This window comes from Ochotona curzoniae, unplaced genomic scaffold, assembly GCF_017591425.1.
Source record: "Ochotona curzoniae isolate NIBS_2020 unplaced genomic scaffold, NIBS_Ocur_1.0 contig_3643, whole genome shotgun sequence".
Classification (NCBI taxonomy): Eukaryota; Metazoa; Chordata; class Mammalia; order Lagomorpha; family Ochotonidae; genus Ochotona; species Ochotona curzoniae.
Genome location: NW_024465933.1, coordinates 1900935 through 2018106, shown reverse-complemented (window position 1 = coordinate 2018106; position 117172 = coordinate 1900935). Strand labels below are relative to the sequence as shown.

At 41.1% G+C, this 117172-nt stretch overlaps 1 protein-coding gene across 3 annotated transcripts; it reads left to right on the top strand.

The window, feature by feature from the left end:
* The first annotated feature begins 914 nt into the window (after positions 1-914).
* On the top strand, positions 915-99112 carry CUL3 (cullin 3). Of its 3 annotated transcripts, XM_040982810.1 has the most exons (16): positions 915-1324; positions 25364-25561; positions 50963-51076; positions 71259-71419; positions 72673-72787; positions 74288-74516; positions 78484-78629; positions 79424-79600; positions 81622-81792; positions 82345-82452; positions 85871-85995; positions 86268-86364; positions 87113-87247; positions 89851-90037; positions 92856-93001; positions 96830-99112. In XM_040982810.1, the coding sequence occupies exons 1-16, from the start codon at positions 1259-1261 to the stop codon at positions 96959-96961; spliced, it is 2307 nt and encodes a 768-aa protein (XP_040838744.1). In that variant the 5' UTR covers positions 915-1258; the 3' UTR covers positions 96962-99112. The 3 variants fall into 3 exon arrangements, with proteins under 3 accessions (XP_040838744.1, XP_040838745.1, XP_040838746.1); XM_040982811.1 differs by lacking the exon at positions 25364-25561 and having other exon boundaries at positions 1144-1324; XM_040982812.1 differs by lacking the exons at positions 915-1324; positions 25364-25561 and adding an exon at positions 26455-26824.
* The last annotated feature ends 18060 nt before the right edge of the window (positions 99113-117172 follow it).

The window sequence follows — 117172 nt, the reverse complement described above, 5'->3', positions numbered from 1 at the left end:
GCCGCCTCCCACTCCCACCCCCACCCGTGGGTCCAGGGCACAGGGCCACCTCCCACTCCCACCCGTGGGTCTCGTGCGAGGGGCCGCCTCCCACTCCCACTCCCACCCGTGGGTCTCGTGCGCGGGGCCGCCTCCCACGTCCACCCGTGTTTCCCGGGCGCGTGGGTGCCCACTCCCACCCGTGGGTCTTGTGCGCGGGGCCGCCGCCCACCCCCACCCACCCGTGGGTCTTGTGCGCGGGGCCGCCTCCCACACCCACCCGTGGGTCCAGGGCACGGGGCCGCCTCCCACGTCCACCCGTGGTTCCCGAGCGCGCGTGGGCGCCCACTCCCACCCGTGGGTCGTGGGTGGCGCGCCGAGCCCACTCCCACCCGTGGGTTCAAGGGTGCGTGAGTGCGCGCACTCCACCCAAACGCCGTGTCCAGCCCTACGACTCCAGCTCCCGACTCCTCAGCTAACTCCGGCACAGACCTTCTCCAGTCGGAGCTCTGGTTCCCCAGCCCTAGAAAAAGCACGGCCACCTGTGGTGACACGGAGCCACAGCCCTCCCGGACCCCACGCTCCTCCCTCCTCCCACCCCACCGGGGCGCGTGTGGCGACCGCCCGCTCAACCGCCCCCGCCCCCTGGCGGCCCCGTGACCAGGGAGCACCAATCGGCAGCCCGCTCCTCCCGCCCCCGGCGCGGCCCCGCCCCGCCCCGGCTCGGCCCCGCGCGCCGCCCGCCCGTTCTCCTCTCGCGAGAGCCGCGCGTCCCCGCCGCGGCGGCCCGCCTCCCCTCCCGTCCTCCCGCCCCCTCCCCCACCTCGCCGCTCTCGGCTCTCCTCCCTCCCTCCTCCCCCCTCCGCCCTCGGGGCCGGATCTCGTCTCGCTGAGGCGGAGGAGGAGAAGGAGGAGGAGGAGGACGTTCGGCCTGCGCAGTGAGATGTTTGTCCGTCGCCGCCGCCGCCGCCATCGCGGAGGAGCGCGATAAAGGCCGCCGAGCCGGGCGTGAGGGGCGCCCCGCGGAGCCGCCGCGCCGGCGCAGCGCCTCGGCCGAGCCCGCCGAGCCGCGGGAGCCGCCGGAGCCCGAGCCCCGAGCCCGAGCCCCGGCCCGAGCCCCAGCCGCCGCGTCCGCGGCCGGCCAGCCGCCCAGCTCCGCCCGGGGGCCGCGCCGCCGCCGCCCCCAGCGTCGCCCCCCGCCTGCCCAGCCGCCCTTCGATGTGACACCGGCGCCTCGGAGTGCGAGCCGCAGCCGCCGCCGGGGACGGGGCCGAGCACCATGTCGAATCTGAGCAAAGGCACGGGCAGCCGGAAGGACACCAAGATGCGGATCCGGGCCTTTCCGGTGAGTCTCCCCTCGGCGCCCGGGACCCCGCGGCCCGGAGCCGCACGCGAGGCCCGGGTCGGACTCCCCGCCGACAGGCCGCAGGCCCGGGTCCCCTCCCCCACGGCCGGTCCCCGTCCCCGTCCCCGTCCCCGTCCCCTTCCCCGGCCCCTTCCCCGGCCCCGGCCCGGCGGCCCCGCGCGTCCCCGGGGTGCAGGCCCAGCCCCGCCGCGCACGGCCCCCGAGCCTGCAAGTGTGGCCGCCGTGCTAACTTTGCGCGTGTGCGTGATGGAGAGGGCCGGCCCTGCCGTGACAGGGCCCCACGCAGTGCTCCGTCCACGGGGGTCGCCGCCGGCATCCCGCTCGCCCGCAGGGCTCCGAAGGAAGCAGCCGGGGATGGGGGGAGGGCATGCGGGTCGCTCGCTTTTCCCTTTCCCGGTCGCGGGAGCCCCCCAAAGAGTGCCGTGGGCAGCACCCCCAGGTGCTGCACTCCCGTCGGTGTGGGTGGCAACCAGCACTTGGTCCAGAAACTTACTTTCTGGCGTTCCATGGAGCCCGACGCTCGCGGCGTTGAGCACAGAGGCAGGGCACGGCTGGAGGTGGCCTACGTGGTGGGAATACCTGTGACAAGCAATTACCTCGCACTGATGTAGCAGGAACTTGACAGACCTGCTCCAGTCGCTACAGTAACTGGCCCCGTGGAGGGAAGGTTGGGAAAAGCAGAGCTGGAGGAAGAATTTGCCCCTGAGAAGCCTGAGCATAGCGCGAGGGGCTGGGGAGCACTGGTGTGTTTACTTTCAGGCTAGACTTCAGTCCCTTACTGTCATTGCCCCCACGGAATTCGGCCTAGCGTATTGCAAGACTTCAATTCTTAAAATTGAAGAGAATACACCTGCTGGGGAGTTCAGGTCGAGAGACACCAGTGTCGCTGTGCCCCTTGTCTCTGGCCGTCGGGCGGTGGGAAATGCTGACAGTGAAATGCTGTGAGTAGGTGGGGGCGCTCAGCAAGTGGGGAAGACAAATTGGCTAACGTGCTTGCAGGAAGTTTACTAGCAGTGTTGCCCCTTACGAATTGGAGTAATGTTAATTTTTCTGTTAAATCAAGTCTAACCAATTTTAAAAGCAGAATTTAGAATAAATGTATTCCCAGAGAATAAAATGTTTATGGTTGTGTGTTTAGGTACACATTCAACAGGGGTTGTACTTTACATATACCATTTGGAGATAAGGTTACAGTAGGAACATTTTTTTGAAGCTAAAGTATCAAGTACCCATTTCAGATTATGTCTTATAAAACTGATCTGTAAAAAGTAGAAAGACAGGTGTTGGCCTTATTTTGTTTTTAATTACAAAAATAGAGCCGTAAGCAAATTTGCAGAATGTTTTATTTACTTTTTTGTGTTTTGAGTTCTTTGAGAGAGCGCTGCCTTTCCTGGATTGTTGCCTGAAAACCTGCAACTGCTGGGGCCCAAGCTGGGGACACACTGCAGGGCTCCCACAGGTGGCTGGCACCCAGGCCTTGCCCGCCAAGCCAGGAACTGGGGCGCTCAGTCTGGCCTCTCCTAAGTATTGTTTTTAAGATTTATTTTGTTTGTTTGGAAGGAGAGCTGGAGAGAAAGGGAGAGAGGAAGAGAAAGAGCTCTTGCACCCGCTGGTGGTCCACTGTCCAAGTGACCCGGACTGGACCAGGCCAGGCAGAAAATCTGCCCGGGTCGCCCATGTGGAAGCCTGAAACCACTTTTTCGCCGCCATCTGCCTTTTCCTGGGTGTGTGAAGCCGGGAGCTGCATGGGAAGTGGAGCTGCCCAGCAGCAGTCTTACCTGCTCCACAACGACTCAGCCGCCTCCATTGATGGCGTCTTAACTACTATGCTAAATGCTTGTTCCCTGAGTACGTTTAGAAGCTATCACTGTCCACAAGAGTGGAAATTACACTGTAGTGCAGTTGGTGTGCAATTTTTAAAGTAGACCTATTCTAAGAAAAACTTTTTTAATGTGGAAAGCAATAATAAGGAAATTTGTGTTAACAATGGAAGTTTATTCCAGTTTGTAACCTTGCCTGCATTATAAAGTGTCGTTTACATCTTTATTGACAATATTTAATAGCTTTTCTTTACAAAGCTCTAAATTTATTTCTTTTTTTTTTAAGATTTATTTTTCTATTGGAAAGTCAGATATATGGAGAGGAGGAGAGACAGAGAAGATCTTCCATCTGGTGATTCACTCCCCAGAGTGGCCGCAGTGGTCAAAGCTGAGCCGATCTGAAGCCGGGAACCAGGAGTTTCTTTAGGTCTCCCACACAGGTGCAGGGTCCCAAGTCTTTGGGCCGTCCTCGACTGCTTTCCTAGGCCACACGCAGGGAGCTGGATGGGAAGCGAAGCTGCCTGGATTAGAATAGGTGCTCATATGGGATCCTGGCGCAAACAAGGTGAAGACATATGGGATCCCGGCGCAAACAAGGTGAAGACTTAAGCCATTAGGTTACTGCGCTGGATCCAACAAAGCTCTACATTTTTCCAGTACAGGAGACTAATAGTTATACTTGCTGGAAATAGTTACTGGTTTGGACCCAGTATCTCTACCCTAAGAGGACCCACCCTGGCTCTTTGCAAATATTTTGTTCCAGTCTGTAGAGTTGGAGGCTGTGAGGTGACATACTATCCTTACCTTTGAAAAGGGTTTCTTACCATCTGTACTGTCTGGGGTTTTGTCTTAATGGGCTTTACAGACTAGGTGTGAGTTGGTGGAGGCCTGTTTGGCTTGACAAGCTGTACTTGTTGCCTTTCTTAGGTTAGCCTTCCGTGTTCAGGAGGCGTCACTGTGGGTAACTGCCTTCAGAGTGAGGGCGGGCCCTTAGAGCTGTATGGGCATCCTGGTAATAGCTTTAGTGTTGGTTTGCAAGGTATGCTAAGTCAGGATGGTGATGGTATCTGGGTGTGAGATCACTGCATGTGTGGTTCCAGGTGACCCGATGGCTTAGCATGGAGAGAGAATGGTGTGGAGGCGATTGTCAGGGGGAACCCCCAGAGTGCTTGGCAGCAGTGGAAGAGTGGTTTTAGGTTATCTGTTACACATTTTGGAGCAAGAGGAGACAAAGGACAAAGAGGGACAGCTCAGTGTGTTTTTCTTTTTGGTCCGCTTATTTTATTTTTCTTCTACCTGGGATCACTATCTTTGGGAAACGACTGTGCTCTCTAACGGGGTGTGTGAGTAGGAAGTTGGAGCATGGAGCTACCTGGACTGTAACCTCCAAGGGAGCTGAGAAACAGGCTGTGAGTCACAGAGCAGGGCCGTCACTCTTGGCTTATTTGTCGTTGTCCACCTCATCTTCTTGGACAGATTATGAAGTAAGTTCTAACAGGTCCCTGGGAATGTTGCTTACAGTGGGCCAGTTTTTTCTTGTGTAGCATTACTGGGACAGCCAGCTGCACCACAGTTGGTGTTACATCCCTGTTTTAGAAAGCAGAAGAAGAAAAGGAATATAGTTATTAACAAGCAGTGTTTGGTGCTAGTTGAGGGGAATCTTAACAGAATTACTGCATTTGAGGCTCTTTTTGTAGTATAGAATGTAATGTGAAAGTTTGGCTATTTGGATAATGTATGTTAATTGGAGTTTATTCAAACAAGAAAAAGTTTCATTTGTATGTCATTGTTAAATGCAGCTAAAGTAATAATAGCACTGTCCAGTTTAGGAAGATTATATGCTATTTTTTTTTTTTCCCCCTAAAGACAGAGTAGATGAAGATGGAGAGAGAGGAAGGGAGAGGGAGAGAGATCCTCCATCTGCTGGTTCATTCCCCAGATGGCCACAGCAGCCAGAGCTGAGCTGATCTGAAGCCAGGAGCTTCCTCTGGGGCTTTCAAGTGGGTACAGGGGCCCAGGCTCTTGGGCCATCCTAGCTGCTTTCCTGGGCCTTAAGCAGGGAGCTGGACCAGAAGTGAAACGTCTAGGACATGAGCCAGGGTCTGAATGGGATGCGGGGGCTGCAGGCACTGGCCTCCGGAAAGGTGATATTCTTCACACTAGAAAAAGCAGTATACTTTCCTTTTGTATTATGAATTAGGGAGGCCTTGGAGTTATTTTGTTGTTGTTCTTTTAGGAATATACGGATGGTCTTTAAGAATTTCGTTATGTATGTTACTGCATACCTTGTGGTTGTAAATGACTCAACTTGGAAAACAGTTCTTTTTTATCCTTTGTAATGTCAGTAAAAGTATGTTTTTAGTAATTGAGTCATTATGATAAAAGTAATAAGTATTTAATAATGTGTTGTGCAAATTATTCAGTCAAAACAATGAATTCATTTAAGACTTTTAAATTATGAAAGTTGTATAAGGGGCTGGTGCAGTGGAATTGTAGGTTAGGCTTCTGGCTACAGCTCCGGCATCCCATATGAGCACCTGTTTGGGTCCAGGCTGCTTGCTTCCAATCTAGCTCTCAGCTTGTGGGCTGGGAAAGCAGTGGAGGCTGGCCCAAGTGCTTGGGCGCTTGCCCCTAATTGGGAGACCCAGAAGAGGCCCTTGGCTGTGGGTGTGGACTAGCCCAATTCTAGCCATTGTAACCATTTGAGAATTGAGCCAGTGGATAGAAGATCTCTTTGTGTTTCCTCTTTCTGAAACTCTGCCTTTCTAATAAAAATAAACCTTTTTTAAAGTGAAAAATAAATTTAGAAATGTTTTCAATATCAAAATTTTTTTAAGATTTATTTTTATTATTATTTTTTTATTGGAAAGGCGGATATACAGAGAGGAGGAGAGACAGAGAGGAAGATCTTTGGTCCTATGATTCACTCCCCAAGTGAGCGCAACGGCTGATACTGTGCCGATCTGAAGCCAGGAGCTTCTTCCGGGTCTCCCATGTGGGTGCAGGGTCCCAAAGCTTTGGGCCGTCCTCGACTGCTCTCCCGGGCCACAAACAGGGAACTGGATGGGAACAGGGGCTGCTGGGACACAAACTGACGCCTATATGGAATCCTGGTGTGGGCAAGACAAGGACTTTAGCCACTAGATCACCATGCTGTGCCCGGGGATGTGTTTTAAAGATGTATTTATTTGTTTCTGAAACACAGGATGACAACGAGGGATCTTGCACTTGCTGGCTCCCTCCCCCAATGGCTGGAAGGGTGGATGGTGTGGGCTAGTCTGAAGCCAGAGCCAGGAAATTCTTCCCTGTGTCCCCTGTAAGTGCAGGGACCCAAGTGATTGAGCCATTCTCTGCTGCTTTCCAGGCCTGTAGCAGGGAGGAGGAGTGCAAGTGGAGCAGCCAGGAATTGAACCAGCACCCTGGGGGTTGCTGACATCACAGCATTGGCCCTGGTAGTTTAATGTTTTTAATCTTTCATGTGCATTTGTAAACATTGAGTGAAAATGAGATACTGCTTTTCAGAAAAGGCCTCATACAATAAATATTTCTCATATTAAATGTTAATTTAAATTAAATGTTGATTTTTAGTGACTCGGACGCTTTATAGCACCAAATATATGTAACCATTTCCCTCCTGTTGGAATTTGGAGTGGTTTCTGGGGGTGCATATTTTGTCTTGTGAGGAATGCAACTGTGACTATTGGGGCCTGTAAATATTTGAGTAAAACCCTATCTCATTATGTAATTAACTATGATGGATTTGTTTCTTTCCTTTTTTTTTTGGATACTTAATAAACCTCCAGAAATGATGGTAGTAATAGTTAACAGCTGACGGTTTTCCAGTGCCAGTGCTTACATATACCAGGTACTATTCACTGTACTTTTGCATGTCTAATCCCCTCAAGTGTGTGGAATGGTACAAGTTACCTGTTTTACTAATGAGGCCTTAACAAGGGTAACTAATTTTGTAAAAGTTACTTTGCTTGAAAGTGGCACAACCAGGGTTAGTCAAAGCAGTCTTGCCTTGAAATATCTCCCTCTCCATCACTCTCCCTTTGTGACTCTAAATGAAAACGGTAAAAATTTTATCAGTTTAACTTTTTTTTTTAAGATTTTTATTTATTTTATTCACAAAGTCAGATATACAGAGAGGAAGATCTTCCATCCGATGTTTACTCCCCAAGTGAGCTGCAACGGATGGTACTGCGCTGATCCGAAGCTGGGAACCAGGAGCCTCTTCCAGGTCTCCCACATGGGTGCAGGGTCCCAAAGTATTGGGCTGTCCTCGACTGCTTTCCCAGGCCACAAGCAGGGAGCTGAATGGGAAGTGGGGTTGCCGGGATTGGAACCGGTGCCCATATGGGATCCTGGGGCGTTCAAGGCGAGGACTTTAGCCGCTAGGCCACGCCGCTGGGCCCTCTGAAGCAATATCTTAACCAGCATATAAGTGAGAAAATAGTACTTTAAGGTTTAATTTGTGTCTTTGACTGTTTATTTAAAAATTTATTTATTTTTATTACAAAGTCAGATATACAGAGAGGAGGAGAGACAGAGAGGAAGATCTTCTGTCCAAAGATTCACTCCCCAAATGACCACAATGGCTGGAGCTGAGCCAATCTGAAGCCAGGAACCATGCGGCTGTAACATCCCAGGGCTTCAGACCATCCTCAACTGCCTTCCCAGGCCACAAGCAGGGAGCTGGATGGGAAGCAGAGCTGTTGGGACTAAAACCAACGCCCACATGGGATCCCAGTGCATGCAAGTTGAGGACTTTAACCTCTAGGCCCAAAACTGTCAGTTTCTTATGTTTCAAACAAATCTTCACAACCTCCAGCATCTCCTATTTTCTCCTTCCATTTACAGTAAAATCATGGGCAGAGGAATGTGAACATTTCCACATTCACTGGGTCAAGGTACCACCTTCGCATGGCATTTGGCTGGTAGTCCCCTGTGCTGGGCCCAATTTGTGTGTCTTTGACTATTTGTAAGAACAAAACTATGGATAATCTGTAGGGAATTTTCATTTCATTTGCATGAGCGTTATCCTGTGTATGATTTAGGAGACTTGCTGAGAAGACTGAGAACATAGTAGTATTGAATGTTGAATACAAACTGCTGCTTTTAACTGCTTTAGCAAGTTACTTAATTCCTTCTAGTTTGTTTTCTCCTCTATTAAATGAGAATGGTAATAGAATATACCCGGTAAAGGTAAAAATTTTATAGGAGTATGGAACCTTTTTTCTGCCAAGGGCTATTTAGATATTTATAATGTTATTTGTGGATCATGCAGAATTATCAGTTTAAAATTTGCCTGGTACAGATTTATTGAATTCTGGATCTTCCCTGTGGTTGTATTGGCTGAGTCAGAACAAATGATTTTACAGGCATGAAACAGCCAGTTCAGTGTATGGTTGCTACCCCAGCTTTCAAACTATTTGTAGCATACTGTTCATATCCACATTTAACTGTGATTATATCAAAAGTTGAAAATTAAAATGGAGTATTTCTGACTGTTCTATACAGTTCCTTTGTAGTTGTTCCTGAACTAATGATTCTAAAGCCTGTAATTTTTCTTGGTTAAGGGGCCATTGAGGCGTCTCCACAGGCAAATCAGATTTCCATTGAATAGGTATTGGTGATGGCTTAATTAACTCAATGCCCCCCAACCCCCTAAGAAAAGGTATGCTTCTGCATGTAATTACTTTGGAAGGCTATACACTTATTGCTGATGTTTTGAGAGTAAAGTTTCTAGAACTTTACCTTAAAAACTTTTGTTTTTTAAGAGAGTGGGACAGGTCTTCCATTGATTGGTGCCTTCTCTGAGTGGCTGCTGTGGCCGGGGTTGGGCCAGGCCACACACAGGCTGGGAGCTTGTTCAGCTGTATTATTGCGTACAAGGGACCAAGCTCTTGGACCCTCTTCTGCTTCTTTGCTGGGAACTGTTCGGAAGTGGAGCAGCCAAGTGACAAACTGGCATCTGTATGGGATGCAGTCTTTGCAGGCTGAGGCTTAACCTGCGGACGTCACAGTGTTGATCCCAAAACTGAGGCTTAGAAAGGCCTACAGAGCTGACCTGTGAACAACAGGATGACTTCACTTTTCATAGGATACAGGTTTGGTACCACTGGTGTGCTTTAAAACGGTGTTACTGGCTCTTGTTGGGATAACTTCAGAAGAGAAATTGTAATATTCTCATCATTAGGTTAGATAAGAATGTTGAAGGTCATTTGACCTGTATTTTATATGTACATTAAATGTTCATCTAAACTCCCTTCTTGTTTTTCTTATTTGCTTTTTTCTTTTCCTCTTTTTAAATTTCTTCTTCCTTCCTGCCCTCCGCCCTCCTCTCCATGACTTGCAGTTTAGTTCACTTGTGAGGTTGTGGCTCTTGACCAGACTCTAATACCAGACACCCTTTTGAACCACAGGGCACTTAGCACATTGATTGCTTAGTGAAGGATTGATTCGGTGAGAAACTAGTCATCTACGCCAAACCATAATAATTGATTAGGTAAGTGGGTGCAAATAATATTCTGTAACATTGAACTCTTTGGAGTCTTTAGATGTAGGATGTTAACTGTCTTGTGACCTTTGCTTAGAAGGGCAGTCAGCGTGGTCTGCTGAAGTAGCACTGACCTGCACCTGCAGGTGGCCATCATGCATGCCACTGTGTCAGAAGACTTGATCTCTGATCGTACTTGTTCTCTGGTTTAATTTCTACACCAGGATTTCTCCGTACATGTCATTGTTGAGACGGGTACCACTGTATGCCTTGGTTCTTTGGTATCTGATTTTGGGTGTACATTAATTCACCTAGGTACCCAGAATGCACTTGGAATATTCCTTCTCCGAGACCTGCTGTTGCCCTGAGGATACACTCAGGGTCTCGAGTTGAGAAATCTATATGCCCTGCATCCCTTCAGTTACTGAATATAAGACTAAGTATTAAACCATACTGTTGTCCCCCTACAATCTTCTAATCTCTTCTTCAGGTCCCCTTAGGTATCGAAGATTCTAAAACAGGCATTATCTGTAGTACACATCTTCATTTAATCCATTGCTCTTGGGAATAGTTATTTATACAATTCAAGATATTTTATGTTCATCCTGTCATGTATCAGATCTGGAAAGTCAAGTAGACCTGGCCTTTTCCATATTACAGTACTCTGTGCCTTGTCTTGGAGCTTGTCATCACATTAAGAAATCTGAGAATGCCAATATTTCATTATATCCTAGTTCCTCCGTTTATTAGATGTTGGACTTAGAACAAAATTTTTAACTTCTTGTTCCCTTTTTTGTGAAAAGGAGGAAATGATGATGCTTATCTGTTCAGATTGCTGTAAAGGTAGAATGAACAGGAAAATACTTTGCAGTGTTCCTGAGATCTAAATTTTCTTGAAAATGTATGCAATTTTTTTTCATAATATGGATTTTCCATGAACTTCTGAGGATCTGACATATGATGGATTTTTTTCCTTTTTGTTTTTAAATATTTATTTATTCATTTTTTATTGGAAAGGCAGATATACAGAGAGAAGGAGAGTCAGAGAGAAAGATCTTCCGTCTGATGATTCACTCTCCAAGTGAACACAACGATCGATGCTGTGCCCATCCAAAGGCGGGAGCCAGGAGTTTGTTTGGGTCTCCCACACAGGTGCTGGGTCCCATGGCTTTGGGCCATCCTTGACTGCTTTCCTAGGCCACAGGCAAGGAGCTGGATGAGAAGTGGGGTTGCTGGGATTGGAACTGGTGCCCTTTTGGGATCTCGGCACTTTCAAAGTGAGGACTTCAGCTGCTTACACTATCATGCTGGCCCTTTTTCATTTATTTATTTATATTGGAAAAGACAGAGTAAGACCATCTGCTGGCTCACTTCCCCCAAATGGCCACAGTGGTTAGAGCTGAGCCATTCTGAAATCAGGAGCCAGGAGCTGTTCGGGGTCTCCCACGCCGGTACAAGGTCCCAAGGCTTTGGGTTATCCTTGACTGCTTTGCTAGGCCAGAAGCAGAGAGCTGGAAGGGAAGTGGAGCAGCCTGGATATGAACCTGCACCCATATGGGAACCCTGAACTTGGATGGCAAGTATTTAGCCACTGAGCAGTCGTGCCAGGCCCATATGATAGATTTCAAAAATATTTTGTACTGGAATAAACTCTTTTTTTCAATTCTATTTTTCAGAAACTTTATAAGTTTCTCAAAAATACAGACCTCTTCAAAGAGTGACTACCATATACTAAGCATTGTAAATGAATGCAAGCTGTTAATTATTTTATCCCTTTGTTCCTTTTCACATGAATGTGCTTTCCATTTCAGAAAGGAGCCTTTCTCTCTAGTCGTGTTATCGCTTCAGTTTAGTTATCGGTTACCTCTTCCTTCTTACTGCCTCACCAGAACAAGGCCAGAAGTGCCAGCTGAAGCACGTTGAGCATTCCACCTTCCGCTGTCTCTGCTGTTTGCTAGACTCTTAACACATTCCCGTAGAACATTCGCCACTGAGCGTCTGAGTGTGTGGGGTTTTTTTTTTTTTTTTTAAGTTGTTTGTGGTTACTTCTCCCTTTTCCTCCAGCGAGTCTGCATTTTAGATACTGCCCTTAAACTCTTTACTAAGAAGTTTCTGTAAGAAACCTGATTAGGCCAGGCATTTAGCTTGGTTAAGGAGTCAGTTCACACCTGCTTTCTGTAGTGGAGTAGCTGAGTTGGATAGCCAGTTTTTTGGTTTGTTTCCTGCCAGTTGTAGCCCAGGATGCTGGTGGTGGTTGAGAACACAGCTTTGGCTGGCATGACTGGTTTTTTTTTTTTTTTTTTTAAGGATTATTTATTTTTATTGGAAAGGCAGATTTACTGAGAGGAGAGATAAAGATCTCCCATCTGTTGGTTCACCCACAAGTGGCCCTGTGGTGAGACCTGAGCCCACCTGAAGCTAGGAGCCGGGAACCTCTTCCTGATCTGCCACAGGGGTGCAGGGTTCAGAGGCTTTCGGTTGTCCTCCATTGCTTTCCCAGGCTCCAAGCAGGGAGCTGGATGGGGAGTAGCCTGAACAGGAACTGTTGCCCACATGGGATCCTGGGTGCTTGAAAGGCAAGCATTTGGCCACTGAGTCATGGTGCCAGGCCCAGGAAGATGTTCTTGTTCCTGTCTTTCCCGTCGCCATGGCTATATTATCTGCCTTCACAGCCACAGTTTCAAAGAGAACAGTCTGCATGTTTTTCCAGTATACAGTTTTCTTTGAAGGAGGCATCAAGTCTTTTTGCATTAATCTTCGTTAAGTGCAGTGTAATAGAACCCAACAGTCATTTACAAGTTAATTTATGTAAGAAATAATTCTAAAAAGTACTTAATAGCTAATGTTGGTTATACTGAGACATTAACAAGAATTGCCCAATCATAAAGTCGGTTTTCCATTGAATTTAGTGAGTTTATTTATGTCAGTTACTTTCCCTCTTACAGGGAGCTTGGCGGGCCCCAGGACAGACAGGACAGGAGTGGAGATGTGGGCGGCATCTCCCAGCCTGGCATCGTGCAGCAGTTCTTGTGTTGTCTTTGTATGTGCAGCTTTGAGATAATTTCACTTTAAAAAGCTTCACTATTGCTTCAGAATCAGTAGTCATTACTCCAGTCTTTTTTCAAAATTAGGAGAGTCCTACTTGACCAAATTGGTAGTGAGAAATTGAAGGCTGATCTTGAACACCTAGAGCTTTTGCTTCTACGTAGCATTTGTTAATCTTGATTAAAAGTCAGTGTTAAAGTTGAAATTTGATTAAGTAAAACTTCATTTGACTTAATAATTGTTTAGCAGTCATTGAGAAAAGAAAAAGATTACATTTGCTCCTTAAATGTGAAAAAGTACTGCTGAGCAAATGAATAAAGAACTGTAAAGAAGGGAGTTTTTATTTTTAGAAAACACGGAGTTCTTTAGAGATGCTTTTCTATAAAGGCAGGCGGTCACTGCCAAGAGGAATTCTGTAATAATGCTGCTTGCAAGACATTCCCACCTAAAGCAACTCTTAATGGAGCAACACTAACCTCTTCTATTCTGTCCTCCCCAGAGGAATGTGTAAAAATTCCCTTCTCACCTCTAGTTTCTAGCTCCAGTAAAGAGAAGTTGCATTATGAGATTATTGACTAGGAATTGTTGGGTGTTTGCTTTCTCTTAGGTTATTTGAGGTGGCTTGAACTAGTGATCCAAATCCTCAAAAGCACTTTTAAATTTAGAATAAATATGCACCTGCAGCAGGTCAGAGCTGGGATTTCAGTCTCAGCCGTGTCAGACTCAGACATCCACGTTCTTTCCATTACATCATGTGAGGGAATTACATTGTTAAGCATTTCCTAGATTCTGAAGTAATTTTCCTAACAATATAATGGAAAATTAATTCTAAGCTTGGTATTTAAATTATTAAACAGGAGACAAATCAGGGTTCATGAAGCTTAAACAATGCAGTATAGCACTGTTAGAAAAGCAATTTAAAATCAGGTTCAGTTCCAAACCTAAGCTTCACTAAGTACAATGTAAATGACTCTTGTATAAGAGAATAGAAATTATGGAAACTTTGAGTCAGTTGTAATAGATGTTGTTCAGGAACATTTAGATGTATGTGGGAGTTAAGACATTTAATGGAAATGTATATTTATATATATATTTTTCCAGTAAAATGAAACAAAGATTAGCCACTTTAGAGTACTGTTGCTGTCATGTAACCGATACAGGTTAACAACTGTAAAGAAGAGAGATTTACTTTGGCTCAGGGTTCTCAGAGTCTGTGATGTGGCAGCTTGCATGTGTTTGGCCTTTGGGGATGGCGTTCTTGCTGGGAAGAGGCCTGAGGTGGCGCAGAGAACATCATATGACAAGAGGCAGGGAGCACGGATGTCTGTGTGGTTTCTCCCCTCCTCCTTGTAGGAACCACCAGGATTCAGTCAGGAGGTTTTATGTAGTGGTCTGATGATTTTCTTACCTCTAAATACTGTAATTGGGTAAGATTTCTAACCGCACAGTACCGTTACGATAAGACCTGGAGACTAAATTCTTTCATGAGTTGTGGTGTGTGAGGGGAGGCGGAGAGACACTCAAAGCAGGAGGTGAGGCCAGGTGAATAGTTCCCTGCTGGATTTCTGCTGACCTCGCTTGACCTGCCACTTGAGGTCAAAAGATGAAGCACAAGACCTTTCTTATGGATTTGCCCAGATGGTGGGGCCAAATTGGAGAAGGGGGAGAAGGGTTGGCATGAATCTGACAGCATTAAAAGGCAAAAGACAAAAGTTACACTCTGTTACAAAACAGCATTGTGGAATTATGTCTTTTGTCTAGCATTTTAATAGGAAATTCCCACTAGGAAACAGATTTGTGACATTATAATAGTCTTAGGAATGCTGGTAAGTTTACTTGATTAAAAAAAAAAGCATAGGTAACTTAAGCTAAATGAAAGGTATAGGATTCAAACAGGTATTTAGATAACATTTTTTTTACCCCTGTGTAATGTTACTGCAACTATTAGATTATTGTGCAGAAAACATTGTTCATGCTTTTTCCTTCTTTGTATTGGCTGGATAACTGTTTAAGAAATAAATTTACAAATGCAGTCCTTAACAGTAGTGTCTTGGATTTAATTGTCTACTGAGATATGCAGCTGATTTTATTGAAGCCTTATGATTCTAGCTGTAATTGTTTTTCTTTAAAAAAAAAAAAAGAGCTCCGGTAAGTATGCTTGAAGAGTTTCAGTCAGTCAAGATGAATATTACATGTATATTTCGCTGGATAAAACATGTTTCAGCAAGCCCGTTAACATCTCCTTTTTAAAGACTCAGTAATTTATTTGAAAGGCAGAGTGACAGGGAGGGAGAGGGAGAGACAGGTACCTTCTGTCCACTGGCTCACTTCCTACATGACCGCAGCAGCCAGTGGTGCTTCGGCCCAGAACTAGGAGCCAGGAACGCTCTCTGTATCTCCCTTGGGCTGGCAGGTCTTGTGTATTTGAGCCATCGTTTGCTGACTTCCAAGATAGCATCAGGAAAATGGATTTTAAGCAGAACAACTTAGACTTGAAAAAACACTATGAATTACCATTGTTGCAAGCAGGGGTTTGTAATTGGTAGGAACAGCATCAGCAGTAGGATGCTGACAAGCCTTGCCTGTGTGAGAATATAGTCAGCTTACCCAGTGTGTGTGTAAAACACTCAGAACCTAATCTCTATTGAACATGTATGGAATATCAACTATTTATGTAACATTTACATTGTATTGGGTATTTTACGTAGTCTAGAGGTGATTTAAAGTATACAGGAGGAAGTGCATAAGGTATGTGCAACTGCTACACCATTTCATAAAAGAGACATTTAAATATCCTCTAATTTTTGATTGGGAGAGTGGTCCTGTGTCCCATTCCCCATCATTCCGAGGGATTGACTATGTTAGTGCATCTCAGACGTTTATTTTATTCGAAATAGTGACAGAGAAGTGGAGGGAGAGAGCTTAAACTGTTCACATCCAAGGTTTGGCCATGTGGAGCCAGAAACTTCCTGCGGGTCTGGTGTAGGGCACAGCATGTAAGCCATGGTTCACTGCTTGCCCAGGCATCTTAGCAGGGAGCTGGAGTAGAAAGGGAAACGTGGGCACTTGGACTTCTGCTCTAATTTCCACCTGGGTATTGGAGGTCAGTGTCCAAAGCTGAGGCCCCTGAATGCATATTATTATCATCATTACCAGATTATGAGATGTTAAATACACATTTTTCCCTCATGTGCCAAATGCTTCAGTCACTTGCATGTGACTTAACAGGGCTTACTAGCCTAATCTGAAGTTGACCTTGTCCTGAATATCCCAGATTTTCAGATTTTTGGGACAGCCCCCTCATGTGAAGAATGAAATCCAGATTGTTATTGATGTTTCTGTTGATGATTTAGTTTTCTCCTTATGACTGTAACTTAATGATTGAGACCCATTTTAATGTAGATCAGTTTTAGCTTAATGACTTTTGTGCTGTGCTTTTTTACTTGGTAATCTTTGTTCTTTCTTTAGGCAACATAACGTCTACTCCTTTTTGTAACCAAAGAAAAATCCGTTTACTGAGCATCAGTTGTCCCTGCATTTTTTTAAGTCTTTACGCAAGGCAGTGTCTTCTTGTAGTAAAGACAGAAGCATACATATTTATTGAGCAAGTGATAACGTGGTATACACTTTCATAAAATTGAATATAGCAGCTCCTATATCTGACTGCTAACAGAAAAGGGAAGGTGAGATTTGGGAAGTTTGCTAATTTTTCAAAATCCATTTGAATGTGTCCCGTTGGACTGTTTGCCTCATAGCTTGGATTTTTGGTTTTGTTGTTGACGTTTGACATTGCCTAAGTAATGATAGACAAATTGTTCATTTGTTGGTTTTCTAGTAGGATTCTTGTTCCTTATTAACTAAGTGAACTGTGTTCAAATTTTGTCAGTGTCTTTTGGGTGTTGGGCCATGTGCTGTATACAGAAAAGGCCTGATTTTGAGGGCTTATCTGGGAGGAAGGTTCTTTATATAATTAGTGGCTTAGTTATATCTAATTAAAATACTGTCGTTTGTCAGATTTTTTATCAAAGCAGCTTTTTTGAAGCTGAAGCTCAAAATCAAGAGTTTTTTTCTGTTGTTTTTTTTTTTTTTCCTTCTTATAGCTGTGTCATTCTGAATTGCCTGGAATTTCAGTTCTCACCCTTTTCTCCCACCCACCCTGTTCTAAATTTCTTCTTATGAAAAAGTACTCACAGGGGACTAAGGACTTCTTGTCCTTTGTGTGTGATGAATGTGAAGAATACAGTTCTCTTCAGTGTGTTTATTTATTTCGTCTTATAGTTCTGTCCAACTTAGTAAGTACAGAATCTTCAATATGTGTAAGTGTAGAATAGACTGACATCCTTTCACATTTGGCATTTTGAAGATGTTCTTGTATTATTTGAAAAAATTGAGATGAATAATCAGATGTTTTTGAAAGAATTAAAAAACTACTAGAGTAACTTGTTGCTAATAAAAAAGTTGTAATTCTGAATTAGGTGGTGGTTAGGGGGCCCAGGGTTCAGTTAAAAACGAAAATTTTGGTTTTTTTTAAAGTCTTACTGATTTATAAGCATTTAAGAATACTGAAATAATTTTTTTCCTCTAAAAATTAGCTTTTGTAGTTCTTTCACCCCTGATGCATAAATTTATTTTGCTTCTAACATTGTATAGCTTGAACTTTTAAGGAAATGAGCTGTGCGCATCTAGTAATTAGATAATAAGCATATGATGTTTGCATATATATATGCCTCTGTGCATTTTATTAATGTTTTCTAATGATTGGTTGCTTCTGCAGTTAATGCATCTTAAATTAGTTTAATCAGTAAAATTTAAATACTCCATAAGTGATTTTAGCTTTTGTTTTGAAAGGATAAAGCCTTTGCATTTTATCTTCCTGCGTGACAACAGCTTAACACATAAACCTTTTTTTAAAATTTCGCTTTATGACACAGTTTCATAGGCTCTGGGATTCCCCCAACCCCTCTCCATGCCCTCCCCCAAGTTAGATTCCTTCACATTGTTACAATAGTACAGTTCATATCCAGTCACGATTCCTTCATTGGGAGCATGTACCATGCATAGAGTCCAGCCTCTTATTGTCCAGATAAATTCGACAGTTTCTTGGGGAGACCATCCCTGGTCTGAAAGTAGAGCCATAATGTAACATCAGCAACAATTTACAACATCATGGAGTTAATTGACATGGTACAACACATAAACTTTTAAGAAAACTCAGTAGCCATTAAGGTTTCTGTATTAAGGAGGGATGAAATGTACATGAAAAGTGTTTGTTTTGCCACTGTTGATGTTTTTAGTGCTGAAACCTAATTGTGTATGTATACATGTAGGAATATATGTGCAGTCACGTTCATTTGGTGTGTAGATCCTTTCCTGAAGCATCTGTTTTTCCCAAGTTAACATTTATTAATCAGGTTAGTGATTAAATAGCTTCTTGAGATCATTAGTTGGTAGATGAAAGAATCTGAAAATGGTGTGTGAAATTTGAGAATTATTGCTTGTACATTATTGCATTTTACTTGAAAAAGGGATTTGGGGCTCGGCACGATAGTGTAGTGGTTAAAGTCCTTGCCTTACACACACCAGGATCCCATTTGGTCGCCGGTTCTAGTCCCGGTGGTCCTGCTTCCCATCCAGCTCCCTGCTTCTGGCCTGGGAAAGTGGTGAAGGACGGCCCAAAGCCTTGGGACCCTGCACCCGCGTGGGAGACCTGCATGTGAGACCCGCATAGGAAGAGCTCTTGGATCCTGGGGGAGTCCAGTGGGTAGGTGTGATCGGAGAGCCAAAGCAGATCCGGGAAGGAGTCCTTAACCTGGCTGGAGGAGGAAGGGAAGGACTCCTGCAGGAGAACTGTCTGAAATGCATTCAGAGTTTAAGGTTTAGATAGACAAGAGGCAGAAGAGAGAGACAGAAGACATTGGGGGCTGAGGCGCTGATGGAAATACAGTGAGAAACAGCTAGGTTGTGTACTTGAGATTTCCCAATGACTTAGTTGAGTAGGGAATGTGTGTAAGACAGGCAATAGTACAGAAGTCGACATAGATTAGATCTTAAATGAAGATACCATCTTTGTCTTTTAGAAAGGAAATTATTTTGTGCCAAGGGCTGCTGGGGGGGAGAGAGAGAATATGGGAGAAAGAGCAGAATGAGCGAGTGAATGTGCTGATTCACTGCCAGAATGACTGCAGCGGCTCTGGCTAGATCAGGCCAAGCCAGGAGCAGAAACTCAGTCTGTGTCTGACAAACTGGTTGCGAGGACCCAAGTGCTGGAGCTCTTGGGGTGTGCATTAGCAGGTCCTGAAATCAGGAACAGACCTAGCACGAGAATTCAGGCTGCAGACACAGAATGTGGTCTTACCTGCTGCCCCAAAGGCCCACCCCTGTTTATGTTGTTTAAGGTACTGTCTCCATCAGGGAAGGGTTTGAACCAGAGCATGATAGGCATGTATTTATTTTAATGGAGATTTTTGAGAAAGGATTTGAAGGTTGTGATAGTTGGTAGGCTGCTGCCGTAGTTAAATGAACATATTAAAGAATAGTATTTGGGATGAAGAGTGGGATATCCTTGACAAATACCTAGATAGGTTGGACTTAACATTAGCACTCTGATGACTGGATGAGAAGGGGAGCAGAGAGGAAAGAATTTGATATAGCTTATGCTTTTAAAAACAGGTGGTTTGTGTTGCCTTAGCTAAGGAATACAAGAAAGGGACGTGATCAAACTTCAGGAGTTTTGAATGTGGTTTGACTTTTAGTTTTATTTTTGCTATGAATATTAGTTGATTTACAGCAAGTAGTTGAATATTGAGATTTGGGGTGTTGTGTCGCGCCCACGTGTCTTATCGCCCCGCAATAAGAGGCAGATGCGAGTGAAGCCTTCTGCAGTAAAATTTATTGCGTGCACCAAGATGAGGAAGAGGAAGGGGCTCTGACCCCAGCAGGCTGTCTGCTCTTATGTGCTGACTGGCTCCGCCTCCGCCGATGATAGGTCGGCATCATGATCACGCAGGGTCCTGGGCGACCGGATTCGTCAGTCCCCAGTGTTCACGTGCTGGCCACGCCCAGCTCACTGCGCATGCGCTAGGCGCCTGCGCAGTACTGCGAAAACTACGTGACTCTCCACCAGGCGCCAAGATGTGGCTTTTCCGGCCGGCGCCATTTTGGGTGCGGCATGTGGCCAGTACATACAGATGCGGCTCGCAACAGTGTTGGAAGAAAAATCTGGACTGGTAGTATTAATTAGGGAGCCGAGCATTTAATTTGCTAAATTTGAGTAATTTGCCTTTAAAATGTTTGCCCAATTTCTTGAAGAATCAAGTAAAAGTCTAGGAGCCTACACTCCCTAGAGTAGTAGTACACACACACATTGTATTTGCAAAATTGTGTTAGCAATCTCCAGAATTGTTTGCAGCCAGTCTAACATTTCTTAAAATTTTATGACCCTTCAAAGAATAGTAGTGGTGACCATATTGAAAAGATCAAAGGACAGGGTTAACCGTATAAAAATGATTTGAATGACACAGGGAGAGCTGCGTTTAAGTGTGGGTAAATCCTCTTTCAGAAAGAAAACTAATACTGACTTGTATTTGTAGTTCTGCTTTGGCTTATTTATTTATAAAGTTAAAAAATCTATTTTCTGACTTTTTTTTTTGTTGTTGCCCATCACTGAGAATTCAAGAAATTCTGTCATTAGACACTTTGTTAGAGTATGTGTGCAGGGCTTATCGAGTGCTGTGGACTGATTTAATGTACTGGTTGTCCCTTCTAACCTTCATGACAGCCCTTTGAGATAGCTACTATTACTAAAACTTGTACAAGTGAGGAGATGAAAGGCGCAGTATAATAGTTTGCTGAAAATCACATGGCTTTTGAATAGCAAAGCTGTGTACACATCCGAGTCTGACAATAAACCTGTGTTCTTTACCTGCGTTCCATATTGTACTAGGATAACTAGTGATGCTGCTGAACCTTATTCACAGTGAAATATGAAGTGATCCAGCTATTTGGGTTTTGGGATATGTGCCTTTAATCCCAGTTTTGTGATTTTCAGTAAGTTACATAACATGTGTCGGTTTTTTTGCTTAAAAATGCCCTTAACAGTCTCTAAAAAGAACATTACTGTCATGTGGGTCTTTTCTCTGTCTGCAAGGTATTACTAAGAAAAATGCTACAGGATCCAGTGAGGTAGAATAGTGTCCAAAGTCCTTGCTGTGCATGCGCCAGGATCCCATGTGGTGCCACTTCTAGTTCCCACTGCTCCACTTCCCATCCAGTTCCCTGCTTGAGGCCTGGGAAAGTAGTGAAGGAAGGCCCAAAGCCTTGTGACCCTGCACCTGCATGGGAGACCCACAAGATGCTCCTGGCTTCCGATCGGCTCAGCTCCAACCTTTGCAATCATTGGGGAGTGAATCATCAGATGGAAAATCTTTCTCTAAGTCTCTCTTCCTCTCTGTATATCTCACTTTCCAGTAAAAATAAATAAATCTTAAAAAAAAAAAGAAAGGAAAAACACTATGTACACTGAGTTTTAATTGTTATTTGAAAGTTATTGAGAGTGCTTAGGAATATCTGAAATACTTGGCTTGCATTTAGAAAATTGTTTTGTTTCTAATAGGATTTTCTTTTATTATTATTATTTTTTTATTGGAATGGCGGATATACAGAGAGGAGAGACAGAGAGGAAGATCTTCCGTCTGATGATTCACTCCCCAAGTGAGCACAACGGCCGATACTATGCTGATCCGAAGCCAGGAGCCTCTTCCGGGTCTCCCACGCGGGTGCAGGGTCCCAAAGCTTTGGGCTGTCCTCGACTGCTTTCCCGGGCCACAGGCAGGGAGCTGGAAGGGAAGCGGGGCTGCTGGGATTAGAACCGGCACCCACATGGGATCCCGGGCGTGCAAGGCGAGGGCCTCAACCACTTGCGCCACCGTGCCGGGCCCATAGGATTTTCTTTCTTTTTTTTTTTTGAGTTGGTGTTTGTAGCCTTATTGGAACTTAAAAATTTTTTTTAAAGATTTATTTTTATTGGAAAATCAGATGTACATAGAGGAAGACCTTATCTGATGATTCACTCCCAAGTGGCCGCAACGGCTGGAGCTGTGGCGAGCCCGAGTGTCTTCTGGGTCTTCCCAGGGTGCAGGGACCCAAGACTTTGGGCCACCCTCGACTGCCTTCCCAGGCCACAAGCAAGGAGCTGGATGGGAAGCAGGGCCACCAGGATTAGAACCAGCATCTGTGTGGGGTCCTGGCACTTGAAAGGCACGGATTTTTGCTGGTAGGCTGTCGTGTTGGGCCCTACTTACTGGATCTTAAATAATAGTTCTGTTACAGAACCTGGATAGGTTGTTTGATATTTTGTTGAATTGTTAGCAGTTTATGTATCTTGAGCTCAAGATTCAACATAAACATTGCTGTCCTTTCTTGAAATTGTCCTGAATATTCTATTTTATGTGTTTGCCATTTAATGTCAAGGGCTAGTGTCCTAGTTGTACATACATTGAGTATTTATGTTCATCATTGTAACATGGGCTTGAATCTTATTTGTGAAGTGAGATAGCCACCTGTTTATGTTTGTATGGAGGACACTGTGTGTCAAGATGCCATGTAAAAATAAGTAGCAGTTTGAAAGTATACGGATAAATTCTTCCAAGATCATTTGGTAATGTCTGTGATAACAGGAAAGCTGTTGCTCTGTTAAAGCAACTCTTAAGTTCTCCGAAAAAAGATTAGAACAACAAGACTCCGTTTTTGTCACTTGCTTAAGGATCCTCTTAACTGCCGGTTGGGTTGATTCTGTATAGCTGGTGTGACTCAAAGTTCTGCAGCCTACTCTTTCCCATTCACACAAATCAGCCTTGACTTGGAGAGTACATTAAGTCAGCAGTTTTTGCAGTTGAAGCCAGGATATTTTGGTTTTTTTTTTTTTTTAAAGATTTATTTTTATTATTTTTTTCATTGGAAAGGTGGATATACAGAGAGGAGAGACAGAGAGGAAGATCTTCGGTCCGATGATTCACTCCCCAAGTGAGCACAACGGCTTCTTCTGGGTCTCCCACGCGGGTGCAGGGTCCCAAAGCTTTGGGCTGTCCTCGACTGCTTTTCCGGGCCACAGGCAGGGAGCTGGAAGGGAAGTGGGGCTGCTGGGATTAGAACCGGTGCCCACATGGGATCCCGGGCGTGCAAGGCGAGGACCTTAACCACTTGCGCCACCGAGCCGGGCCCGAAGCCAGGATATTTTGACTAGCCATTCCTGGTTTTTAAATGGAGAGCTTCTAGGTTTTAATGTGGCATAAAAAGGTTTACTTATTTAGATAATATAAGAAAATCTTTCATTGGGCAACTCCGAGCGCATGTTACATGCTATGTGTGGTTTTAGGGGCTGAGGAATTTTCATCAATGAAAAAAAAATCCCAATCTTAATGGAATTGACGCTAGACTGGAGAAAGGGAGGCCAGGTGAACAAATGTCAGCGAAATGGCTGAGGTGAAAGTTACAGGAGTGGATTCAAGATGCCATGCGAAGGTGGTACCTTGACCCAGTGAATGTGGAAATGTTCACATTCCTCTGCCCATGATTTTACTGTAAATGGAAGGAGAAAATAGGAGATGCTGGAGGTTGTGAAGATTTGTTTGAAACATAAGAAACTGACAGTTTTGGGCCTAGAGGTTAAAGTCCTCAACTTGCATGCACTGAGATCCCATGTGGGCGTTGGTTTTAGTCCCAACAGCTCTGCTTCCCATCCAGCTCCCTGCTTGTGGCCTGGGAAGGCAATTGAGGATGGCCGGAAGCCTTGGGACCCTGCACCTGCGTGGGAGACCCAGAAGAGACTCCTGGCTTCAGATCGATTCAGCTATGGCCGTTGTGATCACTTGGGAAGTGAAGCAGCAGACAGATCTTCCTATCTGTCATATCTCTCTCTCTCTCTCTCTCTCTCTCTCTCTATATATATATATATATATATATATTTATATATATATATGGTTTTGCAATAAAAATAAAATAAATCTTAAAAAAAAAAAAAGCCCTGACAGTTTTGAATTTGCTTGGCAGTTATTTAGAAAGCAGAAAAAATATTGATGGTGAAATGGGTAATTGTTGAAAGGGAATCTTTGAATAGTGATTTTTTTTTAAGATTTATTATTTTTTAAATTGGAAAGTCATATTTACAGAGAGAAGGAGATAAGAGAGAAGTTTTTCATCCACTGGTTCACTCACCTAGTGGCTACAATGGCCCGAGCTGAACCAGTCTGAAGCCAGGAGCTCTCAGGAATGCTGAGTCCCAAGGCATTGTGCCGTCTTTTCTTGCTTTCCCAGATCATAAGCAGGGAGCTGGATGGGAAGTGGGGCTGCCGGGATTTGAACTGGCACCCACGTGGGATCCTAACCCATGTATGGGGAAGTCTTTAGCTGCTAGGCTGTTGTGCCAGGGCCTGAATATAATCGTTTGAGATGGAGCTAGATAGCACTTGTCTAGTGTTGGGGGTTTTTGTTAAAATGTAGGCTCTGTGGGACTTGGGTAACACCTGAAATTCATCTTTTTTCTACTCATTCCTCTCCCCTCTCTTGTTTTTTCCTTTTTATTTTGTCTTTCTTTCCTTTTGTTCCTTAGAATTCATTTTTATTGAAATTATTTTCTCATTTTGCTTTTCAAGATTTATTTAGTTGAGAGAGAGAAACAGACATCTTGAATCTGCTGTCAGCTCTCCAGATGGCCACAGTTGCTGGGGTTGGGTCAGACCGGGGCCGGGGACTTCTGGCTTTCCCACCTGGTGGCAGAAGTCCATGCACTCAAGCTGTCTGCTGCTGCTTTTTCCAGCAGGAAGCTGGATTGGAAGTGGAACAGCTGGAACACAAAATGGTGCCCATATGGGCTGCAGGCCTTGTAGAGAGCTGCTACAACCGACTGCTGTTGTATGTGCCTCAAATTCATCATTTCTAAAATGTTCCTAGACAGTGTCTGTGATTCCTGGTTCCTGTGCTGTTTGAGAACAAAAACTTGTCCTTTTTTTTTTTTTTTAGCACAGCCGCCACCAGCAGATTATATTCAGATAAAATCAAATAGATTGGTTGATATGGTCAGTGTGTACAGTCTGTTCATGTTCTGGTTTTTTTTTTTTTTTTTTTTTGAGTAGAGCTGGATGCAGTCTTCATCTTTGAGTGAGGTTGTAGGAGTGCTGTAAAATCATAGGAGGGTAGTCAGTATGGAAAGTGGGATTGTGGAGTTGCAAGAAGGGAGTGGGCACTTATGCATAGTGATTATAAGTTTAAATTGAGATGGGACAACTGACATGGTCGCATGAGTGTGTCTGGAGTAGGTGGGCTGTTAGAATAAGCACTGCAAGAAGTTGGGAGGGCAAGAAAGGGGTGAGTGGATTTATGGCCGTATAAATCATGATTTTATTAAGTGGTGAGTGCTGCTATAGGTAAGAATGGAGGAAGATTTAAAAGGATTAGGAAAAGGCTTCTGTCAACACCAGAATCTTAAAATGTATACTTAAAAAAAAAATAAATTGTATACTTTTGTTAAAACAGTTTAATAAGTTGTGAACATTTATATAGCAATGTAATGAAGTGTTTACTGTTTGGGAACCAATGTTTTTGACCATTGGAAAGATTTCAATCACTGGCTTTTTTTTTCTCTCTTGGATATTACAGATGACCATGGATGAAAAATATGTAAACAGCATTTGGGACCTTCTGAAAAATGCAATTCAAGAAATCCAGCGTAAGAATAACAGTGGTCTTAGTTTTGAGGAGCTCTATAGAAATGCATATACAATGGTTTTGCATAAACATGGAGAAAAGCTCTACACTGGACTAAGAGAAGTTGTTACAGAACATCTCATAAATAAGGTATCCAACTTAACTGTTGCTTATACTGCTGAATATAGAGAATTGTTTATACTCTGCTGTGCTTTGGCAAATTCTATTTAAATACCCTAGGAGGCCTCTAAGAGCAAATTTGTAATTGCATTATAAAACCTTAGTCAAAATTTGGGTAAAACAGATTTTTTTTAATAATTGAGAAAAGGTGAAATTTATGATTTATCTTGGGAACAACAGTCTGTATAATCTTAACCACTGAAGAAGATATCAGTAATTGTTACGTGCTTACTTATTTATACATTACTTCTTTTCATAAAATGCTTTGATTAGCCCATTTTAGCTGTATTTTCTCAGTATTTGAAAATTAAAAACTACAGTGTGTAACATATTTTCTAAAGACATTAATTGAAACTGACCTTATCCATATGACTTGAGTTCTGTGGTAAATATGACACGTAATTTTTTCTTTGGACTGTTAAGATTATTTATCAGTTCTTTCCAGAAAGATATCTTTTTTTAGTACAGGTGTTTTTATTGTGCCATCTCTTTACTTGCAAGTAAAATGTAATTTTGCTAATAAAATAACTACAAATTCTTGGTTTAATATTGTTGAAGTATGTAATAATAGAGGCATACAGCCCAGTTTTTGTGATACTAGATATTCCTTTTCTAAATTTTGTTTCGGAGGGGAGGAAGCAGAATAAATGCAAGAGTAGTATAATTAATTCTGTATACCTTTTTTCTTAGATTTAATATTAACATTTTGCCATAATTTTGCTAGTCTTTTCTAAAGATACTTTTAAGTATTACCAGTTTTAGATTTTCATTATCCTAATATACTTAATAATGTTTTTCATGAGAATAAGGAAATTTTTCCTATGTAACCAGAGAGCAATGGTCAAAATTAGGCATTTTAATGTTGTGACCGAATACAGTCCATATTCAAATTGTCTTTTGTAGCAGTGATGTCCTTTTATAGCAGTTGGTTTTCTTATTCTCCAGTCAAGCCGTGGGCGTACACTCAGTTCCTCAGCCTTTCTTTGACTTTCATCACGTTGAGATTTTGAAGAGTATAGGTCAGTTGTTTTATAGACTGTCCCTTAGTTTTTGGTTTGTCTGATTGTTTCCTCATGACTAGTTTCAGGTTATGCATTTTTGGCAGGAATAATACAATAAGTGATGTTGTGTCCTCAGTGCATCACTTCAGGAGGCACATGATGTCAGTTTATCCCATTATTGGTGATGTTAACTTTGATCACTTGGTGTCCGCCAGATTTCTCCACTGTGAAGGTACCTTTTTTCCCTTTGTAATTCATAAGTATTCTGTTCAGTTATATTTTGAGACTGTATGAATATCCTGTTTCCCCAGAAACTTCCCATGTGATGATTTTAGCATCCATTGATGATTCTTGCATGAATCATTATTACTATGATGGTTGCAAAATAGTTACTTTCTATTGCTGTTCTTCCTTCTATAATTCCTTTCTCTTAAGTGGGATTATATGAGTCAGGTAGCTAGTGTCTCATGAAAGGAGGTGGCTGTATTTTCAATACAATCAGCAGTGTTTTGTTAAGTGTCTTTTGTACAGCTTTCAATGAAAATAAAGTGGATGCAAAGAGATACAATATTTTCTGAGGTGTTTTAACTGAATTGTGAGAGAAGACACATTTTGATAAAAGTATGAGGCATTTTATTTTAACTGAGCTATACAGGTGATAAATGGCTTATGAATGCAAGTGAAGGAGAGATTATCCTGGGCTGTAAAGATTTATGGGCAAGGGTGAACTCGAGGTAAACCTTGAAAATCTGGGAAGTACTTGAGCAGGGTTGGAGGTGTCCCAGAATGGCCAGTACCTTCTGATTGTATAAAGATGAATTGGTTACTTTAGGTGGTAAGTAGAGTTTGAGACTTCCTTATGTTTACCAAGATAAGTGAATTATGGTGTTTCAGAGATGGATGGGAATAGATTATAGAACACTTTGCTGATATAAAGAATTTGGACTAACCAGTAGAGAGTTATTGCATACTTTTAAATGGGTGATAATGCTGCAGGCTATTGAAGAGATTAATTTGAGATGTTTTTAACTAATTTGAGAATGTTTGTTAGAGTCAAGAGAAGAGTTGGGAAAATTTGGGTAAAATGATAGGCTAAAAAAGATTGAATACTAGACTTTCTAGTGTAAGACTTGAGAGATTTGGTTGCTGGGAACAGTACTGTCATCTGTGAAAGTGGTATGAAGTTGTGGTAGAAAACTTGGATGGGTACAGGAGATAAGCTTTAAAGTTTTGTTTGATTCTGTTGAACATTTTTGTAGGTGAAAGTTTCCCTATAAATCATTTTATTTTTTATTTTATTTATTTTTTAAGATTTATTTATTTTTTTATTATTGGAAAGTCAGATATACAGAGAGGAGAGACAGAGAGGAAGATCTTCGGTCCGATGATTCACTCCCCAAGTGAGCGCAACGGCCGATACTATGCTGATCCGAAGCCAGGAGCCTCTTCCAGGTCTCCCACGCGGGTGCAGGATCCCAAAGCTTTGGGCCGTCCTCGACTGCTTTCCCGGGCCACAGGCAGGGAGCTGGAAGGGAAGCGGGGCTGCTGGGATTAGAACCGGCACCCATATGGGATCCCGGGCGTGCAAGGCGAGGACCTTAACCACTTGCGCCACCGTGCCGGGCCCTATAAATCATTTTACATGTGAGGGAAATTGTGAGGTGAAGATGCTTCAGTGGAAATGTAAGATGTTTGTAAATGCATAGATACTTAAGAGTTTGTAGAGATGGAATCATAGAATGAGTTTATTTTGGTGCAGAGCTCATTTGAAGTCCATGTGTAGTTTGTCACAATATGCACTTTCTGTGAACTCTTAGAGATCTTTTATATAAGGTGAGAACTTGAGCAGGAGCTTGAAATGAGGTTTTGTGAGGAGCCGCGAACCACAGGATTAAACTTCAGGAGAAAACTGTTACATATTTGTAATAGTTTTAAGAATAATTTAAAAAGCTTGGTGTTGAAAGGGGTAAAAGTAGAATAGAGCTATTTTCCCTAAAGTGGATGGAATTAAGAACAGTGGAAAGGAAATAAATTTAGAAGAGTGGAATGTTTTCATTTGACAGATTGATTTGCAGGTGATAATAATGATCATAACTGTTATTTAGTGTTTCCTCTGTGATCCTATTACAAAAATTTTACTTGTATTACTTTAGCTGATAGCTAAAACTCATTATGTAATGGACTACTATTATCTGTTTTACAAACGAAAATACCTAGGTTCAGAGAATGGGCGGTTTGTGGTAAACAGCCTCGCTAGAGCTGAGCATAGGCGGTGTGGCTTCAGGCTGAGCCTTGACTTTGCTCTAGATCTGCTTTAGCGTGAATCCATCATGGGGGGTAAGGGGCTTGATATAAATCACCTCACTTGTGACAAAATTGCAGTTCTTTACATTTCTGAAGTCATTTAAGTGTTACCTTTATAAAATATGATTTATAAATGATGTCCTATGGACTTGACATGTGAGGAAAAGCTTGGTAGGAGTTGGTCTGAATGTGTGATTGTCATTTTGTTTTTTCTTAATGTTTTACAACTTGGACATAGATACAGAAAAATATCTGTAGTCGTATGTTCTGATTGAGCATTGACCCATCCAAAAAGTGAGAAAAAAGAAGACACAAGTGTGTGTGGGGGGGTGTTAATGTTTTAAGTGATTGGTTTTTGGACTCTGAAATATGGTTAGGTACGTATTGAATTCATGTGAACAGTAGCTCCAGGAAAACCATTAAGAGCTTCAGCATATTCTCTACGATAAATTTGCCTAAAATGGTTCAGTATCTGAAATTAACCATCTTCTAAGTTTGGGTTGCTGTAACATAACACAGCCAGGGTTACTTTTGCTTGGGGTTCTTGAAGCTGGAAATTTCCAAGTCATGATGGTAATTCCAGATCAAGTTCAGGTGAGTGCCCCCATGCTGGTTTTCAGATGGTCCCTTCCTTGCTCTATCTTCTTTATGGTAGAAGCAGAAATCGTCTCATGCTTCTTAGAGTAGCATTGCTTCTATTCAGGAGGACTCTGCCCCCATTTCTAATACCTCTGAGACTTTACCTCTAGATACTGTCACATTCACATGGGGTATTAAGGGCTTCATTATGGATTTAGAATAGTCCATAGCAGCTGTCATTTTGAAATAATAAATGTCCCCTTAGACCTGAAAACATATATTCAAGTTTCTTGTGCTAAATGCTGTATATTCATTGATGGTAGTTCTCCAGCATCTGAAAATGTTCTTTAACTTTTGTTTTCTTTTATACTTGTTTGAAGAGTTTCTCACTAGGACATGTGTCAGTTACAGCCTGACTTTTGATTGACTTCTTCATGTCAGATGAATAGGTTTCTAAAACCTCTGTCCTCACCCATTTTATGTTTTCCATGTGTCTTATTTCATTTTTACTACTACATGAAGGGGACACTACCAAAATAAATCTGTTCATAAATAGGGCAGCAACTCAAAGTGTTTGTCCTGGATGTAGGAAGCCTCAGTTTGTTTTCCCAAATGAAACGTAAGAGCTACTACTGTTACCCAAGAAGAATTAGTTAGTATTGCCTTTCTGTGCATCATGCCTTCTGTAGCGTCAGAATATTTGTCTTTAATTCCATGAGAATTTACACGTTTTTTGTGATTCTGAAAGCATTATTGTTTAACCTTTTATCTAGTTTTTGTTCACTGTTTTTTGCATTAGCTGAAATAATATTTGCACATATGTAAATTTTATTTGGTTAAAAAAAATTTTTTTAAGACTTATTTATTTTTGTTGGAAAGCAGATATACAGAGAAGAGGAGAGACAGAATGGAAGATCTTCTGTCCAATGATTCACTCCCCAAGTGAGCACAACAGCCGGTGCTCTGCCGATCCAGAGACAGGAGCTAGGAACTTCTTCCAGGTCTCCCACACGGGTGCAGGGTCCCAAAGCATTGGGTCGTCCTCGACTGCTTTCCCAGGCCACAAGCAGGGAGCTGGATGGGAAGTGGAACTGCCAGGATTAGAACTGGCGCACATATGGGAATCCCAGTGCGTTCAAGGTGAGGACTTAGCCGTTAGGCCATGCTGCCGGGCCCATAAATTTTATTTGTAAAAATCTGTTTTCATTTACCTGATTGGCAGAGCAGGGATGGAATGCTCCCTTCTGCTTGTTTACTTCCCGGATGTCTGCAACAGGTAGAATTGGGCCAGATGGAAGGCAGAATCGGGGAACTTGCTGCAGGTCTCATGGGCGGTAGAAAGCCAGGTATTTTGAGCGTTTCCATGCTTTCTTTTAGGGTATGTGTGCATTAGCAGGAAGTTGGACTTGGAAGCAGAGCTGGGTCTCCCGTGCAGGCACTTTACCATGTAGTTGAGCAAAGTGGTGTTATAACTGCTGTGCAAACATCCTCCCTTTTTCGCCTCAGATTTTAAGGCAAAGTACTTTAGGACTGTGGTACACATAGCCAAGAAGCATCTTTTTACCTTGAAGAATTAAAATCCACTTTTTGCATGTTACTAAGGTGAGTTTTATATAGTTTATACTTTTTTTTTAAGATTTATTTATTTGACAGAGGGAGAGAGAACTTCCATCTACTGATTCACTCCCCAGCTGTTTGCAGCAGCTAGGACTGGGCGAAGCCAGAGCTGGAAACCTGTTCAACTCTGCCACGTGCTGATAGGGACATGAGCCTGGTGCCCATGTGGATGCAGCATTGTAGGTGGTAGCTTTTACCCATTATACTGCAATGATGGTCTCCACATTTGATTTCAAGATGAGAAGAGGTAGAAAATAGAATTGGGTATTTGGTTTAACTCTGCTGCTAATTAAATTGAACAAATTACTACAGTGTTCTGGAGTTCAGATTACTAATCCAAAAAGTGAGATTGAGCAGTTTCTGTAGCCTACACAGCTTTAAAATAATTATGCGTTTTGTAAGTTTTAAGACTCAGAAAGATTAGGTTTTTTGCAGTGTTCCATTTGTAATACCCATAATATGTGCTTAGATAAAACTTTCAATTTTTAATTAAATCCAGGGAGAAACTTCAGTTTTAATGTGTTAAGAGTTTAATCACCTCAGTTTTAATACTCAGCAGGTTTTCAGATTTTACTTATGCTTAGTTTCTCTTCTTTAGTAGTTATCCTGTACAAAATTTTTTTGAGGGCTCACTTACTTATTTGAAAGAATTAGAGGGACAGAGAGAGAGAGAGATGCCTTTATACCTCAAATTCATTGGTTTACTTCAGTTAGAGCTAGATTGAAGCCACGAATCGGGAGCTTAATTCTGGTCTCCCATGTGGGTAAGGCACCCACACAGCGTGGACTGTTCCACTACCATCACCACTGCATTAGCAGGGAAGTGGATTGGACGTGCAATAGCCAGGCCTCAGACTGGTACGTATGTGGGGTGAAGTAGCTTCACTGGCTACACCACCATGCTGTCTCTAAAAGTTAATTTCTATACTTGAAAAATTTTGCTTTTCTTTTTTAAAGGTATGTTTTACTTTTATTGGAAACTCAGACTTACTTGGGCCCATGTTGATGTGTGTAAGGAATTTGTTTTGCAGCTAGGAAGATTGAACACTTTAAGAGGGCCTGGTTTCAGGTTCTAGTGATTTTTTGATTCTGTAAATAGGAAATCTCTTTTTCAATAGAGCAGGTAATGCTCTACCATTTAGGTATTTATGTAGAATTTCAGTTGCTGAAAATAATCTCTACAAAGTGCTTTTTCAGTATTTTGATTTTTCTCTATAGGGAGAGTTATGTCTTAAATATTATATTTATAGGTGATGAAGATATTTGTATGAGGGCACTAATTGTGAAAATGATGATGATAATTCTAAGGTTAAACTTGGCTGTTTTGTAGCTTAAACAGACAGATTTTATAGTAGGTTGTTGGAAAGCAGTTATGCTCACTACTATACCACCAGTGCTGTAGGAGGTTGTTGAATATATGTGCTTTGTAAAATTTGGGAGACCTTTTTCTCATTTGTTTTTATTATTTTATGATACAACTATACAAACTCTGTGATTTCCATTACACCCTCCTCAAATCCTCTTTTCCCTTCCCCGACTAATTTCCCCTATATTATTAGAATAGTATAGTTCTTCATAAATAATCATAAGCCCATCATTGCGGGCATGGGCAGTGGCAGAATCCAGCATCTTATGTCAAGACACATCCAAGAGTTTCATTGGAAGTCTATCTTTGATCTGGAAGTAGGAATGCATACTGTGTTGTATCCTCACATCTGGATATGATGGTCTCCATTACACAGTTATTGTACATCCCCTTAAATGAAAAGCCACAACACAAATTCAACAACAGGAAGAAAGTAGAAATTAACACACCATTAAGTTAAATAACATGCTAATGAATGACTGATGCGTTGTTGAATAAATGAAAAGCTGTAAGCTTCTTGAAGAAAATGAAGTGCCGATGGAACTGTTTCATAAAATGATAATAAAAAGTAAAAAAAAAAAAATACTTGATTTTTTTTCTTTTTGTTTTTTTTTTTTAAACTTAACTGGATATTTAAAGCAGTACATAAAAATAGAGAACATTTTTACTAAGAATGAGCTTCATTTTACAGTTGGAAGTTGTGCTGTTTGTGAAATGGTTACAATTATAACTATAAATTCGTAAAACTATTTGTAGATGGATCTTTTGATAGCAGTTGAGCACAAAAAAATAAAACCTTTAATTTTTCTTAAGGTAATTGATCAGATTTTTCGTACTGATATTGGTGTTTTTATTTAAGTTACTGAGCAACAAAATGAGAAAAATACTGTCAACTTAGAACATCTCAGAATATAAATCTTATGAGCTTCCTGATTGGGAGGCTGAAAATACCTGCAAGTCCTCAAGTTAATTTCTAACCCTTAGGACAGAATTCCCTTACCCCCTCCCCGTAACCCTCCTCCCCACTGAGTTCTCCTATATCATTACTATAGTATATTTCTTCATACACAGTCATGTGTCCATCACTGTGGGCGTGGACAGTGGCAGAGAGTCCAGCATCCTATTGTCAAGATATAGTAAACACTTTCATTGGAAGTTCATTAGGAGAGTAATTAAGGGTTAGAAATTAACTTTAGCACTTGCATGCTTTAAAATACAGAAGTCTTTTGTTGAATAAGCAAGTAGTTGGTGTTTAGCTTCATTAGTTCTTCAGAGATTGAAGAAGTTTCTTCCAGTTATGGAGAAATGTCTGTTTTTTTTGAAGGAAAGGAAAACATCTGTGCTCTGTGCTTCTGTTGTTACATGTGACTGTTCTGTTAAAATAGCAGAACGGTAACACTGTCTTCTGAAATGCTGGAATTCCTGGGGTGTGGGGAATAGTTGTGGAGCTTTTTTCAGAGTATTTGTGTTATATAGGAAGAACTCCCTCTGTGCGCCATGCACTGTTTCTGACAGAGGGCCGCTTCTGCAGTCATCCAATGATTTAATAGGTTTGTGTCACATCTCTCTGGTGAGATACAGTGGAAAACCTTGTGTGTGTGGTTTTGTTTGTTTTTTGGAACTTCAAGAATTCTTTAGTGACATTTCCTAGAAAAAGGAAATTTATGTAACTTACAACATTTTTTACAGTGACTTCCTAACCCCAGATCATTTTGTTAATACAGGACTCCAAAAATTTTTAAATGTTGTAAGTGGAAAAAAGGCTATTTTTTATAAATGTATATTTGTGGCAACAGAAGAAATAAGCCACTTGTTTTAGAATTTAGAGCCAGAAAGGTGCTTAGTGATGATCCAGTGGCTGTTTATTTTAAAACATTGAAAATCTGTTCTAAAAAGTTGTATAAAAATAATATAAATCATGGTTAATTAGGGACAGGAGCACTAAGCCATCAGAATGGAACGTGGTGTGGAAGTCGCTGATCTAATCAGTCTTGTCCTGTTACCGGTGAAGAGTAGCTACCCACCAAATAGAATACATGGCTTAGTCAAAGTCCTGCTTGTGTAATTGCTTTGGCAGTTGTCTGCAAATACAGATTTTGATTATTTTGGTTTTCTGCTGAATGTTAATATAGTGTTTCAGATACATAAAGGGGCATACTTCTGAACAGTTGCTTTTTAATGGTGTCTGTGTGTTAGCATTTATTCCCTGGTTATTCATGCCCAATTTTGTGTTTTAATGTATGATGTGTGATTTTTCAGTTCAATATAATGGCAAAGTATAAATTATGGTAGGGATACTTGTTGGCATTTAGATTGTGTGTTGCCTGTATTATGGATTATGAATTTTGAATCTTTAAGGAAAAAATCCTCAACATTTACTATTACAAATCTTTATTGATTCTATGGCTGTGTGCTAGTTTCAGTAATTTTTTTTGAATTGAAACTGTGATAATAATTTTAGCTGATGATTTTGTCTTTATTTCCAAATAGTAATGGTTGTCTGAGATTTATGCCCTAGGCATCGATATTTAGAAGGTGAAAAACTTTAATTCATTAAAGATGGCTGTGTGTAGAAAAAAAAAATGGACCATGGCAGCTAATTTTGTAACTTAAGCATTCAGATGAACCTACCTATGGACATGTATTAAACTGATTAACAAAAAAATAAAGATAGCTGTGTGTGCTGGTGAGTGGAGGATATGCTAGAAATAGTGATGTCCTCATTCTTTGCTTGCCTACAGTTAGCTTCCTTGTCAGTCTGTGGAGATGTCTGGATGTGAAAACTCAAGAAAAAAAGAATGGAAGTCCACATCTCTGGGTCATCCTCATGCTTGCAATGCAGCTCTGAAGTAGGCGCCCATGTGGGATTCTGCTGTCACTGGGGTCAGCTTGACATGCTGTGCCACAGTGCCAGTCCTGGCCACAGGAGGGTTTTATTTCCTTTCATTGGATCATGGGTGGTCCAAATATGTAAATTTTAAGCAGATTTTTTTTTTTAGAACAGATTTTGATTTATAGCAAAATTGAGCTGAGGGTCCAAAAGTTTCCCATATCCCCTCAACCTTCCCTGCAATTAATATCTTCTGCCAGAGTGGTACATTTGTTCCAGCAGCACTTCATTACCGCAAGTTCACATAAGAATTTGCCGTTGGTGTTAATATACATGTTTCTATCCACCATTACAGTATCATTGAGAATAACTTAACTGCCCTCAAAACCCTCTAAGCTCTACCTGTCTATCTCCCTCTGCCCGACTCCTGGTAGCCAAATCATTTTGTCTCCTGTAGTTTTGTCTTTTTTATAGTGTTATATTGTTGAAGTCACATAGTTTGTAGCCTTTTCAAATCAGTATCTTTTTCATTATTTAAGTTTTGCCATGACTTTTTTTCTTTCATGGCTTTATGGCTTGTTTCTTTTTACTGGTAAATAGTTTTCTGTTTGAATAATATAATAGCGTATTCCTTTTGTGAAGGTAAGTATAGCATACTTGGAAGCACAGCTGTTGGTTCTCAACCTGTAGTGTCATTCTTTTTGTCACATTCTTTTCTGAACCATTCCACTTGTCCTTGTGTCTCCTCATCTCAGGCTTGCATTTCTAACTCTTTTAGTTCCTTGTTGTAGTTTTCCTGTGGCCATAACACCACTAGTATCCGAAATGTCGGTCTCTTTGGTTCTGATACCACCTGTATGAGTAACTTTACTCCCATTTGCCTTGCTGCTACAAGATAATTGTTAGGATATGAGAGTGACAATATTTACTTCTTAGTTTTTAAGATTTAGTTACTTGACTGGCAATTAAGGTGGAGAAAGATGGAGAGAAATACTGAGAGACTATTCTATCAGCTGGTTTATTCTCCAGATGGTGTCAGCAGTCAGCACTGGGCCAAGCTGATGCTACAAGCCAGCCAGGGACTCGTTCAGGTGTGCCAAATGAGTGGCTGGTTGGGTTCCAGTTGGGCCAGCTTGCGCAGTAGCAGCGAGCTACTACTACTACATAGTCCATCATAGAGTCTCCGTTTGCCCCGTATTTCGCTGCCAACATATAGCTGAGATGGTTGATTGACCTGTTCCTGTCTTCTGTCTTTTCTTGGTTAGGGTTCTGAGTCCAGCATTTTTATTGGGGAGATCTCCAAAGAAACTTTGTCTGAAGTGTTGTCAGACCAGATTCTTGTATGTCCTAGCAAGTAAAGGGCCTGGCACAGTCCATCGCCCTGATCAGCTGGTGGTTGCAGTTGCTGGGTTGGTTCTGTTTTCAGCCCCGACTTCCACTGGAACCAATGGGTGTTGCAGTCCAGCCTGATTCTGCCCAGCGCATACTCGGTCCTCGCATAAACCAGTAGGAGCTGCAGCCTAGTTGGAGCGACCCACAATAACCCCCACCAGGCCCACCCCTACCCTGGTTTGCCAGTATGTGTAGCAGACTAGTCCAGTCTGTCCCACATCCCATTCGGCTCTCGTACATGTCAATGGGTACTAAAGCTTTGTTCCCTCTAACCAGCTCTACTATGCAACCCACACAGATGCTGTTGGGTGTCTGTCTAGCCACCCCAGCCCCTGTCCTAGTTTTCATGCCCTCCCGTGGAAGTGGTAACCCAAGAAGGAAGAGCCCACTCTTTCCCTTCCAGGCCTCTCCCACTCCCGGATTGTGCACTCTCCAGATAGTTCTGTGGTTTGATTTGACAGAATTAGCCCCCAGTACCAGCTTCTGCCAGCTGATGCTGTGGCTAAGCCCAAATAACCCTCACCCACTCTAGGTTTTGTTTGGACCAGTAGGAAGAGTCAGCCCAGCCTGACTTTTCCCTGATCTAGTCCACATGAGGCTCACAGGTGTTGTAGCCCTGCTTAGTCTGGTCTGCCCCCATCCCAGCTCACACTCTCCTGCATGAGTAGCTGTCCAGCAACCACCCCATATTTACCCTGCTGGCTCCGCTCCCTCCCTTCCTGGTTCTCATGCGTGCTGGTTGGGTGTTGCGGTCACATCCGGTACAGGCAACCTCACCTTGACATTCTGTATTGTGCACTAGTTTTTGTTGCTACCGAACCTGGCTCGACCCGCACTGTTCTGGTGCTTGGATTTGCCAGTAGATGACATGAACTGATTGAGCCTGGTCTGTCCCTGACCCCTGCCAAATGTATGCCAGTGGGTAACTTTCCATGGCCTGTTCTGGACTGTTTCCTATCATGCTTCTTGCGCTTATCTGCCAGGTCTGTGTCCTGCCAGAGGAGTTGCCCAGGCTCCTCCATCAGAACCTCTCCCAATGCCACATTTTGCGCATACCAGGGGGACCGTGAGCAGCCCTACTCAGTTCACCACCTGTCCTAGCAGGAACAGTGGCTTTTCCTGACTGGCCTTCAACCCAAACTGGTACTTGCTGTTGGATGTTTCAGCCCAGCCATGGCTTGCCCATACCCACATATGGCTCACACATGGCTCAGTAGGGGGTTGAGACCCAGCCTAATCCATCCCACATCTATCTACCCAGATTCTCCAGGACACCAGAGGGTGTTGGAGTCTGGCCCGGCTCGGTGCATCTAATCCCAGTCCACACTTGAGCCAAGTGAGACTACAACCATTTCTTGATCAGTTCGCAGCCCCCATTCCAGCCCACGTGCCCCTTGGTGGGAACCTCAACCCAGGTAGGGCCAGGTAATGTCCTAACTGCTGCACCAGATGCCTACCTCATTAGAATAAATTTGTATTTTTTCTTCACTTAATGTTTGCTTTATAACTCTTCAAAAGCCTGTTTTAATCTTCACAAAGTTGAGTATTCCTGCCATTCTGTTAGGTGTTTAAACAAATATTGATTCACTTTTCTTGTGTTGGGGTCAGTATTTTAGAAAATTACTAAAGGAAGAATCTTTTGCTCAAAGTGATGTAAATAAGAGGAAATCATGAATATGTTTAAGGCTCATTAAACAAAGTACAAAATAAAGTACTTCGATTTGTCATGTTTATATGCTTATTCAAAAAAAGATGATAAAATTAGCTCTTTTCAGGATGACTTTTGAGGTATAGAAATAGAACATTCATTTGTGAAACATTGTGCTAGTTGATCGCATTTTCATTTTGCAGAAAGGCAGGTATACCAGTTTATTTTTATTTAGTTTAACTAAATGCCTGTGACAGGGAGGGGCCGGCATCATGTTGCAGCAAATTAAGCTACATTTGTTGTGCCAACATCCCATATCTGTGCTTCTAATCCAGCTATGTGCAAATGTGCCTGGGAAAGTAGCAGAAGATGGTCCAAGCACTTGTGATAACTTCCACCCATGTGGGAGACCCCCGCTGGATTTTCTGGGTTCTGATTTCTGTATTTTCCTCTCTCTCTCTCTCTTTCTCTCTCGCTCTCTCTCTTTCTCTCTTTCTCTCTTTCTCTTCTCTGAATCTCTGCCTTTCAAATGAATAAATGAATCTTTAAAAAAAAAAAAGCAAAAACAAAAAACCTGAAAAGGAACTCTGCTAAAGAGAAGGTTAGAGGAATAAGCAGTCCTGGAATCTGTGTCCAGTGGAGGCTGGTTATGTCTCATTAGAGGCAGGGTTAAATAGAAGGACTGGGTGGGGAAGAGAACCCATGCTGAATTTAACTGAAATACTTAAATCTTTCCCAAGAGCCACAAGATCCAGGTACCTGAGAGATCCCAGTTCTCAGATTGCATCTTGAGATCAAGTCTCCATCCTGAATCATTAAGCCATCAACTTTAAAGATTTATTTATATTATTTTTTTATTGGAATGGCGGATATACAGAGAGGAGAGACAGAGAGGAAGATCTTCCATCCGATGATTCACTCCCCAAGTGAGTGCAACGGCCGATGCTATGCCGATCCGAAGCCAGGAGCCTCTTCCAGGTCTTCCACGCGGGTGCAGGTTCCCAAAGCTTTGGGCCGTCCTCGACTGCTTTCCCGGGCCACAGGCAGGGAGCTGGAAGGGAAGCGGGGCTGCCGGGATTAGAACCGGCGCCCATATGGGATCCCGGGAGTGCAAGGCAAGGACCTTTAACCACTTGCGCCACCGTGCCGGGCCCTAAGCCATCAACTTTAAATGCCCTTTTGGGAAGGCAGATCCTGCTCAGCAGCAGATAGAGTATAAAGTGTAAAAGTACATTAAGTGCATTTTAAAAAAGTGCTTCCAAGACTTCATAGAACACACTGTGTTATATTATGAAGTTTTTTATCTAATTGATCAGTTCAACAATTCTTTTAATGAACATGCCAAACACAAATACTTGTTGTTAGCTTTTGTAACACAGGTATGTGTAAGTTAAATCCTGATTATGAATTGGCTGCATATCTGATTTACTGATTGGCCAGTGTTTGTTTATATAAATTCATGTGAACTTTATATATTCTTTTTGAAAATTTTCTATTTTTGATGATGTTTACGTAGTTCAGAAGGATGCATGGCCATGTGGACCACTGATGATGGTGGGAAGGGTCAAGGAATAGGGAAAAGTGAATGAGACCATTGTTCCCAGTTTTCTTTTTCTTCTTCCTGTATCTGGGGAAAGAGAGAAAGGGAGAGGGTTGCAGCCAGTATCCTAACCATATCAGTAACCAAGGATGAGGATGGCCATTTGATGTCATCCCAGGGTCCCTGATGTGGAACGTGTTGTGAGGGTAGTGCTTAGTGGTTTTGCTGCTTCTGAAATGCTGCTGCTTCTGTTGCTCCAAGGCTGAGGAAACCCTCCCAAGGTCCATTGGCCAGCATATTCCAACTTAGAGTCTCCATTCACCCAGATACTTGCTGTTAAAGCTTGGTGGGGAGAGTTGCCCAATTCTTTCTGCCCTGCATCCTCTGCAGACTTCAGTGGGCTGTGCATCTGGGCCTGTTGTTCGCTGGTCAGGCTTCAGCAACTGACAAGGCCCAGTTCTGACGTGCACTCCATGGTCAGACCACAGATCCTGTGATTTACCTTATGGTTGGAGTTTTGATTCCAGTGGTTCAGTTGTGGGGTTCTCCAAAGAATCCTTGCCAGAGGTGACCCCATACCTGACTCCTGTGTGTGCCAGTCAGTCTAGGGTCTGGATCAATCAGTCACTCACATCAGCCTATACACACATCAGTGGTTGCAGTTACCTGGGTCAGTTCTGTCCTGTCTCATCTGCAAACCAGTGGGACCCAGCCTAACCCTGTTCACCACACACTCAACCCTTGCACACACCAACGGGAAATTGAGCCTAGTCAAAATGCCCCCCACCAGGCCTGCCCCCAGCCCCAATTTCTGCATATATAGTTGGTCCTACATCAGATTTGGTTCTCGTACACATCAATAGCTGCTGTAGGCTAGCTCAGCCCAGCCAACCCATTATCCAGCTCACACTCATGCAGGTGCCACCACCTGTCCAGCTAAGCCTGTTTACAGCCATGGTTCTCATGCTCGCTGGTGTGGAGCTGCAGCCCAGCAGAAGGGTGCCCACGGTTTTCCGTACCAGGCCCACTCCCAGGCCTGGCTTGTGTACTTTCTAGGTGATACTAGAGAGCTAACCAGACAAGCTTTGTTCCCACTCATGGCACTTGCCAACTTATGCTGCAGCAAAACCCAACCCACCTATACTTTGAGCCCTGTGTGCACTAGCGGATATCATTGCTTAGCCCAGCTTGCCCCCCTCCCTACCTAGCTCACATGCAGGCCAACAGGCCTTTGTAGCCCTGTCCAGCCTGTCTGCCCCCAGTCACAGCTATCATACTCACCAGCACAAACTGGGCCCAGCAGGGGAGACCCATTTCCCCCCAACCCCCAACCAGGGTCACCTCCCCCTTCCTGAGGTCTTGTACTGGTGGGTGCTGCCACCCAGTTGGGCGTGGCCTGCCTCACCTTGGCATTAGCCAGAGGGTGTTGGCTGCCTGGCTTGGCCTGTCCTTCCAGTTCCAGCTTGTGGTGGCACATGCTGCAGCCCAACCCAGCGTGGACTCCCCCATCCTGGCCCTAACGTGAACTGACTGGTTTTGTGGCCCAATCCAGCCTGTTCTGCACCACATCCTGGTTCCCATGTCTGCCAGTGAGTGTTATGAACTGGCATTGGCTGGCCCATTCCCGGGCTGGGGCCACATGTATATCAGCAGGTACTGTAACATGGACTGGTTTAGGCTGCTCCCAGCCTTGGTTCTTAGATTGACCTGCAGGGTCTGCGTTCTAATAGAGGAGTTCCCCGTGCTCTTAAGTCACCTCCCAGTCGCAAATCTTTCCCGCAATGGTGAGTTCTTGGCCAGCCTGGATTGTCCTACCTTCTGTCCTCGCAGGTACAGTGGCCTTGCCCGATCAGCCTATACTCATCGCAGCTCTTAATGTGCTACAGCCCAGCCACACATGGCTCACTCCCAGACCCAGCTCTTGTGTGATTCAGCAGGTGCTAAGACCTAACCCAGTCTGGCACATCCCAGATTCAGTCCACACTCATGCTGAGGGGTGTTGAAGCCATGGCCATTGCAGTTTGCCACCTCCATTTCAGTTCTCACACTCACCAGTGGGAACTACAGGCCAGCCAGGTGTCTCGTTAACTCCCTGGCAGGCCTGTTCCCAGGCACAGATTCTGCATGTGCTGGTGGTTGCTCCTGCCCAGCCTGGCATAGCCCATCCCCCATATTGGCCTATGTCATCAGATTCTGCATCCTAGCCTTGCCTGCCCTGACCCAGCACCCCTCTCCCCAACTCCCAACTCTTGGTAATGGGTGCTGCAGCTTAGCGCTGCCCAGTCTGCCCCTGTCCTTGGCTTACATGCAAACCGGCAGGTATGATAGCCTATTCAGGTGTGGCTCGCACCCCATCCTGGCCCCTGTACATGCCAGTGTGCTACAATTTGGCCTGGCCATGCCTGGTCCACCCCCCGGAAGCAGTTGACAAACGTGTTGATAGATGGAGCAGCCCTCCCTGGCCTGACCAACACCCTGGCCTGAATCATGTGCTCACCAATGGAATCTATGGGTTATAGGGAGAGTTCCCTGAGTTCCTCCATGAGGCTTACTTCCAGGCCCAGATCTCTTGTGTGCCAGCTGGTGCTAGACTTTTATCTGGCTTAGTATGCCTCCCAGTCTCTGCCTTTGTGTGTGCTGGTGGATGTTGCAGCCTGGCCCCACAGCACATCCAGTTCCTGGGTGCACCTGTGGATAGGACCAGCCTAGCCTGTTTCACAGCTCCAGGAAGGCAAGCCACGTGGCTGGGCAGCAGATGGAGCAAGAAGTTGAATTTTATTTTTGAATTCTTTATAAAATGTAGAGTTTTTAAAGGATTGGTTTTATTTATTTGAATGATGGGGTGGGATGGAGAGAGGGAGAAGGTGATTGGGGACCAACAGAGAAAGCTTCTAACTGCTGGTCCACTCCTCAGATATCTACTGTAGATGGACTGGACCATACTGAAGCTAGGAGCCAAAGGCTTCATCCAGACTTCCCAGAGGGAGCAGGGAGCCAAGCAATTGGGTCTTGCTCTCCTGCTTTCCCAGTCCCATTAATAGGGACCTGGATCAGAAATGGTGCAGCCAGAACTCAGGGTGGTGCCCATAGAGGATGCCAGCCTTGCAGTCGACTCCAGCGCCATCCTCTAGCTTCATTTTTGCAGGTAATGATAGTTTGTTTTTTTTTTTGCTCTGACATCGTGGCAGTTGTAATTTACTACTACTATGTAGTGGTTCTGTGAATGTCTTTGGAGTTTGGTGAAGAATTTTGTGAATAGCCTTGTTTTCATTTTGCAGATTTTCGTTTTAGCCATTTTGAAATTTGACTCTGCTAGATTAATGAATGGAAGTGTCACCCATGTTGCATAAAAGTGTTAGTTTACTACAATATTATCAACTAATTGGTAAGAATGTTTGCCACTTTTGATAGGAGTCAACATTTTTTTTTTAAAGATTGATTTATTTATTGGAAAGGCAGATATACAGAGAGGAAGATCTACCGTCCATGATTCACTCCCCAAGTGAGCGCAACGGCTGATGCTATGCTGATCCGAAGCCAGGAGCCAAGAACAACTTCTGGGTATTCCACATGGGTGCAGGGTCCCAAAGCTTTGGGCTGTCCTCTGCTTTCCCAGGCCACAGCAGGGAGCTGGCTGGGAAGTGGAGCTGCCAGGATTAGAACTGGTGCCCATATGGGATCCCAGCGTGTTCAAGGCGAGGACTTTTAGCCACTAGACCATGCTGCTGGGCCCAAGAGTCAACATTTTATGGAGCAGTTTTTGGTGTTGTATGTAGAAGTCAAGGTTAATACTGTAGACTGGGGTGGGAAACATCTGGCCAGTGGGCCATGTAAGGTTTATGCAATCATTTGGTCTGGCCCGGGCAAGGCATCCACAAGCGGGATTTTCAAATTCAGTAAATCTAAAACGAGCCAAATTCCAAGTTGATAATTTTGTATAGCCGTGAATGATGTTATAAATATCCAAAAGATCTTTTGCAAAGACAAGTTCCCGATTCTTGTTGCAAACAAATGGCTAAATTCATACTAGGATTCTAAATTATGTGAACTATCCTGATGGTTTTCATACTAAGGATCATTGAGGCTGATATTATGTGCTGCGGAATAATCTACTAGAACACATGAAGAGCGGAGCTAGATTACTGAACACACTACAAGGAGGTATTGGTCAGGCGGATCAGGTGGAGACTGCGTTGTGAGTTGGATTGTAGTCCATGGTGTAGTGGCAGATCCTTTTTAGTTCGGGTGACTGTTACAAAGGAGTAGCAGACAATATGGGCTAAAATCTAAAAAGCACTGCAGTGTTTTCTCAACCTGAGTTTTCTGTGGTTCAAGGTTTGATGGCTTGCATTGCTGGGTCAAGATGGAGAGTTTATAGCCTCTTTATCTTTGGAGAACTCTTAAGTGTTTTTAGTAGTCCAGGTATATTGTCCCTTATTAAGACTTAATGATTTCTTTCTCTCAGTAGGAAAAAAAATAGCTTTCTCAATTTGAACTCATGTATTTTATGTATTATGTTTTCATACTGGCAGGTCTAGCTACTTCTTAATGATTTACATTTATATATAATTCTGGTTTATAAATATCTGTATATCTCAATATGTTTATTAAGTAGTTTGTTTCTAAGAGAGCACCGTGGCTTCAGATTTTCCTCATTTCAGAAAAGCTCAGTTACTAGGATGGATTGTCTGTAGTAAAGGATGATTGGCGTTATTAAGAGTTGAGTAGGTTATAAAAGGTTGGCTAGAGATGAGAGAGGGGGGCAGTAAAGTATCCACCAGGGAAAGTACTAGCACTTCTCACGGACAGGCTCCACGGGAAACTAGGTGATGTTCACGCTGTGTGATGTCCGTCTGCATCAGTATATGTACTCTCCCAAACATCTGAGATCATATCTTCTAGTTTTTTAAATAGAGAAATACAACTGTAGTGTGTTTTGCAACAAGTCTCGCAAACTCCCTCCTTTGTACATCACAACCTAGCAGTCAGCCTTTCCCTATGCTTTCCGTTCCACTTCTCTCCCTGGCCTCTGGTTACTTCCATTATATTTTTAACCTCTGGGACATCACCTGTTAGATTTCCATGTACATAGTGGAGTCAGGTGATAACTTCAACCGTTTTTAAAGGTTATTTTTAGAGGAAAGGCAGGTTTACAGAGAGATCTGTAGTTGACTTCCTTGCTTACATGGTGACCACCACTTCCATCTACACTGTTGCAAATGATGAGCTTTTCTCCTTTTATAGCTATGGTTCATTGTGCACGTGTGCCTCATTATCTTTAGCCACTTATCAATGGATACACACTGAGGTTGTTTCCATTTCATGAGCTGTGCTGCAATAAACATGGGAATGCAGATAACTCTGACAAATGGATTTCATATCTATGGGTGGGGTTGCTGGGTTTTCTGATAGTTCTGTTTTTAGGTTTTTTTGAGGAACTTCCATTCTGCTGTTTTTTACAAAGGCTATACTAATTCATGTTCTCGTCTACAATGTACAAGAGTTCTGTTTTTTTCACACCCTTGTCCATACATTTGTTCTTGTTAAAAGTGTTTGTGGTTCTGGCTTGCATTTTTCTGATTACTAATGATAATTAGCAGGTTTTTTTCCCCATGTATCTGTTGGTCACTTCTGTGACTTTCTTTGAAAAATGGTAGAGATTCTGGATAGTTTTAATTTGGATTATTATTATTATTTTCTTTTAGGTAGTAATGTTTTGAGTTATTTATATATTCTGGCTATTAATTCCTTATCAGATGTGTATATTTGCAAATATTTCCCTCCATTATATAGGTTGTCATTTCACTATGGATTCTTTTATTTGCATATGCTCTTTTTTTTTTTTTAGATGTATTTATTTTTATTGGAAGAGCAGGTAAACAGAGATAAGGAGAGACAGAGAAAGATCTTCCATTTGCTGGTTTACTCTCCAAGTGGCCAAAGCTGGGTCCCCAGGCTTTGGACAATCCTTGACTACTTTCCCAGGCCACAAGCAGGGAGCTGGCTGGGAACTGGGATGGCTGGGATTAGGACTGGCATCCATATGGGATCCTGGTGCATGCAAGGTGAGGACTTTAGTTACTAGGCTACTGCAGTGGTCCCCGCATGTACTCTTCAGCTTTCAATTTGGATGCCGTTTTTTTTTTCTTCGTCTTGCCTTATTGTTTTAGCTATAAACAAGTCTTGAAAGTGAGCACCTTGCCTTGCTTAAATCATAAAGTCTTCAGCTTTTCCCATTTGGTACATTACTGGCTGTTGATTTGTTACATACAGACTACATTATGTTGGATTGTGTTCCTTCTGAATCTAACTTGTTTACAGTTTTTATTATGAAGAATGTTGAGTTTATCAAATGCCTCTTCTATACTTACTGTGATGGTAATATGATTTTTGTTAGTTCTGTTGATGTGTTTCAGATTTTTTCATATTGAATCAGTTTTGTCTCCTTGGGACGAGTCTCATTTGCTCGTGATCATGCTGAGTGATTTGTTTAAAAAGATGTATTCATTTTGTTTGAAACCATGGATTACAGGTGGAGGCAATTGCAGGAGCCAAGGGAACGAGGTGTGGGGCGGGAGCACAAGCAGTGTCTGCCGGCTGCTGGGTCCCTCCCTAAGTGAGGAGGCTGGTTTGTGGGCTCAGTCCCAGTGTTTCCATTGCCATATTTGCTTCGTTGTCTTTCATGCACTGATTACTATATAATTCCTAGTACTGCTTTTACTGTATCTCGTAAGTTTTGGTGGCTTCTGCTGAGGTATCTGCGCGCAGGTGAACTTGGCACCCCTTTCGTGGTACTTTCTTGCAGCTTTGTGAATCCTTTGTTTAGGCTTAAAGAGCTTGATTTTGTCTTGAAGTACGCTTGGTTGGTTTGATTCTGAGCATCTCTGATGTTCTTGTACTAGTACAGTTGTGTTCTGTTGGTTTGGAGGTTTGCTGTCCTTGGTTCTTTGAATATGCTTTTATGCATTTGGAATTTTTAGTCCCTTTTGAATCCTTGTAGTTTGGATATTTGCTCTTTCCACGCTGCTCTCATAGTTCCTATAAGCTTGCTTGCTTTTCTTTTTATTTTCAAACAGCATGCCTATTTGACCTTTTTGATTCTTCAGTTTTATTTTATCCCACTATTGGTGTCTTCTGTCACTTGGTGTGCTTTTTCCTTTGATGGATTCTTTTTGATTTTGTGTAATTACTTTATACCTGTCAAATCTGTTAAATGGTAGAATCATTTGCCTTTTTTCTCTCTGGGGCTTCTATCCAGCAGGCCCCAAGACCACCGAGGGGTGAGGCAGCAGAAACACTGGAGACAAACTGGTGGTGAGGGGTGTTTGTTTATTTGAAAGTTACAGGCTTACATAGAATAGGAAAAGGGGTCAGGAAGTAGGATGTTCCCAGTAGCACTTACACACAGCATTACAGCATTACATTGTGAAAGGCTGGTAGACATGTCTATCCCTGATCCTCCTGTGAAGTTACAAGATCAGAAAGCACAGGAAGCTGTGTCAGGGCTACTGGTTACCTACTGAAAAGCAGGATAAATGTAACAGTTGGCTTCCTAGAGTTGTTTACCAAGGAAGTCCTAGCACAGTTTGCTAAAGAAACAGAGAAGAGAGACTGGTGCAACCCGTTCCTCTTGCTGCAAGCACAGTGAATAGGCCTTGTTGGGGTCTTAGTTAGCCAAGGCTTCTGTCGGGTTCCCCGGGGGACACGGTGTGCCATGTGCCTGCGGCCTCCTACCTGGGCTAGGCAGGCAGAGGTCCAGGGGCGATCTCCCGCTTGTTCTCTTGATTGTCATCGAGTTTCCATGGAAGAGGTTATTGGGGAATTTTTGTGAGTATTTTGCAGGTTTCAGTTTCTAAGTGTTGATTTTCTGGCACCCTATTTTACCTGTTGAGGCCTTGGTTTCCTTGAAGGTTTGATGCATTTGGCTTATGACTTTGTCTTACCAGAGTATGGTTATCTGACTTTGTTTGTAGTTGTACTCCACTCGATTTTCTTTGAACCTATGAGTATGTCTGCTATTTCAGCCATGGAAAGCCCCTGCAATCAAAGTTAGCTCTAAGTCGATATTTCCATTCAGTGATTCAGTCCTACAGTATTCCCAGATTTGTTTGAAATCTACAGTTGATGTGTTGCTCGTGTGAACTGGAGAAATGACTTAAAAGGGTGGAGTCTGTTCTGGAAAGCTCCTCCATGTGTGTGGTAGGCTCCCACTCCTTGCCCTTTGTCTGCCACTGCATTAGGTTACATTGGAAGCTACCACCTGGCCTTGTGAAGACCAGTGCAGCGTATGAGTAAAATAAAATTCACCCTGCTATTTTCTGCCTGCTGGCTGGAGTGTAAGACTGCCCGTCCAGATCACGGAACTCTTCTTGACATGATGAAGGTCTGGGGGCTCTGTTTGCTGGCTCTGACCTAGGGGCAAGGGCTGTTAACTTCTGTTCAGTGCTGGGTTTTTCCAGCCAATAGAAAGTCTTAGAGCAGTCCTGTTTCTGTGCTGTTTGTCCAAGGTTTTAGGAAGACTAGAAGCAGCTTCTCTGGCCCTGTGCAGCCTGGAGGTGCATAGAAGACCTGGGCTGGTTACACAGACTTTAGCCAAAGTGGTCCCTACTGCCTCTGGGGCAAGTTCCTGAGACTTTAACATAGGCCATTTCCTAGGGAGCAAAGTTCTGAGGATCTGCCAGGATTGGGTTTTATCAGTCCAGGACTAAGTGGTCCCTTGTTGGGGCATGGTTGGAAAACAGGGATAAATTCAGCCCTTGGGTTGTTCAGGGTACTCCACTCTGTCACAGTCACACGGCTCAAGGGTGTGCCCTAGCCTAGCCAAGGGCAGCAGTGATGTAGTCTTTGAGAGTTGGACCCACTGGAGTATGTATTTTCACCTGAGCCAGGCAAATCTAGAGCTTCATTTTATGAGCACCATGGATGCGTACTGTAGAGACATTTGGCCTGTATCATTTGCAAGCTTTCTGGGTAAGCTGAGCTCTGAGCTCCAGGGTGAAATCCTAACGTCTCTTCTTGTCCTATGGCACTGTTGGAGTTTGCCTTTCTGTCACTGATAGGAGGAGTGGCACTGCCCTCTGGCTGTAGAAGATATAAATATTCAGTTCACAGATATAGACCGGGTGGGGGCGGGACATGGGACTGAGCCTGAGTTTTTTCTCTGTAAGTCCTGGGATTCAGTTTCCTCTTCCTTTTCCAAGAGGAAGGCATCTCTCTGTCTACTGTTCCTTGGAGCTGGGGAAGGATGATGCAGGCACATGATGCTTGCTTTCAGCAAGCAAACTTTGACCTTTTTTATGATTGTAGCAATGAGTCTCACCTGGCTGCTGTAACTTGTGCAGTTTCTTTGAAGGTTCCTTGGGGCGCAGAGGTTGTGTGTGGGTGTAAGCAGATTGGTGTTTCTTTGAGAAGGGGTTATATGCATATCTTACTTGGTTGTGCTCTTGGTTCCCAAGAGCGGTAATCGTCTATAAATTAAATATGGTCCTTAATACATCATAAGTTCTGTATAAGAGTTGTTATACTGAATTGTTTCAGAAATGATAGAAGGCTCCACATGTTCAGAATATATGTGGTTTTATATAGGTTTATTTTATTTTATTGGAAAGTCAGATAGACAGAGAGGAGAGACAGAGAGGAAGATCTTCCGTCCAGTGATTCACTCCCCAAGTGACTGCAATGGCTGGAGCTGTACCTATCTGAAGCCAAGAGCCAGGAGCCTCTTCCAGGTCTCCCAAGCGAGTGCAGGGTCCCAAGGCTTTGGGTCGTCCTCCGCTGCCTTCCCAGGCCACAGGCAGGGAGCTGGATGGAAAGTGGGGCCACCAGGTATAGAATAGGTGCCCATATGAGATCATGGTGTGTGCAAGGCTAACACTTTAGCAACTAGGCTACCTCACCGGGCCCTAGTTTTAAAAATATTTTTATGTGCAGTTGGTTGAATCCATCAGTTTGTAGCCCATGAATATGGAGAGGAGACTTTATAGTCCCACAGTGTTGTTGGGACTTAGAGGACACACTACTTCAGCTACAAGTAGTCTTGATTTGTTTCCTTGATCAAATCATCTTCCTGTTGGACTGATAGCATATTTAGGGAAAAGTGGTAGACAATATCTTCTTAGTGGAGAAGATGGTATCAAGCTTGTAGACTACAAAAAGGAATCCAAGAAGTGGTAATAGTAGTCTTACTGAGGTTGGATGGCATTTTATACTCAAACTGAATGTAAAAAAGCAGATATCCTCAAAGTGTTCACTCTGTGTGGAGTGAATCCTGGTGCTGGAGAATGGGGTGAGATGAGTGGTGTGCTAGATTACCAGGTGCCGTTCGGTGTGAGTGAGGAATACTCGGAGAGCAGAGAAACCTAGCTACTGCGCAGGCTCTTACAGGGTTGTGAATGAGAAAAGCGACTGAGTGTCTTACAGGAGTTTGGTCATGATGAGACAGTAGAAAATCAAGAAACTAAGTAACTGAAAAAATAACGAAATGGATAAAGTAGATATAGAGGTTTTTGAAAGAATGGTGAGGAAGACCTCTAGCGATGAGATTTGAACCAAAGGAAGTAAGCCACGTGAGTGGAGGCAGAAGAACTGGCAGGACTCTTGTATTTTAGGAAGGCCATTGTTGATGTAGCACATACAGAAAATGAAGCCTAGGAATTACGTTAATTTAGTTCACTCAGGTATCCTTGGAGCGGGGATTGAAACCTGGGAGGCCTGATTGCGAAATCAACCATGATTTAGAGGCAACGGAGAGAAAGAGTAGCAAGTTTAGTTGGAGTATAGTCTTGGGGTCACTGTAAATTTTTCAGGTTCATTCTAAGAATTTAGGATTTTATTCTGATTGTGATGTTAAGTCAGTAGAAAATGCCTAGGAGATTAAATCGTGATTGTGGAGTGCAAGCGAGCACTCTGGATTCCACATAGTAAACATTTGGTACTCATCTGTGTGCAGGGAATGCTTCAATATGTCTGCAGACATAATATGCAAGATTTCTTTGGCTTAAAATTATGAATTCTGTATTTTATTGAACAGATATGCATGCTTGTGAATGTGTGTATGTGTGTATAAACAAACTGTAATGACCTCTCTGTTAATAGGTGCGAGAAGATGTACTAAATTCATTGAATAACAACTTTCTTCAAACACTAAACCAAGCTTGGAATGATCATCAAACTGCCATGGTGATGATTAGAGACATATTAATGTATATGGTAAGTAGAAATTTTGTTGTTTTTGTTTCTTTAAAAGGGAATGCACTTGAAACATAGACTTTCTGCCAATTTTAGTTGTCTAGTCATCTGATGTGGAAGGTAATTTTTTTTTTTTATAATAAGCAGTAATTCATTTCAGAGGGCAGCTTCAGCGTGTGGGAATGGAGACTTCATTGTTCCTTAGCTAACTGATTAGAATGGAAAACTGAAAATAAATGAGTTTTCAGCACTTAGCTTCAGTATGAGAAATACTGAAAAGTCTTAAAACGGCACTTCTCAGATAAGAGTGGTTGAATGACAATGTGAAGGATGAAAGCTGAGTTTTATCTTAAAGGTTTTAAAACCTAAGTCCATATGTTTTCAGTGACAGGAAGTCATAGTAATACAGATAGTTGTCTAATAATCATACTCAAATAGCTGTGGTCTTTTTCTGCTAGTGAGTTTGGGTTGGATTTATTATTGTTGCATTAGACTTAGGGTTTTAGCGATATTAGCCTCTTCACGTGTTGATTCACTTTTCATCTCTTCTTGCTGAGTTTCATTGTTGACTGCCAAGAAACATCGTCCATAGCAAAACAATTTGGAAAATTCTGACTTGAGCTAAGCTGCCTAATTTAAATTTGTTTTTAAACATTAGTGTGATTATAGAATGAAGCTAGAATTTGTCAGTTTAGTTACTATATCCCTGCAAAATTAACAAGTCTAATGACTTGTTATTTTAGTATTTGTTCTTGAGAATTAAACATAATGATTTCTTTCCAAGGTTTTATGCTCTTCAAAATCTTTATACTTGCTGGTTTTTAGTTGCAGTGAGAGCTTATACTAGATTACTCGATAGATTAAAACTGGAAAGAATTTCTGTTGGGGAAAAAAACATTTTCCCAATTTTCATTCCAAAACTATTTCACATTAACAGGAAAAAAAGTCACAATATCAATTTCTTTTGACAAAAAGAAACTTTTTCTAGTTTGGTATCATGCACATATTCATGTTACTTAAAAATTCTGTTATGTTTCAGTTCCTTTTCTCTCTTTTCGTTTGCAGTGAACCCTCAGACCTTGAATCCTGGTCCAGCCTTTTCTGACCATGGTCAAGCAGTTATGCATGCCTGAGCTGCCTCGTTTATACAGTGAAAATAATGTTGAACAATTTGGGTAGAGTGGCTGTGAGGCTTACACGAACCATTCATGACGAGCCCTGCTCTGTAGTCACATGCTTAGTAAAACTGAACTACTGTTAATTATTTTTTCCTCCCATCTTTTTATCAAACCCATCTGGGGGTAATACAATATTGGATAAACCTCTCGTAACCTGTTTTGGAGGAGGCTTCATGGAATAGATGTAAGATCAGCCCTGCATTTCGCCCTCGGGTAGCACTCTTCTCCAGTCAGCTTATTCCATCAGTGGTTTCCCAACTACCTCTAGCTCTTCCTTTGTTCCTCTGAGTAAATGAACTCACCTTCCACTTCCACAAGCTATGTTCATTCTTTGCCACTAAATCTCGACTTTATGTCTAACATTTCCCCTTCTATTTTTCTTTTTCCCTCTTTATAAGGAAAATGATCTTTCCTGTTACTTCCACCTTAAGTGTTTTTGGAATCTGCCTTTTAAAAAAAACTGGATCTTACGAGCACCAGAAGCTATGTTTAGACCACTCCACAACCTCTTCCTGATAGATTGCTGTCTTCCATTCCAGGGTCTCTCATCTGGCTCTCACAGCTAAATGTCTCCTAAGAAATTGCTTTCTCCCTTTCTCAGACTTCATTTACTTTGGATGTGCTCCAATTAAGCTCTAAACTGTTCCGTTGCCTTTTGCCCTTAAAAGGATCGCCAATGTATCTTCATCTCCGAGTTCAGAGATCACTGCTAATCCTTAGAGTGCTGGTTGTTCAGTAGCATGTGGCACAGCGGATGGCCTTTCTTCTGTGACCAGCACTGGCCTCGTGCTCCCTGCCCTCGTGGCTGTTTCTCCTCAGTGGACCTTCCCCCTTCCTATCCATTGGAAACATCCTTGATACTTCATCCTCATTCTTCTCTTTATAATGCACTCTGTTACTCCCATCGCTTCTTGTGCCTCCTGCAGTTAATTCCCAGATAATTTCTCTCACCTTAACCTCTGAGACTCAACATTGATTCTCTAGTTGATGGCTTCCTTTATTGTGAAAAGCACACTTGCTCGCTGTGTCCACAGCCGCTTACAGTCACTGTCATTTTAGTTCATACATTAAACTTGGAAATTCCGTGTCAGGTCCTTCCTTTCTACACACATCTGTTGCTACAATCTGCAATTTTCCTGTGCTTTTGTGTCTGATACCCAAGACTAAGCCACCTGTGTTTCTAGGAGTATTTATAACTTGTCTTAGAACATTCACTGGGATCTTTGCTGTTTTGTTTTCCATATTATTCCCAGAGTCAATGTTTTAAAGCGAATCTGATCATGGTACTGCCCTTCTGAAATACCTACCTTTAATCTTAGAATCCTCACATTTGTTATGTATGGGGAAATGTTCCATAATGTTTCTCTTACTCATGTGACTCTTTCCTTTGCATCTTCAGTTAAATTCCATGCATGCTTTTTCAGACTCATGTACTCTCTTCCGGTTACAGTTACTCTCATTGCACTTGGTACTTGTTGCGTTGTAATGTTTATCACAGTCATTACAGTAGGTCTTCTTACCTGTGGGATCTGTTCCACGTGGATGTTGTCTGAAAGTGGGAATAGTTTCAAAGTATAAATTATGTATTCCTATGTATGTGCTCCTGTGATAAAGTTTAATTTATAAAATTAGGTGCAGTAAGGATTAATGGTGATAAACAATAATAAAGTTAGACTGGTTATAGCAGTATGTTGTAATACAATCGCCAGTATCAGTACTCTTGCACTTGGGGCTATTGAGTAGAAAACGAATTGCATGTGTACAGGCTCTGTGAGAGTGTGACAGTTGAGACAGCTCCTAAGGGGTAGCACTGCCCTGATGATTTTAGGCCGGATAGAATGTCATGGCTGAAGGCTTTATCACCATATATAGAATGGTGTGCACTTTAAAACAGGATTTATATCTGAGGTTTTTCATCTAATATTTTTGAGCTTTGGTTGCTCATGATGTGAATAAAGGGATACTATTACAGTAACTTAAGAGTGTGATTTCACCATTAGTGTCAACCTTACGAGGATGGGGATGGTGTCTCTTTAAAACTTAGCACAGCGCCTTGCAGGGCTGGTTTGTTATATGTGTGTATCACAGACCCAGCAGGCCATTTTTTCAAAATTTTTACGAAAAGTGTTAGATTAATTAAAGTATATTTTTATGTTCTATAGGGTAATTTTTCAATTTCATATCTTCCATTCTGTCATTTAAATTAGTCAACTAACCTGCACTTGGCTGCATTTTAAAATAAAGGTACAATTCATGTATATTGAAATGAATTGGAATATTGAAGATGACTCTGATAAATATTTGCCATTCTTGATTCACTGCTTTAAGCAAGATAAATCTGTGCTTTTAAAAAATTTTTTCTTCAGTAGAAAAATGTGTTTTCTTAATGACATCTGTTACTGTTCCAGTATGTGGACAGAGCATGTATGCCCTAGGCGAACTGGCTGTACCTGCCTTGAGCCTCCTGTTGGGCTGTTCTTCCTGTCATTTGCTGGTTTTGACTGCTGATATTTTGGATGTCAATTTCAGAGAGACAAGAGGGAAAAAGATTTATGTGCTCAGCTAGTTGACTTTTAGATTCTGTCTAAAATGTTGTAAATAAGCTCTCATGTGTAGACACTATGTGGAATGCTATTTTTTTTCTTCACCAAATCTTTAAAGCAAATGAAATTACAATTACAAAAACTTGCTCATATAATTTTGTTATTTGCCAAGTTCAGTGTTTGAGAAAGAAAACTGTATATGTGTGTTTATGGGCCTAGAAACTTCCAGCCTCAGGCACTCATCTTGTTCTGATGTTTGAGACTTCTGTTGGCAGTTTCGTTCGTATCTAAAGAAATGATTACGTATTTAGCTTTTAAGATTTGGAGTGGTTAGTGTAAAGTTCATATAAAGCTTTAATTACACAAGAGATTGATGAACTGGAAAAGACTTCAGTATTTCATAAAGTTGATTATACTTGTTAAGTAAATTTTTTGAGGGTAGAAGTGAAATGTTTTTATTTATTTGTTTGTTTTTATTGGAAAGGCAGATATAGCTTTAGCTGCTTTCCTAGGTCACAGGCAGGGAGCTGGATTGGGTGGGTTGGGGCAGCTGGGACACTAACCTGTACCCATATGGGATCCTAGCGCGTGCACGGCGAGGATCTTAGCTACTAGACTACCATGGCAGATCAGAATGAAGTTTTATTTAAGAAAAAGGAAAACCGTATGATCAGAGGAGGTGGAAGAGAGATCAAACACAGGTTATGTGATCTTAACTGTTAATATAATCTGGACTTATTGATATTGGTTCTTTTTCTCTTACAGCAGCTAATAATTATCAAAAGAAAATTAAAGTTTTTGGCTAGTCTTCTAGGTTACCCAGGGGTTAATGGCAGTGTTAGTAGAGAAACGCTCTGCATGAAAGCTTATAGTGAATTACAAAGAGTTCTATGTCTTCATTTGTATATGTCTGTGTTTTCAGTCATATTCATAGAGAAGAAAGAATCACATTCTTAAAAATTGGAGGGAAAAATGCACAGTTAGAAAATAACCTAGGGCCCGGCGCGGTGGTGCAGTGGTTAAGGTCCTCGCCTTGCACGCCCGGGATCCCATATGGGCGCCGGTTCTAATCCCGGCAGCCCCGCTTCCCATCCAGCTCCCTGCCTGTGGCCCGGGAAAGCAGTCGAGGACAGCCCAAAGCTTTGGGACCCTGCACCCGTGTGGGAGACCTGGAAGAGGCTCCTGGCTTCGGATCGGCATAGCATCGGCCGTTGCACTCACTTGGGGAGTGAATCATCGGATGGAAGATCTTCCTCTCTGTTTCTCCTCTCTGTATATCTGCCTTTCCGATAAAAAAAATAATAAAAATAAATCTTTAAAAAAAAAAAGAAAATAACCTAAGAAGGGAGCAAAGGTCACTGCTTCCTTGAGCTATGTAAACATTATCAAGGATGCATAAAAGGTGAGTCTGAATGAAACAGCAATGCTGTGAAAGCAGGAGAAGCTGAGGAAGTTTTCTGGGAGATTTGGTCTGCTTGATGAGGTAGGAGATGGGACATCAGAGGAACCGTCTCCTGAGTTACTGGGATCTTGAGTAGGGTCGCTGGCTGAATGATGGCCTTCCCCTTCAGCATATCATTACTCATGTCTGAAGTCTGGGAATGGTCCACCTGTATTGCACAAGAAACTCTTTACGTGTGGTTAAGGATCTTTAGGTGAGTTGACCTCCCATTGGCTATTCACAGTGGTCCTTAAGAAATGTGGGAATGGAGTCAGGGTGTATGATGTGTTCAAGGAAGCCAAGCTTGGCGTGATGCTGCTTAAAGTTGGAGGAGGAGTTGCTAAGCTGCAGAATATGAATGGGCACTAGAAAATGAAAATGGCAGGGCCCAGCGTGATAGTGTAATGGTTAAAGTCTTCGCCTTGCACGCCCCGGGATCCCATATGGGCGCTGGTTTTGATCCCAGCAGCTCCACTTTCCATCCAGCTCCCTGCTTGTGGCCTGGGAAAGCAGTCGAGGACAGCCCAAAGTCTTGGAACCCTGCGTCTGCGTGGGAGACCTGGAAAGAAGTTCCTGGCTTCTGGCTCCTGGCTCCAGATTGGCGCAGCACTGGCCTTTGCAGCCACTTGGGAAGTGAATCATCGGACGGAAGATCTTCCTCTCTGTGTCTCCTTCTCTCTATACATCTGCCTTTCCAATAAAAAAAGAGAGAAAGAAAGAAAATGGCAGGGATTGCTGGGCATCTCTTTAGCTTTAGCCCGTTGAAACTGATTTCAGTTTTCAGAACTCTAGAACTGCAGGAGCATAGATGAGCCACGTAACTCTGGTAGCTTGTTGCAGCTGCACAAGGACACTGATACAAGGAGCTGGAGGTGCAGTGAGTGTGTAAGTGCAGGGAAAGATCATTGAAGTCAGGCCTCTTCATATCTTCCAATAGTGAGCTTCAGGGTGTGTTTGTATCTGCATGTGGCTGCAAGGAATCTCAATAAAATAGAAAAAGAATAGGCATCTCAAGGGAGTGTATTAACTTATTTGTTAGTATTGATGTTGTAGTTACCAAAGATAACGGCTGGCAAATAGCAGAGCTGAGAAGAATGGGACTTGTTTGCGCTGCCAAGGATAATTTCTGTGCCCTTGGAGGTGAGAAATATGATTAATTGGTGGTGATGTGTTTTGTAGGACTGTAGGTTTTGATGTGTTTAGTTCCAGAAAGCATTTCTTCACAATGTTCTGGATTGCACATGTAGAGAAGTTTTAAATTAGCTTCATTCTGGGAAAAGATAGTCTTCCCTGATACCTTTTATACCTTCAGATTGAAACCTTAAAAGAGAAATGATAGGGTTTCGTGTTGTGGTTCGGGTCCTGGCTGCTTGTTTTCCAATGCAGATTCCTTTTCTAATGTGCACCGGAAAGCTGTGGAGAGTGGCTCAAGTCCTGGGGTGCTTGTATCTACTTGGGTGGCCCAGATGAAGTTCCTGGCTCCGGGATTTAGTTTGGCTCAGCTCTGGCCGGTATAGTCACTTGATAATGAACTAGAGGATAGAAGATTGATTTCTCTCTCTCTCTCTCTCTCTCTCTCTCTCTCTCTCTCTCTCTCTCTTTCTCTCTCTCTATTAACTGCCTTTCAAGGAGGTAAATCTTAACAGGATCCCATGTTTCGGGGCTGTTAATCTTCTATGTTTACAGATTCTACTTTTGCAGAAATGATCTATTGAAGACAGACTTTTTTCTTAAGGTTTATTTATATTTAAAAGGCAGGTTTACAGAAGAAAAGGAGAAACAAAGAGCTTCCATCCACTGATTGGCTCAGGCCACAACAGCCAGAACTGAGCCATTGAAGCTTCCACAGTTCCTGATTTGGGTCCTGCTCCACTGCTTTCCTGAGAATACTAGCAGGAGGCTGGATTGCGAGTGGAGCAGCTAGAACTCAAAACAACACCTACATGGCACACTGCGACTGCAGCCAGAGACATAACCTACTATTCCACGATGCTGTCCTCCCAAGACAGGCTTTTGTCCCATGTGCTCCAGTTTTCACATCTGATGTTAACCGTGTCAGCAGTCAAATCCTAACCATTTATATAAAATAAAGCCAGTATATCTTTATAACCACCTTGTGTGCTTGAAAGTTGTGCCTTGTTCCCCTTGCTTTGTGTTTAAGTTCCCTTTGTTTTTATCCTTCATATTTGTTTCATTCTCATTGTTAATTAGAGATGTTATTTACTTTTTAATTCCTGGTTGAAGCAAGTAATAGAACCCTAAGCACTTTAATCACCATGTCCTAAAATTGGGTTTTTTGGTACAATGATTTAGCAGATTGTTGAGGGAGCCAGATGTTTATTTGGCATTTCCATTGCCCAGCACAAAGTAGACCCTGTAGTGGAGTTGGAGCACTTGGTGGTGTGAAGCGAGGGGATGAAACTTTTGATACTTGGACTGCTTCCAGTGTGAGTAGGAAGTTTGGAGGAATGAGAAAATTATTTATGGATGAATTAATGGCACACAGCTTTTGCTTAACTCATTTAATCTCTGTGGGTAAGGTTCCTATTTGTCTGTGAAAATCATTTACAGGATAAAAACTTTTTATTTTTTTGAGAGATGAAAATTTGGTTGGTTGGTCATAGTCATCAACCCTGGTAATAGCATGTGTGATTCCACACACCCCACCACATAGTTACATGTGCGCTTTCACAGTGTGTGAGTGGCTGAAGCATTTGTGGAATCTGCTTAAGATAAATCATTGAAAATTTTAGAGAACTTTAGGCTGTGAAGTTTTACACTGTTTTAAAAGCAATAGCTAGATGTGATGTCTTGAAAATGGCAGCTAAGGTAGAAAAGAGATGTAGGTAGATTTGTATTAAGTTGATCACAGGTTTTGTTAAAAATATTTTAAATGGGCTTATATGGCTTTAGTTGACTAGGAGTCTACCCAGTACCACTTAGAATAGCAGACAACACTTGTCTAGGCATGCATATGCCAAAGCACAAAAATTGAAATATTTTAAATATCTTAAATATTTCAAGTTTTTTAGTCCTACGGTATGAAACTTCTATTTTGGGCTTACCTTAATCCTTTCTTGGGGTGTCTTGGGTGAAGAGAAAATTTAAATTTTTATTGCACTAATAAATCTGCCTGTTTGGTAAAATTTATTAACCATGTTTATATTTTCTGTGTTACTGATTTTTGTTTGCTTCTCCTTTTGGCTTTTGAGAGATGTTGAGATCTTCAGGTTGGAGTATGGATTTGGAGATTGTGTATCCTTTTAATTTATGTACTTGAACTTTATAAATGACTATAAATTTAGGGTTGCTTTCTCCCCTTGTTGAATTATCTCTAAATTTTATGAATTATGCCTTTGAATTTCTATGCTTCTTGCCTTAAAGTCTGTCTTGTATTGGCTTCCTGTTGGATATGTTTAAATAGTAAGTTCATTCCCATTTTTCCTATTCAACTTTGCTGTATCCCTCTATTTAAGGTGGGTCATTTGTGCCATATAGTTTAGGTTTTTAACTCCATTGGACAATTTTAGTTCTTTAATTAAAGCTTCTGGTTAATTTACAGTTAGATTTAAGTTTAAATTTATCCTCCCATTCTTTTTTTTTCTATTTGTCTCATCTGGTTTTTGTTTGTTTGCTTTTCTTTAGCTCAATAAGCAGTTTTTGTTATGCTATCTCCCTCGTATTGGCTTATTATATTTTATTTTAGGATTTTCTTAGAGATTACGATATACATTGCATTCTTTCTGTTTATTTTTTGTTTTGCTTTTTACCACATTCTGGGTAGCGCAACAGTGTTAGAACATTTCTGACTTAATGGGTTTTTTTCATGTTGGTTTTCAGGCATTTGACCCTGGGTGCTTTTGGGGTTTTGGTTTGTCTTTGTTGGAGGAGGGAGGGAAGAGATCTGTAATTTTGAATTATTTACATGAAAAATTGTGGAGGTCTTGGGTGTTATCTTCAAAGGAAGTTTAATTTTGTTCTATCCAGGAGGCAAAGTACCCAGAGACCACCATAATCTTGTAGGCTTTATTAGCACTGTTGTTTCCGTGTTGCCTGTGCAAAGAGGCAAATTGAAGAGGCACTGCTCTTGGCTGGACCTGGGAGCTGTTGACCAGGCTGCTTCCCAAGTCGCTGTGCCTTCACTTCTCACGCTGATGTCAGTCTAGGTCTACTAGGTCTCTACTCAGCTCTTCAACTTTCTAGTGCTCCTTTGTTTCCTTGTTTGGGTTGAGGGTGGGTTATGTTATGTTATGCCATGTTATATTGTCTTTTTGGTATCTCAACCTCTTGCTTAGGCACTCTGTCGGTAAACATCTCAGTGGAAATTACTTGCAGAATTTCTGGTCCTTTGTATTTCTCTCACCTTAAATACCTTGGTCCCATTAAATCTTAGCTGCCCAATAGCCAGCTTCACCTGATGTTTTTGTCCTTTTTTATTTATAATCCTTCACATAACAGCAGATGACCCATGGGGACAGTGAAGGTGAATCTAAGACTCCTCTTGTTCTAGATTTCTGACTCCGAAAGTCCAGGTTGCCTTTTTTGCTCTTTGATGCTGTTAAATAATGGGGTTTAGGGTTTTGGTCTTTAAACTGCAAAATAACATGAAATTTACAATCTTACCCAACTTTAAATGTAGTTTATTGTTATAAGCACACTCATGTTGTACAGCTATAACTAGCATCAATCTCTACAACTCCTGATCCTGAAAAATTGAAACTCTTACGTCTATTAAATGATAACTTCTCATTTATCCATCCCCTGCCAATTATCATTCTATGTGTTTTTTGTTTCTGTTTTAAAAAATGTATGTAAGAGACAGAACAAGCTCCAGTTTGCTGGTTCACTTCTTAGATATCTGCCGTGGTTCGGGACTGGACTGGGCTTAAGCTTGGGAGCCAGTAATTTTAACCCAGGTTTTTCAGGTAGCAACTGCCTCTCATATTTGTATTAGCAAGAATTGAACCCAAGCATTCTGATGTTGGACACAGGTGTCTTAACCATTATAACAAGTACTGACCTGCTCGTATGAATTAGACCACTCTGGGTGCCCCGTAGAAGTAGAATCATACAGTACTTATCTTTTGGTGGTTGGCTTATTTCGTTTAGTGTAATGTCCTTAAGGTTCATCCATGATATGACCTGTCAGAGATTCCTTCTTTTATAAGGTTGGTTAAAGGGACCATGCAATAGCTCCTCACCTTGCAAGTTCCAGGATCCTATACGGGTACTGGTTCTTGTCCCAGATGCTCCACTTCCCATCCAGCTCCCAGATTGTGGTCAGGAAAGATCTGAACTCTTGGGGACCCTGTACCCACTTGGGAAACTCAGATGAGGCTCTTGGCTCCTGGCTTTCAATCAGCTCAGCTCTGACCATTGCAATCACTTGTGGAGTGAACCAGTAGATGAGAGATCTTTGTCTCTCCTTCTCCTGTAGATCTGTTTTTAATAAAGTAAAACATAAAGGCTGGATAAAACTCCATCGTTGTACTACAGTTTGTTTATCCATTCATTTTTCAGTGGATACTTGGATTACTTCCATCTTTTACCTGTTGTGAATAATGGTCTTATGAGCATTGATATACAAATACCTCCAAAACCTGCTTTTTAAGTCTTTGCAATTTACCTCTGGGAGTGGAAATGCTGGAACATAGGATAGTTTTGTTTGTTTGAGAAACTGACATAATGTTTTCTACTGTGTCAACTTAAATTCCCATCAGCTTTTGCATAAGGGTTCAAGTGTTTCTCTTTGCCAATAGTTATTATTTTCTGGGGAGTTTGGATAGTAAGTTTTCTAAGAAGTGTGAGGCAGTAGCTTTTAATTTTCATCCAGATTTTACATTTGCTGGGGAAGTTGGTCTTATGAATGCTTTTCTTTTTAAGAAAATATGTGGAATAGCATTTGAGGTAGATGCTGTTTTATAAATGAGAAAACTGAGACATGGCATACGAATGTTACACCAAGTGTAAATGGTAAAGATAAAACTGAGAACACACTATCTGGTTCTAGACTAGTATGGGTTTTAAAATTACTTTTATGTTTTTTAAATATTTATTTTTATTGGAAAGCCAGATTTACAGAGAGCAGTGACAGAAATGAGCATCTAATTAGCTAGTGTTTACTTTGTTTGATGTACCACCCTATCCTCTTCCCTGACATGACTGTTGAAAATACTTATCCTTGTTGAACTTTGTCTTGCAGGTAAATTGAGTAATAAGGGTTGTGTTTGAATTTTATTTTCCAGATTTTTTGATACATTTTAACTTTCTGTTTATTTTGTTCCCTGTGTAACTGAGTGGTTTAGGTGAGTTACAAAGGCAGTCATTGACCTCTGCATTAGCATTGTGAGATAAGTGTTAAATGTTGTGAAACGTATGAAGTGTTTATTGGTTGGCTTCTCCAGCTAACCATATGAATGAAATCAGATGTTGAAATAGTCTTTTACCCAGCCCTGAGTAGAGGGAGGCATAAGATAGTCCCCTTGGTGGAATCCTTCCCCTTGATCTGTGAAGGCTCTTGCCCATTGCAGGCTTAGTTGGTGTAGGATAGCAAACCATGATGCGGAACTATAATTAGAGACGTAAAATGTGTTTTTTCTTTTAATCTGGTGATGAAATTCACATCCCTTTATGTAAAAAAAAAAAAGCCTCACATATTAGGATTTCATAACACTTTTTTCAAAACAGTTTATCTTTAAAAGGCTTGCATTTTGGTTTTTAAAAAGCAAATGAAAGAACTACAGACTTTTGATCTTTTCTAAGCTCTCTGCAATAGACAAGAAGATTTTATCAGCTACATACAAACTATACTTTGGACAGACCCCAAGATTAAAGTGCTTTTAACTTTGGTTTTAATATTTTTTTCCTCTATAAGGATGAGGTTTTAATCTTGTTTATGTTTTTGGGATTGTGTTCATTTAGCTAGTCAGAAGTTAAGTAGAGTCAAGACTTCAGAATATCTTGAAGAAAATTAAATATTAATGTGGAAATGTATGAAAAATAGAAATCATGCTTAATGAGCAGAGATACGTTAATATTGTGTGCATAAAATGTGCTGTTTTACCTCTTAACAAAGGGAGAGTCATGTTTGAATGTTTGGAAAATGCTGTTTCCTCATGGGCGAAATTCCAAGCAATAAAATACCTATGCCCAATCAGCAAGCATTCTCATGTATATCAAGTGCACATCCCAAGGTTTCTGTATGGCCATTATTTAATGGTGATTAGTCTTAACTGTCCTCAGTTATACTATTGACTTGGTATTGCTTGTTCTCTTACTGCTACACTTAAGTTTCTAGGTTTTTCCTTCTTACTTTATTAGCTCTCTGGTTTCTGTAACTAAATTCCAGGACTAATATTAAGTTGTCTTAATGTCATGCCATTTAATTATAATCATTATATACAACTTGATAATCTTAATTTGAAAGAGAAAGATTTATCTCAGATTTTGAAATGAAAGATTTAGCTCTTAGAGGCTCTGGTTCCTTTGTCTTGTAGATTGAACTGTGTGTTCTGCCTTGCCTTCCAGCTGTGTTCTCATACTCAGCTTCCTCTGAAGTATCCTTCCCCGCGTGCAACCTACTCTGAGTAGTTCAGCAGCTGCTCCTGATCCTATTCTTTGTTTTTGCCCGTTACTTGAGATAGCAGACCTTTGCACACCTTTTTCTCACCTTGCCAACTACCTGGAATCCCGTGTGAACCCTGGTTCTAGTCCCAGTGGCCCCACTTCCCATCCAGCTCCCTGCTTGCTTAGGATTTGAAGGAGGCAGACAACAAATCAAATAGTTATAAAATATATCTTTATCCTCATGTACCATTACTTTTGGATCTGAGGATTAATCTTCACAGAGGATCATATTAGAGTTGTGACTACTCTTGTTACCACCTCTGAAGACCGGAATGAGTGACTTACTCAGGGTCTCAGCAGGTCAGGAATAGAGTTGGGCTTCATCAAACAATCTCTAACTCCACATCTCTTATTCTTACCATTGTAGTAAGTTTTGTTGTGCCTGTTTTTTGAAACCCCCAGATAATCATCAAGTCTGAAGTCGGTGCTAAGGCAAAAAGGTGGTTTATTCAGGTTAGCCTAGGTAACCCTGGGGGAGGGGCAGCCGCAGCAGAGGCTGCAAGGATCCACAAGGAGGACAAAAGAAGCACGAGCCAGAAGAGCCCAGGGAGCCCAAGCCCCCCAGTTCTTATACATTTCAGGCTATTAATTATACAGTCATGACTTAGCAGGCTTCTATTGGTGGGTTTGAAACAAGCAACTTTCAAAAAGTACAAATTGATAAGCTATTGGGCTGTGAATCTTATCAAACACCAGGTACCTCCTTCCTGAGGAGTGGTCTGCCTACGTGACCTGCCAGGTGTCCTGCCGGGTGTCATGTAGACTATCAGGCCTGGAGTTCACACAGCCCCCAGCCAAGCCATTAAGGCAGAATCACAAAAGGCAGAAAACGCCTAGGTTCTTCAGTTTCACATTTAGAAGTTTATTATAACTGATGAAGCCACTTTAGAGAACAGTTTGGTAAAAATCATACAAGTGAGGCTGACATGTTCTCCTATGTTCTGGCATCCCAAATGGGCACCGATTAATGTCGCAGCTGCTCCATTTCCAATACAGCTCCCTGCTTATCATCTGGAAGAGCAGTGGAGGATGGCTCAAGTCCTTGGGCTCCTTCTGCCCCTGGGGGGCCTCTTGGAAGAAGCTCCTGGTTTCTGGTTAGCTCAGCTCTAATTGTTGGTGACTGTTTAAGGATTGAACCACCAGATGAAGGGCTCTCTGTCTCCTGTTCTTTCTCTGTAAAAGCTGTCATTAAAAAAAAAGATTACACAGCCCGGTAACCCATGCTTACAAACACTAAGAAAAATGAAGATAAGGGCTTGGTACTGACATAGTTGCAAAGGCTACTGTGGCTGGCATTTTATGTGAGCGCAGATGAAGACTTAGAAACTTCATGCTTTAAGAAAGAAAACTGACTTAAGAAACTACACATGATAATTATAGTGAATGTCTATTAAATAAGTAGAAGGAAAGCGGGAATGAAGTAAGTCTAGGCTAGGTTTGAGAAATGTTTAGGATCATGAACATAATCTGGAGCTGAATTATCACAAAATTTACATGGCTCTAGAAACCTGTGTGTATTATTGAACTATATTTTTTAAACATCTGATTTATTTGTGAGACACAGAACCACCTCCAACCCTCTGTCTGTAGAAAATACTTGAGCAGCTTAGGATGTACATAGCTTTAGCAGGAACTGAAGCCGAGCATCCCAACACAGGGTACTGTTCATAACCTTTACGCTCATCATCTACACCCTGCAGTGTGCTGGGTTTTGTTTGTTTCTTAAGATTATTTTTTCCTATTGGAAAGTAGAATTACAGAGAGAAAGATCTTCCAACTGCTGATACACTCCCCAATCGGAGCTGAGCCCATCCGAAGCCAGGAGCTTCTTCTGAGTCTCCCGTGTGGGTGCAGGGTCCCAAGCTGAGTCTCCCACGTGGGTGCAGGGTCCCAAGGTTTGGGGCTGTCCTCACTGCTTTCCCAGGCCACAAGCAGGGAGCCAGGTGGGAAGCGGAGCAGCCGGATCACAAATCTGTGCCCATATGAAATGCCAGTGCGTGCAAGCCGAGGACTTTAGGCTATCATGCTGGGTCAGGCCTGAGGTATGTTTTTATTGCAGATTTTTATGGCAAATAAATTCCACTACAGTAAAGCCAAAAAAAGGTTCAAAGGGGCCACTGCAACATTCTGATGCTCTCTGAAGACTATCTTCTATACCTTCTCTAAAGCATTTGCTTGTAATTCTTATAAGTACTCCATGTGTTCTTTCAGCAAAAGCAAACCGTGCTTGATAAGCTAATTTTGGTGCATAATGCATGTTTTCTATGAAATATTTTAAAAAGACTCATTTGTCAGAGTTAGACACACATACACACGCAGAGAAAGATATTCCATGTGCTAGTTCACTCCCCAGATGGCTGTATCAGCCAGGGGCTTCATTTGTGTCTCCTACAAGGAGTAATGTGCCCAAATACATATGCCATCTTCTGTAGCTTTTCCACAGTTACTATTAGGGAACTGGATCAAAAGTGAATATGAACAGCCAGGATATGAACTGACACCCATGTCTCCAGGAATTTTTGAAGATTCCCTGTATAGTTCAAACTAAAGAACTTGCAGAATTACCGGTATTTCCTGTTGTAGTTATAAAACACCCTGATAGAAGCGTCTCTCACAGCTCTTTTATTTCCTTGAATAAAATTCTATTGTGTTCTTAGTAGTTGAGTTTTGTACTTACTGTGAATTGTGTTTGATTTCTAGCTGTCTATCCCAGTTGTGCTGGTTACATTGAGTAAGAATGATTCTGTGGAAGGTAATGCTTTTCTGCCACAGAATTCATAGCTGTGAAAATTAATATTGAAAATATTTTGAAGCAGTGTTAAGTGCTTATTTTTTTTTAAGATCTATTCATTTATTTTTATAAAGTCAGATATACAGAGAGGAGGAGAGACAAAGATCTTCCATCTGATGATTCACTCCCCAAGTGGCCTCAACGGCTGGTTCTGTGTCGATCCGAAGTCAAGAACCAGGAACCTCTTCCGGGTCTCTCCTGCACGGGTACAGGGTCCCAAGGCTTTAGGTGGTCCTCGACTGCTTTCCCAGGCCACAAGCAGGGAGCTGGATGGAAAGTGGAGCTGCCGGAATCAAAACCGGCGCCCATATGGTATCCTGGTGCGTTCAGGGCGAGGACTTTAGCTGCTAGGCCACGCTGCTGGGCCCTAAGTGCTTATATTTGTAATAGAGGTCTATATCATTGCCTTTAAAGTTATTAGATTGTTGCAGTGGCTTTTTGCATACATTTCCTCTCATGCTGAAAAAGAAGACATCCTAGGATGACAGTGGGGAAAAGGGCTGAGGGCTCTCTTTGAGAGTAAAGAGAAGATTCAGAATCAGGATGGTACAATAGGGTAAGGACGCATTTAAACAATAATTAGCTAGGGTAAAGGGAAGAGCACAGATTTCAGGAAATCAGGCCCACGGCGAAATGGCACTTGGAAACTGACACGGGGAAGCATTGGAGACAGTGGTGTGGTGTTGTAATGACCAGATACCCCGGTAGCAGTCAATGAGTGGTTTTCCAAAGCTCCACCAGGAGCCAGCTGGGAAGGGGAGTGCACCAGGAGCTGAGGAGGTGAACCCAGTCAAAGAGCTACCCGTCCTGCTGATTTATTTGATCCAACCTGTAGCAGAGAGAACAGCAGACCCCAAATGGGTGGTGCAGGAATAAGGTGGATTTCACAGGCCAAACCCCTACCAGTGCCACATCAGCTGCCTTGGGTTATTTATTTATTTATTTTTTTGGTAGTGAGGCAAAGGCTATGGGACTGGAAGGACAACAGCAAGCTGTGCATGTTCTAAGCCAGGAGCCAAAGCTCTTTCCTGCTCATGCATTGTACTGATCCCACTGAAAAACAGTACCCACGTGGCATCCTATAGTTTCCACCCAAAATAGGTCCAGCTAGCTCCCAGACCTGAAAGCTAGCAGATTAGCAGATCCAGAACTCCACCCCTGTGACACCAGGTACCATTTTGCACAGTGTGGCCATGTGGAGGGACATCAGTGAGCTGTGCATACTTTGAGCTGGGAGTAAGCTCACTTTCAGCTCAGTGCATTCATTGTGCAGTTCTCAGGGGAAAAGTAATACTAATTTTGGCATCAGAATAGATCAGGGTGGCCTTCAGACCTAATAGCCGGGAGGTTCTGGCAAGATCAGCACCACCAACAACCTCGTTATTTAGATCACCTGGTATCACCTTAATCCTGAGAACTGCTCAAACCAGAAGTGGGAGAAAGGTTGTACAGATAACGGTGCAAGGACAGCGCAGGATCACAGGAGATGGAGAGTGGTGACCGAGGAGCTGCTGGGCTATGGGGAGTGTAGTGGAAGCCCAACACAAGAATCCAGACCTGAAACTCGCAGCAGAGAATGGCACAAGAGATGGCAAACAGAGAACTGGGTACCAATTGCAAGAAATAAGATCTAACTGTAGACCTGTGGGTAACAGCTGAGAAACTCTGCTGTAAGAGAAGAATCTGCTAACCAGAAGTACAATGACCAAGAGAAAAAAAGAGACAAAGGCACAATGAATATTACTGAAGACTCTCCTGCAAAATGGCAGAAGTGTTTGCTGACCTCAAAGTTAAGTAACAAATACATCCAGGAATTAGGGGATAAAGAACTTAAAAAAAACTTGTCAACAACGAAGAAGCACACACAAGAACTTAAGGAATATGTCAAACAGGAAATAGCAACATTGAGACAAAATTAAGCCGAATTATTAGAAATGAAGGACACAATAGAGCAAATTAAAAATTGAGTGGAAAGTCTCAATAATTGAAAGAGAAAAAAGAATCTCAGATTTGGAAGATATTTCTAGTCACAATGGGGGAAAAAAATCTGGAAGCAGAGCTGGGTCAGGCTGAAAAAAAATCAAGAATTAAGAGACAATATTAAAAGGCCAAATATAAGAGTTGGGGTTCCAGAAGGAGCAGTAAAATAAGCTGGGGCAAAAGCTGTATTCAATGAATGAAAACTTCTCTCATCTGGAGAAAGAATTGGGAAACAAAATCCAGGATAGAAATAGAACTCCCAGTGTGACCGAAAGTGGTCTTCACCAAGACACATGATATCTAAGCTCTCTTAAATCGAACATAAGGAAAAGATCCGTAAACGTGCACGTGAAAAAAAAAATCAATTGGCATATAAAGGAACCGCAGTGAGACTCACAGCTGACCTTTCAGAGGAAACCTCTCATACCAGAAGACAGTAGGATGACATAGTCCAGATTCTAAAAGCAAAAAAAAATACCCAGCAAAGCTTTCTTTTGTCTTTGAAAATGAAATAAAATTCTTCCACAGAAAAGAAAAGCTCCAAGAATGCACCTCTTCCAGACCTGCCCTACAAATGATACTTCAAGATGTTCTCTTGGCAGAGAAGAGGAATAGCACCTACCAAAACCAAAGGCAAATGTGAAGAACATCCAAGTAAAATGACAAAAGAAGACTAAACCAAACTGTGAACATTCTATTGCTAAAATCACAGGACCAAATCATTACCTATCCATATTGATCCTGAAAGTGAATATTTAAACTCATCCATCATGTCACAGATTAGTAGACTGTATCAAAAAACAAAACCCATCAGCAGAAACTGATATCTCGTGGATTTTGATGTGTTTTTCTTTTTAGCTTCATTTCTGCAAGTTTTTTTTCTCGTGTTGAATTAATCACTGACTCATAGGTAATGCAGTTACATTTTTTTCACGAAGCTTATAGATTTTCATTTCTTCAAAGACACATTATGTTAAGTTCATGGTGCTGTAAATTTGTATTTTTCTTCCTGTTGATTTTGTTTTGTAGCTTTTCTTTTAAGGGGATGTATAGTAACTGTGTTATAGATCTTATCCAGATGTGAGGATACAATGCAGTATGCATCTCTACTTCCAAATCAAAGATGGATTTACAATGAAATTATTAAGTATATCTTGACAATAGGTTGCTGGACTCTGCCGTTGTCCGTATCTACAATGTCAGGATACACTTAAATAGTAGAATGATTAGCTCATGGCTGTTTATGAAGAACTGTACTATTGTAATATAGGGGAAATCAGTGGGAGAGGGAGAGGATTTGTGGAACAGTCTATATGGCTATATCATAAAATAATTTAAAAATAAAGTAGGGAAAAAGTGTATTCAGAGGGCATGGGAATAATTAGGGCTGTGGTGAGAAACCAGTTTTTAAACTGGAAGGAATTATATTATCCTTTATGCATTGAAGACAGTACTTGTATGCCAACATATTTCAGTACAAATATAGATTTTTATGATACACAAAATCAGATGTTCACAGTCCGTAATTCTGTTTGTGTTTTGCAGAAAGTGAGATACGTAGAATTAGATTAGTAAAGACTTGAAAGTGATGATTGCCTCTAAGTGCTTTGTTTGAATAATGCTGCTCTGTTAGGAAGGGACTCCAAAAACTTCCTGGAACATCAAATTTGATTTTGCTGAGGGAAAAAAAAAAGGTCTTTGAATATCACGTGTGTTGTCCTTTTCAAAGAGTTCATGGGAAATGCATAGTATGAAAAAGCTGCATGGATTTCAATTTTATCACGAGAGTAAATGGATTTCTTAGTTCCCTATTCCATGAGCTTTTTGTAGTAGTCTACTATGTGTATTAAAGCCTTTTAAAATTTAGTATTGGCAATCAGTTTAAGTCATATAGATCTGTATTTCAGCTCTCAGTTCTAGCTTCAAGGAATATAATCTCCTAGTACAATATTTAAGAATCATTAAGAGATATCTGCCTGCCTTGCTCTCTACACCAACCTGCTTGCTGTTCTGACCTCGCTTACCCTCCTTTTGCTTCCTTACTTCTCTGCTCTCATCCCCCTTTTTTAAGATTTGTTTTATTTTTGTTTGAACGGCAGCATTAGAATAAACCTGCCATCTCCTGGTTCACTCCCCGCCAATGGTCACAGAGGCCAGAGGTGAGCTGATCTGGAGGAAGCTTCCAGGTCTCCTGCGAGGGCACAAGTCCCCATCAGTGTGAGCCATTATCCCCTGTTGGTTTCCCTGGCCATAGCATGGAGCAAAGTTTGGCATAGAGCACCTGGGATTGGAACTGGCACCTATTTGGGATTCCAGTGCCTCAAATAGAGGCTTAGCTTATTATGCCACTGCCCCTGCCTCCTATCTCCCTTTCTACTTCCCCATCTCGCCTTGAGTATGATGGCTACTCCACTACTTCTGCCTCTTTATGAAGGTACTGGCAGGAATCTGTAGTTTGAGTTGTAAATCTGTAGTTTGAGTTGTAAGAGATTTACTTTTCTGTAACTTGGGAGGTAGTCAGAAATGCCACATTGCTTAGAGTAATTTGAAGTTTTTTTCATCTGAAAAGTTTGGAAGTGGTAGCTTAGAGTAATTACACTTACAAAATTGTATTCATGTTTATATGGTTTTATTTTAACTACAGGACCGTGTGTATGTACAACAAAATAATGTGGAGAATGTCTACAATTTGGGATTAATTATTTTTCGAGACCAAGTAGTACGTTACGGGTGTATTAGGGATCATCTTCGGCAAACTCTGTTGGATATGATTGCAAGAGAGCGTAAAGGAGAAGTTGTAGACAGGTATAATTTATGATTTTACTATTGTGGTTTGGGCTGTTAGTGGTTATATTTTAAGTACCAATTCACTGTCATGATTTTACTTTAAAGGAAAAAGGGTTCAAAGGTCCAGCACCTTGTTTAAAATTCTCAAAAATCTTTGTGTCACGGTTTATAAAGCTGCCACGAATTGAAACACAGACCCGTTGTGTTTAGAAGAGAGCATCCTCCACCTTTATTTTTTAACTTATTTCATGAGGACAGATCAGCCATTAGTCTTTCCGATTGATTTTCATGTATTGTTTTCTCTTGGCATTTTGTTTCATTTCTGCTCTGTAATAATATTTTTTTATTTCTATTCTTACTTTCCTTAAGGTTTTTATTTAACTTTCATTCCGATCATTTTTGAGGAAATATGTTAACTGTCTGAAATAACTAGTGACTGCTGTTATTCTTCTGAGTTCCATTGCATCCTTCTTCCTGATAGGGCTTTGAGAATGTAGTTGTGATGCTGCGGTTAGAATTACTTTTAACATTTAATATTGCACTCTGTGCTGTTCTGTTCTTGTTGCAGCTGTTAGGTGAATAGTTGAAAAATTGTTTCAGTTGGTGTTTGAAAAGTATTGCCTCAGATAATTCAGTGGCCAAAATTGTACAACCCAGGCATAGCTAGCTGTATGTTATAAACCCATGCCTAACAATGAATACATCCAAGACTACTGGTCTACCTTCGTCACATTTCCCTGATTATAGTTTTATATTACTAGAAATATTGGACATTTTAACTATTCAGAATGTACTTTCTAAACATAAATACTACAGCAGTAAGCATTTGGCATAGCAGTTAAGGTGCTGCTTGGCCCATCTGCATCCAGTGTCTGAGGTCCTAGGTTTTAAATTCCCAGCTTCTTAGTTCATCTTCCTGCATCTCTGTGCCCTGGAGTGCAACAGGTGATGATTTAAGTACTTCCCATGGGGAGATCCAAACTTGAGTTTTTGGCCAGTAATATCAGCCTGGCCTGGCCTGGCCCGGCCATTGTAAGCATTTGATTAGTCAACCAACAGATGGATGAGCTTGATATTTTCTAGCTACATCCCTCCCTCTTATATCAACCAAATAAAGCAAATATTAAAATTATACTGAATTATTATAAGTGTGTTGTATATGGGAATTTTTGCTGTGTTTGAAGCTAAAAGTTTTGTGGTGTATAGTCTCTGTACCATTGTATTTTTTGCATGAGTCTTCGGCTACCGAGTGATTCAACTTCTTTTGACAGAGGCGCAATAAGAAATGCTTGCCAGATGTTAATGATTTTAGGTCTCGAAGGAAGATCAGTCTATGAAGAAGATTTTGAGGCTCCTTTTTTGGAAATGTCTGCAGAATTTTTTCAGGTAATCACTGAAGATATAAACTGTTTAAAAAATTTTTTTATATTGCTGTTTATAATTATGTGATTATTTTGATATGTTTTGACAATCCTCAGTATTGTTTCTGTCATAAATTATTTAAGTATTGTAAATTCACAGGCAGCACTTCACCAAAAAAGTCTTTCTGTACAGGTTTCTTTTGTGACATGAATTGTTAGTAAAATCAGTAGAGGAATTTGCATGAAAAAGAAGAATTTGCATTATTCTGTAATGCACATTTGCTTTAGAATGTAGGCCAGGGAGTACTGAGTCACTGCCCACCTGTCATAGATTATGGGGACTGACAGTATCTGAGTACTGTGATGCTAATCAGGCATCTTGCTGAAACCTAACACATCTGGGTTTTACCAAAACTGAAGTCTTGTACAACACTAACAAAACAAGTTTAACGCCAGTAATATGATTTAACAAGTTCATTCAGAAGCAGAGATGCTAGTTGTATATATGATGGAATAGGTTGGGGTTAATGTTTACCCGTAAATAAAGGACGGACTTGCTGCCTGTTCCTGTTCCCTGTTAATCAATTTAGAGCCTATCGTGAAGACACTTGTGGCTACACTGGTAAGCTGGGATCATTCTTTATGAACTACTCATTTATTATAATGTAGGAAATAATTTTATTTTCTAATGTGTCATATAGTTCTATACATTTTTGACATTGTTTGTAACCTTTGCATCTTTTTTCTACAATACTGTCTTAAACTAGAGGAAGATAAATCATTTGTATATAAAGATTCAAATGACATAAAGATTCTTTATGTTCATATGGATTCAGGTGTCTGCATGCACAGAAATTTGTAATGATCACTAAGTAAAAATATGGTCTCACCAAGGCTGCTTTGATATGTTACTGTCTAAGGGACTTCATTGTCCTCGCGAGAGAGTGGGAAGTACTACTGGATTTTGCACATAGTATGCATCAGTGTGTTACTTAGTAATGCTGTCACATTAAATCAGTTGACATAGCATTTGTAATCTAGTGGTACATGTGTAAGGCTAGTGCTAGCAGACAAGACTAGTAAGTATTTATTAAATACTTTATTTCTCAAAGTTCAGTATGTATGTTCCTTTGAGACTGACAGTGGAGCAGCACCAGGACTTTACGGTAAACACAGTGAACCTTTAGTTATGATGTTACATTCAAACAACTCAGAGTCCCTTCTCCTTGGTAGAGGCAGAGGTGGTTAGCGTGTCAGTCTTGCACTAGGACATGTGTTTGCTTTGTCCACTGTTTGGCTTATATCAGCGAAATAAATATGGGTTATAGGTCGTATATTCAGGAAAATGAATGTGTTGAAGGATATAATTCAGAATATTTATATTGCGAAAAATCCTCTAGGTCATTTGGATCGATTTATGAAAAAACTGTAGAAGCCCAGTAAAAGCAGACACATTGCATTCTGTGCAAAAAAAAAAAAACCCTCAAAACAAAACAATATATATGTATATTCTTATGAATTGCAGATGGAAAGCCAGAAATTCTTAGCAGAAAACAGTGCTTCCGTATATATAAAGAAAGTAGAAGCTAGAATTAATGAAGAAATAGAACGAGTGATGCACTGTCTTGACAAATCAACTGAAGAGCCAATTGTGAAGGTGGTTGAGAGGGAACTCATTTCCAAGCATATGAAGACCATTGTAGAAATGGAGAATTCTGGCCTAGTACATATGTTGAAAAATGGAAAAACAGAAGGTACGTGTTGCCAGTAGAAATATTTGACCCATTAGTGTTTGTTTAATTCTTCCACAATTATCGTATAAATGCCACTTTTCAGCAAGTTGTGTTATATGTCATTATCACCTTGTTTTTACATGGTGATTGATTTTACCTTTCATGTATTTTTTTTAAAACTTTTGAAAAATCTGAGCTTTGCTGTAGTCAGCACTGTGGCATGGTTGGCTAAGCCTCCACCTGTGGCACTGGCACCTGGAAGGGGATCAGCTCATGTTTCTGCCTGTGGCACTGGCACCCCAGAGTGGGACCAGCTCATGTTCCAGCTGTTCCACTTGTGATTCAGTTATGCCTGCTTATCGCCTGGGAAAGCAGCAGATGTCCCAAGTGCCTGGTCCCTGCACCTGTGTGCAAGACCTGGGAGAAGCTGGCTTTGAGTTTGGATTGGCTCAGCTCTGGCCAGTCATAGACCATTTGGGGAGTGAACCCATGTCTGGAAGATCATGCATTTTCTTATTCATTTTCTCTTTAATAATTTTCTTACTGAAAAGACAGAAGTGTTGAATGTACTAGTAGAGATATTACAAGTGAAAAAGAACAATCAAAGGCTTTTATTCTTAATTTCTAATACTTAGTTTTAAATTTTCATGTTGTAAATTACTGGTAATGGTATTAAAGATAAGTAAATATGATTTATCACTTGTTTTCCTTCCTAGGTAAAATGTTAGCAATATCTTAAGCCACTTACCTTTACTAAAGAAAGTGCATGTTTCCTGTTGTTCATGCCTTAAAGCGGAGAATGAAAAAAAAAGTCTTGCAATTTTTTAATAATTTTGTTTAAAGTTTACTTGTCTGTGTATAGAAGAGGAGCAAGCCCCCTTCCTATTTGCCTCCTAGATTCCCAAAATTGCAGGAGCTGAGCGTAGCCTGAGTTGGGAACGAGGAACTCAGTCCTGGTCCCTCCTGTCATTGGCAGTGATCTGGTTACTTGAGGCTGCTCCTTCCCAGGGCACTTAATACAGGAAGCTGGCAAGGAGAGCTAGGTGTGGGTATGACAGCTGGCATCTGAACCATTATGCCAACCCACTATCCTGAAAAACATGTTTATAGAAGAGTTATAAGGAGGAGGTGTATGGAATAGCAAAGGAAAATGGTAGGAAAAGAATTTTTGCCATCTGTTTTTACTAGTAGAATTTTTGGCTTTGTGTTTTTTAGTAGTTAATTTTTGTAAATGGGAGTTCTTGTACTGTGTAACTGTTGTTTTTATTATTGAATCAGAGAAACTTCTTAGGAAAGGAAGTACTCTTCTGGTACACCTGAAACCCATCTTTTAGTTTTTTGCCTTGTTTTCTAAAATAAGTTAGTCTTGGGTCATTAAAGTCTAAATCATGGTTTGGCAAACTTTTTGTTTTTTGGTAAAGGCCAAGGTAGTAGATATGTAGACTCAGGCTGTATAGTCAGCTACTCATTTCTGCTATTACACTGAGGAAGTAGCCTTAGTAACTCATGATTCTATGACTACAAAACTACTTACTGGATTTTCAGGTCATTAAATATTTTTTTTATTTTTCCCTGAACCATTTTAAGATGTGAAAAACATTCCCCTAGGCACAGCATGGTGGCCTAGTGGCTAAATGCTCACCTTGCCAACCAGCTGGAATCCCATGTGAACCCTCATTCTAGTCCCAGCGGCTCCACTTCCCATCCAGCTCCCTGCTTGTGGCCTGGGAAAGCAGTCAAGGACAGCCCAAAGTCTTGGGACCCTGCACCCATGTGGGAGACCTGGAAGAGGCTCCTGGCTTCAGATTGGCTAAGCTCTGGTCACTGGCCACTTGAGGAGTGAACCAGTGGCTAGAGATCATTCTCTGTTTCTCCTCTCTATAAATCTTCCTTTCAAATAAAAAGTTTTTTAAATGGCAAGTTATATTCACTGCTGGCTATGATTTGATGACCCCTCATTGACAAGGCTTCATGAAGAATCTTCTTCCTAGTTAAGGAAAATGATTATCAGTAAATTCATCTACTATTTAGGTGTTAATTTAATGCTTTCCTGCCTACCTTGAAGATACGCAGTGAGAGATGTTTAAATACTCCAGAAATGAGGCTAGGAATTATTTATAGAGATTGTTGAGCCTTCCTAAAGTATGCCATCTCTGTAGCCTCCACAGAGATTTGTGTTAAATGTATTGGTTGTTCCTAGTATTTCCACATGCTTATTAAGTATATGAATGAAGGAATGCTAAAAAAGTTACTTAATATACTTTCTCTCTATTAGTATTTAGTGTTTTCAGCAAGTGACAATTTATGGTATGATTTAAATTTTTAAATTTGGTTTGTAATGCTTTTGCTAGAAACCAACTTATGAAATGTTTTGATTTTGGTAGTTCCTTCTCTTAGGCAGTGTATTTATGGAGAATATCAGACACATCTTCGTGATTATGAAGTCATATTCTCATAAATTGGAAAGTAAAAGACAGCTGTATCACTATGAATGAAAGATAGTTTGGACTATTAGAAGGAAGTAGCGCTGTGAAGTTCAAGTGATGTATGTTTTTTAAATATAATGTGGAAAGAGCTCTTTCATGCTTTGGTTCATTCCTCAAGTGCTTCCTGGCCCACCAACAGGTTTCCATGTTGGTGTCGGGTGCCCAGTGTTGAACCTACCTCCTGCTACCTCTCAGAGTGTGCATTCCCAGGGAGCTGAAAGGGGACCCAGGCCCTTCGACTAATGAAATAATGCAAATGTCCCAAGTGGGGCTTAAGCCTCTGTGTGAAACACTCACCTCGGATTTAAAGTTCTGAATTGCTCCTGTGGAATAGACTACAGCAGACAAAGTAGGGCTTTTCCTACTTACGCCTGGCTTGCCGCCAGTTTTGCTTGAAATACAGAATACCTGATGACACTTGAAAGTGTTTGTCAGGTTTCAGTGTCCATAAAGTGTTTTTATTGTTTTTTGTTGTTGTTGTTTGTTTTGGGTTTTTTTTTTTTTTGAAGCATATTCTCATTCATTTGTGCTTTATTTCTGACAGCTTTTCTTGCTACCTTGAAAAATTGAATTGTTATATCAGATACCTTATAACCCACAAGCCAAAAATAGTTTCTGTCTGGTGCTCTACCAAAAAAAAAAAAGTTGGTCAGCCCAAATCTAGGAAGTCTCATTCTAACTTCTTTTCAGAGCTTATCACTGTAAAGTTCTAATACTGTAGTGTATCACAAAAATGTTGTACCTATGGAAGGACAGTTTTAAATCTATATTATACAGTCTTGGCACAAATAGATGAGTACTAGAATTTCCATTCTAAGTAAAAACAATAGTGGAAGATGGACCAGTTTTTTAAAATACAGATAATTGGCTTAAGACATCCTGTGGTAAATATTAGCTATTATTTAAAAATAATTAGCTGTTACCCTGAGAAAATATTATGTCTCATGTTAATATCACGATGATGTGTTATGAAGCAAAGCTCGTTATATCTTATTTGATTATTGTCATGCAGTCAGTTGAGCTTTTGAGATATTTGTATGGCTTCATGAATTGTTTTTACAATTAGCTTACAGCTACACTAGAAGTTCTTCCAATAATCATTTCATAGTGTCAGTAGACTATGTTGAAGAGAATAAATTATGTGTTAAATTCAAAATTGCAGGTTTTGGTTTTGTTTTTTTTTTGTGTGTGTGTGTGTGTGTGTGTGTGTGTGCCATGAAGTCTTCACTGTGCTGTCAGGGAATCTTTGATCTAAATTAAAATTTGCCATGTCATTGTATTGATTCTTTTTAAGGCATATCATGTAAAGGTTCTGCTTGCTTCATAAGTTGTCATAATTTTTATCTTTTTTTTATTTTGCTGTTTTTTTTTTTTTTAGAAATCATGTTTTCAGCAAATGGTTGTAGTAGGCAAAAAAAAACTAACAATAACGTCTTCAAATACAGATACACATTATTTTTCATCTTTATTGTAGCCAATTTTTGTTTTCTTTTTAATTGTAGACCTTGCTTGCATGTACAAGCTATTTAGTCGTGTGCCAAATGGTTTGAAAACAATGTGTGAATGTATGAGTTCCTATCTGAGGGAGCAAGGAAAAGCCCTTGTTTCTGAGGAAGGAGAAGGAAAAAATCCTGTCGACTATATCCAGGTAAGCAAACAGAAGACTCTTATCATTCTCAGAATATGCTCAAAACAGCAGCTGTGTGCTTTCAACATAATGAAGCCAGTGGTAGACTGACATGTGTAATTTCCTTAGGTATTTTAGAATTTCCTTTGGTATTTATGTGCCTGAGCCAGGCTTAGCTGCTGATTTTTTCATTTAGTAATTTCTCTGATGAAGACCTAGCTTAATAGTCTCTAATTGTTTAGTGTTAAGAAAAATGTACTGTAAAGTGCTTTTTCCTTTAAAAATGTTTGTTTTTAGGAAATTATAGGTAAATATACCCCAGCTTATTTGTGTTTTAATTAAAATAATCAGCTTGTCTGCATCTTTAAGCCTGATTTTCTGCTTGCTTAAGCCGTTAAGTCAACACAGAGGAATGGAAGAAGAGCAGTGAGGGCTGAGTTGAGTTAGTCCATCTCCAGTAGTCACCCCGCTTGTGTAGGGAAGGTGCAGTACTGGGGCTCGTTAGTGCATCTCCGGTAGTCACCCCATTTGTATGGGGGGGTGCAGTACTAGGGTGTGTTAGTCCATCTCCAGTAGTCACCCCATTTGTTTGGGGGGGTCAGTACTAGGGTGTGTTAGTCCATCTCCAGTAGTCACCCCATTTGTATGGGGGGTGCAGTACTAGGGTGTGTTAGTCCATCTCCAGTAGTCACCCCGCTTGTGTAGGGAAGATGCAGAGTAGAAACTAATCATGTTTTAACCTGGAAGTTCAACACTAAATGCATGTATTAATTTAAATTATTATGTATCCTAAATTTATTTGTTTTTTTTGTAAGGGCCTGTTGGATCTGAAGAGTAGGTTTGATCGCTTCCTCCAGGAATCATTTAATAATGACCGGCTGTTTAAACAAACTATTGCGGGTGACTTTGAGTATTTTCTGAACCTCAACTCCAGGTCTCCGGAATACCTCTCATTATTTATTGATGATAAGCTGAAAAAGGGAGTAAAAGGGGTAAGTACTATTGGAATAGAACCTTTTCATGCAGTGGAAAATACTCGAAATTTTATTTGTAGATATAAAATATCAGCAAATTATATAATGTTAAAACCCTGCCTTTTGCCTAAATACATGCTGTAATCTGTTAGAAAATAGTGTAGATAAGGCATTCAGTGTGATCAGAAATACTTGAAATTTCACTTAATGTATAAATAGGAACAATTACCTACCTTTTATTACACACTTTTATGACTGTGCACATTAGCTCTCCTGTAGATGATGAGAGTGATGAAAGAGTGGAGTGGCATTCAGCTTGGTATGTTTAAGCCCTACGTGTTCTGCGACAGAATACCCAAGTGCAGCTTCTGGCTTTGATCCTTGCTTCTAGCTTCCTGTTAATGCAGATCCTTGGGAAGCAATGGTGATGACACAAGCAATTGGGTTCTACCACCAACGTGGAAAACCTTGCATTGTTGGCATTTGAACCAGCAGAAGGGACACTTCTCTGTTTCTCTCTTTTTAAAGGGCTTATTTATTCATTTGAAAGGCTTTAGAGAGGAGGAAGAGACTGAGAAAGCAAGATCTTCCATCCGTTGACTTATACCCCAGATGGTCACAGTGACCAAGGTTAGGCCAGGCCCAAGCAGGTGCTTTTCTCAGACAATTGGCATGGAGCTGAATAGGAATTGCAGTCACTGGGACACAAACCAGCACCTATACGGGATGCCAACCTTGAAGGCAGCAGGACTGACCCACTGCTTCACCATGCCAGTCCTTTGTATCTGTTCCTGCCTCACCTCATCTCTTATATTCTAAGATAAATCCGAACCAGCAACGAGGAAGCTCTCCACCTGGGTGCAGAACACTCCTTTCCGTCATCATCATCTAGCTCTCAAGATCTTATATCAGACAGTGAGTTCTGAGTGTTTTAAGCCATTGATTAAAGAGAACGCTGAGAAAACAGTTGGAAAGCAGACACTGAAGCACATTTAGTTTTTTCAGATGATCTATTTATTTGAAAGATAGATTTAGAATCTGGAAATTTGGTCTTCTGTGTGCTGGCCCTTTTTCCGAGAGGGCGCTTTGGCTGGGTCTAGGCCAGGCCACAAACAGCAGACACATTAGCATAGAGCTGGATTTGAAGTGAAGTTGAAGTTAATTTGAGATGCAGATGGGTTCCTAACCCACTGTGTTAACAACACCAGCTAGCTATAGCATAGAAAGTCAAGTTATGTATATTTTGATTGCTTTTTCTTTAATTTGTTTTATTACTGTCATCACATTCAAAAGCAGGGAAACAGTTTTCATTCAGTGGTTAATTTCTCAAGTGCCAGCAGTAGCTGAGGCTGGACAAGAGGGGATCCATGAGCCTGGGACTCAGTGTTACCTTCCAATGGGTGGCAGGGATCTAAGTACTTAGCCATCCCTTGCTGCCTCTCAGGATGTGTGTTTGCAGGAAGCTGACTTGGAAGTGGAGCTGGGATACAAATTTCAAGTGCTCTGACATGGAATGCAAGCATCCTGAGTGGCCTGTTCACCACCAGGCCAGGTGCTCACCTTGAGAGAAGTGTTATATGTGTGTGTTTCTGCTTCATTACCTACAGAGCAGCCACAGGTTTCCAGGCAGTAAATACAAAAAGGAAGTAAGATCACTGGTAGACACACACAGTCTTTCATCTAAAAGATACCAGACTGAATATAGCTTGCCACGATATTATCTTGCCTCTATTTAAAGGGTAAAAAGTCTTTTTATTGTTTATTGTAACAGATTTTTTCCTGTCTGCCTAAAAAATGTAGGTTTTAAACAGGCTTAAATGAAAAGCTCTGTTCACTTTGTAAATTGTAAATTTATAGAAAGTAAATACTCTAGCTTAAAAAAAAAAAAACTTTTTCTATTGTCCCTTTGAATCCAGGTAACTTGTTTACATGTGTCAGCTAGAAATTTTATTTACTTTCAACTGTTTTGAAACAGATGATCTGGGCTATTTTGTAGAAGTAAATTCTTTTAATTATTTAATTATCATTTGGTTTTGCAGCTGACCGAACAAGAAGTAGAAACGATATTGGATAAAGCAATGGTCCTTTTTAGGTTTATGCAAGAAAAAGATGTATTTGAACGTTACTATAAACAACACTTGGCAAGGAGACTGCTCACAAATAAAAGTGTTTCTGATGACTCTGAAAAAAACATGATATCCAAGCTAAAGGTGAGTCTCTGTAGGATCAGTGGAATGGACACAGTTGAGATCCAACATGTTGTTCTAAGTTAGGCACTTGATTTTCAAGGTTTATTTCAGAAACCAATAAAGATAGATTGCTTTTGAGCAGAACACAGGCTAGATTTGCTCAAGATCTGAGACAGTGTTCTCTGGAATTTGTACTGGTATGAGAGAATATTCTCATTGAGATCTGAAGGTAGAATACGTTTTAATTCACAAAATGTGGTCTGCGGACCACTTGTACCTGAATCACTTACTAGTTAAAAACATAGACCACCTGGTTCTACCTTCCTGGAGGTGTGGTAGCATCTCTGAAAGAGTCTGGAGTTGGGCATTTTAAAATACAGTCCTTGTTTATTAAATATACTCAAACTTGATGATGACAAGCACAGAGCATCTGGTGCAGAGATGCACAAAGGACATTGTTCGGGTTAGTGATCGCGTGCGGTAGCTCGGTTCTCTGTCTACTTTCTCTTTAACAAGTTACTTGTATATATATACTTGTATATGTATATTTGTATATTTTTTCTTCTTCCATAGACTGAATGTGGATGTCAGTTCACATCAAAACTGGAAGGAATGTTTAGGGATATGAGCATCTCAAACACAACTATGGATGAATTCCGGCAGCATCTGCAGGCAACAGGGGTAAGTCTGTTATTTTCTGTTTATATGTCTTGAAATAAGATGTTCTGTCCTGGAGATGTTCATCTGCATAGCAGTAAGTGATCTTGTTTTTTTGAATGTCACTCGCCTCACCATTGGTTATCTACACTTGATCTTAGCCAAAAGGCCAAGAAGCAATACTGTTGGTTATCTAAGTGCATAAAAAATTACTTTTCTGCATATTAAAGGTAATTTTCAACCTCACATTTATGTCAGAAACTTTCGTGCTTCTTCACTTTATCCTCCCCACTTGAAGGGTTGTGTTAGAAATTAAATAAAACAAATTATTCCATTATAATCATTACAGACTATGGAAAGAGTTCTGTGTTTAGCAAGCTCACTTTTCACTTTAACCCAGTATTCTGTGATCGTAGAATAGTTCCTTGACCTTCTTACGGTTAGTGCTCTTATTCTCATTGCTAAGGTCAGCATTTTTGGGCTGCAGTGGTGAAGGTGGTAGATAAATTTAGACTACTAAAATACAGAAATTAGAATGTGAAAAATGTGGTTAGTATTTTGACTCCAGGAAGGTAGTGAACTGTAACTTTCATGGTTCTGAAGTTTATATGTGCCTTTTGGGGATATAATGTTTAACTCCGCCCCCCCTTTTAACTGTGACTCACTTATGTCTTAAGTTTAGCAAATTTAATAATTAAACATTCTCAACACTTTTTATCTCAGTTATAACAGCAGTCTGTAAATACTAGTGTTTACGACAGAGAAGAGTTTGAACAGAGAAGGCATATCTGATAGAAAGTTGGATGAGCAAATACTGAGAATGTCCCAAAATAGATTTTCTTTTTAGATGATTTAGAAATATGTATTTGTGTCTAATACACTCATAAGTATGTATTTGTATGTGATACACTCATAATTTTATTAAGCTTTAAATTTGGTGTAAATATTTTTTTCCACTAATCTTACACGTATTGAGAGCTCCAAGGAGATAGCTGTTGAATCCATCTAGTAAGCAAATGTTGAGGGATGAGATCCAAACCCTTAATGATTTAAAAAAAAGGTATCTGAAAGGTAGAACGACAAAGGGAGAGGAAGGAGAGGTTGATCCTACATCTGCTGGTGCACCTGTTGAAAGCCAGCAGAGAGGGGCCAGGCCGGGGTAGAGCCAGGAGCTGGAAGCTCCATCCAGGTCTCCCACACAGAGCTTGGACCATCACCCACCTCCTTTCCAAGGAGCATCAGCAGGATTGCGGTGACACCGGAGGAACTTTTTCCCCTGCTGCACAGTAGACCATCCCAGTTGCTAATTTTTTGGTGTCTAAATACCTCTTTAGTGCCAGAAAAATTACTGAGGTAGTTAGGAAGAGGAGAAACTGACCAGTACATAATAGTTCTTCGGGTTCTCTGCCATTTTACCCCATTTAACAGTTCTTGCACTCTCTAGGTGCTAGTGCTAAGTATTGCTGTAGACCCTGAGCACACCATGAGCATTGCTTTGATGGAGGAGACTTCGAATAAGTAGAGAGCTGTGAGGGTGGGAAACACCTCGCTTTAAAAACAACGGAGCACAACTTTTTCCCCAATTCTTTGTTTTGTTTTGTTTTGTTTTGTTTTGAAGATTTATTTTGTTTTATTGGAAAGTCAGATATACAGAGAGGAAGACCTTTGGTCCATTAATTCACTCCCTAAGCGGCCGCAACGGGCCGGAGCTGTGCTGATCTGAAGCCAGCAGCCTCTTCTGGGTCTCCCCCATGGGTGCAGGATCCCAAGGCTTTCGGATGTGCTCAGCAGCTTTCCCAGGCCGCAAGCAGGGAGCTGGATGGGAAGCGGGGCTGCTGGGATTAGAACCAGTGCTCATATGGGATCCTGGTGCGTGCAGGACAAGGACTTTAGCCACTAGGCTACCATGCTGGGCCTGTTTTGCTCCATTTTTATGTATTTGAAGGAAGGTAGGTCATAGGGAAGAGGCTAAAGCCAGGAGTCGCCAACAGTCCAGGTGGTCTGTTTGAGTGACAGGGACTTGGTACCTGAGCCGTTGCTGCCACATCACCAGAGTGAGCCTTACAGGATGCGGCATGTCATGTGGGATCCAGGGGTTTCAGGCATCGTCCTAAGTCTACCCTTGAGAAATGGTTTTGAGGGGCCCAGCGGCGTAGCCTAGCAGCTGAAATCCTCACCTTGAACGTGCCAGGATCCCATATAGGCGCTGGTTCTAATCCCGGCAGCTCCACTTCCCATCCAGCTCCATGCTTGTGACCTGGGAAAGCAGTTGAGGACGGCCCAAGGCTTTGGGACCCTGCACCTGAGCGGGAGACCTGGAAGAGGTTCCTGGTTCCCGGCTTCGGATGGGCGCAGCACCGGCCGTTGTGGTCACTTGGGGAATGAATCATCGGATGAAGATCTTTCTGTTTCTCCTCCTCTCTGTATATCTGACTTTGTAATAAAAATAAATCTTTCGAAAAAAAACTGTTTTGAGGAATGACTTAAAGGAGATTAATGAACAAGGTATATGGGTGAAATGTCTTCTTAGGCTGTGAAATCATAGGGAGATCACATGCACGTTACTTAAAGGTAGCTGGGTTAACCCATCCTCCCGGTTCTGTAAGAGTTCCTCACCTTGAGGCAAGTCATCGTTAACTGTGTGCACTGTCTCGGGTTTCTGTTTGGTTTCTTTATAGTGGAGCAGTCGTTTAGTAGATACTTGTAAAGAGAGCTATGGAATGCCTTTTCATTTTTGTTAACAACTCCCTGCACTCCTTTAGAAATCTGTGTTGCTGAATCATCCAGGCAAATAAAAATGGAATAATAGTTTATAAACAGTTATGAAAATAGATTACTTACCAAATGTATTTTATTCTTGTCCCTTTTGATATGATTTTATTATTTTCTTAAAATTCTGGTTTTTTTGAGTGAAGAAAATATCTATGATTTTAGCGTGAATTTGGAGGAATAGTTACTCAGTGAACAAACGGTGTGTGTTGTTTGGAGCACTGGATCTGTGGTGTGCTATGCAGATATTAGAACATCAGCCACATTTGAACCATAAAGCTTCAATCATTGTCATTGCAGCTGCTGTGAGATATTAGAAACTTGTCGTTTATCTGTTCATACGATAAAAAACACTTTAAGATGGGTGACATTATCCTACAGTTTTCTTTAAATTGATATTAAGATAACCCTCTGCCATTTTATCTTAGAAAAAAAAAAGGAAAGCTTATGGCATCCAGTCTTTCATTTGTTGTTTACGTCTGAGAACTCTGGCTTGTCTAGTGTCCTAGACAAATAGGTAGACCTAACCTCTGCGAGTGTCTGCTATGTGCTCGTGCTCCATGTGGGACCTACGTTTTGGCACAGATACATTGAGAAATCTGAACACTGTATCTGCATGGAGTGGGTTACAGAACCTGGTTAATTTGGGGGATACTCTTTCTGATTTGTACAGGTGTCCTTAGGCGGTGTTGACCTCACAGTCCGGGTGCTTACAACAGGGTATTGGCCCACTCAGTCAGCCACACCAAAGTGCAACATCCCACCAGCACCAAGACATGCTTTTGAGATATTCCGAAGGTAAACTCAAGTCATATTTGTGTTTTGAGTATAAATCATTGTCCAGTGTAAGTGTGCTTCTTTTATCTTTTAATACCTAGCAAAGTTGGTGAAGTGTCAACCTCCTTATTTTTCTCTTTCCTCTTCTGTCAGAAGTTGAAATTTAACTCAACTCCTCAGGTTTCCTTTAATTATGAAGATTATCTTTAAATATGTTTGAGTTGTCCTGTAATTGTAATATCATATGCATAAATTATATGATTATAAATACAAATTTTCTGTGTTTACTGAAGGTTCTACCTAGCTAAACACAGCGGCCGTCAACTCACACTCCAGCATCATATGGGTTCTGCAGATCTCAATGCTACTTTTTATGGGCCAGTTAAAAAGGTAACTGGTGATGGTGTGAGTGTTCTAAATTACTGAAAAATACTCCTTAGAGCTGATTATGATTTCTGCCAAATTTGATACATCTTTATTTACTGTTTACTACCAATCAAATAGTAAAAATATTAAAATATTGGCTTGCTATATTTCTTTTTTCCCTCAGTAGCTTCATTTGAAAGTGGAAAGACCACGTCAGTAGTCTTTAAGGAAAAATACTAGTATGATTATGCGTTTTATCTGTCAAATGGAACCTAAGACGATACTGCAGAAAACAGTAGAGTGTAGGTTGAGTTGAAAATGTACAATACTTAGTTGTGATAAAGGCAAACCAGGAAAGTTAACACTTGAGATTTGTGACATATGCAAATGTTCTGTCATTAAAAGCTTAGTCCTGCTTTGGTGATATTAAAGTACTTGGTGTGTTCTAAGTTCATCATTATCATTTGTGAGTACTGTTAAAATAATTTCAAATTTAAGATATAGGGAATTGGTAATTAATTATTTTCTCACAAACATTACAGTTTTCACAATGCAGGGGGAAAGGATAGTCCTTAGTGAGGACTTTATATTTGTATGCTTATGTATATATACACATGAAATACTTTTAATGGGTTTTTCTTTCGATACAAGAATATGTTAAGTAGTATTGTTGAGAAGGGATAGAAATGGCAGGACTTTCCCGAAACATACTATTAAAATTACCAGGGAACAGTTGTGTCTTACTTGTGTTTTTAATTTTTTAAATAAACAGGAAGATGGATCTGAAGTTGGTGTTGGAGGTGCTCAAGTAACTGGCTCTAATACACGGAAGCACATTTTGCAAGTTTCCACTTTCCAGATGACCATATTAATGCTTTTTAATAATAGAGAAAAATATACATTTGAGGTATGGATTGTGATTGTGCACATTGTAAGCAATTTTCTTTCGCTCACTATCTGAGTCTCATTTGGGTAACTTCCAAATGATCTCCCTGAATATCTATAAATTTATATTTGATTGGATCACATTTATTGAGTTGTTTCATTTTGTTGCATTTTTCTAAAACGTTTTTTATTTTACTATGTTTTATTTCATGTAGTAAAACATACTGCACAAAAACACATGGTTTAATGTGGCTTAAACCTGCATGCGTCACAATCAGAAACATTACCCCCATTCTTTGTCTTCCTTCTCTTCTGTCCTCTTCCTTCTACCTGTCAAAGAAATAAGTAAATCTTACAGACAGTGCTGTGGTGCAGTAGATGAAGCTGCTGCCCGTGACACTAGAGGGCCAGTTCTAGACCTGCCTGCTCTGCTCTGCTGCAGCAGTGGGTGCATGACGGCCTAAACTGGAGCGCTTAGTTCCCTTGGGGCATTGTGGGATGGAGTTCAGCCCTGGACTTCAAAGCCACCTGGGGCAGCAATCAATAGATGGGTGACCTCTTTGTTCCTGTGTTTCTCCTTTCTCTTTGCCATTATGCCTTTCTAGTAAGTAATATCTCTGAAAAAAACAAAGTTTCTTGGTACCATTTTGCAGTTAATTCCTTGCTGCCTCCCTAGGCAGCCAGTGATCTGGTTTATATCACTGTCGGTGTTTGCCTTTCCAAAAGCTCCTCTAAGTTGAGATCATACAGCGTGTGTTTCTGTGTTCATCAGTTGTGTAATTTGAGGTTCATTCCCGTGGCTGCATGTGAGGGATTAGTAGTCCATCCTTTTTTACTTCTGAGTGATCTTTTGTTATATGAATAGTTTCATTTTCTTTGTGAATTCATCTGTTGATAGGCAGCTTAGTTGTTAAACATTTAGGATTATTAATAGAGCTATGTTTAAAAGCTGCCAGACTGGGGCCCAAAGCAGGTGTAACATTTTACATTCCTACTGTCAGTGGAAAAGAAGTTCAGTTGCTCCATGACCTCCACAATGTTTATAACTAGTCGTTTTGGTGGGTGTGTGTTCAGTTGTGTCTTAACTGTGGGTGAATGATGTTAAACCTCTTTGGTGTGCGTATACCATATAAATATTGCATTTGGTAAAGTATCTACTTATATTTATGGCATTGTTTTCTTACTAACTTGTAAACATGCTTTATAAATTCTGGTTCTAAATAATTTTTAGTTATGTGTACTGTGACTTTTCAGTTTGCCATTGTTCTTAATGGTGTCTGTGAAGAACATGGTTAATACTGACAATACAGTGGATCACTTTCTTTTATAGCTTATGCTTTTGAGGGTTAGAAAGTTATTGCCTATCCCAAAAGTTTTTCTTTTACGTGGATTATAATTTTAGTTTGACATATAAGTCCACGATCATTTCTAAATTAATTATTTGTATGATTTGTATTAAGGATTAAGAATTATTCTTCCACACAATTATTTAATTTTCTCTCATTTTTTGTAGAAAACTTTTTTTCCTCGTTGCAATACCTTTATTAAAAGAAATAAATAAATTGCTCTAAAGAAGTTGATCTGTTTCTGCAGTGTCTGATCTCATTCCTCAGTTTCTTGTCTACCCTTAGGCCAATTTTACATTTTCTTAATAATAGGATCGTTTCCTTTGTCTGGCCTTCGTGTTCATTGTTAATTACGTTTTCAAGTTGAGTGTGATTTGAATCCCAATAATTGAATAACTTACTGGAACATTGTATTTTCAAACAGATGAAACCAAATTGTCTCTAGCAAGTTTTTTTTTTACAGTATGTGTAATCTGCTGCTCTCAGACAGTATGTAAGCAAGATAGGCCATTTGATTAATGCTAGACTTGACTTTCACAGTCCATTAAAAATAGCAAAAAACAGGGCCCGGCACCATGGCCTAGCAGCTAAAGCCCTCACCTTGAACACTTCTGTATCCCATATGGGCGCCAGTTCTAATCCCAGCAGCCCCACTTCCCATCCAGCTCCCTGCTTACTGCCTGGGAAAGCAGTCGAGGAGAGCCCAAGGCCTTGGGTTCCTGTTCCTGCGTGGGAGGCCCGGAGGAAGTTCAGGGCTTTTGACTTTGGATCGGTGCAGCACTGGCTGTTGCCGTCACTTGGGAAGTGAATCATCGGACGGAAGGTCTTCTTCTGTCTCTCCTCTCTGTGTATCTGACTGTGCAAGAAAAATAAATCAATCTTTAAAAAAATTAGCAAAAAACATAGGGTAAGCAAAAGTACAAATTCATTTAAAAAAAAATTATTAGAATTGCTAGAGGTTTTAGTGGTTAAAGTTTACTTTGCCTTGCCCAAACAGCTTGTTAGTAGGTGAAAAACAAAATTACATATAAAATTTCTCTATTGTTTAAAATCTAAGCTAAGTTGGGAACCAAAAGGCTGAGCATGACGTATAAAGAAGCCATGCTCATGGCCCCGAAGTTTGTAGTCTGCTCACCCTTCCAGTCCAGCCATTGTGAAAAGTACATGGGTTTAGTTGTAGTTTTATTGTGTTAGGCTGCACTCTACTATTTTATTAACCAACTCTTTTTACAGAAATCCTCCAGTGAGTCTAATTATTGTCAATCTTGTGAAATTTCAGGAAATTCAACAAGAGACAGATATCCCTGAAAGAGAGCTTGTCAGAGCCCTCCAGTCCCTCGCCTGTGGTAAACCAACACAGCGGGTTCTCACCAAAGAGCCCAAGTCAAAGGAGATAGAGAATGGTCACATTTTTACAGTCAACGATCAGTTCACCTCCAAACTACACAGAGTCAAGATTCAAACAGGTATCTGGAATTGTCTGTGCCCTCTTTAAAAAGATGTGTGTGTGTGTGTGTGTGTGTGTGTGTGTGTGTGTGTGTGTTGGTTAATTTTTTTCCTTTCTTTCTGATAAACATTCTGATCTGTTGTTTTCTGTTAAACAAAAAGTAGTAATAATAATGCTTTTCTAGTGCTGTGTGAGATTCTTTGGTATAAGAATGAAAGCAACTCTTGTTGACAAATGTGTGTATCAAAATGTGATTGAAACGAAGTACAATAATATTATGAGAATTATTTCATAGAATGAACAAGATATTTTTCTTGTTTCTCAGCAGATGAAATGTTACAAATGTTAATACTTTTTTTAGTCATTGGAAGTGTGTTTTTAAAGCTCACAAATTTTTCTTGAGTTACATAAAATTTGGTTTTTAAATATAGCTGTTGGTGTCTTGATTAAGTATGGAAGATTAAAAATCTTAAAGCATGTGGTATCTGAATTCTAAATATAGAAATGTTACCATATTGAATGGTTATTAGTATATATAGACTTCTAAGTTTATAATAAAATCATTGACTATAATTCTAACATGTTAGGTATGTGTTTTCTGTGTATTTAAGAGGAAAAAGATACTCTGCTCTTGGTGATAGTTGAAAATAATGTACATTATTGCCTGCTGGCAAAGTTACTATCTCAGGAAGCGTCTTAGCAGTAATTTACCCAGTACAGCTAATGTATCTGTATAGTAAAACCATATTAAAGTAAATTAGAAAATCATTTCTTAAACTTACTATAGTTTTTCTAATTTAAAAAGTACAAATTTACATTTACTTTGTATATTAGTGAAAGATGTCTTTAAAAAATTAATGTTAAAAATATATAGTTCTTATGCATACTGTATTGGTTTTGCTGCTTGACCTTTTGGGATGTTTTGGTGGAGTGTAGCCGGGTGCATGTGCTCTGTAAGCCACAGTACTGTCTGCTCAAGCCTGATCCCTTTGTCTGGAACTGCAAACTGAATCATTGTGATCTCACAGCCCAGGTTGACCCATAGCTTTGTGCATAGAAATACTTTCAAAATGGAAAATGATTTTTTTCCATGTAGTGCCTAGTATATGAGCTTGTCATTTTGGGCAGATACAGTTTTTGGATTTGTAATTTTTAGTGCTCATTTGTATCCTGGGTTTCGTGGAAAATGGAAGCACTTCAGGATGTACACACACAAACATATATATGGGTTACCTAAATTCAGCCTGCTTTACCATGGATAAGTACCTTTGCAATCCCTGTTGCAAAAAAAAGATCTATGGAGTTTTAGTTTTTTGTTTTGTTTATAGCATTTAGGTGTGATTAAAATAAAAACACAGTTTTCTATGATAGTTTTGCTAGATCTCAATTCCAGTTCCACTGATTAAATTCTTCAAGGAAGTACTTTTTATTTGAGGATGGTTTTTAGATGATTTTGGCTCCGTGTCATATTTGATTTAGTGAGTATTTTCTCTTTGACATCAAATATTGTGACCACATTTTCTGTAAACTTTTTGAAGATCATTCATGTGTGAATTTGTTTTTCCTTGCAGCAAAATAAACATCTTTGAATTCCCTTTTTCACAATACGAGCCATTAAAATTTTGCCATATATATTTTCTTTCCTCCTTTTCTTTGTATATTTGTTATAGCGTTTGAGATTGATTTGCAAGCATCCACATTTCAGCAGATGCTTAGACTCTGTTATTGTCTAATACATATAGTCTGTGTGTCGTATTTCTATGTCTTCAGTTGTCTCAGAGATTGCTTTTGTAGCTTGTGTTTGACTCTAGGATTCTGTGGTGGCTTCCACATTATATATTTCATTTAATGTTTTTACTTGCACATAGCCTAAATTGGTGTTATGACATGACTTTTTTGAGGGAAAATTATTGTTTCTGCAAAGAGTATTTTCATCTTTTTTTTTTCTGTGATACTAGTAATTACACTGCGAAATGACACTGAAAGCAGTGGTTTTAGTTGAGAGATTCTGATTGATTAGAAATAGCCAAATGGATGTGTATCCAGAATGCCGCTCTGCAGTGTGGTCTGTTCTCTTGCCTTAGCAGTGTCCCATTGCTTCTTGTGTGGTTACCCAATATCTGCCTCTACATCCATTTCCTTTTAATGAACCAAGGCATCAAAAATCAGCTGTCAGTTTTCTTTGCTACTTCAGTTAGAGGAAAGTTATAAGAAAGAAGAACTTTTTAAAAGTCTGTTGGGGAGGAAAGTAAGATGCTACAAAGCATGAATGACTTTGTGATAATGAGATAGTGACATAAAGAACTACATCACAAGAACTTGTTAGATGATAGAATCATAGGAAATTTTGGTAAGAACAAATGAATTGGCTGGGAATTTCCAGCAGCTGATGTTCTAGGGGGGACTTTTTAATTCTTTAGCCAGCAGAATCTTGGCATTATGTATTCTTTCCGCAATAATGCTGAAGAGGTTGCAACTTCTTTAATTTGATTAGCAGCAGGTACTCACCTGTCTGATTGGGAGCTGAGGTGGTACAATATTAGTTGACCTGTGGGAATCAAATAACAAAAACTGTTCACTGTTAATTTTACTATTAAAGAAATCCAGCTACCAGTTTTCTTCCATGAAAAGAATTGTTACATTTTACAGAAAGAAGGCTTATTTTATTGCTATAGAATTTAATTTCTGATTAAAAAAATTTTTAAACTTTACTGTTTGAATTAATATGTGTATGTATATATTCAGAACTTGAAATTCATTTTTTGTATAATACTAAATTGCTTGTCAACCAAATGTTTTCATTGTGATTATCATAAATGCCTTTATTTCTATTTTAGTTGCTGCCAAACAAGGCGAATCTGATCCAGAAAGGAAAGAAACAAGGCAGAAGGTAGACGATGACAGAAAGCACGAGATAGAAGCTGCTATAGTGCGGATAATGAAGTCTAGGAAGAAGATGCAGCACAACGTTTTAGTAGCAGAGGTGAGGCCATGTCAAGATCAGGGTGATAAACAGATTATTAACCTACGCCAAGAAAAATACCATTTGCAGCTGATTTTTAAAGTTGAGATTGAAAGACTAATCTCAACTTCTCACATAAAAAGCATATCATTTAATAATTAAATACAAACCTCTACATCAAACATGGATATACTTTTAGAACTAATAATGCTTTGTAGTGAAAACAAAAAGGTTATTTTATATCAAGAATAAAGTTTACTTCTACTTAACAACTACTACTTCTAAAATATTTAGCTTTACCATTTATTGAGTTTTAGTTTTCTGAATTAGGAGCCTAAGAAGACCCTCCTAAAGTTTCCAGCTTGAGTGACTGGGTGGATGTTGGTCTTCATTGGGAAAGGATAGTATACTGCTGTAATTAATATATTGGCTGATAACATTTTGTAGAAGTTAACATTATTTTATTTTAGAATATCTAGAGCTGGAATCCATCAGGCCAGTTAGAAGTCTGAAGTAATTGAGGGCTACAAGTTGAATGGGATTTCAGTATATGGGGATGAAGTTAGAGCCATGTGCTTGGGTTAAACTGTTCAGGGCTAGCATGAAGAGAAAGAAAAGGAACCTGCATGATAGGCCCGTTCAACATGATTTACAAAGCAGCAAGAATCGCAGCTGTCAGAGAGGGAAGGCCTTTCAAGCCTTGTTTTCAAAATGTGCTTCCTGGATCAGTTACATGAGCATCACTTGGGAACTTATTAGAGCCAGATACCCATGCTCCACCTAGGCATCTTTGCAGATATAGTCCAGCATTCTGGTTTTAACAAACATTGCCAGTAATTCTGAAGTATGTTCTTAGTTGAAAACTGATGCAGAAGGAAGCAAAATACAGTAAGACAACATCACTTTGCCAAGGAGGAGAATTATATAAAGTGGGTGAGTGGGCAGTAGTTTTAAAAATGAAAAGACCAAGATGCGTTAACACTTAGCATGTAATGACAGTTGGATAACTGGTTAGCTTTCCCAGCTAGTTTCACTTGGACTGTAAAACTGGGTAACCATGGGAGAGCTCTGAAAGCAGATGAGGAAAACCACCAAATGGCTTGTCTTGAAATACTGAAATATTGTACCATACTGTAATGAGTTGAGGGGTTCTAGGTTCTTTTTTTCCTTCTCCTCCCCTACCCCCCTAGTGGGAAGATATTAAGCATTTCATTTGAACGATTTGGAGGGATTGTTTATTTTGATTGGGAAAGCAGATTTCAGAGAGAGGGAGAAGCAGAAAGATGTTCTATCTGCTAGTTCACTCCATAAGTGGCTGCAATGGCTGAAGCCAGGTGCTTCCTCCAAGTCTCCTTGTGGGTGCAGGGTGCCAAGGCTTTTGTCTGCTTTCTCAGGCTACCAGCAGGGAGCTGAAAGGGAAGTGGAACTGCCAGAACACAAACTGGCACCCATACAGGTTCCTGGCACACTTGCAAGGTGAGAATTTAGCCGTGGAGCTATTGCACCAGGCCATGTTTTTACTCTAAGGAATTCTTGAAAACAAAAGGAGGAAAAATAAGATGAGGGAATAGTACCGAAGCCTAGAAAATAAAGATGAGTTTTGTAAGGAGGACCAAGGTAACTAGACATGTTAACATACTATTAGTAAATATACCTTTTTCTGAGAGCTCAGGACAGGATACATGGATGTACACAAATGATGGATTGACAAAATTATGCATAGTTTGGGAATTCAAAGAATTTCACATTCACATGTCCCTTTCCCTGCATAAAATATTAGATAAGGTAGTATATGATAAAGGGCTTAGATTGAAGAGTTTAAGGAGCTTGTCAGAAATTTGAAATAGTATGTAAATGAATAGTACTCAAGAATTTGGTGGACTTTAGTACAATAAATTTGTGTTGTCATTCTTGATGAGAAGTTGACAATTTTTTTGTAAATGGGCACTTATAGCATGACATACACATGAAGTGGCCATGTGTCAGTGACATTTTACAAACAGGCGCGAGGTTGTGTGTATCATGATTGCGGTTTACTTCGTGCCTGTTCTACACAAATGATTTAAAAACCACACTTTTGCACAGTAAGAAAACCTAAATGAGGTGATAAATATAGAAGATAAATTTGATCTCAGGGCGATTATGGAATAAGACCGCAGGGATCCAAGTTGAAGGAATGATTGTGAATGCAGTTCAGGCCCCATAGAGAAGGAGGTTAGGTCAGAAGAAAACACCACATGCCAGAAAGAAAAAGAATGAAGATCTCAGAAGAGTTGATAGCAAGCTTGTTGATATTAGGGTGGTACATTTTAGTTTTTAAATGAACTGCTGAAGTTCCGGATTTCATAGAATTATTAAATCCTTGGGCTTTGGGAAATGAACTGATTAAAAGTCAAAGAAAAGTTGCAACAGGCCAATGGGTGGTTTGCAAGAGGTTAGGTTAATGGAAAGAACACAGACTGAAGTCAGAGGGTTAGGATTCACTGTAGCTTTCTTTGCTGCTTGTTCTATAAAAAGGCATCCTACTTTGTGGCACTTGTGCCTGTGTGTGTTTGTGTGTGTGGGACACACACACCCACATATAGAATAACTAACAAGTAGTGTATAGGCTCTGGCTGCTGCCATAGGTGTGTGTGTTTATTTTTTTTAACCAATAACATGATACTGCGGATTCTGACAGCAGTTGCAGAAATGAGTAATAGCATAATTGCGTGCTGTGAGAGGGCATTATTGAAAGATTGCATTTGTTAACTCATGTTGAAGAGTTTCCCAAGGCTAGTGAGTGGTACAGAGCTGAAATCTGAAGCCAAGTAATCCTAGTCAAGGGTGGTGATCCTAAACACATTATGGTACCCAGTTCTGAGAACAGTGCCAAAATGGCAAGTTGTAGGGTAATTTAACTAGAATGCTCATATCAGTTCATTCCTTCCGATCCACTCTGTTCACATACATGACAGAATGCATTTTGACATGAAGTATATTCTAAATAAAACCTTTTAAAATTTTCTCTTTTTTTAAGATTTATTTTGATTTTTTTTAAACATTTATTTATTTATTGGAAAGTCACATATACAGAGAGGGAGGAGAGACAGAGAGGAAGATCTTCCATCCGATGATTCACTCCCCAAGTGAGCGCAACAGCCGATGCTATGCCAGTCCAAAGCCAGGACCCAGGAACTTCTTCTGGGTCTCCCACGCGGGTGCAGGGTCCCAAAGCTCTGGGCCATTCTCAACTGCTTTCCCAGGCCACAAGCAGAGAGCTGGATGGGAAGTGGGGTTGCCAGGATTGGAACCAGTGCCCATATGGGATCCTGGGGCGTTCAAGGCAAGGACTTTAGCTGCTAGGCCATGCTGCCGGGCCCAAGATTTATTTTGATTTTATTGGAAATTCAGATACACAGAGAGAGGGAGAGACAGAGGAAGGAGGAAGATCTTCCATCAGATCGTTCACTTCCCAAGTGGCAGCTATGGCCAGAGCTATGCCAATCCAAAGCCAGGAGTCAGAGCTTCTTCTGGATGTCCCATGCGGGTGCAGGGTCCCAAGGTTTTGGGCCGTCCTTGATGCTTTCCCAGGCCACAAGCAGGGAGCTAGATGGGAAGTGAGGCCTCTGGGATACAAATCAGTGCCCATATGGGATCTTGGCACATGCAAGGCTTTAGCTGCTAGGCTACAGTGCCAGGCCTAAAATTTTCTATATTTTTAACTTTGGAAGTTAATATCTGAATCTTAAAGTGATAGAATAGTTCTGGTTAAAGTTAAGGATTTGTGTGTATATGGAAACATGAAGAAATTTTTCCGGTAGAAATGTTTTATATATATATATATATATATTTATTATTGCTTTTTAGGTAACTCAACAGTTGAAGGCTCGATTCTTACCAAGCCCAGTTGTTATTAAGAAACGTATTGAAGGACTAATTGAAAGAGAATATTTGGCACGAACACCTGAGGATCGCAAAGTATACACATATGTAGCATAAAATGCGTCCAGATATTTGATTTACTCTTGAACTGTACTCTTCGCATGGACTGGGAAGTTCTTTTAAATCATTACTGTTAAGACGACCATCTCTTCTATTAAATTGCAGTACATGTTCTAGACCATTCAGATCAAGCCTTTACTCCCTTGGAGAGTTTCAACATCAGTTGATTGAGCTTCAGGCTTTACAACGTTATCCCTGTAGAGATCATCTTTACAGTTCCTCGGGAAAATGTGAATGTGCCGCGTTTTGTTTTCAATACTGTATGAAAACAGGAAAAAATAAAACAAAATTTAGAATACAGCTCATTAAAATAAAATTGTTGAATTTCATTTCCCCAGGTCTTCAGTGTTGATGTAAATGTGTTTCTGTAGTGTTGCTTAGCACTTTGCGCATAGTGTAAGTTGGGTAACAGAAACAGCAAAAGAAATGCAGAATTCCCAATTCTCTTGCTCTGCTTAAGACATTTCTTTAGCTAGCTCTTAATTTAAAAGTTTGATAAATATACAAAGACCCAGGCATACAATTTAAGCATGCTTTATCTTACCACTTGCACTTACTAATCTTATAGCCTTATGACCGGGAACTTTTGTTTTGGGCTGAATATACCCTGAGTTGGTTTTTCCTATTGTAATTTGAGACTTCCCAAATTAAGTCTTAAAATGATTAGGTTTTGTTCTGACTTATTTCTAGAGAAAGAAAATATTTTAGTATGTATAAATTGTACAATACTTTTTGCTGTTGTACTCACTGCTGATAGTGGATTGTATAGGGTGATGTTTTTATTTCATTTATTGTAGACAAAAATAAATGAATTTAGTATACACATACCCACTAATTCAAGTATGTCAGAGCACAAAGTTGGCAGCTGGTTATGTTTAATTCAGCCCCCTTTGAAAAGCACATATAGTCTGTACTTTGTTAATAAATATTTTAGGTTCCCTCCTCCCTAAATATATATTTTGTGAAACTGTGGTACACTATCAATTTTTGTTTAAAAATGCAATAAATATGATTACCTTGATAGTTAAAAAAAGAAACTTCAATTCTTGCAGCTGTGTTTTGGAAAGTGATTAAGCAATATTTATCAAACCTGATGACTCTTGGATGTTTAGCTCTTATCCTCCAAAGAGTCATCGTTTCATGTTTTCAGAGATGGCTCAATGCCGAAGAGTGCTGTCAGTTATCCTGTGCTTCCAGCTTCCACCAATGTTTACCTGATTGATCTGCCAACGATTATAGTTTATTTTAACTTCAGAGTATTTTTATCTTTGGTTTTATTTAATTTTGTTTAATTTGTTTTCATAAGATAGTGTATCTGATGTAATTGGGGCATACCACTATAGATTTCTGTTGGATAGAAAAATGAAATGTTGCTGATAATTTCAAGTAACTGGCCCTTCATTGACTTTCGATGCTGTTTCGTACATTTATTAGAGTGTATGTCTCGGAAGATGATTTCTGTTTAAACTTATGGTCAAGTTACAACAACTGAATTCTAATATGGATTAAAAACTCCACATAAATATTTTTCCCCTTGCGTCTTGGATTATACTTTTATATTCACAAATATACTTCCATTGCATTAAGTTTTTTCTCTGTATTGTAGAATTATGCTCTTGATCTCTACATTTTCCACTTTTATATCATGCAATGAAGAGGCCGGTGAGAACTGTCATAAACTCAGGACACTTCACCATGCAATGTCAGTCACTGCGACATGGAAAACGTGAAGGGTTTATTTCACTTTCTGAATTTGACGTAATTGAAATTTCCTCTGATGGTAAGATGTTTATCTGTAGGAAAGTATTGTATTTCAGGCTTGAGAGTTCCTTGTACTGCTCTTAGTTCCAAATTAAATTGTGTTTTAACAGCTTGAAAACATAGTGACAGCTGAGATTGTACCAAATTACTAAATAGGAAAGATATAAAAACAAGTAACTTGAAATATCCTGAAGGAAACATTAAACAAGGATTTACTTGTGTAATGCTTTAAAGTTTATAAAGTTAACTTTTTCCTGGTTTCAGTTGTGGCTGTGTAGATCAAATCCAGAATTAAGAAGCAAGACTTGTTAGTTTTGTAACACAGGTCTGATGGTGTTTATAATTCTAAATGCTTACAAATGCATGAAGATAGTTTTCTGAATTGCAGTTTGAGTGGTTGGGAAATGCTGGTGTCTGCTATGTTGAAATTTGGAACAATTAGGCCATGACAACAACTCTGTTTTAGTTTATTATTTTAGCTCCCAAACTTGTAACAGGAAACAGCTTTGACCTTACTTTCTTAGGGATCATTGATGGTACTTTCAATTTTTAGTATTTTAATATAGAAGAATGATACCTCCTAACCATTCATTAAGTACTGTCAGTGTGAATGAATTTTGGGAGAATTTTAACAAGGGTTCAATGCATAGTTATCCAACTGCAAAACTGATGTGATCTCTGTTCAGAAATTGTCAAATTGTATCTGTTAACCATTTTCAAAGCCAGGACAGTGTTTATTTAAAATTGTTGTGTTATGTGAAGATTGAAAATTCATTGTGACTAGGGAACACACAGCCTCACATAATAAAAAGTGGTTGTGACTGTGAGGATTCTTCATGTCAGTGAATTCAAAAGGGAGTGGGGGAAGGGATGCATGCCTCCAAAGGATGGGCTAGAGTCTGCTCTAGTTTTGTAGGCATAAACATGGATCTCTTCCAGGCCACTACCATACTGCTAGGCTGCCTCTGAATCCTCGTCAAAGTGAAGTTCTGTTGATGTTTTGTTAGCACAGAATGTTGAATACCAACAAAGACTTGTGTGGAAACCAGTGATTTTAAATTATGCGTATGTTTCTAGTGTCTACCCACCATCTCAGGCTTCTAAATAGTATTTATGTTCTCAGTTTGGAAAATAATTTTAGTATGTTAAATGCAGATCATACTTTCTATTTACAGTCTTTGAGAATCAATTACTTTGGATAACTAGTATTGCAGAATTTTACTTTGCCAATCTACTGTAATTTATGTCTTAATTTTTGTAACCTAATTTTTCATAAATTATATATACTGTTCTTAAAAGGAAGAAAAGCTATTATGTATCATTTTTCCATCACTCATTTTGCTGTTAGAACATAATAACTTTGAATCCTATTGATTGAAATGTTAAAACATTTCAGGGTAGTGAACAACAGGTCACTTCCAGTCCTCAAAACAGAAATAATTAGAAACGTTAAGCTATAGTGAGATGCATATCATTTGTTATATGCCTTTCTGAATGCTTTGCCTGTACGCAGATGGTTGCGTAAGTTTGGCTCTATGAAAGGAAAAACCACTAGCCCAGTGTTGTCCAAGGTTGTTGTTAGAAGCTTCAGGGCAAGGAGTTGGCATGTATGTTGAGTCTGGCTTCGGATTCCTAAGCTACGATTCCTGTGTTGCAAACTGACAGGCCTGTTCACTTAAATGAAGTGTAGGACAGGGTGATGCGTGAGCATCTCGGTGAGGACTTTATTCGTGTGGCTGTATAATAGCTGCTGCCAGCTTTTGGCAGGAAGGGAAGAGCAATTGTAGTGGCTGTTACGCTGGATAGAGGCCCCCACCCCTTGTTTAAAATTTGTTTTCATTGGACCTGGGCACAATAGCCTAGTGGCTAAAGTCTGATTTAAACACGCCGGGATCCATCTGGGCATTGGTTCTAGTCCTAGTGGCCGCACTTCCCACCCAGCTACCTGCTTGTGGCTTGGGGAAACAGTCGAGAACAGCCCAAAACCTTGGGACCCTGCACTCACGTGGGAGACCCAGAAGAAGCTCCAGGCTCCTGGCTTTGGATCAGCTCAGCTCTGGCCATTGCAGCCATTTGCGAATGAATCATCAAATGAAAGATCTTTTTCTGTGTCTTTCCTCTCTGTATATCTGACTTTGCAATAAAAATAAATAATAAACCTTTTAAAAAGAAAAGGTTTAAACAGCAAAAAAAAAATTTTTTTGTTTTCATTTAAAAGGTTGATTTACAGAGTGAAGGAAAGAGGGTAGGTCCATTCTTACAGAAAACGTGCCCTCACAAAAGGAGAAAGGAAGATTGACAACTTTAAAGGGTTTTCCTTGTTACACATTACACAGTTTTTCTGTTATGAATCAGTGGTGTAGTCCAAAAGGGGAAAGCCATGTGAGAATTAGTGAATTTAGGTATTAACAGAGATGAATCGTGATGCTGGTGCTCAGGACAGCATGATCAACTAAGATGTCAACACCCATGAGTCATTTTAGAAATAACAAACTTACAAACATCGTTAAAGTACATTGATTCTCAGGGTTAAGGCTTAAGTTGACTTTAAGCCGTACGAAAGTAACTTAAATATACATGAAATTGCCTAGTGGTGTAACACAGTAGGATTTGTTTTTTGGATTGAGTTTGTTTTTTCAGATTTCTTGTTTAATAAAATTGCACACAACGTTCAGAGTAAAGTCTCAGGTTTTTTTAGTAATGACAAAGTTAGTTTTCAGTGTTTTAATGAAGTATGAATCAGGTTATGTATGACACCTTCTGCATTTAAGAATTCTGATTGCTCCTGTAGCTGTCCTTCGTTGAATGCATGCTCTCAGCACAGTGCTTGGTGTGCCGTGGGTGTAGGTGCCCAGGACTCCCATGCCTGCGTGAAGGAGGGCTTGGTGTCTTGAAAGACAAGTCTTCAAATGCTTCCACATTAAATTAAAGATAGTACTACACTGGGGTAATTTACAGTATTCACGATTCTTTTCTAAATGGGAATGGTTTGGTCTCTTTCAAATAGGTAAAAGAGCATGTAGACGTGTTACTGGGTTGTGGGTGGTATTCAGTGCTCATGTAAAACCCTCCTGGCATACAATCACTGTAATAATTAGCACTTTGCCACTGTTAGCTCATTTGATGCTTCTAAGATCCTTTGAAACCTTGGCTTAGTAACAAAAGAAATAAGGTGCGTAATTTGGGGAACCAAGTCTGATTCCAAAACCTGTGCTTGTTATGGCTGGTAAGTAGTGTGTCCTCAGTAACGATTGTTTTACAGATGGGACATTTTATAAATCAAATGTGGCTCTGAAGGTGGATTTTCTTGGCAGATATGTTTGGTGAAAACTTGTATTAAATGTTCTTGGAGAACTTTGTGAAATTTTTGTGAGGCAAAAATGCTGATATTGGCTGAGCACGTCAGTGTGATGGATGTAACTTTGTACATAACACTATTTCAAAATAATGAGCACTAGACTTGTAAGGACTCTGTCTTGGCTTCTGTAGTTAGTAGATGATGGCAGCTTTGGAATCGGGATATTGAAGGGCCAGATGAACTCCGGGGATTGAGGCCTGTGACTGGCTGGATTTGGGGCCAAGGCAGGGGCCAGACTTGTCCGTCTTTCAGACTTAGAAAAGGAGGGGGTAATGCTGTTTCTCAGAACATTGACATGGGAACCAGACCAAGGCCTTCTTCAACTGGCCGAGTGTGTTGCAGGTAAGCTGATGTACAGTGTTTCATATACACAATCTTGTTTTTTTGCAACTGAATTAAGTTGTAACCAATCTACTATTAAAGTTTTTTAATGGGAAACATTTTGACAATGGACAATCATGTAAAAAATATTGCTCAGATCTACCTTATTACTGTCAACTCTAACCTAGTTCCTCTTTCCATAAGATATTTAGAAATCATGAAAAAGCAAAATTGAAATACTGACATGAGACATTTTGAATGGCAATTTCAATCATTAAGCCAATTGTTAGTAGGAGGTCTGATGAAAATGCTATTTTATTAGTCCTGAGTGGAATAGCTTTTGTCTCCATTTCTTCCATTCTCTTTATTTCCTAAATGTCTTACTACCCAGGAGATTTTAACAAACCATTTATATGCTTGTTTTCCCTAACACTGTGCTAAATTGTATTTGGGAAAATGCTTAACCTAAATCTGACCTTTTTTAAACTTATTTTTTGTTATTTTTATTATTTTATGATACAGTTCTGTAGACCCTGGGATTTCCCTTACCTCTTCCAAAGTCCCCCAGCCCCCACCAACTAGTTCCCCTATTATTACTTTAGTATAGTTCTTCATACACAGTCATGCACAATGGCAGAGAGTCTAGCATCCTATTGTCAAGATAGTTAGCAGTTTCATTGGGAGTCCATCTTTGGAGGTAGAGACGCGTACTGCATTGTATCCTCATACTTGGATATGGTAATTCTCCATTACACAGTTGTTATACATCCCCCTAAATGAAAAGCCACAATACAAAATCAACAACAGGAAGAAAAATAGAAATTTACAATGCCATGAAATTAAATACTGGGTATGATAGTCTTCATTACACAGTTACTGTACCTCCCCTTAAATGAAAAGCCATAAAACAAAATCAACAAGAAGAAAAAAAATGCCATGAAGTTAAATAACATGCTACTGATTGACGAATGTGTCGCTGAAGAAATGAAAAGGAAAATCAAGAATCATCTGTTGCCTACAGGAGGCATATCTCACCAACAAAGATCAGTGGAAACTGTTACAGGTTTTGAATTTTTTTTTTTTGTTTCATCTCTTCAGAACATTTTCTCATTAAATTCTGCACTGACTCATAGATCATACAGCAGCATCATTTTCTTCAAGAAGTCCATTTTATTTTTAATCATGAAAACTTTTTTGATTTTTACTTTATTAAGTGAAAGCTACGTCTGTTTTTGCCCTTTGGATAAGCTCATACCTGCAAAAACACTTCCTCATGTGGAGTTTTTCAGGCTGTGGTCATATTATCTGTGAAGCAAATAGGACCAACAAAGCTAGTTCCTGAACAGCTGGTGCCTGGCAGAAATCTGCCTGTGGCTGAGTGAGTGAGGGGATGATTCCACATTAGCCTCTAGTTTGGCTCCCGCCATTCCTCAGCTTGTCACGTTAGGGGGCTCCTGTTTTGCCCCACCCCACACTGCTTTAATACCTCTCGAGCTCCCTTCCAAATGTATGAGTTGTCTCACTGCTCTTCTCCTTTTCTATACCTATTTAACTTGATACAGCTTAACAGAGAAAGTTCCTTTACAAAGCGTGCTTGCTCCCTGAAGACATCTGTTCTGTGGTGTGAATGTTCTTGTCCCTACTGAATTCTATGACAAACCTGATTCCAAGGGTAGACGTTGTGGCAGAGTGGATTTAGCCAGCACTTGTGACAATCAAGGACACTGATGAAGCTTGTTTAACCCGTACTGGGATGATGCAGATGATGGCTCAAGTCCTTGGGTCTCTGCAACCCATGAGGAAGATTAGATGGAGTTCCTGGCACCTGACGTTGGCCTGGGCAGCCCTGGCTGTTCTGGGCATCTGAACTATGAACTAGGAGATGGAAGATTCATAGTATCCTTCCCCTTTCCTCTCTTCTGCCCCGCCACTGTCTCACCCTCTTTGGAGTCCCACTTTTCAGCCTTTTAAAAAGTCAAGTTGAATCAAAATAATTTTTTTTATTAAAAAGTCAAGTTGACTGTGATTCTATCTTGGCTTTCCGTTTTGTTCTGCTGGTTTGTTTTTCTTTCCTTTAGCCCCCTATCTTACTATCTTAGTACTTTAGTTTTTTAACTCTTTAAGGCCAGGTGGAGTCAGGCCTCTAGCTAGAACATGGAGATTTAAATGCAGCTCTTACATGTTTCAATGATGTGTGAATGTAGAGGTGAAGTCCTTTCTTGAAATTTTTTGTTTCAGGAACACCTTACTAAATTTAATTATAGCTCCAAGTTCCAGATTTTTCCTTATGTCTATACAGAGTAATTTCACTTATCAATCAAGTTTAAATAGGAAAAAAAATATTCCCTCATGCTAAACACGATAGTGTTTGTAAACTAAAGTGCCTAAAATGGAGTAGTGCGCGGATTCTAGGATGTCCACATTTCACACAGCTCTAATTGTTCCTTACGAAGAGTCCTCCTCTCTGTCCCTTTTCAAGGTCTTCACTCAGGTGCCTCAGCTACTGAGATGTTCTCACCACTGAAAGACTGCACGTTTTGGTGCCTCAGGACCAATTGCACTGCCCTCCCTACTGTCTCCTCACCCCCACCCCCCAGCATTTCAGCACAGTTTGTTTCACTGTACTAAGACTGCAAGAGGAGCTGGGACCCTCTGACTTGCTCTCCCCGGTCCTGTGTCTTCCCTCTCTTCCTACGCTTGGCATCATCTCCAGCATCTGCAGGCACAAATCCCTGCCTCCATTTAAACCCGCCCCCCTTTGGGAATGCAGCTTTCCTAGATAAATCCTAAGGGAAAATGAGATTTTGGTTTTATCAACTCCGGGAAAATTTTTACAACTTATTTGGCTCAGGCCTGGCATTCAAAATATTAAGTGCAAGCAAAGGACTCTGGCATTTCTTTGTTTTCTACTGACTTAAGGATATTTGCCTATTATTGCAAAATGCCATTTAAATGTCAAAAACTGGAAGCTCTTTGTTCATCATCTCATTTCTTTTCCCCCGAGGAATCTCAGTAATTTCCATTTTCCAGCTAGTCTGTATAGATGAGTACCTTTCACTCATGTGAGGAGCTTCAAAAAATTCATGAAAAAAGTTACTATGAAAAAGCTAGCCAGAGATTCCAAAAATTGTTAGCACCAAAATAAGTTTATCTTTGAAAATAATTTGTTTGATTTTATTTGAAAGGCAAATTTACATAGAGAAGGAGAAATAGAAAAGATGTTCCATCTGCCCATTCACTCTCCAAATGTCCACAGTGGCCAGAGCTGAGTTTATCCAAAGCTAAGATCCAGGAACCTCTTGCGGTCTCCAACGTGGGTACGGGACACCAAGAACTTGGGCCTTCCTCTGTTGCCTTCCCAGGCCGTAAGCAGGGAGCTGGGTCATAAGTGGAGCAGCCAGGACACTAGCCCACACCTATACGGATGCCAATGCCACAGAGTGGAGGATTACCCAATTGAACCATGGTTCCTGCCCCCAATAAACTGATCTTTTAATTATGTATTTCCCATTAAGTTATATGGAAAGGCAGAAGATATATACACACAATATGTTCAAATATCAAAATTTCTTTGGCTGATGGAGTCCATTCTGGGAAACAAGTGTTGGAGACCTTCATGATCCACAGTACTAGCTGGGTATAGACCCCTTTAAAACATTTTTTTCTTTCTTATAAAGCAACATTGTAAAATTGCAAAAAAAAAAAATTAAAAATCAATGCTGTGCTACTTTTTTACTGCATCTGAGTTTTCAGACAGTTATGAGATTTACAAGCAATAAATATAAGAATTTTCCAATACGAGTGGCATGAATTTTGAAAATGTTCACTGAAATTCCTGTAGACCTGGTTTCTGCCTTAATGAGCTGTAGTAAAGCAAGGAGAGACATGAATAACAAAAATAACAAAAATTATTCCCATTTGGAAACTTAAGACTACTTTTTAAAAATTTTTGTGTCAAAATAGAAATCATTACTGTATAATCTTTTTGGACTTGAATGACAATAAAAACAAAAGAAAATCAGTAACTACAGAATTTGGCCACAAACATACACTACAGAAAATTCAGTACTAAGTGCTTGTACTAATTTTTTTTAAGATTTATTTTTATTGGAAAGGCAGATATACAGAGAGTAGGAAACACAGAGAAGATCTTCCGTCCGATGATTCACTTCCCCAAGTGGCCACAATGGCCAGAGCTGCACTGATCCAGAGCAGGAGCCCAGAGCTGCTTCTGGGTCTCCCATGCAGGTGCAAGGTCACAAGGCTTTGGCCCATCCTTGACTGCTTTCCCAGGCCACAGTCAGGGAGCTAGATGGGAAGCAGGACTGCTGGGATTAGAACTTGTGCCCATATGGATCCTGACGCATTCAAGGCAAGGACTTTAACCACTAGGTTATCAGCCAGGCCTAAGTGCTTTCACTATTAAAGAAGAGATAATCATGTAACAAAACAACCACAAGGTGTTCAGCCGTGCGATTGGGGTGAAAGGAGCCCCCTGCAGCATGGCAGCTGTGGGTGGTGCCCGAGTCAGGTTGGACCCAATGCTTGGGACTCGGCCTATGGACACTGTCACTACACGGTGAGTGAGTCCTAGGCTTTGAGTGGCCAGTGCACCCACTGGGTGTCAGGCTCTGCCTGCTGGCTGCCCAGCGGCAAGCTCTGGCGTTTCAGGGTATGTAATTGCTGCCTAGGGACATCCATGGATAAGGCCAGTGTGAGTGTAGGTGAGAGATGAATTCTGGGTGATTCCTAGCAACAGGGTCATGAACTTTCTAGCAAGCGTGGGGACTGAGACCTGGTGGTTTGAAGGGGAGAATCCATAAGATCTATTTCGGCCCGACTGATTGACTAGCCCACATGGGAATCCTGAGATGGGCTGTTAGCATAGAGCATCACTGACTGCCACATACCCGTCCACACTAAAGCTATGGATGGGGGCCTGTCTGGCAGGGCTAGGTACCATTACCTGACTGTGGTGAAACAGGAGACCAGTCACACTTGGCAGGGTCAAGACACTAACCAGCATGGGAGAGACCCAGGTCCGGGGGTAGATTCTGTGTGGCATGCATGGGCCAAACCCTGTGGAAATACAAGTTCTGCTGGTTAGCTCACGAGTTGGGTTGGTGATGGGATGAGCCAGGTGTGACCATGGAACCTGCCATCACTCATGGGTAAAGGAACTGACAACTGTCTGGGCAGGTCAAGACAGCAGCACCCGAATGTGCATCCTAAAGCAGAATGTCGGGTGGGCCGAGCTGCAACTGAAAGGGGGCAGACCGTACAGGGCTGAGCAAACCTTAACTCACAAGGAAGAACAGAAATCAGGATGGAGCATGGGTCATGCTGAGCTAGGCTCTTGGACTGACTGGTTTGCCTGAGCCAGGCATACTGGGCCACAGCATTGAAGGCAAAGACAAATAGGTGAGGGGCCAGTGATTAAATTATTGCCTTGCACATGCTGGGATCTCAAACGGGTGCCAGTCTGTTACCTGGCACTTCCATGCAGCTCCCTGCTTGTGGCCTAGGAAAGCAGTCAAGGATGGGCCAAAGCCTTGGGACCCTGCACCCACGTGGGAGACCCAAGGCAGTGCCTGGCTCCTGGCTTCAGCTCTGCTTAGCTATGATCGCTGTAGCCACTTTGGGAGTAAACTAGTGGACGGGAGATATTTCTGTCTGTATCTCCTTTTCTCTGTAAATCTACCTTTACAATTAAAAAGAAACTTGAAAACATTATAATTAAAAGTGGATGAGTGTTGTGATATAATGAGTTAAGCCACCCCCTGCAGGGCTGGCATCCTATATGGGTGTTAGCTCAACTCTCAGCTGCTCCACTTATGAGCCAGCTCCCTGCTACTGCCTGGGAAATCAGCAGGAGCTAGTCCAAGTTTGGGCCCATGCAAGGCACGCGGAAGACCTGGTCCAGCCTTGGCTTTTGCGGCCATTTAGGGAATGAACCAGAAGACAGAAGATTCCTTTCTGTCTCTGTAATTCTGAATTTCAAATAAGTAAATAAATATTTTCAAAAACAACTATAAAAATTGGTAATAAATATCATTTTCAAAACATGAACCAAAAAAAACCCCTCTGTGTTTGCTATATATCATCACGTTCTCACTACTATTTTTACTATTTATTACTCTTTTTATTCCAACTATGCTCTTCAGTTATGAATACAGCATATTAGGATTCAATTCTGATGTTAAGTTCTTAAATGTTTAATTGAAACCAAAAGTCTCAAAACTAGTTTGGTTAATGTCTTATAGTATCTTATTGTATAGTGTCTCATGTAGCACAGCTTTTTAACTTAAGACATAGTAATAATGCATGAATTCACTTAAATGGCATTTTCTCCCATTGAGTCTTACAGGCAAAATGTCTAGCCCTATTCTTAAAAAAACAATTTATATTTTATTTATTTGACAAGCAGAGTTATAGAGAGGGAACAATACATAGATATCTTCCATTTGCTGTTTCACTCTAAATTGCTGGAGCTGGCCCTGGCTGAAGCCAGGAGCGGGAGCCTTATCCAGACTGCCTGTGTAGATGCAGGAGGTGTTTGTTTTGCCACCATTAGCAAGAAAAATCCTCAAACCTCCTGATTTGATGCGACTTGGGTGCAGTCTGCATTTTTCAGTGTCACCACGCTTGGCCCTGTGGTCAGTCTGTTGTCTTACTTGAGATGTCTGCATAACTGGCCTGGTCCTCAAAGGCCTTTCAAGTCCCCAAGTGGTCATAAAGAGCACTGGCTGAATCCACCAGGGGGCAGCATATGGAGCACTTTCACCCCAACATGCCAATGAATTGAACCAAGAAAACATACAGAAAGCTTAGAAAAGCCCAATATCTTTTTGAACTTTGCATATGTCCATCATGTAAAACCATTCCTTTTCCTTTCAGATAGGTTCCCTACGTTGTTAGCTTTGTACCTCTTTGTCCCTCTCCTGTGAGGGGACTTCCACTGTCCTCTACTCCCATGTACTCAAGGTAACCTCCTTGGCTAACATTTCAACTTCTGCCCCTGGCATGAAACCCAAAGCAAAGGCAGTCTCACTTCCCTTTTCACAAAAGCGATTTTAAAGGGGAAAACTATTAAGGTAGAGTCTGGATTCAAAACAAAATAGGGTTTGAGCAACTCTAAATTAAAAATCTGAAATGCTGAATAATCCAAACTCTGAAACTTCATGAAGTTCATCGTGCTTGGAATGGCAAGATTGGCAGCAATTCAGAATCATTGAACTATCAAAACCACTTGAGCAGGACCCTCGGAGCATGCCCCACGTCAGGGACCTGGGATGGTGGAGGGCTGGGTGGGGCTTCTCTCTTTTTCTTTCCCCTTTCCCAATATACAAAAAATAAAAATAAATAAATAAATAACGTGGAAACAATGGTATTACCCACTTTCCTGTAGCCTTTGACCCTTTGTGCTCTAATCAACTATGTCAAGATTATCAAAATAATTTCAAAAAAAAAAAAAAGAAAGGAAACTTCATGAGCACCAACATGACTCCACAAGTAGAAAAATGCAATGACGTCACTGGGAGGTTTGAGTTCTAATGTACATCTCGGGAGACGCAGGTGATGGTTCAAGCTCTTGGGTCTCTACCACACTTGAGAGACTGAGTTCAGGGCTCCTGAGTTCAGCCTGCCCTAGCCCTGGCTGCTGCAGGCATCCGGGAAGTCAATCATCAGATAGAAGATCTTTCTCTCCTTTTCTCTCTTTGCTTCCCAGATAAATTAGCTTTGTATTTTATCAATCCCTGATTTCTTTTTAATATTTTAAAACCTTATGTATATATTTTCATTTTTATTCCAGAGAGAGATTGAGAACAAGTGAGAGAGCAGCAGCAGGCGAACTCCTCTAGGCTGGGTCGAGCCAGGAATCGGTCAAGGTTTCCCGCACTGGTCCCTTGAGGAGCCACAGCTGGGATGCAGGACCCCAAAACGCTGCTATGGGGCACAGGTGCAGCAACTACAAGCCAAAAGCCTGCTTCTGGTTCAGGCTTTATTCAAAGCCCATTGGAGCTTTTGGATTCCAACATACTTAAAGATCTATATAAGAAATAATATAGCATTTATCAATACATGTTTTAAGTAATATGATAAACAAGACACAAAATAATTAGAAATCCTGCCCACTCTTTGCCCAGTTTTCTCCAATAGCAGCATTATGGAACACTAGAGTTCAGTGTTATGATGAGGTGGGTGACACCTATAGCCAGGATAACAGAACCATCCAAACACCTTTTGCCCTGTTGTCTGATCCTTTCATTTAAATCCAGCAATTGTTTATTTCATATCCATTTGATCATGGAATCCTTCTAGTCACTTAACGCTGGAGCCCTACAGAGTATACTTTGGAAATCCAGGCTTCAGTTGAAGAGAGTGTTACAGAACCTGGGGTTCACAGCTCCTCAGTGACTAGAAAGCCCTTTATAAAACATCTTCCTGCGGTTCTTTTCTAGCCACAGGCTGCTAATGGAGCATCTGGTTTGTTTCTTGAGGCCCAATAGCGAGAGCCTTGTCACAGCTGGCCGCGCTTCCCTGCTTGCTCCAGTGTGAATGGCTCATCTCCCCTGCAGGTGGAGATGTATGTGAGGGTTCTTGGGGAGCGTGGGAGAAGCCTCATTGGAGGCTTCTGGAAACGGCACGAGAAGCAGAACTGGAAGGTCTTAAATCCATTTCAGCTCCAAAGTTTCCAGGATTCCGCATGCGCTTCAGGCCTTTGGGACCTCCATGCTCCCCACACCCGTTGCATTTTCTTCAAAAGGTACTGCTCCAGGAAATCAAGCAGGGTGGTCCTCCCTTCCCCAGATGATGTCACTGTGCGAAAACTCAAAACCCCACTGAGCACGGCTGTGGTTTCGGAATGCTGAGGATATCTGAGCTTATCTTTATAAAAGAACAGCTCATAAAACTTGCTGTCTCTGATTGGATCCACATCTGACTTGGGATTATTTGGTAGAAATGACAGTTACCAGGCTCTGGCTGAGACCTCTAGCACCATGGGGCAGAGACTGCGCAGCAGAACAACTTAGGCCTGCGGGGGCCGCTCTGGATCAGGGCTGCACAGAGCCGACAGCAAGAACGGCTAGGCTGAGGCTGAAACTTCAACTTCCAAGTTCGGCTTTTACAAGAAAGCTGCTTATTTTTTCTTTTCGTAGATGCTTTTCATTTTGGAAAACCCTAGCCTGCTGGGTGGAGCTCTTCCAGGCACATTATAAGCAGAGAAGCCAGCACTTGCACCGGCTCTCTGCTGGAGGCTGCTGGCATCACAAACGGCGGCTTGACCTGCACTGCCATGCTTCACCCCTGCTTTGAATCTTGACAGTGATCAACAAGGATTCATGTTCAAGTAGAGTGGGTTCCCAACAAGCAAACACAATAACAGAGCCTTCACTATACAGTTGAAAATGAAGACTTGAGCTAAAGATAAAGAAAAATGAGGGTCGGGGAACTTCACAGTCTCAAATTCAGAATAGGCTTAGCAAACTAAATTCATTCCTTCAGTGCAGGGAGTAAAGACAGGCAATAATGCCTAAGCCCAATGGATCAATTACAGAAGTCATTTTAATAAACTGAATGGTTGCTTGTATGCTAGAGTTGGGAAATGTATATGGCTTTAATTATGAACCATATTTTTGTAAACAAGGATATTTCATTCCATTTCATTCTTTGCAATAGGATGTTGTAGAAGATAGTGGAATTCTAAAGAGAGCATTTCAAACCCTTTCTGTCCTCGTGCTGGGTGACGGGAGGGGCGGGCAGGGACAGCCATTGACTTCTAGGGGCTTCTGCTTTGGTCTGTTACAGAGACTGACGTGGGAATTGAGTGGCATTTGCTCTTTGCACACAGTTGCCTGCTGGTGTTAGGATTCATGATGACAGCGACCTGGTTTCAGCCTGGCCGGTCCCCAGCCACTGCAGACATTGATGTTCTCATCGACTCTACTTAAAAAATAACAGCAAACTTCATGGCAAAAGGAGCTGACTGCAGCTCTGACACCACAAGTAGGTGAAGGGAGGGGATCAAGTTTAGAATGCCACCTAAGGCACCTTCTCTTTCTGAATCTATTTTAATTTTGGATGTTTCCCACCTTTCCTTGTATCTACCATTTTTTGGGTGTAAAGTTGTTTTGGAATATCAGGAAGCACCAGGAACTGTTCTTTATTTTGCCTTTGGGATGTTACATCCCAGAGGTTTAGGAGGGAACAGGAGAATAATTAAATAATGACATTGCTTCCATTTTTTTTTTTTACAGAGGCATGTGATAGGATTTGCATGAGAAACATTGGGTTTTATTATAAATATGTCCCTTGGCACTTTATAACTGAATCTTCTTCGTCAGAGTCTTGTCTTGACTCAACAAGCCTGTTAAATATCCCAATTTTACATAAAATATTATAATCCACGCTAAAATAGATATTGGTTGGATCTGGTAGGTGTTTGTGGGGGGTGTAGAGTGGGTGGTAGGGACACCACCAGATGTGATGTGTACACAACACTTGACACAGGAGTTTCAGTGAGGAGGAGTATGCTGTGGTCATCAGTGGAACACATCCTGTCTCAATGTGACCGTGCTAATAATGGTGCAGAGGTGAAAATGGAAACCTTCTTGCTGGGAATAGATATTAGCTCCCCTACCCAAAGGGGGCAGAGCCCTTAGCCATGCTGAGACAGGTGGGAAGGAGGATAAAGGAGTCACTGGACATGAGCCTTACGGCACTGCACACGGATTTGAGGGTGATGCATGAGGCCACGGGGGAAAAAAGGACACGTTTTGAGAGGAAGCTGGGGGCTTCTGTGGCAGTTCCAGTACTACCTGTGTGAGAGGGTCAGCAAACGCATTTTTTGGAAGCTAATATGCAGAGCAACTTCGTCTCCTCGTTGGGGACACCCAGGTGTACCTGGAAGCCAAGCAGGGGAGCAAACGCGGGTTTCACCTAGGTTGTACATCTGGCTGGGTTGGCTGGCCGTGACTTGGGGATGAGCTGGTTAATGCACCTCTCTTCCCAAATGCTTCCTGAGTTCCAAAGATTCTTTGCATTGAAATAAAGGAATGCAAAAAGCAGAAGACTTCACAGGAGTCTTCAGGGTGATGGAACTGGTGTGGGGATCAGGAGCCCAGGATAGGCTCTAAGCTAAGCCATCCCTGCTTGGGCCAGGTTCTTGCCTTCCTGTTTGTAGCGATACAACCAGAGGTGTAGATAGAGGTGAGTGAAAAGCTGGATTTACAGAAATCATCTTATTTGCTCATTTTCTGTAGGAGTTTCAGCTAGGTTAGCTGGGCCGATGGATTATCGCCCTTATGATGTGGGATGCTGGCTCACGTGAGCTGGAAGCTTCACAAACTAAAATCAGACACATTTCAGGGAAAAGAGAAAGGTTTAAACTTCCCTATTCAATGGTTTCTCAATTTCTTTTTCCTTCTCTTTTCTGTAAGGTATCCCTAAAATATGTGTATTGGTCCCTTAATAGTACCCTGAATATCTTGTGGGCTTTCTTCACTTTAAACAATTATTTCTGTCTTGCTGTTTTGTTTGAAGACTCTTATCCTCATGATCAGAAATTCGTTCTTCTGCTTGGTTTGTTCTGTGTTGAAATTTTTGTTGTTGTCATCATTGTTTTATTAAGTTTTCAGTTCAAAAATTTCTGATTGATTTTTAATGACTTGCATCTTTGTTAAATTTCTCATCCATACCCTGCAATGTTTCCCAGTTTCTTAGAATTGTCTATCTGTATTCTCTTTTATCCCAGTAAGTTTCTTTAGGATCAATTTTTTTTAGGTATTTCAGAGATTTCCTTCAACTTGGAATCTATTTATGGGGAACTATTTTGTTCTTTTGAGGGTGGCATGAGCTACTGCTTCCGTACGTTTCCTGTCTTATTGCATTGAGGTCTGCTCATTTGATGTGACAGTTCTTTCTTCTGTATGGAGAACCTTTCATTGGGAAAGATTTTCTTGTTCAGATGGAATACTGAATGTCAACTGGGTAGTGGCTTTGACTTTGATTCTAAGTAATGCAGTAGTGTGATTTCAGTGTGGATGTGAGCTTCCCAAGGGATTTATCTAGGTCCCGAGAGTGGAGTGTGAATCACACAGGTGTTTGTCATGGCCAGAACCATATTCCAAGCGCTGTGGAACCCGGGTGAGCCTGATTGATACTGGCGCTGGAATTGAGTAAAGTGGGTGAGACCTTCCCCATGTACTGCTATGTGTGCATGCACCATAGCATGACTATAGCACCAGTATAGCACTGGTGACTATAGCACCAGAGGTCTTGTCCCTACACTAAAGGAAGTCAAGGGGACTTTGCCCATGTCCCACAGGGGGAATCTGGGTTATGCTGGGGATTGTGCACTGGTGGTGTGCATGTGGAAGAGTGGAATGGAGGTAAAGTCATCACTGGATACTAGGGGCAGAGGGTTTCTGGTGACTCAGAGGAATATAGCGGTAAGGGTGGTAGTCCCAAAGCTACAAGCAGGAAGTATATCGTGTCCAGATGCCATGTGACAAATGTCAGTTATGCCAGGGACTGTGCATTGTAGGCTCTGTTGAAGTTGGGCTGCTGATCTGGCAATGACAGGGGCTGGAGAGCTTTCTGCTAATCTTTTCCATGCAGAGTAGTGGTCTCCATGGCTAGGGATCTGGGTAGCAGCTGCAGTGTGTGCTTTGCTCTCCCTGTCTCTGCTCCTTTCCTGGGAAGGTTCTTCTCAGTCTCCTGGAAACATGGCCCTTCCTTTGTTGTTCTGGTTCTTCTCTGTGGCACGGATTACTACTGGGACTCTCTAATCAACCAGTTTGGATCTTGTCCATTATTCCTCTCCTCACTCTCACCATTTTGGACTTGCCTCATTTAAGCCATTCACTTTTTACTGTCTGGATTCCTCTGATGGACTATTGCAGAAAGAAATCTGTAGGGTACAGTCACTTTATATGGTTGCATTGAAATAGCTGAGATGCCTGACTTCATAAAGTGAAAAGGCTTGTATATAATTCAGTTTTGAGGGTTCAAGTCCATGGTTAAGTAGTCCTGTTGGTTGAGTGTTTGGTGAAGGAAATGAGGCTAAGCCTTAACACAGTGGCTTGCATACAAATGCTAGAAACCATTAGGTCTTAGTCTCCCATGATCCACAGCTTCCTTCCCTTAGCTTGGCATGTCATTTCCCTGCTTTTATAATTGCAAATCAGCCTCTTCCTAAAATTAGCTCATTGATTTGAAGTATAGCTGGTCCTACAGGGTCCCAGATCACAAGACTCGTGAGGTCACTTCCCTCCCCCTTGATAACATCTTGATGTTTAGTATTGAGGGGTTTCGTTTTGTGGATTCTAGGCCCTAGGCAAAAGTTAACTAGTACCTGCATGTAGTCCCCAGACAGACTGGAGCCCAATCTGCCATCATCAAAATTCCCAACCAGTTGATAGCACTAACCAATTGCAACGGTATAGCAAACACTGAAGACCAATGAGGAATTTAGACACGAGCTAAAGTCACTTCTCATTCAGCCTGACTTCAGCACAAGAAAATGTTTGCTATGAAGGGAGCCTGGCAATGAAGTGCTAGTTGCCTGGCCGCTTGTTCTGTGCTTCGCAAGAAACACCTACTCCCTTTCACTGCTTCGGTACAATTGCCTTCCTGTGCGTTGGGCAAGCAGGCCCAGGTTCTATAGCAATTCCTCCAAGCAGTTTGGGAGTATCTGTAATCGTGGAAAATGATGGTGGCACGAGATCAGGGAGCCTCGCTCTCTGAGGTCACGTCCCACGACCTAGCTACCTCTCATCAGGCCCGAGCTCCTAGACAGCGTATTTGGGCTAAGTTCTCACCCTTTAAGTACCATCAGTTTACGATGACTGGTTTATATATCTGCATATACTGGGGAACTAATTATGTTTAAGTGACTCATAGTTTTAGAACATACATTGTGTTGTGAGAAATTCTTTGGAAAAGGCTGCGCCAGCACAATGCTCAGGAGTGGACTTTTCCAGCGTATTACTTTCTTCATGTTGCTCTTTTATTTTTAGTAAACTGAGCACTCAGCTCCAAGCATTTCAGCTCTTGTTGGAAAATCTTAAGAAGTTTCTTAATTTAATTTCTTTCATTTTAAGCTCTAGCCCATTAGACGTATTGCAGTTTCAGATGACAAGTGAACATCTTTTGTCTCCCTGCCAATTTATGAGTGTTGTATTCTGAGGTCACTGAGTGGGAATAAATGCTTGAGCTGAACAAAATCCTCCAGAAGTAACAATCGCTTTGTTGACAAAACTGCATCATTGTCATGTAACTCTCTTCTTTCTGAGGAAATTGAAGGCAACTTCTGCTTTCAAACAGTGCTATCTAATTGGCATTTTGGCACTGGTTAATGCCTGGAGCAGCTCAAATGTCTATTGTGACCCATTTCAATATAAAGACTCTGAAAGCACCTGATGTTCTCCAAAGTTGTCTTTCTGGTTTCTAGTCACAGTCTCGGGAGTAACATAATGACTAGCCAAGCTGGACCGAGCTGGACCACGTGATGGGAGTAATAGCGGCCCTGCACTATGGGCCAAGAGTCCCAAGGTCACCTCTGGCTGCCGTCTCATACTGAGATCTGTACCCCACAAGGTGCTTAAGCTTCATCCCCTTAATGTGCAGCCTATGTTGATGCATGGAGCTCACCTGTGCCTGCATGGACATCTTACACATTCATTCACTCCCAAAATAAGAGGCACAGATTTTCCTTGTTGATGGAGACGCAGCTTTGAAAATATTTCCTGGGCTCTCCTTGTCTT

Coding starts and splice junctions, on each gene's coding strand:
- CUL3 (XM_040982810.1), top strand. CDS start 1,259: ATGTCGAATCTGAGCAAAGGCACGGGCAGCCGGAAGGACACCAAGATG. Junction 74,517..78,483: donor GAAAAATGGAAAAACAGAAG/GTACGTGTTGCC, acceptor TTTTAATTGTAG/ACCTTGCTTGCATGTACAAG. Junction 93,002..96,829: donor ACAACGTTTTAGTAGCAGAG/GTGAGGCCATGT, acceptor ATTGCTTTTTAG/GTAACTCAACAGTTGAAGGC.